Source organism: Coenobita brevimanus, chromosome 12, assembly GCF_032717465.1.
Source record: "Coenobita brevimanus isolate Jiangsu-jjx chromosome 12, ASM3271746v2, whole genome shotgun sequence".
In the NCBI taxonomy this organism is placed as follows: Eukaryota; Metazoa; Arthropoda; class Malacostraca; order Decapoda; family Coenobitidae; genus Coenobita; species Coenobita brevimanus.
In genome coordinates, this window is record NC_136965.1 from 424,657 (window position 1) to 568,835 (window position 144,179).

The window sequence follows — 144,179 nt, forward strand, 5'->3', positions numbered from 1 at the left end:
CCTCTCCTTTATCAATTTTAATCCCAAAATATTACAGTACAGTCACATTTTCCCAAAACAATTACATATCTATAATTTTAGAATGGGGTGGCACTTTGGTATGTTTTTTCCAACCTACAAGAAGCAAAGTGGGCACAACATATGGACCACCCTGTATTACAGCACATAATCTCACCTTATTATCAAAGCGATGGTGGTATTTGCACTGTCGTTCTGTGAAGTGTTCATTGGGCCCATCATCGTGTGTGGTGTGGTTCATGAACAGTGAGCAGCGAGCATTACACGAAGAACACACACTGGTACACGTGAAATACTCGTCAGGGAATGCCGGCTCACTGCTGTGGATGTCACCGCTGAATTTACGGTTGATCGTCTGCACAATAGGAAGATACCAGAGTGTGAACAGCAGTAGTGGCAGTACTTGCAACCCCTGGCTCCTCTGAATGTGAATCTGGGGAACTGCAGTTCATCACCTTCCATTCAAGGGGACACAGAGGGAATTGAAAAACATCTGTATAACTGGATAGTGGAGCCAACCAATCATCCTGATGCCACCAACTGAAGGTGTTCCTCTCCAGCACTAGAGTTACCAGAGTATGAATGAAAAATGCATGCAAAAGTACTATACATCATCATCATCATCACCATCATCATCATCTATGACACCTTGCTCCCTACTGGGACAGACAGATAAACAAACAGACCCACCTGCAACATATCCAACACAATCTTGGGCTGCCTGGGTGACCTCACGGTGTTATTCCTCAACTCATCAATCACGGCCTTCCTGATCCGCCTAAAGTCCGTGTCTGCTGCCCCGTGCCGCTCACCAACGTAGTGCAAACTGTTGAACCCATCAATTTTCAGGTCCTGCTTACGGAAGTTCTCTTTTAGGACCTCCTCAGGACCTTGACCTATATCTGGGTAGTGCAGTGAATGGTTAGTGTAAGCCCTTTTATGTTTGTTGCTGTTGTGGACCCATGCTCATCTGAAGGTGAACTCAGTGGATTTTAGGCCAAAGTTACCAGGGCTAGCCAATATCAGAGTTGTTATCACAGGAAGGTGTCTCATACTAACACCAAACAATATTCTAACAAGTGATATAATGACAGTGAGATGTTCTACACTGGTGAAACTTTAGAAGCTATGAAATTACTACCTGTATTGTCAATGCATAAAGCCAATGCTAACCTGATTTTATGAAGGGGCAGGGTTCATGTAGCTTTAAAACAGCTGATGGACCTTAGCATTTGATAAAGATTCACCAAACTGCATCATTCACAGTTTTTACATCAAGTTACTGTTCAGCACTACAATCACACTAACCTCCAGTAAGGATTTCTGTGTGTCGGGTGTCATGGAAGATGAAGACAGGAGGTCCAAAGATGCACTCACACTCAGCCCTTCTTGCTACTGCTTCCAGGTCACTCCGGAAGTACCTAAATATGTACGCAAAATACCATACAGTTAACAGTTCATTCACCTAACCTGATCCAGATTATCATCCTTCAGTAGTCAATGCAAGATGGTACAATGGTGATACATCCTTTCCACAATGATTCTTCACGGCCAGCATCATAAGGTACTGATAATTTCCTCTTACAGCTCAGTTCAAAAATAAGGATCCACTTTCTTTATCATCATCACCATCATCCACACCTCCTTTCCAACTCCAAGGTTAGGTGAAGTATGTTTCAGACAGCCAATAAAAAAAAGCCTGACAAAGAGAAACTAATGAATGTTTGCCTGACTAAATGAACCACACTCTCATTCATGTCCCCGGAATCCTTTCTTTATATGCCAAGAAACAAAGGTATAATGCCACTCTAACTGTTAGCCACAGGACAAAGCTGGTTATATACTGTACTTTGTGTATGCCCGTGATGCCTCTGCTAGGAATTTGTACATGTCCGTGTTGAGTCTCTCAGCACGTGTCCGGTAGATAATGACATCGGACACTGCCAACACCTGAAGAAGTGGAGAACATAGTCAGAAAAAGCATGCAAGATTTTATTGTGCACTACATACAGAACATCCCGGGAAATACTGGCTATAGGAATATGAAGCTTATTCTTGGCCTACTTTTGACTAGTAAATGTAATATCTAATGGTAAGTGGGGGCGCTCACCATCCACTCACTCAATGTAGTGCTGCTCTCTGGTTGCTGCCCTTTCTTCTCTCCCTTCCTTCTTTCTCTCCTTCCTCTTATGTCTTTCTTTCCTCTTCCTTCTGTCTAAGGGTGACTCTACACTGAGTGACAAGCCAAATGGATTCCATACACCAGGAAAGCATTTACTATGCTGGGTGGTAACCATATAACCAAACTATGGTGCCTGGTGGTGGTGGTTTAGTGAGTAACTAAAGCGCTTCTACCAGATTCAGCCTGTGTCAGTTCATATCCAAGGGGGGTGAATTATGAGGGAGACCACTTTTTCCCATGTCATCAGCAAATGTAATTCTTTAACAGCTGAGAATCACACCAATGCTGTTATACATTTATTACTCAAAATTAGAACAAGAAAAACCTCTTGAAGTTTCTCGCATATTCACTGGGCCATTCTGCATAATATTTTGATTATCTGAAAATACTTAGAGCAGATACAGTAGTTGCATTTCAATGTGCAGTAAAATGCAATACAGTAAATATATAACCTGTACCACACCAAATACACTGCAAGAAGATAATGTCAATGATGATGATGATGATGATGATGATGATGATGATGATGTGACAGAGACCATGACAAAATGATTATGATAACTGATAACAATAATGATAATAGTGACCATAACAAAATGATGATAATGGCAAATGATAACAATAATGATGAGGACGAAGAACCAACCAAATTCCTTATGTGCCACCTTGAGAAGAAGTCGTTTGCGCTGCTTTGATGTGGTGCTGATGCCCAACATACCCTCAGTGTCCAGCACCAGGGCCTTGTTGGCTGGGTCATACGCTGCCCACACACCCATCGTACAGGATGTCTGGGTACCACTTGTTCTGGAATGAAGATTATGGTTGGGTTACATTAGCCAGGAATGGGGAAAGGGGTTAGATTTGGCTGGAATGAGGAATGTGGTTTGGTTAGACTTGGTTGGAACAACGAATATGGATGGGTTAGTTTAGGCTACAATAAATACTGTAGGAACTGCACAAGATACAATACATGATACTTCATAGAGTACCTTACAAATAAAACTGGCAAATTTCTTTACTGATATCAATGCAATTTTAACAGATAAGTTTCTTCGATACCGGTAAAAGGTAAGCTTAGCAACAACAACAATACTACAAACTGAACTCACTTGAACACTTCAGCTCCTCCGAAAAATATCTGGTTGAGCGTGTATGACTTTCCCTCGCCGGTGTTGCCAAATATGGACACCACTTTCACCTGCAGACCTTTGTCACGACTACATCCCATCTTCTTCAGCAGTTCTCCAGAGTTCTTTACCTGATGGACATACCAAGTGTCATCTTATCTGTTATTGTGGTCCCAGCCCATCTAAGTATTAACCCAGTGGACTGCAAACTGAAGTGGCCCTTCATCTGCAGTCCATCATCATCTTTTCTGGGGACAGGGAGGGAGCTGCGGGATATTCATATAACCAGGCAGCATCCATCTCCAGTACCACCCTGTATATAAAACCACTAGTTATACAGTACCATCATGACTACACTGCAGCACTAGTTTTATATGACAGTGAAAATATCCAACAACCTGGAGTTCCTCCTTCTCATCAATAAGCTTGAAACACTGCTGCTGAGGTGGCCCCAGGTCAATACTGCGCATCTCTGTGTTCAGCAGGTCAGGTGTGGCGTTGCTCTCTGTCCACGAATAAACAAACACATAAATAATAAATAAATATTAACAGTATATACAAATACTATAACATTACCATCTTTCCACCACTTTCCCTATACATTAATATTGACATAATTTGTATTAGTGTCATCTATGTGACTACTAAGGTGAACCGGGCAATATAAATAACTTAGGAAGAGGTCCTATGAGATACCTAAAGCCCCACAGAACATGACGTAATATTAATACTGTATTCTGTTGTTGTTGTTGTTGTTGCCCCAGGCTCATCTAAACATGTACCCAGTGGACTGCAAGTTGTAGTTAACCTTCCCTTGCAATTCACCATTCTCCTTTCAGGGGATAGGGAGGAGACTGAGACATCCGTATAGCCAAATTGAGGGGCTGCCCAGTTACATCGATGCCACCGCATAGTATCTGTTTCCACCACTATCCAATATTCCACCATTCCACTATGGGGGAGATGGTGTCCTTGTGGCTAGAGAGGTCATCTGTTGACTGAAATGATGCAAACTCAATCCAGGGCTACAGCAGAGAACAGTTTAATTTTAATTTCATTGACACAGACATTACCAATCTTCCACAAGACCCACCAACATGTCACAGTAACTCCCACACTAGTACCAATGCATCAATCCTGAATGAGACAACCCTATCATGTACCTAATAGAGATGGCGGGTATTTTTGCTGAAGTGATGATATGTGGAGGAGTGTGACATGCATATGGACTGCCAAAGAGAAAATACTCAAAGCTGGGTGAAAAAAAATGCAGATACGCACGCAAGGACGACAGGCTGTTGAAGGAGTGGTCATTCTGGAAGTCTGCAGCAAGGGAACTCATGATGGCAGAACTGGGAGGAGGAGCACCAGAGGGAACTGACAGACCTGCATAGAGAATACATGTTACTATGGCCCATATACTTACCCTCACACAAATAAATTCAACTTGTTCTGAGAGCAGGTTCATGACCCAAAAACCTCACAAGATGAAATTCACTCCCTCAGTCTCCTCTCAGACAACTCATTTTTACTGCTCTCGCTCTTGATTTATAAACTGGAATGCTTACTAGCCGGGATCCTGGACACTCCTGAACTGTCAAGCCTGATGCTGTGCGCCACACCAGGACCAGGGATGTTGTGGGAGGGGCGACGTGGCTCCATTATTCCCAAACCTCACACACACACTTAACCCCCAAATCTGTATAATATGGATAAAGAGGAGATTTAGAGTAGGAGGCTGTATGAGTGAGGTGGAGAGGTGGATTGCAGAGAAGATGGATGCATGGGATGGAGAGGTATGGTATATGAGAGAGGGGAGTGTGTGAGCTGGACATGACAGCCTGATGGAAGAGGACAGGGTGACATGGAGGCGATTCATTTACGACCACTACTTCTGGTACTGAGGTGTCTGGCTACAGACAGGTAGACATATGATATAGGCACACAAGGTGATACAGTAATACCCCAATATACGATACCCCTAGATATGATACCCCGATTTAACGATGGGAGTAGAAATACCACCATAACCTACTTAACGATGGCCAAACCTCAGTTTAACAATGGGTTTTTATTATTCTTACTGATTTTGATGATATTTTAGACTAAAATTGTGTGTTTAGGTTGATTTATAAACATGTTTTAGACTTAGCTTAATGTATGTTAGCCATAGGTGGGGTGAACATTGTCATTTTGGGGTACAGTTTACTAAGCTTGATTTTTTCCAGACTTATATTTGACGATTTTCAAATTTTATTTGTTGGTTTTAGTGAGTTATTTACAGGTGTTAGCCTTAGATTAGCTTTTTTTTACAGCTATTAGGCCATTTAGACTGGCTTTAAACTCGTTTTTGGACTCATTTGGGTGGGTTTAGGACTTGGTTGGGGGGGAACTCAAGGCTGAAAAACGATCCCATTACTTGACATGTTAAATCTACCCTGATATATGATACCCCACCTAACAAAGAGTTTTCACCTGACCGATTGCATCGTTAAACCGGGGTATACCTGTATAGGTATATAAACAGGATAGACAGACAGACAGACAGACACAAACAGATAGACAGCTATGGTAATTTGACTGTGAAGCACTGTGTACTCTATGGTACTTGTTCTCTCTGACTAATGCTTGGACAGGAGCAGCAATTATAAAAACAACACACTCCACTCAGTAATAATGGACTCCTTATCTACTGCACTCTATCCTAAACTCATGCTAATCTAACAAAACCAAAGCAAACAGTATAACCAAACACAAACCTATCCTAACCCTATTCGACATATCCTAACCCCAACAAAACTACCGTACCGTATGGTATATCTAACTTAACCAAACCAAGCCTATCTTAACCAAACCAAACCAGTACCTTACTTAACCAAACCTAACACAGTCTAACATATCCTAACCCAACTGAACTTAAAACACACACACACACACACACACACACACACACACACACACACACACACACACACACACACAACAAAAGGAAGACAAATAGCGTAAAACTGTCAAATTCATCCACTCCAACCAAACTTTAAAAACAGAAAAAATTAAATCTGGCAAGTCCATATCAACATTTATTCTAGCTACAGTGTACAGTTGAGGAGCACAATTTTGACATACTTCATTATTGTACACTACCTGATGAGGCAGTGAGCACTAAAATAAAACAAAAAACAAACAAAACAGCATGTGGAGTTACTTGGCGAGAGAGACAAATGAGGGAGCGAAAGAGTGGTGTGGTGCTGATGGGGGGGAGAGAGACTGAGATGGTTTGGCCTGTTGGAGATACGTGATGGACTGACAATGAGTGTATGTGAATAAGGTGGAGAGAGACAAAGGATCACATGAAGCGATAGGGTGAGGAGTCACAGTACAGTAGAATATATGTGAGAGGGATCTGTGGCATTGGAGAGAGGGCAACCATCCTCTCCAAAAGAATAATCTGCCACATCTTTGTCACAATAATGAACTGGTTCTGTACTCTTCTTTACTATACAAATCTCAGCTTGATTTTGGCCTATTTTAGGACATTTCTGGGTCACTGCCATATGTGTGGGTTAATGTCTGAAAACAATAACATGGGCAACATTTTGTCCACACAAAGAATATTTTTTTAAATACACTAGAAAATAATAATCATTCTACCTATCTACTGCCAGACACCTCAATCCCATAAGGGGTGGCCACAAACAAATCACCTCCATGTCACCCTGTCCAATGCCATTTCACTGCCCTGCTCCCAGCTCACACACACCCTCTCTTATATCCCTCTCCACTTCATCCATCTCATCCTTTGCATCCCCCTCCCTGTCCCACCCTCCATCTCCCTCACATACACTCTCCTCGTTAGTTTCCCCGCTCTACATCCTCTCCACAATACAAAACCACCTCTGTGTATTTCTCCTAAAGCTTCCTATCACAACCACAACACAATGCTCCTTTCCTTCCTCATATGCCAGTCTGTCTCTCCATGCAACTCCACATGCTCCTCTCAAATAACTCATTTCCACTGCTCTCACTCTTGACCTGTGTCCTTCCACAAAGGTCCAAGTTTCACTTCCATGCTCACCTCCCTGCTCCTTATCAAATAATAATAATAATAATAATAAAAACTACCTTTAAAAATGGGAACACTACATCATTTCTTGGCATTCGATCAGTAAGAACAAACTAAAAAAATAAATTAAACCTTGAAAAATATGGGCTATGTTCTCTACACCAATAAAGTTACCCACAAGCTTCAGGATGCTTCTTTCACCCTGCCAGCCTCAGTGACTCATTCTCACACTCCTCTACCAGCAAAAATAAACACTAGGCATAAAGAAAGAAAAAGAAAAAGCATGCATCAAGGTACAATCAAGTTTGACCCCTATTTCACCCCACATTAAGGGCTGAAATAATGCCATGTGACTCTGTGGTATAAGCTTGACCTGAGGCAGTGAGAGTTTAGAAAGAGGGCATGAGAAGGTAACCAATGGAGAAAGTTAAAAAGTGAAAAGCGTTAATTTACCCAACTGTCCACTGAATCACTGCCTAAAACAATACCTGTATATGATGCCTGGAATAAACCTGTCATGATGATAGCAGTCAGTGTATGTCTAATTTATAATAATCCTGAATTACTCGCTACTTACATTTGCTTCAGTCCATCATTCACTGAATCCATTTTCCATTAAAACATCAAACTGGTTATATAACTTAAAACTCAACAGCTTTAAATACGTCTACGGCACTGCAATGGTTCTTTTGTTGTGCGTCGTGGTTATTATCGACCTTGAGAATCTTGTCATGTCGCACGTCATGTCATGAGATGGTGTAATGTCAACCATATCTCACATTTCCGCGACCGATTCAGCTCGGAGAAGCAATTTTGGATGCCTTCTTACCTTTTACATGATCTGTAGGTGCCAGCAAGTGCGCGTCACCGAAGACTTTAGGACAGGAAGAGCCTAAAGGGGTAGAGAAAGTAGAAGCGATCACCATCTGACTGTTGTTTACATCCACTATCAGCTGAGGCCGCACCCGGATATGACGTCATCCCGATGGAGCGGGAACTTTAAATATAGCAAAGCAGCAAGAGAAGAGTATGGAGGCTACATAGGAAACAAAACTGGGATAATGAGAAAGAGAGAGAGAGTGAGAGTGAGAGAGAGAGAGAGAGAGATAGTCATGTACAAAAGTTGGTCTGCATCAACTGCATTCTAACAGCATGTCTATCTTTTTCCTCCCTGAGGCATGATATCAATGAATCAACTATGACCAGAGGAACATACACAACTAAACCTCTGGCTAATGTTAAATACTGTATTATGGTGCCTCACCACCTCGGATGCCTCACAAGTTTACCAATCCACCTCATGCTTACCTGCCTCTCCAGTTCTCACCTCATGTATCCTAAGCATCTCACACTATCCAGCCTTTCCACATCCTCCTCCATCCTTCACACCTTCTCCAGTAACATGGCAGGTAAAAGTGACCCCCCTCTGTGAGTGATATATGTACTGGGAAAGGCTAATCAGCCTACATGTTTATGGGGAGTCATCAGCTGCCTTCCCCTAAGCAGCATTACACATGCAAAAAACCACTGCATTACATAAACATGAAACTCCAACCAGCCCTTTGCATTAAACCCTAATGGGCCAAATTCACCTAAATACCTGATATTACTTGGCCACCAGGTGTCTAAAAATTGTATGAAGACAATGACGCTATATGCATTACATCAGTACATGGCACAATGGCCCAACCCTGATCTGCATATATTAGTGAACCGCCCAGCATACACCACAATATCGAAGTGCAACAATAGTATGCTGAAAGTCCATGTACTGGTAGATACAACATAAATTTATGACAAATTATTTATTTTGCACTGTACATATGAACAATACTTTTATCAACCATTATTAGGTTATTATTTACATACTATACACGGTACAACTATAACTCAGATGGGGGAGTTATACAAACATCCCCAAAACTATCCTCTTACAGCTCAAAAGAGGGATGGCAGACTGTCTGAGGAGGACAATTTCAGCCAACACTCCATTAGGCTCATATTTAAAATCAGCCTTCTCCCTCCTCTTCCCACTACTACTGCTGCTACTACTACTCCTAGCTATGACTCATGAAATACTGCTACATATTTATAACCTGTAAGTACTGTATAAACACCACTAAGTTATCATACAACAGTTAGTAGCCGCAGCACAAGCTACCCAGAACTAGTCTCACACAAAATACATGGGAGAAAGTAAATAATAAATACAGGTATATGGGTTGGGACAGATGCCATTGTGTGTTGAACCATGGTGCTCATCTCTGTAACTTATGCCTCTGAGCCTGAGGTTATTCAGCCATAATTCTGACACATAAGACCAAAACATTAGAGAAAATGAATTCAAGCTATAACCTGTCTCTCTCTTTCCCACCCAACATTTCTACTTGTTGCAATGGACCATCTACTTACTTACCACAGTTAGGGTACTGTTCCTATGAGTTACCTGAGTCACTCATTTACAGTTTCATGGTGCAATGCAGCTACAGAGTCAAGGAACACATTTGTTTTTTCATTCTTTTTCAATACCAGTTCTATAGTGTCATCATCATTACTCCTTTTTCATATCATCATTCTTTTTTTTCCTATTTAAGTCCACATCATCATCACTCAGACCTCTTTTCCCACATAAGATAAAATGCACAACAAATGGCAGAAAACTTGTCTATTAAAGTTTCACATCCACCAAGTTTGCAGTACTAAATGTATGGAAAGCCTTGGGATAATGGATGGTCTATATGTAACCCTGTCCTGGATGGATTCTCGTGTGTTGTGGGGGATAGCTCAGTCAGTGTTTATCAGTCTACCTCGCATCATTTATTCATTTCCTTCTCCCACTGCCACACCCATACCAGCAGTTTGAGCCATCCCCACAAAACAAGATATTGCTAGGTGAGTTTCTATACATCATTTAACCTGACAATGATCTTGAATCCCTTCCATATCAGCCAATGACCAAGTCTAGTTGGATTAAAAGTTTGATTTAACTAATAACCAAGAAGACCTATTCCCAGATCCTAATTAAGGCTCATCAAATTTCTAGCAATCACGACATAGTATTCAAGTTGCAGGTGTGGCCCAGTTTCCCCAGATGAAAACAACTACATTAAAGTGAAGTGCTACTTGAGAACCATCCTGTATTCTGTAACACATTTAACTTACAAGGCCCGCCTGTATCTTGGTTATATTGGTCAAGATGGAAAGGGGATGGGATAATGTTACACCTGGTCAGTTCCTTGCTGAAATTGTAGTTGCATCTGCTCCTTCATTTGATCCTGCATGTCTAAAGCCTTCTTCTTATATTCCTCACCCTTGGTCACATCTTGCTCCACACCATCACCCTTCCGGTACATCTGTCAAACAATACCAAGAGAAGATCGGAGTATTGTATAAAACTCAGTACCGTACTTTTTATAAGGGATATTAACATACAGTATAAAACATAAATACTGTATACAGGCTACTGACAGAAGATTTGTATACTATTTGAAACTCTTTACTTTTTAGCGATACATATTAAGACCAACAGATGACCAGAATATGGTAATGCTGAAACTGTACTTTTTTTAATAGGGTAAATTAATATATACAGTAAAGCAATAATACACGATGTAGTGCTGCCTACTTCTTAGCCTTTATCATTCTTTTTTTGTGCCTGCCCTCCTCTCTTCCTATTTCACCCATCTTTCCTACCACTTCTTATTGCCTTTCTTTCCCTTACAGGTGGCTTTACACTGAATGACAAGTCAAATGGTTTCCTGTAAGCCAAGAAACCATTTACAATGCTGGGTGGTAACCATATAACCAAACCATACGTGCTCCCTACGTGTCAGCAAGAGGGTTGGTGGAGGGTTAGTGTCCCTCCCCATAAAACAAATAACTCAAAGTCAAATGGCCACCCCTTACGGGATAATGGCGTCTGGCAATAGATAGATAAATAGAAAAATACAATATACAGACTAATCATCATCATCATTTACTAACGATAATTTCCAACTTCACCTAACCAAACTACTGCACTTACCTGCGACACATTAGCACAAGCATACATATTTCCCAGCTCACAGGCCTTCAGGGAGTAACTGAAGGCTTTGGTCATGTCCTTGCCTATAACATTCTTCACTCCCTGGATGAAGATCCCGGAGATGTAGTAACAGGAAAATGCATTGCGGCCATCACAAGCCTTGTCTAACAGCTCCAGACCCTGTACACAGAGAAAATTCATTAGAACTATCTTGAGATCATTAGGTTAAGTGGAAAGAATGGAGAACAAGAAACAGACTAAGAGAATGTGAGTGAGGTGGAGGTGGGAGAGACTGAGAATGAGGTGGAGAGGTATATAAGTGAGAGTGGTGCACGCTGGGGGACAGGCAGCATGATGGCATAGGACAGGGTGATGTGACAGCAATTTATTTGTAGCCATCCCTTCTAGGATTATGGCACCTGGATACAGATAAGAGAGAAAATAAAGCCGAGTAACTCAACAGCTGACATGGTTGGAGCTTCCCTCAGCTGAATTAAATCAACTAGTGACAGTCAGGATAAGATACAGTACAGTAGTGTATACAGTATAATGGTACCAAAGGCGATGTGATGACCTTCAAAACATTGCTACAGCATTACTCTGTCAAAAAGCTATTTTCACACATGCACACACACACATACACACACACACACACACAAACATATTATATATGCTGTATAAATACAGTACATAATTAATTAATTTATTTTTATCTATAACCTGGAGATGGCACCCAATTACCTTATCATAATCTTTAGGCCGCTGAGCAACTGTGGGTGTGTTAGAAATACACATAAGTCCCCCATTTAAACATGAGTCATAGTCCCCTGCGGTGCACCCCTTGAGGTAGTAGGAAAAAGCTTCATCCATATTCTGCTTGAGGCCTTTCCCAAGAAAATTATAATTGGCAAATTTGTAGCAGCTCTTTGCAAACGAGGAGTCATCACAGTTACTGCGGAAAACCTTGGCAGCCTTCTCAAAATCCTTCTTCACACCTTCAAGATAGTCTCCAAGCATGTGGCAGCCTGAAAAATAAATACCGTAATATAAATAATGAACAAATAAAATAAATACTATAATGATACCATACAGGGCAACCTCACTATATGACAGACCAATACATGACTGTCTGTTTGTATATGTTAGAGTCAGTGATCGTTAAAATGGTGAGGTGTCGGAGTTAACCCTTGGACTGCGACACATCTCATATGGGGGTGTCTCGGAAAGCTGCAACATACCTCTTATGAGCGAGATTTTCAACAACACACCACAAAGGTTCTAGAAGGATCAGCGCGACACAAAATTTATCAGGTATTAGGGTAACTGGCAGCTCTCATTCCCACCCATATCTCAAGCCCAGTTGCCAAGTTGCACCAGTAACAATGACCCAAAAGTACGTGCTTCGTAACCCCAGAAAATGCAGTTGTGGGTCAAAATTGTTTAGAACAACATAAAATCTAACGTAAGGTCAATAGTGAATAATGGAACAGAAGTAGGGTGGTCAATAATGGGTGCAAAAGTAGCACCCTAAGTTTGTACCGCAGCGTGCAGAGCGAGCTGGCGACCCACCTTGTGAGCAGGGAGCCTGGCAACACCCTCTTCTGCCCCAATACACATTACTGTACACCCTCTATCTCTCTCTCTCTCTCTCTCAAAGCATAGTTTTCACGTTCTTGCCAGAAATGCAATTTCTGACAATTATTTCTCCAAAACTATGTTGATTAAAAAAAAAAAAAAAAAAGTGGGTACCTGCACGATGCAATGTCTTAGCCACTGATATACATTTTGTGGAAATCTGTACGAGTGACCAAAATTACCAGTTTGCTGCACCATGGGGGAGTGTTTGCAAAACCCCGCTGCAAGTAGAAGTGCATCAAAATGGAAGATCTTGTTTAGGTACCGGGAGATAAGTTAGGAATATTTTAAAGCTTATGATTGGTGGTTGACTGGCCAGGAACATACTGCCATCAAGCCCATGGTGTGATACTGTACCGGTATGTCTGATACACGACTGATTTATTATTCAGCGGGTCTTCCAAGAAAACAAACCACTTGTATAATGAAGATGACCTCTAATACCATAATAATGACACTAATAATGTACGGTAATGATAATCTGTTAATATCCATCTATCCTGACAGACACCTTAACCCACTGCATAAATTTAAATGAGTACCAGTATATTAATTCCAGTACTCACTGGCTGGGCATAATTCCATTCGTTTACCAAATATTCCTCTACCGTAAAACTCAAAGTCGGTGCGAGGCTTCACTCCCACAGATATTATTAACTACCGGTATGGAATGTAAGATTAGCCATGCAGAAACCCTACCAATCCAATCCTAACTCAGTTCTACATAATCTCTTCAAGAAATATATTCAACTGGAAAGCTCCTGGTGATGCCCCTAAACTGAAATTTTACCACAGGTACTGTTATCCGGAACGACTGTGGGCATGAATGGAAATCTAGGCAAACTTCATTGACGAAATTATGGGTTAAATTCGGCTACTTACTTTCTGGCTTCCTCTCACTGAAGCAACCAAATCGATATTCAATTCCTATGTTCTCTAAAAACTCCTTCACGTCCTCTTCTTTCTTCAAATCAAATGCCATCTTGACGGATCAAATTTCCTTTGATCTCTGCAATGTTTTCAGTGCTGTTTCGCCGATCTGTTATTCACATATCTTTTCCAAATATACCGGCTTTCTAATGGACTTCTGGCGATATTCAAAGTTATTCCAGCATTTATACAGCCGCGGGAAGCTTCGAGGGGAGTATTTAGGCAGACGATTCAGCTGCGTGTTGCACAAACGATTACATAAACAAATCTCAGCTGAGGCACAGGCGACCATTAGTATAAAGGGGAAAAACTTTACAATTAATTAAAATGGATGCTTTCTTTTTTACAGAATGTAAAATAAACACTGCGTTAGTTTTTTCGAAAATGTTAAGGAATTTTTACTATGGAAAACACGATTTAGGTGTTGGAGGAACTCCTTCACGTGATTGCACTGAAATAACCAGACGGCTTTGAACATTGCGTAATACATATTTCCTAGCAATTTATACAGCATATTACGCCAATATCCTCTTGTACGTTGTTGACACACATTATGTTCATCTATCTATCTATTGCCAGACGCCTCAATCCTTTACGGGGTGGCCACAAACAAATCGCCTCCACGTCGCCCTGTCTCCCGCCATTTCACTGCCCTGCTCCCAACTCACACCCCCCTCTCTCATATACCTCTCCACTCCATCCCTCCATCTCATCCTCGGCCTCCCCCTCCCTCTCCCCCTCCCCCCTTCACCTCACTCATACACTCCTCGTCAGTCTCTCACCCTTCATCCTCTCCACATGGCCAAACCACCTCAGTGTGTTCCACCTAACGCTTCCTATCACATCCACATCCACACCACAACGCTCCTTTATATCCTCATTTGTCAGCCTCTCTCTCCATGTGACTCCACAGGCTGCTCTTAACTCATTTCCACTACTCTCACTCTTGACTTGTGTCCTTCCAACAACGTTCAAGCTTCACTTCCATACGTTAGAGTTGGTATCACAATACTGTCATGTAGTAACTTTTTCACTTCCATGCTCACTTCCCTGTTTCTTATCACTGCTTTCAAGGAACCAGCAACCTTTCTTCCTTCTTGTACCCTTTCAAGCACTTCACCCTCCAAACTTCCATCCTTACGCATCAAACTCCCCAAGTACTTAAACGTATTCACATTTTCCATATTTTGCTCACCATCCAACCTCACTGTACATTGACTGACTTCACCCATACATAGCAAATAAGTGAATGATTTTAAAGTTCCATTCATCCATCCAACATCCAATCTTACGTTGCCCCATGAGAAGCGTAGAAGCCCGGGGCTAGGCACGTTGGTCCTGACATTTAAGATGAGAGTGACCAGCCTCGCTCATCCCTGAGTGGCATTAAGTGATCAATAACCCCAACCATTCCTTGGATATAAACCTTCACCAGCTAAATCCAATTGCAGCACCACTGAACCACCAGGCGCCATAATTTGGTTATATGGTTGCCACCCAGCATAGTAAATGGTTTCCTGGTGTACAGCAAACCATTTGGCTTGTCACTCAATGTACAGTCACCCATAGGCAGAAGGAACAGGAAAGAATGAAAAATAATAGAGGGAGTGTAAAGCTACTTGTAAGCAGAAGGACGAGGAAAGAATGGAGTAAAGAAAGAAGGAAAGGAGGAAGGAGGAAAGGGAAGACACCCGAGAGCAGCACTACAATGAGTGAGTGGATGGTGAGCACCCCCATCTACCAGGCTAGTCCTGAAAAAGTGCTACGGAAATGGTGCAGAGCCAAAGCACAATCTTGTTCTGCTACAAAAGGATGAAAATCTCTGCCAAGGAAAGATCAATGATGTATAGTAACCAAGGATTCATTATTACCTCATAATTAGGGCTCATCAACTTCCATGCCCAGATCTGTCGAGTGAAAACAAACCATCTTTGGCATAGGTGTACCCTACACTTGCTCTCCTATGATCTACCGATTCTCTTTCCAACTCGACCCCTCTCCTTCCACACCTAACGTGCAGCTAAAAAGACCCGATGTTTAAATCTTCGGTCAATTAAATTCTCCACTAATTTTTTCCCCCTAGTCCATCATCATCATCATCACTACCACCCAGACCTTTTTATTTTTTTTATTTTTTTCCTCTAAGCATGGGGTAAGGCTGGGTCCTGGGAGCATATAAAATCCTGACAAAGATCCTTAACCCCTTTCTCCTTAGCTGATGGCCAAGTGTAGTGAGTTTGAAGGGCTGATTTAACTAGTAACCAAGGAAACTCATAACATCTAACTAAGGTCAGGAGTGGCCAAGCAGTGTCGGGAGAAAACAAATGCACCTCAGCATGTACTATTTATTAAAGCAACAAAACACATCACTGTTATTTAAAGTTGAAGCAGAGGATCTGGGTTCTGGTTAACACCTAACACCTGTAATACACTCATGAGCTAATACAGTTTTGTCTTGATGGAAAACAGATCTCATCCTTGATATACACTGAAGAAAATGATGAAAGTCAAATTACAGTCAGCCCTTCATATTGATGGGTTTGGTTATCTGTGGCTTAATAAGCATCATTTATTTCATTCATTATCTTTTTCATCCCATCAGAAGCAATTGGGCATGAGACTAGGTCACCTACTCCTGACTTTTAAGGAGAGAGTGGCCAGCCTCATTTGTATGGTTTATGCAAGTAGTACACCCCAACCCTCCCTTGGATGTCAACCTTTATGGGCCCCATTTTGCTGGTGAACATTTACATACTAGACCAAACTGTCACCACCATCATCCAGGCAACCTTTCCCATCCCAAGATGGAGTGAGGTGGGGTCCAGAGAACCAGAACAAAACTGAAAAAATGAGACAGTAACCAAAATTTGCCCAAATGAAAGTGCCATTCTCATCCACTCACCATTCAAGTCCCCAGAATCCTGATGCAATCAAAACTAAAAATAAACTGACTATTGTGATAAGTCATCTCAATATATTTTAAACAGATTCTAATGTCTGATTATGTTTTGGGGCACTGCAACTTTTTTTTTTTTTTTTTTTTTTTTGGCAAGCACATATTTACTTCCTTCAGTGTGATAAAATGTTTCTATTTTCACTACTCCAAAGTGATTCTATTCAGCTTTATTTGTATGTTTTGAACTCAAAGGGTTAGATACAGCCTTCAATTACCTATTCACTACATGGTCTTCTAAATTATGAGGAAAACTGTGTGGAGGCTCTAGGAATTCATCAAGAAAGCACATACTAGACTGAAAGGGTTTTAGAACAACTCCAAGGGTAGCGTTTGGGAGTGAACCAATTATTAATGAAAGTCTGCCATTAATGGACATGTTTGTAATGCATTCCCACAAATACCAAGGGCAACTGTAATTATGATGTGAAGAAACCCCTTGGCAAACATTAATATTATAGAATGAAGACTAGCATTACAAGTGTGCATCAAAATGGTCGAGTATGTACTGTATCAACAGTATGTACTGTATCAACAATCTTAAAACACTTGAACATATATACAGTAATCTCTCAATTATCCGGACGGCCATTACCCAGACAATCCACTAACCGGACGCTGTGATCTGGCTGATTGAAACCATTATTCAGACAATTTTCCATATCCTGACAAAATGTCTGTGTCTGGGCAGAAATTATGACCAAGCAAATATTTTCGTGCCCAGCCGAGCAGGAATAGCCCAGTGGTGCTGCCGTGTGTGGCTTGGTAGTTTACCCAGAGTCTGCTAGAAACCATCTCGTTTGGTCTCAGTTCCCACGCAGTGATTGTGTAATAAACAGCTCCTCACAGACGTTTGCTATGGCAGTGCACGTGGTGGTTTTTGTACTTGTTCCCTACTTGCTTCAGGCCTTGCTATTCCTTGCATGCCTCTTCCTAGGGTGTATGATGATGGCCCCATCACCAGGGAAAAGGAAGAGGGCAACGCTGACTCTTCAGAAGTGGGAGATTCTGGGTAAGACTGACACAGGATGGTCAAACTGTGTGTTAATTTTATTCTAGTTTACCATGCTGTACCATGATTTTTCTATTTAACCATGCTTTTATTTCATTTCACCATTGTGTTCTGTGTGCCCAATGCATTATTAGTCAGCTTGACCAGAAAAAGTAGTGTTAAACAACAGGAACAAGGGTTGTACGATGTACTTAGTGGCTTAACCGTGGCTTTCAAAGTTAGGTTATGTATGATGGGGAGCCAGGGGAGAAGTTCATTATCCGGACAGAACCATTACCTGGATATGCCTTTGGCTCTATTATGTTAGATAATTGAGGGATTACTGTAATACAGTACCAGACCTCATAAAGGAATCGTGGGTTGGCATTTTCAAACCAATTATGATCAATTCCGTCATAACCGAGATACATCTTTAATGGATTAGACTATGGAAGATATTGCACTCATTCCCCTGATCATCCAGCAGAAAACAATTGAGGCGTTTAGTCAAATAATGATGAATGTGCCACATCAACGTTATGAGATAAAGTGTTAAAAATCTATTTCATTGTAACTCATTAACCAGTAGCCTGAATTCAATAAACATCTCAAAAAAACAGAGCTTGTTAAATACTTTAGAAACATAGAATAAAATACAACAGATATACTGTATCAGGTTATTATGCTGTTCAGTTATTAACCCCATACCATAGTACCTCTATGAGAGAGAAACATAATTTGAAGATAACCACAAAAATGAAAAGAAGGACAATCACCAACCCATGTACAGTAGTTCTGTATGTATTTCAGCACTGTGAAGGTGTGTGAGGATTAACAGCAGTCCAGTATATCGTTGGTCTAGTACCTTCCGTTCATCACTACATTGATTCAGATTAGAACCAGTGCCTTACCTGTCAGTTTTCGTTGATCAAGTTACAGTCACTATGTTGAGTACAGAATGAACTCTACTCTCACCTAAACAGTGAATGCTGAGGAATGATGATCGACAAACATCATGTCACAGTGGCAGGCTCAACACAATAAATAATTGTACATGACTTGCATGCTTTATGGCCGTTGACATGAGGCTGCTTCACAGCAACCACTTTTCACACAACTGGCAATGTAACTGTTCTGTCTGTTGTAACCACTCATTGCCCATAAAACTGTAAAGAGATCACTCACTTTATCATTGCCTAAGTTGCTGAAGCAGCCACACTTACAAGGAGGACCGATTTTCCTTGCTGGCACTTCCTTTTTTGCACTGTAACTCGCATATGCTTCCCCAGCATTTCATTTTTGTTTGGCATCTGCATGTTTCCAAGAAGATGGATCATGCTTTTGCTTCCATGTATGCTCAGGGACCTCCTAGTTGTCATCGCTATGTAAGTCACTTATGTCGCGATGTAAATCACTGTAAATCTGAGATGAAAATAATGTAATTAACCCAAAGCAAGCCTACATGGCTTACAATGTAAACAGAACTGGGAAGGGCAGGATCTGGCCACACCCTCCAGCTGACACACCCACAAAACACGGCCTCTGATTAGCTGTGAGCGTAATGTCATCATGAGACCCACTGCTCACTGGCAGCCTGGAGGAGTGCTTGCTAGCAGGTTTGTCTTTCTTCCACTACAACTTCCTCGGGAGAGACACAGGCCATGTGTACCAAACTGCAGCGTGTTGGGACAAGAATCTACCTTGTTATATAGGACTTTCGACCATGTTGTAAAGATGAGCATGCCATGACAACGTTTCCACTGGATAGAAAAATGGTGGACGAGTGTGCTGCGACATAAATCTCAATTTTAGCTATTTGGCACGTTAAACCTCTTGTTATCAATCAACACAGGCTGCGTTAAACCATGAGTGAGTACTTGGGACACAGTATTGGGAGCCCAAGGCCACACATTGAGAGACTCCACCCCCCACCCCCTAGTAACCACACTTTTCCCTTACACTCAATAGTTCATAAACAATTTATCCTCATACCCTTATTTATGCTTCGATAATGTTTCTTTTTTTTTTTTTCACTGTAATCCTGAATATATGTACTGTACTGCACTTGCTTATGGAGTTGTAAAAAAGATCAGCCGAATGTAAATTATGCCTTCGTTTTTTTTTACTTCAGTTTTTTTTCAGTTTTCTCGTGAAATTTTTATGCTAAATGTTACTGAGAAAATGTTATAGGGAATCTATTTAGCTACATTTTGGTGCATAAAAAATTATTGTAGGTCAATTAGGGCACAAACGGAAACTATTTTACGCTCGTGCAAGGCTTGTAGCACACCGACTGGGGCAGTGGGGTGACGCTGGGTGCGGAGTGGGTTGAGTGCGGTGGAGGAATACACGGGGATGCAAGTAATGCTTTGTTCTCGCCCAGAAATGGACGCTAAAGCATTCCCTAACCAAAAAAACAGCGGCCATTTCATTCAATGCAACCAGTGTCGAATGATAACAAGTGGTTCAAATGTGTGCAGGTACTGTACAGCCTGCATCATATGGTAAAGAGTGCATGAAATTTGCACAGCACCCACAAACATCCAAGGGTTAAGTCGTTATTCGAATGAACACCTCAATTACAACCTGCAGTAATTTTCATCTTGTGACTAAGATTTATCTGTGAAGTTGCAATAGGAGACAGAGGATGATTTAACAGCCTCCAAGTCCTTCCTGCAAATCAAAAACTGTTTTCAACTGGGAATTAATCTCGGTCTTGGTTTGATCCGCTAAGACAGTGGGAGGCACTGAAACACTACCCATAGGAACAGTTGACTTTCTGACAGCAGTTGAGAGTGATGTGATGACAATTTTATACATAACACTGTTCAACTTCATACATAAATTCAGTATATATTTTACAGGTGGCTTGTACACACTATAACACACTGGGCAGCTCTAACATCAAGCCTCAATAGCTAATTCCTCTGCTGCCTGCCAAAGTATTGTAAGTATATATTCTTAATGGACTTCCAGTTAACATAGACTCATAGCCATTATACACAGAACTGGATAATGTATACTGTATACAGTAAAAGTCCTGTAATCCGAATGGCAGGGGACCAAGGGTCTTCTGAACTTTTTTGTTGTTTTTTTTCACTATTGGGAGGGACCTCTGAAAAACTTTCCAGTTTGGTGGTACTATTTTCATTTATGGGAAAATTAAAAAACGTGACTAAAAAATGCTTAGAAAACAATGGGATAAACATTTTTATGCGCTCTTTCAACTTATACTCATCACAACTATTTTACTTTAAGCAATATCACTTTTGCTTTTCTTTCATCTTATTCTACAAAGCCTCAGCTGTCTCACGGTATAAAAACAAATCTGTTAATACAAATACTGTACTTCGAGGTGAAAAAATGATCGGAAAAGAAAAAACTCAAGCGCACGGCAGGGTAGAAGGGAGAGAGAGCGGGGAGTGGGGGGAAAGCAGGAGGGTTCTGCTGGCTGGAGGGGGGATCAGACTGTGAGTTTATCACTTATTGTGACACCGGCTTTCGTTTATCAGTTTTCTTTCCACCACGACTAGTAGGTGTGGCAACCAATGCTACTTTATTGTAGTCACTTATTGGTCGTAAAATTGAGTGGAATTATCGCAAAAGCGTCAGACTGGGCACAGGTATAAACTGAAAATGGCAGTCCTCCCAGCTTACTGCCACTCCCAGCCACTAGAAGGATTTCGGCGCCGGCTTGAAACATTCAGAGTATTGGGATATTCGGATTATTGATGATCAGACTGAGGGACATTTACTGTATATGTCCACAATAACACATTTAACCTGATGAAGGGTACTAACATCTTTCATCTTTCACCTTGGTTGACAGCCAAGTGAAGCCACACTGGAAATCTGATTTACTAGTAACCAAGAACACTCATTTTCTACTTCATAACTGAAAGTCCACTGAATTTTATGTAACCACAACACAGCATTTAATTGTGAGACTGGCCTAGTGCCATCAGAGAAACACAAACAATATACAGTATTACACACGGGATTTCTTCATAAACTGCCACAGGTAACATTATACTGCTGCTCTAAAATAGGCTATTATATCAGTGACAGGCATCTAATTATTCTTATAAACTGGTGGATGGGGCTGATAATACTCATCTACAAAATAATTATAAGAGAGAGAGAAAAAACATCAGAAAATCACAATTTGCCTTAGAAGACACAAAATTTGTGAAATAATAAAAGAATGTTATAGTATGCTTGCTCTCTTACTTATAAATTTACTTGGTTCCATGAGTCCATTTATAACCAGGAAAGTTAAGTTGAAATTCATTCTATAATACCGCAAACTGAGTAACTTGTGCACAGTACAAATCACTGGTGAAATTAAAAACACTGATACAATATGAAATAACATTGCTGTACACATTGTTTAAAGTAAATTATTGTATATCAATTTTAAAGGCTTGAATATTTTGAACAATGGTATAAAGTTCCTATCTCTAGAAGTTCATTAGTAGGAGAGTAAGTGTATGCCTGCCTGAGTCTCCACCTCCTGCTTATACAATACACCTCATGGCAAACTCAGTATCAGCTCACTCAGGAACTCCTCTGGATTTTCAATTTCATGAAGCAAGCCTGTAAGGACAAAAAAGATAAGAGGTTATGTCAAAAACTCACATGCAAACCTAAACTTGAAATAACAATGAAATCTTGACAAACCTCACATATAATGTGGTGTTATCATCACAACATAATTAGCCCTTTTAAGTTAGTGACATTTAATTTAGTATATTCATGCTAAATCCTGATTACATATTTCAGCTTTGGGGAAAATTTTTTAAACACGAACTATGCACAAAACTACCTTCTTGATGCCTTCAATGAAGGAGCCATAATAAATTAATACTAAACTAAGATGCTAGTCATGGAGAGGTTCTATGCAATGGACATTAAACTGTGGTCTTGTCATATTCTGCCACTAAGCTATGGCAAACAGGCAGCAAAAGCCAAAAAAATATCCCTGCCTGGTTAAAATAAATTTATTACTTACCAACAACATCACAGAACTCTGAGAATGAAGCAATAGGGATGAGCTCCTCCTGGTAAATAGAGAGGAGCCGAGATGATGCCTCCATCAACACCTGGTCATTGCGGCGGATAAACTCTGCCACTGTCGTACACCACTCATCCTCACACGTTACCTTCTGTGCAACAAGGTGACAGTGACATTGAGGAAGTGAAGGTGCATTGTAGTGTTGCTGTGGGTGTGTTAGAAAGCATCAGGACAGATACTGAGATGGATTGGCCATACAGAGAGACTGGGGAATGAGAAGCTGACTAGGAGAGTACTATGTGAGAGACAGGTGGATGGGGAAAGGGGGAGGGAGGAGACCAAGAATGAAATGGAGAGATGTAGTGGAGAGGCATATTAAGGGAAAAGGATGTGAGCTGAAGAAAGGGCAGCCTGATGGCAGAGTACAGGATGCCATGGAGGCAATTTGTAGAGATGGATACATCTTCCTTGATTTAAAAAATAGACAAATGTATTATAAGGCAGCATTAATTCCCTTCAGCCTGAAGGCATGTTTGATATTTTACTCTAGCTAATGACAAAGTTATTTTTAGCAAAACAAGGTGATAGAGTATAAGGCAGCATAAACCATCACTGTTTGACAAACCTTGAAGAATGTGTTATAGATGCCATCCACCAGGGCCCAGAATATAGCCGCACACTTGTACACAGACCAATCTTTGACGGCCTGGTCCGTGACCCTGTTGCCTTGTGGCAGATGTGGTGACACGTGTCGGACATGAGCCAACACCAGGAGCCTCTGCAGGTATGCCACCCTGATGCTGTTCCACTGGGCTGGGGAATACACCGCCACAGCCAGCACCCCCATGTAGAATGCACCCTCCGCCTCATATGCTGCCTCTACCCAGCGCTCTCGCCCGGCCTCCAAGAATGTTGATAACTTCTTTTCTTCTCGACTGGCTGACCGTGTCCTGGGATGAAAAGTTATGTCAAACATTCAGTGTACTTCATCATCACCAATGACACCCTGCTCCCTCCTGGGATCCCTCAAAGAAGGGATGGCCATGACAGAAGTGGCTCTAAGGTATCTTATCCTTACACACCTCTCTCACTCCTCGATCTCTTCCCTCCCTCTCTGTCTCTCTCAAACACTACTCTTCCTTCTCTTTCATCATTATGCTCTTCCACCTTCTTCTTTACTTCTCTCACTCAAACAACTCCCTCCTCTTCCTTCTATCTTACAAATATACTACTCCACTCTTTTCTTCTACACCACACAAGGTTTGCCTCTGCCAACACTACCCTTGATCCAACTTTCACAACACTCATGCAACCTACGTGTTGATGACGTATAGGGCCATGTGGAGTATGTACGGTATAAGGTTCATGTTGGACTGCCTGCCACCCCCGCCTGTATCATCGCTGAACGATTTCTCATTGGCAAACCTCAGCAGCAGCAATTTCAGGTCATGGAGTGTTGACGAGTAGCTGATGTCTCTGCAAAGATGTCATCAAACGTTATATTCTACCCACTTAAACATGGCTTAAAAGTGCCAGTTACAGGAATACAAAGAATGTGAACCATACAGCTGTTACAGAATGTGGGTATTACCTGTGTGTGGTGCAGTCCTGGAGGTAGGTATTATGCCGGGCCAGACAAGATGCAAAGGCTGACTCAGGCACTTGTGGTCCCCACAGTGGCAGCAAGCCATTGGCCCGGGTGTTGGCGTTGTGAAGTGCCGCACTCTCCCACTCGTCACGTGAACGAGATGATCTGTAATTGCATTCACCAGCTATTAACAATTTAGGTCTCATAATTGTATTACTACAAGTCCACTCACCTCACCTACCCTAACCTTAACCCACCTATACTTCTCCATCCTGAATGCTGAGCTGTAACAGATTAACACTGGAATATTGCACTAGTCGGAAAGAAGTGTCATGAAAAGGATGATGAGCTATAATATTGCCTTATTCTGCTATAGAACAACCTGAAACTAGCTGCAAAAAAGACAAAAATATGGAGCAAGTTAAAGTGAAAGACCTCACCTTACAGCTGCCAGATGACAGTCTACATGCACAACATTGAAGTGTGACACTGTGCAGTAACCCAGTGTCTTGTGCTGCTTGTTCTCTGCCTCTTCCACCACACACCGCTTGCTGAATGTGTACACTGCCAACACCTTCTGTGGTTGGCACCGGTACCCTTCCAGGCAGATCGCACATACCTGAACACAGTACACACACACATTATACACACAAATATATGCATTATACACTTCAAACACCTTTTGTGGCTGGCACCAGTAACCCTCTAGACTGCCTGGATACACCTAAAAACAGTACACAGGCATACACATACAATACAAACTTGCACATAATACATACTTTAAACATAACTACATATTACTGGGAAATACTGAGTAAAGCACAACAAAAGCACTGCAAATAAAATTCCCTAGGTAAGTGCCAGCCTGATAGTGCCAGGGTTCAAATCCTGGTGTAGACAGCTAATGCAACCTGGCTGAGGTGTCCATCCACCTTTTGTGGGCTGGTACTGATACGTAAAAATGAATACCTTGGGCACCTAACTATCCTAACCTGCATGGTGCAGAAGCCTTGCAACCCAGGATATTGAATGAACAACCCACTACAGACTCTAGGACCTAAGTTAGGGAGATAAGTGCTATGGCTAGGCACTTCATAGCATCTGCCCCCACTTAGACCATTTTACCTTTAATATATACTGTAAGCATAGAATATTACATCACTAAACAGCCAAGACTACTATAATATATCTAAATCTGTGACAGGTATGAACCGTGGCGTAATCTGATATACAGTGAACCCTTGATATATTGAACTAATTGGGGAGAGAGTGGGTTGCTATAACTGAAAGTTCATTATATATATGGGGTTCAATATTTCTGAGGGATTACCGAACTCAGTTCGCTATATAAAGGGATTCATTCAGTCCTACGTGCTCAAACCTAACCTAAACTAACTCTATGAAATTTTACAAGAATTCAATAGTTTATGAAGTTGTACACGTAAATACAATACTGTATGACATTGTACACAAGTACAATACCTATAATAAGAATAGAGTATAATATAGTACTGTTACAGTACACTTACCGTGCCAGGAAGGGATGCTGTTGTCACCACGGGCTGATTTGCGAACTTCCCCCGCATATAGTGACCTTTGTTCACAAAATCCAGGGGAAGTTCAGTCGCGATTTGGCTGTTCGCTATACCAAAAATTGGCAATACCGGGGTTCGTTATATCGTGGGTTTACTGTATAGTATAAGTAACTGCAATGCACATTTAACTGCTATGCAAATGTAAATGTAAACAGCAGCAAAGAAACAAACATGGCTTCACTAACCAGTCCAGACTCTTCGGCTATCTCTGACATCTGCGAGAGAAGTGTCGACTGTGACGTAATTTGTTCTTTGTCGTTGGCTCGCAGTCCAAGGCGGCTTAGTTCTTTCTTCCTGGTCTCCATTGCCAGACGCTTCTTCTCCTGCCGAGTCTGACGCCGCACCTCCTGCACCTGTCATGGACCATCATCATCATCATCATCATCATCTTATGGCACTTCAGTAACACAGCTGACAAAAATTCCATTCTTATACAACATTAACAGCATAGCCTTCCTGAAAAATCAAACTGTAACTTACAGAAAATCTTAATCTGACTTTATTGTTATTCATCATCATCATCTCCGCCAAAATTTCCACCTAAAACCATGGTCACAAGGAGACATTTTTGCCCTCCTCCCTCCCCCCGGGCAAGTTTTGTTATGCAAAGTTTCTTTGTTTCTAGGCAAAAATTGGGGGAATTTTTCATGATATATGGTAACAGAGAAGGTTGTCAGCTCACCTGTACTGCAATGGCTGGGTCATCTTTCAGTGCCTCCAGCAGGTTTTCTGCCACTGATCCTACATGTTCATCAGAGGAGATCTGCTCCAGTCGGTGTATGTGTGGGATACACGTTGCTGCCACCGCCTCCTGTGTACCACGGTGCTTTGTGGCCAGACCTGACAGTGCACACCAGTGGTTAGCCTCTGCTTCAGTCAACTAGGAACAGAAAACTAACACCTATCTGATTACAGAACAGTTTGCACAGTTAAAGTCTGGCAGACAGTATTACATCTAAATACAACATCCACGGCTTCAAACTCAGACATATTGTAATATACCTCAATACACTTCCAATATCTTGTCAGTGAGCTATATAGTCAACTACTACATATTACACACGTAGGAGAAACATCAAAAGCTTATTCTTAGGCTAATTTTAAGTAATAAATTCCGCATCAAAATGGGTCCAATTCCCTACAATTATAAAGCTACAATAACTGATGACCTTATGGGTGAAAAATCATCTCCCACCTCAAAATGAAACAGCCCAAAACTCACAAGTGGCCAACAGTACAATCAGAAAACATATATGACCAAAAATGCCATAAAAGCCACTGACCTGTTAGTAATCTAAGGATGTACTTGAGTGAAGGCCTTCCCAGAAACTCCTTCCATTCGTCATTACACACCACAACTAATTTCTTGCTGACTGGCATGTGTTTCTCAATGTATGCTAAGGCATCCTGAAATTATAGTTTTACCTTAGAGAATCATCACCATCATCATCATCATCATCTTCACTACAATTACCATCATAATCCAGAACTCACTTTCCCAATGTGATAGCGTTCAGGATGGAAGAATAAGCCATCTATGGATGCAATGCGGTTGGGTTCAGGATGGAAGAATAAAGAATACATAAGAAAGAAAACTAATCATCATCATCATCATCATCATCATGTTTTTGAGTTGGTTGGCTAGGTGAGGTTATGTTAGGTTAGATCTGGTTATGATAGGTCAAGTTGGGTTAAGCTGTGTTTGGTTGTGTTGGGGTAGGTTATGCTGGGTTGGGCTGTGTTAGGTTATGTCCACTCCCTTACCTTAACAATATTAGCTCTGATGATCATGTCCTTGAGTTGGTTGCCGTTCTCGTTGCGTTCAATGCCGTCACAGAAGACACAGAAGGACTCCATCTTGGCGGTGTCCTCTGGGGAATGCTCCGAGTCGAACCTTTCAAAGTCCAGCACGGGGCGGAAGTGGCCAACCAGCAGCTCCATCTTCTCCTTGTGACAGAACACCAGGAACGGCAGCACACGCATCAGACGCTGCCGCACCTTTGGAAAAACACCGTCATCATCAATGTCAATTGCTGTAATCATCATCACCATAACTGTCACTGTCATCTTCATTATCAACATCAATGACATCATCATCATCACCATTAGCCCAACCTCTTTCCCAATTAAGGATGGTGTGAAGCGGCTGAAAAGAAATAATCAACAGTTGGTAAACCTTCTGAACAATATTAACTGTGTAAGATTCATTCTATCCATCTCTAATCAGATGCCTTTATACCTTAAGGGGTGACCATAAATGAATTGTTTCCATGTCACCACTTTTAAGCTGCCTTCCCTCCAACTCATCCCCCTGCCTCATATACCTCTCCATCCCATCCCTCCACCTCATCCTATGTCTCCCCCTACTCCTCCCCCCACCACCTCACTCACATACACACTCCTTATCAGTTTCTCACATGCTATTCTCTCCACACGCTGTAAACTGAACCAACCTGAGCGTTAGTTCGTGAAGACGTAGCCACATAGTTAAGCAGTAGGTGTATGTCTTCCAGGGTGCCGCAGGTCTCCACAAACTCAGTGTATGATGCTGCTGGCATGGATGATGCCTCCACCAGCACTGCCTCTAGCACCTAAACAGCAACAAATGTATCATCATCATCATCATCATCATCATACTAACCTATCTTTCAACCTAAGGATTGGCTGAAGCATCATCCAGAAACAGGGGAAGAGCAAAAAGATATGGGACAAAGATAAATTAGGATCCTGGAAGAAAAAAGAATGCTAACTAATTTGAAAATGTGAAACTCTTTCACTTTCCGATAAAAATTTTTTTTAAACAGATCTGGGAAGAAATAAAACTATGGCAGGTCAATATGAATACTGAACACTCACCCATCACTTACAATTTCCATATCAACCTCCAACATTCCCTATGTTCTTATGGAGTGGCAAGATCAGCAACACAAGTTTATCACTTCTTGGGACTATTCTAGGTGATGTCTAAACAGTTTTTTATTTAACTTATATTTAAACTAACCTGTAGGAGCTGCTCAGTAAGGGATGCCCCGCCAGGAGGTCCAGCTACCACCTCTGGCTCAGCTGCCAAACACTGCTTGAGGGTGTGTAGGAGTGTGGAAATAGCGTTCAGTGATGGAACCATTAAACGCTCCCTATTCACTCGTACCTGAACACAGAATGACAGTAATCATCACCACCACCATTACCACTGCTCACCATGATTGAAAAAAAAAAAAAAAAAAAAAAATACGAGGTGGATTCCTCTACTCATTCATTCATTCAACATCTAATCACATCAATATTTCACTGTGCTAAGCTGTTTAGCTACTCCTTACAAACCTCTGGAGAAGGATATGTTACTGGAAGGACACAAGCACCTATTTTTTTCTTTTTTCTTTTTACCAATTCTGCCAGCATTACCTGCTGTACAATATTCAAAGAACTAAGAAACTTCCACAGTTAAGAAACAGGCACCCCAAAACATTCACTGTTGCAAAATACTGAAAAGCTGCCTAGTGTAATAAGCATAGCCATCCTCCCTCACAGCTATGCAGCAATGTATGATGGCATGGAGTATTACCTTGACACAGTACTGGAAGAGTTTGAGGAGGACTGTGACCAAGGCCCTGGCGTACGACAGGTCACTGATTCTCTGTAGGCATTCCAGCATTACCTGCAACATGTATAATACAAGTAAAAAGAAGATCACATGGACTAAACTGGAAACTATGCAAAATCCATCCATCCATCCATCATCCAATCCTACATTGCCCCATGAGGAGCGTAGGAGCCCGGGGCTAGGCAGTTGGTCCCAACATTTAAGATGAGAGTCACAACTATACAAAATGCAACATTAAAAAAATGAAAGGATGTACAGTTTTCCAATGACTGCCTCCGACTCTCAGAACAAGCCATCAGATGAAGGTGTGTGCCAAAACCATTGATAAATTCAAAGAAATATATGATAAAAAAAAAATTAGCAAAAGACACGACACATACAATATAGGATGCTTCATAACACTTAATTCTAAGTGATAGGAAGACCCCAAAGCCAACTAGAAATGAGGGTGCAAATCATCATCATCAGCAGCAGCATCAGCATCACTCACCTCCAGTCCACCACACTGACACATGACACCAGCCATGCGGTACACCTGCTCATTATCAACATCCTCCTCTTTCTTTTTGTCCAGGGTCTCCACAAACTCCTCCGTGGCATCACCAAGCAGACCCCTCATCCGGTACACAACCCGCATGGCATCACTCTCGCTGTTTTCTGCCAGCCACACTTTCTTGTATACCTAAGAATGGGGTGGGTTTGTCAATGTAATCATCAATCTTTTGGTTTGACATCCATTTTCCACAGAAAACCTGTATAAATGAAATTGAACACACCAAACCCTCACTATATCAAACCTCATTAACTAAACTTTGAATATATCGACCGACCAGACCCTACTGAATGAACTTCTTCTTTAGGGTTCATTTAGTTAGATGGCATGGCAACTGACTATATTTTTCTATTCTGTAGTATATCACTGATTGATTATATTTAATACCTGCCTATATAGTATGAAAACACAATATAAATCCATATAATGCTGAAATATAGTTGTGAGAACATTTGTTGCTCACCTGGGCATACTGAGCACAAGCTACATCAAATCACTGGATGTATTATTACTCACCCCCATTTGTCCGTGGTACCAAGAGTTGACTGTATAATGAAGAGTTTAAACAACAAAACACAATCCTCTTCAGCACCAGTGACATGGCCAGTGGGGTGACCAGAGTGGCCCTGGCTATTCGTGAAATATTCCTGCCCACCCCAGTGGCCACTTCATATTTCTGGTGGAACACTTCCTAACCCCCCTGAAGAGTTCTCCTTAGGACACCCCTATGCCATCTCATTTTAAAAATCCTAGCCATACCACGGCTTAGCACACTGGCCGTGTCTCACCTCCTTGACAGGCAGATCAAGGGATATGATCTTGTTGGCCACCAGCAGTTCCATGCCACTGTCGTCTTCCAGCAGCGCCACCAGTTCACAGTCCTGACAGATCTTGTTCTTCACATCCCGCATCACTGGACCCAAACCAGAGTCCAAGCTGCTGTATGGATTGCCAACCATTCGACCCTGGAATGTGACAGGCAGGGTACAACACAATTTTCACAAGCAAGCACATCATCACCACCACCATCATAATCCTAACATCTTTTAACACCTTAAGACAGCGTGAAGCAAGGTACGGAAAGCAAAAAAGAAGAACACGATGAGTAAGTTTCACCTATGGTCTTCCCTTGTGGAATTTGCTGGCTTGTTTCCATACTGCAGGTCTACTTAGTAAAAGATCATGATGTCCCCCAAAGCAAGTCAAATGATGCAATGATTCCTCTTCCAGAACCCCCATACTGAGGTTGGCCATAATATAGCTGAAGTGTTCTACAGACTGAAGGCAAAACCAAGTGCCAAAACTAGCTGACTGCTTCCCATCCACTGCTGGAAATTGTTGGGGGAGAAAATCTAAGATGCATAATAAAATCTGTAATAATGAGAGTCTAATCTTGAACTTGTTTACCTGTGTTATATTTTCCTGCCTAAGAGTGATGACTGTGTGGCTAGTTACCAAGCTTAAAGTCACACATTTCATGACAGCATCTCCCAGGGTCAATGGTGGCCACCCATCCACTAAAATTTGTCCTCCAAAACCACAACAACATTGTCAGCACCTGTAAGAAGTCCTCCTGCTGTGGGTCCTTTTCAAGTGTGAGGAAGAACTCGCCAACATCATTTTCCTCAGGGTATATGATGGAGCAAAGACGCTCGTATATGAACACCGGCGTGCGCAGGTCATCCTGGGGATACTGTTTAAGGGTCTCCACACACACTGCCATGAACTCCTTCGTCTCAGCCTCTGTACCTGAAGCAAGACACACACACACACATTTGAATTTACATTTTGAGGCCACTAACTATGCTGGCATGTGTAGGTCCATTCACCTGACAGCAAGTCTCAACAATATGGTACGGGGAAAAAAAAGAATCTGACAATTCCACAACACAGCACTCTAATCTTATGCTGCCTGACAACTAACCGCACCTCAAACATCTTAGTATTTAAGGTGCAAGGGAAGAAGGAAGCAGCAGACTGGAGAGGAAGAGGGAAACTGCAACTGTAAACTAGGGGAACTGGCAAATCAAGTCACATGTGGCAATGAAACTTGAAATGGAGAAAAAAAAAGGATGTCAGAAAAGGCTACTGGGCACTTATAATGACGAGTACCAAGATGTAACAAGCCCAACCTGATGTCATATCCTCCAGCAACTCCAGGAACTTGTCCTGCGTGTCGTCGATGAGTTTAGTGCGCTGAACCACCAACTTGCGAAGGGACAGGTACCCACTCAGCACTGTGCCCACCAGCCTACCCTTGTACACACGCTTTATGGCATCAACGTCAATGAACTGCGACAGCAACTCCGTCAGTACCTTCAGAGCATAACCTAAGCGGAAACAAGGAAAAAATACAACCTGATTTAACTTTTAAATCTTGGTCATGGTCATTTTAGTCTCTCCTTGCATCACCTAGATGATTTTATTAAACTCAGAAAAGGTTTCTTTAACTGATGGTGCTAAGATCAGATAAACTAAAGCAAAAGTTACAAGAAAAGGTCCTCTTCATTTCATAGTATGTTCTGGGTAAATGTTACCATACAGAAAATAAAAGCCCCTGCCTCATAACTGCTCCTTTGATTTCTTCAAATCTGTCATGCACATTTGTTGGTATTTACTTCTTACAAATTAAGAGAAGAAATATTTCACTCAGTGATTTAAGTGATTACATGCCACTCACACTTAAGCCAAAGTTCATCATCACCACCTTCACCATTACTGTCTTCATCACCATTAGCATCATCACCATGATCCTTATTATCACCACTGTCATAATCATCATCATCAACTTACCCTGACTCAGATCAGTAGTAAGTGTAATTTCCTCCAGCGTGGTGAGGTGTTGTATTTCCTGTGTGATGAGGCTGGCAATGGTGGGCAGGACGCCTTGTAGTGCCAGGTACAGCTTCCAGTGCGACCCCACCAGCAGGGTTTGGTAGAATGACACAAACTCTCCCGCGCTCTCGCCAGCTTTTCCGATCTCCGGCAGGAACGTTGTCAGCATGTCCAAGATCTGCAATAGGTTAGAAAAAAAAAACTTCTTGTACCAAAGTCATAACGACGATCATCATTGCCATCATCATCATCACCATCTTTCTAGTGCAAAAATGGAGTAAGGTTTTGCTGTGGCTTAAAGTTCTATTGGATGTGAAACCAATGGACCATCCTTTTCCTGTTGTCCACAATTCTCCTTTTGGGGACATGGAGAGGACTGAGTGAAACTTGCATACTCAGGCAAGCAAAACAATCCAGTTACACTGGCATCACTGTGTGAATGGGATCCCTCTTGAGCATACAGGGGTAAGGCAGGAGAAGGAAAGAAAGAGAATAATCAATGTCATGTCCAGTGAAATCAGCCAAACAATCACTCAGGTCCATACCTCCTTTTTGCGCTGTACTGATGAACACAGCGCCTCCATCATCTGTGCGGTAACCTGGCGTGCCATGCGTGACGAGGGGTTGAACAGCACCCTCCTGAGCCACGAAGAGTCCTGCATCTTGAGATCATACAGGTGACGGATGGTACGTGCCAGCCACAGCGACCCAAACTTCTCCATCAGGTAACGCTCGTGAACTTCAGACTGGATGCAAAATCAAAAACACTGTTAAACTCCGACAAAAGCTTCAAACAGATTACATGAGCTACCTATCTTTCTAATTACTCATAAATTCCAGTAAGCATGTTGGCACCAGGGCTAATACCCCCTCATTATACCAGGTGAATACTGAACATACACTGACTATAATCTGTTATATTTAATGTCCTAAAACTGCAATCTCTCCATCCTTAATATTGAGCTATAACAAGAGATTAACACTAAATCTCCAGGTTAAGGTGAGCAAATCATAGAAAATGTTTTCTGTATGTCAGGTACACCTTACCTTTTTCAACTTTGACACGGGTGTTTCCTGTGCTTTCCTCACAGATCGCTTCTTCCAGTTCTCATAGGAGTGTGCCGGGTCACCCTGCAGCCATTTACTTACATCAACTCCAACCTGTTAGAAGAATAAACACTTATAACATTCTATCCATCTATATATCTATCAAACAATTCTCTATGGCCCAACCAGGAGTGTAGGGGCCTGGGGCTAGGCTGTGTCTTCAACCACCTTCATACGGTGACACTGATGTAGCTGGGCGAATCTACTAGCCAGTTATATAATTGTCCCTCTACTCCTTTCCTATCCCACAAAGAAAGAATGGTGGACTGCAGAAGATGGGCAACATCAGCCTGCAGTCCACTGGGTTCATAAACAGATGAACACAACAACACCAATACCCACCTTTGATCCACCCAGGTATGAGGCCATGACATCCACTGAGGAGGCAGGTGTTGGGGTGGTGATGGAGGTGGTGGAGGCAGCTGCAGCGCCAGAGGTGGTGGGGGTCTTGTCCCGGCTCTTGCGGGGTGGGGGTGGGGTTGGGGGCCGCATCACCCCCTGCAGGATGCGCAGGCAGGGCAGCGTGATGTGTTCCATGACTGTAGGGGATGCATTGGAACCTCCTGCCATCAGGAAGAGCTGCACCACACATCTGACCAAATACATCATCATCATCATCATCATCATCATCATTAGAAACAGCTGTACCACACATCCGACTACATACATCACTATTATCATAATCATCATCATCATTAGAAACAGCTGCACCACACATGACCACATACATTATCATCATCATCGTCATCATTAGAAATATTTGTACCACACATGAAAGCACAAACACATGCCCCAGAATTAATGAATCAAAATATTTTACCATCAGCATCCCAACATCTTTTTCTAACCTAAGGATGGGGTGAGGCAGTGTCTAAAAATAAAAGATGATTTAATGAAAACTAAGCTATTTCATATCCAATGTTCTGGGCCACATACACATTCACTCACCTTGTACTCCCAGCATGAATTTTCCTTCTCTGGTGACACTTAGCAATCCCATCTCATGCTTAACAGTAGAGGTGATGTACCACAAGCTTTTGTGTGATGACAGCAATACACTCACATACATTCTCTGACACTCATTTATACCCACATACCCACACTCTCTCTCATACACTCACACATAATCACATACATGTAACATACACTCTCTTTTGTACCTACCTAAGTCTGTACTCCCAGCACGAGTCTTCTTTCTGTGCTGATGCTGCTAAGAGTCCCATCTCATGCCTGACAGTAGCAGCCAGGTCTGGTGAGCTTATATGTGATCGCAGCGCCACACTTATTTTGTCCATTATCAGACGGTTCAGTTCCTGTGTGGCTGACAGATCATCCTTCGTCAGCAGGCACAGCAGTTGACGGACCTCACTACGCACCTGTAACATGCCACAAGCAAATGTTGTAAAGTTATGAAGTTGTCTTTTTTAGCAACTATGACGTCTAATTAAAGGTTTTCGATCCTATACTAAACTAACAACAAATATCTAAAAACATGTAATTACTTGCACCACTTTATAAATAATATTTGTACAAGTGTACATGGGTGCATGGTTATATGCATTAGTGTGCAGACAGACAACTGACAACGTTATGAAAGATGAAAAAGGTATGACAGAGTGAGAGTCGATGCTGGTTTTCGATGTATGAATCCATGCTGGCAAAATGTACATGTGCATGTGTGTGTGATTGTGTCTACATACATTAAGTAAGTGTGTTCATGAGATATGTACCTGTACAGTGCCACGGCGAAGGTTGTACTCCATGAGGTCGTGTATGAGTCCATGGTGGCAGAGTGAGGCCCTGAGAGTGGCATTGGTGGCCAGGGCACGTAACAGTGTGATGCAGTGTTCAGTGGCTGCCGCAGCACACCCGTAGCATCGCCCACCGCCCACTGCACCCTCTTCCACACCTGCACCTGCACTACCCACGCCCACACCTGCACCCACACCTACTCCAACACGACCCACTGGTGATGTCACCGGCTTCTTCCCGCCATCCTTCTGAGACCTGTCAAAATTGACCAGCTCTCGCCGTGAAGCTTGGACCCTCTGTAAACACACACACACAGCAGGATTAGAGGCACTTATGTCTGAAAGTTTATGTTGCTGCTGTTGCCCCAGCATCATCTGGCTGTGGACCCAGTGGACTGCTGCAGTCCACTATCACTGACACAGAACTGGGAGACATTTGTAGAGGTACAGAGGAACTGCCAAGCTGTAGCAGTGCCACCATGTGAAGGTACCCCTCTAAGTGTCTAAACATTACTATCATTTACTAACTAAACATTACTATCATTTACTTCAAGACCTCAGTAACATAATGGAACATACTTTTCTTTTTTGTTAACATCTGCAATACTCACAAACCATTATTATGACATTAGGTTCTTTCCGTGAATTCAAATGATTAGGATGGCATAAAGCACTTTGGATGATTTTAAAACATAAAAATATACTTGCTATGAGTGACTAAAGTACATGCCCAACCCAACTTACTTGTATCACTTTAGACAGATCGTCAAATGAGTTTTTACAGTCTCCACAATACTTCTGTGCCAGCTGCTGTATGGTTCTGTTGACCTGTGTACCTCCTGAACCCCCTTCCTCTCCACTGCGACTGGCACCCTGCTCACTTATCCTTACCAGCAGCACCTGAGCACAATAAGCATTCATAAGTATAAATTAAACATCCTTAACACCACTGTCATCATCATTACTGAGTTGTACAAAAAGCTAACACTAGAATATTATGCTAGTCATAGATGTGCTGTGGAATGGGTGTAGCCCCATAGTGTCTTACTCTGTCCTTGAGCTGTACCAAGAGATTACCATTGGAATATGGGTCTAGTCACACAGATGTGCCATGGAAAGGATGTAGTCACAGCACTGCCCAATTCTGCCACTGAGCTCTGGGAGATAATCTACACAAGGATGGAAATCTCCACTAAAAAAGTTGAATGAACTATACACAAACAAGTATCACCACTGTACCTCCAGTGTAGGTTTATATGCCTGCAGTTGCTTGTAGGACCTGTCAGCCTTCTCCAATAATGCATTGATGTTAAGGACGGCTTTCTTGCGGTCATCCTCGTTCTCTATGGGGTCAACAGCACAGCACGGTCGACACTGCAGGGTGTAATCAAACTTGGCATACTTGCAGTACCCACACGCATTGCACAGGAATGGATCTTTCTCATCGTAGTTTATTGCCCTAGAAAAGAAAGTCAAATAAGTAAAGTTTTAATATTCATACAATCTAACCAAACCTACCTGATCTCATTCTATCATATTCAAACCTTACTTACAGCACTCACACTACTGTAATTGCAGTGGAAAAGACATCTCTCATCACAGTTACCATAACTGCCCTAGAAAAGAAATAGATTGTACTAAAGTGTGGTGCTAGTCATGAAGAAGTACCATATCATGGAAATGATATAGAGCTGTATCACTGTCTTTTTTTTGCCAATGAGCAAAGAAAAAAAGCAAAAAAATCTGGCCCAAGTTGTGAAGCAGCCACATTTGTGTTTGAGAGGCATGATGTACCTGCACTTGTGACACTGGTAAACATTTTCGCCACAGTTTGCACACACTCCTGGTGATGCCGGCACTGCAGCAGAACACCGTGGACACTGGAGGGTCTCTGTTGAAGCCTGAGGAAGAAACAGGGAAGGATTCTTAGTAGCTGTGGTCACTGCAACCCCAGATTCATCTGAATGACTGCAAGTTGAATTTGCCCCACTCCTGCAGTCTACTGTCCTCCTTTAAACGACAGGCAGGGAAATGAGAGATATTTGTATGGTCAGGCAGTTGAGCTACCTGGAAATACCAGTGCTACTGTGTGAAGGCATCTGTTTCTAGTGAAACTATTCTTAATGAAAAATAATGAAAGACTCTTGCAAAACAGTTAAAGTAATGTACAAGATTACCAGTACTGCATGAACACAGAATTCTTCATCACTATCATCATAATCATAATCATGGAATTTAAGAATCAAATCTGGCTCATGATTATCATCACCATAAAGGAATACTACTACATAAACTTTACCTGGAGATTCTCATAGAAGTCTGTGTACTCAAACATCAAGTTGCAGGCAATGATAGGCAGAGGAAAATCTATCTTGACTTCAATCTGCCCTGCTGACAGAGTTACCTTCTTGGCTCGGTGCCACATTGCTGAAAAAAATACAAGATTAATGCAGCACAGGAGCACAATGGAGTGTGAAGGAAAGCAAAAGTCATGCTTGTCTGTTCTTTGTGGTGAGTAAGGGTGCTCACCATCCACTCACTCGATGTACTGCTGCTTTGGGTGTCTGTCCTATCCTTTCTTCCATCCTTCCTCTTCTGTCTTTCATTACTTCATTCTTTCCTCTTTCTTCTGCCTATGAGTGACTTTACACTCCCTCTTCTGTCTTTCTTTCCTTCATTCTTTCTTCTTCCTTCTGCCTGTGAGTAACTCTACACTAGGCGACAAGCCAAATGTTTTCCTGTACACCAGGAAACCATTTACTACGCTGGGTGGCAACTATATAACCAAATTATGGTGCCTGGTGGTTTAGTGGGTAATTAAGATGCTCCAATTGGACTGAGCCTTTGTAGGTTTATATCCAAGGGGCGGCTGGGGTTTATTGTTCACATAATGCCACTTAGGTTTGTCACTCTCATCTTAAATGTTAGGACCAACTTGCTTAGCCCCTGGCTCCTATGCTCCTTATGGGGCAACATAGGACTGGATGACGGATGGATGGATGGATGTTATGGATGAAGCTACGACATAACCATTTTGTAATACTGAGTGCAGCAGGTCCTCATGCAAGTCTCCCTTTTCTTTTTTTCTTTTTTGTTATCAAATCCACAGGAATTAAAGAAAAATTGCCTGTTATATTTTCATTACTACCTATACAGTGATGTGCCAGTTTTCCTCAGTTTACATCAGCAAATAAATATGGGGAACTACAATATTTTATAACACCAGAGAGCTTGTGCTTCTTCATGATTTTTATACAACAATGATATTCTGGCCACAGTATCCCTCCAAGAGTTAGAATATACTACAAGATACTGACATGGTTTGTTCTTGAGTTCGACAACGGCCTGCACAGATCGGTTATTGTAGAAGACATTGAGTGTGCGGACCATCTTGGTGCGCTTGAGGTCAGCAATGCGCAGGGTGAGCCGACTGATCATGTGACTGCCCACCAACTTTACTAACTGGGTAGTGGTTGTGAATCGAGAGTCAACCTGAAATACAAAGAATAAATTAGCTTGTCACACAGCTAGGTGGTTTAGTGTACTGCTACAATCTGTTGTATCGTTAAAAGGCTTACTGTACTGCTCTAAAATCTTATATTGCTGGAATGTTTATTGTACAGCTCTCCTATGATTACTATTTTCAACATATTCACCAACCGTATGATACAAACCTTAACCGTGGACAGCTTAACACTGGTGAACGGCACCTCTGGATTGTTACACACGAGGCACGGTTCAGACTCCAGGTAGTAGCCATCAAACTCCACCAGCGATGCCAGGGAGTTGTAAAGGTTGGCATTAGGGTGGTTGGCCAGAAGTTGTGACTGGGTGCGTAGGACTGTCACAGCACGGTTTATGTATTCCATTACCTGATGAAGGATATTAGGCCTGTTATTCTTGTCACTGATGTTGTTGTGGGAGCTGGTAAAGGACAACTTCACCTGGTGGCACTTGTATGACCAAGCAATGAAGATGCCCGGTTATACAAACATCCGTTAATCCTATCCTCGTCCTCTAAAAGGAGGATCGTGGACTGTGGAAGAATGACAACTCTCGAGTACAGTCCACCATTTAGATGGGCCTGGGGTTGCAACTACTGTTTTTTCTTGTTATGACACTCAGGCCCATCTGGACATATATCCAGTGGACTGCAGGCTGAAGCTGCCCTTTTCCTGACATTCATCCTCCTCATTTTGGGGGTAGGGAGATTTAATGATGTTTGTATACTGTATAACCAATGCCAACATGGTAAAATGTACTGCTCCTGCACTGGTATCATGTTAAAAAACATAGAATCAGCTCATACAGAGTTCACAATCTGTACATGAAAAGCTACTTATATAATCAATTAGTTCTTAAATGGAATGATGCTAAACATGGACTTACTGTACTCCTATTACATATATATCTATAAACGACACTGTCTCCCCATAAGGAATCCCAAATTGAGGCTGGCCATGGCGTTTTCTATGGACTGGAAGCTAAATGAAGTGTAAAAACCACCTAATTACTTCCCAACAGTTGCTGGAAACTTAGGAAAAAAGAAATCTCAGATAGGCCAAAAGATCTTACGGAAGCTTGAACAATGACTTTGTACTTGTGGCTGAATTTTGCCTGCCTAAGGGTAATGACTGAAGCTAGTTACAAAGCCTGTAGTCATACCTCACTCTCATGGCAGTACCTCCCTGGGTCAATAGCAGCCACTTCTATTACTCCTACTGCTGTCCTAATAAAACAGACACACGTTAACCTCATCTCTAACCTTCTTCTCGCAGTGCTGAGTCTTGAGGGAGAAGTACCCAAGGAGATCAACGAACTGTGCTGCCTTGCGGCCATAGGCTGGGAGGTGTGGCCAGAGGGACCACATGAGGGTGAGTAAGAGGTCCTGGTCACGTGGCTGGGAGTGTCGATACAGTGCCAACACCAGGGAGTGGGCCTGCCAGCGCACACCCGTAGAGTTGGACTCCAGCAGGAATGTGCACACAAACTGCCTGATGCGGTTACGGTCAAGGTATCTGAAATATGCAATGAGTGGATGGCAATGATGATTACATGTTTACATCATCATAATCATCATCATCATCACTGTCTCCATCTTGACCTTTTTTTTCCCCCTATAGGTAGAATAAGCTATGATCCAGAGAACAAGAGAGGGGAAAGGATGATGGTGGTTTGTATCACTGGTTGAAATGGGCCACACACTCATTCACTTGTCTCTTAAGTTAATGATACGAAAACTTTAAATTTCTCAGACAAAGTGACTGAACAGTGTAAATGTACAAAGTCAGTGTTTGGTCTAACCTGTTGATCTGAGCCACAAGTGCAGCACAGTGCGCCTCCTCTCCTCTCATCTCACCCTCACTGTCCTCGCTTGATGCTCTCTTGCTGCTGCTCCCGCCACTCTGTGTACAATTCAGTTACCATTTTTAATTACAATAATAATAATAATAATATACAAAATTGCAGTACATATAAGAAAAACTATAGTGCTCTTGTTCTAACATGACAAATGTATCTTATCCCTTTCAACTGATGGCCAATGGGCAAATGTAGTCACTGTGAAGTTGATTTGATTACTAAGCAAGGACACTCATTCCTCCCTTATAAGTAAGGTTCAGCAATTTTCATGCAGTCATGATTTATACTTAAATAGTTTTTCTTTTCTTACTGATTCGGTTATGAACTAAAACCAATGTTTGACTTAAAAAAAGCATTTTGCCTGCAACCGGCCTAGACCAGGTGTACTGAGCCACAACCTTGAAACTGACCTTTGAGTTGTCTGGCGACTTTGGTGATGGACATAGAGCTGCCTGAAGGAGTTGCAGTACAGTGGGGGCAACACCCTCCTCCAGCAGACACGACACCTCCATCAGGAAACCCAACACACTCTCATCCTTCATGCAGTATCTGGCCACAGTGAGTAAGTGTTTGTTCATCATCATCATCATCATCATGAAGAGGGTATTAAGGTAAAGGTGATTCCATTCACATGTTACTGAAGTACTTAGGATTTTATTCTAGCTTATGCCACATTTCTATTAACCATTGCCACTCAATATAAAGCTTATATCTACTGAAAGAATAATTCAATGGGTTATTTGAAAGGTGCAGATTACGGAAAAAGGTGGTATGAAAGAAGGAATATATTATGAATGAAAAAAAAAAAAATCTATAAAAATTGCACATGATCTTACTTCTGCCAGTTTGGTGTGCGTGATGATGCAATGTCAACGCAGGACTTCAGGTGTTCGATCAACTGTATGAGTGAGTCATATGGCAGGCTGATGGGTGACACAGATGCACCACCAGAGAAGCTGAACCCTCCTTGTGCACACAACACCTTCACATCCTGTATAAATCAATGAAGCACTCAAGCATCATGGGGGTCAAGGATGTGCATGTCTCTCACCTGGTAGTACCTGTCTGTGTCCATAGATAAACAGTACCAACCTACCTACCCACTTCCTCCATACCACCTTACCATCTAAGCACTCTCCACCTCTATTATCCACTAACTTCCTACTTCATATCTTACACTTACCACATTACTTCCTACCACTTCTACTCTCCTCACTGTACACACATTTCTCAGTGACTCCATCTCCAATGCTCCAACTCTTTTAATATTTATACTACATGTATAAGCCTCATGCCCCTATGTTAATTAAGTAAATGATGCTATATTTCCTCTTCAAGGAATTCCCCTCATTGTGGATGGCAGTGCTGGGCAGGTGCGGAATGCGCAACTGCGCTCCGGTGAATAGCGTTTGCGCATTGCGCACTGCACAAGACCGTGCGCAATATTGCGTTTTTGCATATGAAAAGGCAGGTGCGCAAGTGCAAATTTAGATGCGTTTGCACAACTAAATTTGCACTTGTGCATCTACCTTGCACACCTGTCCTGTGGACTGCGCACAGCGCAATCCACAGGACACGTAGTCTTGGGAGCTGCTGGCGTGGCTGGACGAGGGATCGGGGAGGCTCAGGCGGGTCAAAAGGGTTCTGGATTGTTGCGGGGAGGTGGGAGGGTAGTAGCTTTTCTTAAAATGCTTTAACAGAGGTAATGTATTTTAATATTTTTAAGTATCATTAATAAATAATAATAAATTAAAAATACATTATTTATTAAGAGTTGCATTTGCAATTCCTTATAAAAATCATTAAAACATATTATTTAAATCAAATATCCACAGCTTAATAATTCATTAGGCTGTGGACATTTAAGTAATATGTTTTAATGATTTTTGTAAGGGATTGCATATGCCATTGTATGTCAATATTAAATTATTAAATAAAATGTATTGAGAAAATGCAGCTAAAAGTAAAACTGGCAACATCACAGTCTTTGTTTCTCTATCTCTTTGCTGAATCTGCTCCGCTCACTCCTCTGTTTGAACTTCCACGAGTTAACAACGTCTTACTCCACTCCTACCACCTTTGTCACTTAGTGTGTCAAGTGAATAATTTTATTTCACAGTAAATAATGGAGGCAATTTGTTGTTTGTGGCCAGTGGCCACCCCTTACAGGATTAAGGAGTCTGGCAATAGACAGACAGATAGAATAATAATAAATAAAAGTAAGTAGGCTAATTTATTTAAATATCTCAATATTATACAATAATTCCCACAAATATATGCATATGGTTTGCGCTGGCACTTTTGCGACATTGCGCAAGCTAAATATTAGTCAGATTGCAAGCTTCCGCTTGCGCAAGGTAGTGAACTGTGGATTGCGTATTGCACTTGCGCAAGGTCCTTTTTCATTTGAGCTGCCCACCGCTGGTGGTTGGCTATAGTTTAGCTTAAGTTTTCTATGGACAAAGTTATGTCAAGCACCAAAACCAGTTAATTATATGAGCACTTAAGCTCCTTCATGCAGCACATATTAAAATAATAGGCAACAATCCGGCACACTCACCTTGATATGGTAGTCAAGGGCGTGCATGTCCCTCATCTGTCGGTACCTGTCCTTGTGTCCACAAATAAACAGCAGCAATTTGCGCACCTGCCGCCGCACCACTGGGGTCTGCTGTGTCATCATGTATTCACACAAGTAGTGTGACCATGCTGGCTCAAATTGGCCACCCTCACCAAGCTTCTTCATCTGTTAAACCATATACACAATGTCAACTTTGCAATGATTTATGAAGAAAAAAGAAATTATTTGCTGCAATCTGAAAACTTAAAATGGAGTTGTGTTTCACTACTGACATATGTAAGAACCTGGTAGGAAAGGCATATGACCATCTCTGTAAGTGAGAGACTGTAGCGAAGACATCGTGGGAGTGACCCACTGACATAGTGTCACAATAGAGAAAGACAGAGAGACAGACAGACAGATATATAGGCAGGATGATAAACAGATTCATTAAGACATATAGTCCGATCAATTTCAGTAAGGTAATACCTGGTATGGAAGGCGCAGGACCATCTCAGTGAGTAGGTGTGGGAATGCGGCAAAGACATCATGGGAGTGACCCTTGACATACTGGCGCAAGAAGAACGGTGACATGTCCGGTGGTACGGTCAACGGTCGGGGTTTGAGGAGACCGGCGCCGATGACAGTGCCACTCTGTTCCTTTGATGAAGCCCGCCAGTACTCCAGCAGTGCCTTGAGGAGAGCCAGACAGTGATCCATGGCCCCTGACCGCACCAAGCATGAGGCAGTTGCTTGGGGTATCACACTGCCACTCTCACCACTGGCACGTGCACCTGACTTGCTGCGCGACATCATTACACCTGGTGGAATACAAAATCAATCATCATCATCATCATCATCATCATCATCATCATCATCCCAACCTCTTAGCATTAGATCACACCATACATGAGGTGGTTGTTTGAGGTATGACACGGCCACTCACACTGCTGGCACATGCACCTGACTTGCTGCATAACAACCATACCTGCATGAGAATCTTAAATATACAGATGACATTCCCCCAACATCACGGATATATTCCCTGATGGTGGCACGTTGACTGATGATCATAATTAACAAAGTATTTATCATGAGAGAAGATTAGCTATGTTTCCATGCCTTGTGAAAAGTTGCATTCACAAGTCACAGAAATTTTTGAAGGCTATATAGATAAAGAGTCACATCTTCATATCAATATATACCTCTGCTGGTGTACAAAGATACTCTCAAAAACATTTGGACATTTAATTCAGTAGGGTAATAACCTTTGCTGGATGCACGTTGTGACTGGCTAGGTAGACATAAATAATACTTACTAAGGAGCCTCATAACAACCAGCTGGACTTCCTTGCTGGGTGTACGTTCAGACACAGTGTTAATGTCTATGCTGCTCATGTTGAGCTGTGTGACTAAAGCTGACAGCACCGCATCCAGGCTGGCTCGGTCACGGCTGTCAGTGCCATCCAAGTCTGATGTCAGCATTAGCAGTACCTACACAAACAAAAGATTACACGTATCATATACATATTTTTTACTTGAGTAAATAGTTGTTACTGTGGCCCCAGGCTCATCTAAACAACAACCTGGTGAACTGCAGCTTGAAGATGCCCTTCTCCAGTCCACCATCCTCCTTTCTAGAGGCAGGGAGGAGGTTAAGCCATCTTTATCTAACAGGGTAGCAGAACACTCAAATAAACAATATGATATCAGAGCAGCAAACACTAAACTGGAATAACTATCTCCAAACACTCAATCACAAATCAAACACCAGCAAACTCTACAAAAGACTATACAGCATCACACTCTCCAACAGCAACACTACACAATCACATGCTGCCATCATAACAGACACTATACCCTCAAACAAACAACAAGCAAACACTCTCATCAATCACTTTTCACACGTCAGTCACATACACCCCCATCGTGACGACCGATGTGTCATCCGAAACAAGAGACAGTTCCCCACAGACCCAGACTTTGCACCTTTCACTTACAACCAGACAAAACACATCATTAGCAGCCTTAAGCACTCATCTGCCTGTGGGCCAGACAACATAAGCAACATAAGCCTTAAATATCTTGGACCATAAGGCATACAACTACTCACCAAGGTATCAAACTACAGCTACTCACATAATATAATACCCAAAATCTGGATTCACGGTACTATCTTCACCATCCTCAAACCCAACAAAAACCCCACGCTGCCTTCCTCACATCGTCCCATCACACTCCTCTGAACTCCCTCCAAAGTCACTGAACGAGTAGTATTACAATTACTAACACCTGACATCCCCCTAGCCCAATCACAACATGGTTTTAAGCTGCTACACTCCACAAACACCCTTCTTACAGACGTACGTAAAGAGCTTTTGATGGAAACTATTCAGCTAGGTGACCACACAGAACACTCCTAGTCAAACTAGACATTAGCAAAGCTTTTGATGCCATCCCCAGCCACAACCACACAAACAAAATATTCAACACAAACATGCATAATAACAAAAAGATGGCTGGCTTCTAACCTCACTTAAACACACTACAACACCCTACAGAACAAGGCCCTAAAAATAATCACTGGCTGCACGGCTACTGCACCTACAGACCACCTACACCAAGAAACCAAAGTCCTCAGAGCCAAAGATCATCTAGACATGAGTGGCACACAAATTCTTGCCACAGTCTCGACAAACCCACAACATCTACGGTACTACACTACATAACAGCACATCCACACACACCAAGGAACATCAAAACAACACCCAGCACATGATATCATACACAAATACTGTCATCTCTCCCCCTTCGCCAGCCTCAAACCAGCTTCCAGAAGCACATCCATGCTCTAATCACTCACTGCTCCATTCAGTCAATCAAAGACAACACACAGCTGCATGCATGGCCTCCTGATATCCACCCTTCTGAATCCTGCCTCCCTCGTGAGGACATGGACCACCTGGCCAGGTTGAGACGTGGGCATCATCCAGCCTTCTTGAGTTATCAGAAGAGGCTGGATGACTCTCGCTGATGCCTGTCCAGGATGCAACACAGCACCCCATACTATTAAGCACATTATGCAACACTGCACTGCACACAGTTGCCTGCACCAACAACACAACATACATCCCTTGAGAGCTCTGTGGGAACACCTGGTCTCAGCCATGGCATTCCTTAGGGACTTGGGACTGTTCAGCCTGACTGCCTTGGGAACTACAACTACTACTACTACTACTACCACCACCCAGCTACTGTATATTGGTGTCACCACATGAAGACATCCCTCTCTGGCACCAAGCACTTTAAATTCAAGATTTTTATTACTTTTTTTTTTTTTTATGCAAGGAAGAAAGAACCAAAGGCCACGAGCCAGCAGCCATATTCCATTATGTTACTGGCAAACTGACATGTGAAACATGGTTACCAAGTACTTTTGAAATACAGTGGTAAATATAACAGAAAATAGACCAGGTCATCATAATAAGGTGGTGAAGGGGGTTAATATGGACTATGCATTAGTGATGACTGGATTAGTAAGAGTGAGGCAACACACCTGGAAGAACGGTATGGTGGTGACTCCTGGAACGTGCGCAAGAGCCGGGATGCGGTGAATCAGGGCGTCCAAGAGGGCCAGACGCAGTGTGTGTAGGCCAACTCCACCCTCCGACACTTCATCCTCCAATTCACCCTGAACACAGTATTATTAACTTTAAACATACATCACCTAAAGTGGTAGAGTCATCAACACTGTCAACACCATCACCACCACTAAACATATCAACTGTGATATTTTGTAACATTCCTGATACATAAGGATCTATTTGTACTGATGACTTTAAACCACAGCAGTTCAAGTTCAACTGTTTTTGTTTCATTTTTGAAGGCTCCAACATGCTTGCATGTGTCGGCCTTGGTCACCCAATGGTGGCTCTCCATGCTGGTCGATCTCTGGCAGCCTCCCTGTTCAGTCCTTTAACCCTGAGGACACAATGACCTCATCCCTGGTCTTTTTTTTGTCTACCCCTAGCAACCCCACTCCTAATATTAATGCTTCTCACTTTCTGCACCCAAGTATCATCCCCCATCCTCTCTACATGCCCAAACCACCTCAATCTACCTCTCCTCATCACAACACCAATACATTCCAGTCCCATCCAACCTATCAACTCTTCCATCGTAAACCTACTCTTAAGCCCTTGCGCCCCATACCATACCATCTCTCCACTTCCTAAATCTTACAGATTTTTAACGAATGAGGAAACCTGTAATCTTTGACAAGGATTTTAATCTGTATTTGTTTTTTCTTCCTCTGTTTATCTTCTATACATGAGAAAAAAAAAATCTGTTACCTGCATTGTGGGTGGCATCACAGCGGGTCCATCTCTGAGTGTAGATGTGGTGGTGTCATGTGTGGCGTCCCCATAGGCCGAGCTGCGACCTGATACATTATGTTCACCACCCAGACTCTCCACCACAGACCCACCAGACTCACTGCCTGCACTCCCAGCCTGTAAATACCAACATCACATCAGTCAACTGGTTATATAGGTACCACTGTATACAGACATCCATTCTCCAGCACTTGTGTATACTGAAAACAGTATACTTTCCATGCACTCACCACCACTAACACCCCAGACTCACTGCCAGCACTTCCTGCCTGTACACAATAATATAGATCAGAAATGTCAAACTGGTGGCCCACTGGCCACATAAGACCCTTCATGAGGAAAAGAGTGGCCCACGGTGGCTTAAGAAGTAATTAGAAATAACACACAGATAATCCCATGGAATTTGTCATATCATCAAGCGAACAAATATTACAGCACTGTTAGGAAATACTTATTGATAATTTGATCGATACCCATGCCATTTGAATAACTTATTGGTGAACAAATATGTCATGAAACTTTTATCAATAACTTGAAGCAGAAGCCAATGCCACTGCCAGTGTCAGAAGGCATACCGAACTTCTCCTAACGTTTGAATAGGCTGCGGCTCTGCTGTATTGTATATTATAGTTTAGGTAGAGTTGGCCCTCAAACAATCAACAGAACTGAAGTGTGGCCACTGGGAAGGACTGAGTTTGACACCACTGATGTACCGGTAGATGATCCATTATGACAAGTGGAAATGTTGGGTGGGAAAGACAGGCTAGAAACTGAAATCTTTATTTTCTCAAACGTTCCAGGTTCTGTGTAACCTGAAATGTAAGAAAATATAAAGAATTCAAGCTCTAACCTGTGTCTCTCTCCCACCCCACTTGTACATAATACACATCATACCAGTCAGTATGGGCACAGGGAACAAGTACTAGGAGTAAAGGCCATCACACATGTATGCTCAAAAGCAATAATCAGTATCCATTCACTCTTAAAATAAAACACACAACTGAGAGGGTGACAGTGAAGGTAAACTGACAAGGAGACAGTAGACAAAGGTACCTATCACCCACAGATTGATAACAACATGCATCTATGTCTAGTATGTCACATTTACACATCTGAATCCAGTGATAAAAAGAGGCAGGAGAGGTGAACAAACTTCTGTATTCAAATGTACAAGCAGTGACTGACAATTACAACGACAGTATGTAGCTACTTAATCGCTATGAGAGTCCATGTGATAATACACACAAGCTAACCTCTCTCAGTATTGCTTCCTAAATTTAAAGGTGTGAACAATGCAATTATTTTCTTGCCTCATACTTTGCCCACTAGCATGGACTGAAAACTTAACAAAGCACTATAAACAGTTAATGTCAACTCATCTCTTCAATAACTACAAGACTCACATGTTCAGCAGGTGATGCCCTCAAATTGGATCCATCAGTTGCTGCTGTGGAGCCATCACCATCGTCATCATCAGACCCATTGGCCGAGGCTGTTGTGTCAGAATAATGCCCATTTTCTTGCCCATCTCCACCCTCACCATCCACTCCCTCTGCCTCATCACCTCCATCCTATTTTAAAAAATTATAACAATAAAAAAAAAAATCATCATCATCATCCAGCCCTCTTTCCCATCCTGGGGCAGGGTGAAGAGTAGCAATGTCCAGACAGCTCAAGTTTGCCCAATCCAATGGGCCACACTTCCATTTACCCATCATTCAAGCCCACGGGATCCTGGCTCTATCTGATATGCCAAAAAACATTCACAACATTCTGTAGTTTCACATAAATGTATCCGACGGAGTCAAACTGGACGCTGTCACGTTAAAAAGGGGTGCCAAATCCCTGATCACGCACTTCTTCTCACTACATTCATCCAGCCAGCTCGATCTCTTGTTAGTCCCCTGGCCTCACCAACTTCCATACCTCTCTTCCTCACACACTCAGCCACCACATCCCTCCACCTTCTCCTTGGCCTACCTCGCCTCCTCCCTCCTTCAAATTTGCTCAGATATACCTTTTTCACCACAATATTGTTATCTATTCTCTCCACATGACCAAACCATCTCAGCACACTCTCTTTGATTCTGGTGTCCACAGACTTCCTCATTCCAAATCTTTCAAGAATCACATTACTTCATATCGTATCCACACACTGTACTCATACATTCCTCAACAATCCCATCTCTACTGCTCTTACTCTTGACTTCATTTTCATGCCATACCACAGTCTCACATCCATATGTTAAAGTTGGCAGCAAGAGTCCTTCATGTATGCCTCGTGGAGCTGCAACTCTCAAGCCTCTGTTTCTTATCAAGGCCTTCGTAGCACCAGCTACTTTCCTTCCTTGTGTCACTCTACCTTCCATTTCTTTTGCACATTTTCCTCTCTCTTCTATCACTGCACCCAGGTGTCTGAACTCTCACCAATTCCAGTCTCTCTCCATTCACTGTAACCTTATACTGGGAGTCACCTTCTCTCTCAATAACCATCACTTTACTGTTTTCTATGTTTACTCTCAAGGCATGATGCTCACAGACATCAGCAAAACTCTGCACTAGTCTACCAATTTCTTGTCTGGTATTTGCAAGTAGTACTGCATCATCAGCATACAACAAATCTGAGACACTCCATCCATCACCAACTCCATCCCTCTCTCCATTATTCGTGTTTTTACTTCAATCATCACCCCATCCACAAGTGTGTGTGTATGTGTGTATATATATATATACAGTAATCACTCTAATATCCGGACGCCCAATAACCGAACATCCCCACTAACCGAACCTTATCGTCCTGGGATCAAACATTCCCAAAATGGTCCGAAAATCCAAAAAAATTGGAAAAAAAACCGATTTTTTGCCGTCCGTAATTTGAACTTGCCGCGCGCGCCGCGTGAGAGCATTGTTTTGGTTCGTCATTCCTCCGACGTCCCGATAGAGCGCCGCTGCATCATCCCCACTTCCCGCCTGTCTCTCACCGCGACTGGACCTGCGCTGTTCGTCATGGCTGCCCACGTGCGCTTGTGGTGGTGCCGTACTTGCTGCAAGGCCTCCTGCTGCTCTCTGCCCTACTCTTAGTGTGTGTGATGATGGCCCGCCTCCTGAGAAAAGGAAGAGAGTGGTGTTGACTCTGGAGAAGAAACGGGAGATATTGGAGAAGGTTGATGCGGGTTGGTCTTCCTCTCGCATTCTCCGCGAGTTCAACCTGGCCCGGTCGACTTTGTTTGATATCAAGCGTTCCCGAGACAAGCTCATGCAGTACACGGCTGACTTCTCGTCGAGAAGCAAACGCAACGTGGAGAGGAAGGTTATGTTTACTCCTGGGCAAGTATGCAGAGATCGACCGCTCCACGTTGATTTGGTATCGACAGCAACGTGCAGCTGGTGTGATGGTACGTGGAACGGAGCTGAAGGCTGCTGCTGAGAAGTTTGCAAGGCTTCACGACGCCCTAGACTTCAAGGCATCCGAGGGTTGGCTCTTCGCGTTCAAGTTGCGACATGGCCTTACTAACCGTAAAGCACATGGCGAAGCATTGGACGCTAACGAGGATGGAGTGGACGAGTTTCGGCACAAGGTGAAAGGCTTGATCGACAGGGAGGGCCTCACTCTCGGTCAAGTCTATAACGCTGACGAAACTGGCCTATTCTATCGCTCGGTGCCAACGAACACTCTCGCCGATGAGACGGAGAAGCGTGTACCTGGCCGCAAGCTTTCCTAAGGAACGGATATCTGCTTTGTGTTGTGCCAATGCTAACGGCATGCACCGGCTTTAGCCCGTTATTGTTGGCCGTGCAAAGCAGCCTCGGTGCCTTCGTGGGGTGATGGATGTCCTTCCTGTCGTATGGTACCATTCTTTGAAAGCATGGTTCACAGCTGTGATTTTCAAAGACTGGTTTCACCATCACTTCACAAGGAGGTCATACATTACCAGACGAAGACACTGGGAATTCCTCGCGACCAGGTAAAGGCTCTCCTTCTCCTCGACAATGCACCTGCCCACCCGTGCGACAAGGACTTGGTTGCTGAGAATGGCCGTATTAGGTGCATGTTTCTGCCACCTAATACGACTGCTCTCATTCAAACAATGGACCAAGGAGTGATCGTGGCAACAAAGAGCCTGTACCGTCGGAAGTTCCTGGACGAGGAGATGGTGGTTATCGAGGACGAGGACGAGCGCTTGGAAGGACGTGACACTCGAGGCACGCGGACTTTGGAAAACCTTCGCCGCGACACCATCAAGTCTGCGCTGTACAACTGGGCTAGTGCATGGAAGGAAGTCCCTGTGAAAACTCTTGAAAATGGTTGGTCTCGTCTGCTTCTCGGAACAGATGTGGAGTACGATTTCCTAGGGTTTGACGTGGATGACTTCCATGCACGGCTACGTACGCACGGCGACGATGTTGATGTGGACGATGTTCGTGAGTGGTTGGTCGACGACGTTGGCGATCCTGGGTATCAGACGTTGTCTGATATCGAGATCGCGTCTTCGGTTGCTGGTGTCAGTCCCGAACTTGAAGATTCCGACGACGAAGGCGATGATGATGCAGACTCCGCCCAGCAGGACACTACTCCAGCCATCCCCAAGCTGAGCGCACTCCGGGAACATCTAGAGTTCGTCCTAGACTACCTGGAACACCCGGACTGCGACAGGGAGATGGGGCCCTTGGGACTCGTGGAGGAAGTGCGTGCTTTCCGGCAGCGCATCATCAATCGCCAGAATCGTCGGTCCTTGCGTCAGTCAACGATTGACAGTTTTTTCAGGCCCGTGACCCCCGCTGTGCCAAGCCCTGGTTCCACTCCGTTGCCTCCCCAAGACAGGCCCTCATGCTCCGAGCCACAGCCCAGCACATCAGCTACAGTGGAGTCACCGCTCGACGTGAGTTTGCGGCTGTCTTCAGAGTCTTCTGTAGTCGGTACGCCATCACCACTACCCACCGATGCACCCCTTGGACGCCTGCCAGTGATACTCTCGGGCTCTGACAGTGAATAAACAGCAAGAACTTCTCCACTAGACCACACGGGAATTTTGAGTGTTGTGCAGTGAAAAACGGTGTGTTGTGTTAAGGTTTTCAAGTTGGGAGAAAAGACTAAGTAGAAAAGAAATTTAACGTAACTAACCTTCTTTTGTTTTGGCTTTGGAAACTTAAAAACTTGGGAAAAGTTAATGTGCAACACTTAAATTTAATGGAACATTATTTGGACTAAAGTGAACACTGTGAAAAGAACGGACTTCTGTGTGTTAGTGACTAAGTTCAGTGCAAGACTTCAGGAAGAGTGTAGTGCAAGTGCTTCAGGAAATCGTTCTTACTGTCAGAGTCCGAGAGGAGGCGGTTATTCATCGAGGTGGCCAGGGACTTGCTGTAAGTAGCCAAAATGTTTCATGTTGTACTATTTTCCATACTATATTTACCAGAATGTTTCATATTGTATTTTTTCCCATACTATACTTACCAGAAAGTGTCATACTGTACTTCTTTCCATACTAAACTTACCTCATGCATGTGCAGTAGGAATGGGTTTTTCAGAGTTCGGTTAGGTTCGGTTAGGTTAGGTTCGGTTAGAGTCCATAAGTACCAGAATGTTTATTAATGTATGAACATACTTCTAAACCCACATTTTATGTGTCTATTGCATTTATTTCAGTCATTTATGTGCCTTATTGGTGTGATTTGGGTGTTAAATAGGTGCTATGCATGTCCGGAGGGAGTTGTATAGGTGTTTCTCTGTGTTAGGGTCCGTAAGTACAAGTCCATAAGCTGGGGCCCAATATCCGGACAAAACCAATATCCGAACCTACCGATGGCTCTATTGATCCGGATATTGGAGTGATTACTGTATATATATATATATATAAAATAATGAAGGAAAAAAAGACAGAAGAGGGAGTGTAAAGTCACCTGTAAGCAGGACAAGGAAAGAATGAAGGAAAGAAAGACACAAGAGGATGGAAGGAAAGAAGGATGGAGGAGAGGAAAGGGCAGACACCCGACAGCAGCACTACATCGAGTGAGTCACCAGTTACAAATGCACAATCTCCTTTCCTGACACATCTTTCATCACTTCCCACTATCATTTTCTCCTGGTACTCCATTACAACCCATTATGTCATCCTCAGGATTGGTGCCTCTGTCATCCTCAGGACCAGTGTACATTATGATCACTTTATAGCTCCTAGGCATTTCTCTCGCTGCTTCATCCAGCTCATCTTAAAACCCGTCATTCTCTCTCTCATTCCTGTCATCACATGGTGCATACGCTACAATCACAGCCAATTTCACCTTCTCAAACCTGAATCTGACATACATACATCTCAAGCTGACACATTTCTAATCTCGCCTTCCACTCGGCCACACTTCATTCATCAACAAAACAAGAGATAAAACTAAAATTACTTTCTGTATCAAGGGTAGAGGCTATCATGTACTGTACATGCAGTGTCTAAGATGTGATGCCAGCTCTACAACCACTTAGTGTCTAAAGCCTATAAAAGTGAAGTATCTCCCATCCAAAAATAATTAGTGTGAGACAGAGATGCTCCAGCATACAAAAATAATTCAAATAATTATCACCCTGAATAAGGACAACCAGCAGTACCTGGTGTTGGTCCTGTGATCCTGACTGAGGTCCTGAGCCGGGCATGCCACCAGCAGCCAGCACTTGAAGGCTGTGTAGCACCTGACCACTGATACCCTGCAAGCGATGTAGCCCTGGCAGTCCCCCCACCAGGCCTTGTAGCCCCGGGTGCAGGTTGCCTAGGTCAGCCTGAGCCTGTCCTTGTTCTTCATGTAGGGAGAGGGCAATGGCAAGTTCCATCATGGCATCATCATCATCAGCGGGCAGGTCCAGCATGCCTCCCATTCCTCCCATGAGGGCACCGCGCAGGGACAGTCCGCCACCACCGCTGCTCCCGCCACCTCCGCCACCCAGCACACCCAGGGCTTCCAGACCTTCACCACCACCACCTGTAATCATCATCATCAGCACCACCCAGAATACCCAATCTCCAGAATCTCACCACCTTCCCCAACACAAAAATACTGACTCACACAAACAGCAACAGTATACTGTATATACAAGTATAAGCATATGTTTATCAAGTGCAGAATCTGACCTTCCTGTAGGGAGGATGACAATATAAGACAGCACCTTAGATAGACATAATTGTGAAGGTTATGTAATACCTCCCATTCACAAACCTATCCTGAGTTAAATAAAATTGTCTGGAAATGGCAAGAATAAGTGTTCTATGTGCAGGCCTTTGGAACAGGGTACTGACAAAGGAAATGGCTCCTGTCTGTAACACACGGATAATTGCCAGTAAGTAAAATGACCTCCACAAGACAGCGTGGTCAACATTTAAATATCAGCATTAATGTCTGGTGAGTGGCATATCAAGTTCAGCGGTGGTGTTAGGAGCCTTAGCACTTTCAGAGGGTTTAATTAATACTTTATTTGGTTCTGAGGAGATCTCTTTTTGTGAAGAAATAACAAGAAGGCTATATATAATGTCTCCAGACTGAAAAGTCTCTTAAAACCTTAATTCAAATGTACAGGGACACCCACACTAAAAATAAAAATATTGCATTGGGCATAAGGGCTTAATATCATCAGGTGGCAGACATACCTGGTTCGGCAATGGGGTCAGGAGCCTCGGCACCTTCAAATGGTGGCTCCACCAGTGCTGCTCCAGCCGACTCTTGTGATGCAGCTGCTGCTACTGCTGCCACAGCCGCTGCTGCTGCTGCTGCCGCTGCTGCACCACTACCACCCGAGGAGGGCTTCTCTGCATCCTCAACACCAACACCTACATCATACAACTGATGGTTAAAAAGTATTTTCCTTTTAAGTTATGGAAGGTTCATGACTGATTTTCCCACAAGGTGACAACGTAATATAATGTACAGTCAGCCAAGTTTCCCGGTGAGATATAGCTAATGTGACAACAATGTGCATGTACGTGTGTGTGAGATGACTGGTTGCTCAAAACATTTCTGAGTAAAGACATGTGAAAATACACACACATACTGTTGTCACAGCTGTATCTCCCCCATCAGGTGAACCAACTGGAACCTTGTCAGACTACATTTTTTTTCAAAAAGTTAGAGCAAAATAGTGATAGAGTATTATCTGACCTGGTGTTGAGCATCTTGGTGGGCTTGGTATGAACACCTTGCGTCGCTTGTGTCGTGGCCGCAGCACTCTGATCAGTGCCTGTTTGGCACCAAAGCTAACAGCCGTGTCAGCACACAACAGCAGCTCTGAGTATAGACGCACTGCCAGTGGCACAGCAGACAGTGAGCATACAGTGTACGCATGGATGATCTCAACCACTGCCTGTACTGTGGCCTCTACGTGGGTCAGACCTGAAACATATACAGTAGTGTATGGTCCCAACAGAAGTTACTAATATCACACAGTACATCTCTGTTATGAGTATACAGTTCACACTCAGCCATATTTACAGATATAAAGAAGTAAAGACACACAGCCAGAAGTACAGCAGACAGGGACTGCAGAGTATGCACACAGAATATCTTGATCACAGCCTGCACTGTTGCATTAGCACGAGTCAGATCTAAAAGACATACCATAATACCAATACTTATTAATATCATATAATAATAATAAATAAAACACAGCAGCAAAATTAACTGATGTTTACTTAGGTAGGAATATGAGAATGGGAAAGTGGTGTGAAGTCTCCTGCTTAATATGTAAACAAACAGAAGATATGAAGCACTGAGAAAAGAACAGGCAAATAAGCCAAAATAAAATTGAGAATGATCCCTGAAGTTGGTGAACCATTTGATTCAATGTAAAGTCTCAATAACAAATCTATCCTTGCTCTAAACTAAAGCCGATGTCATAGAAAACAGACACACAAAAATAATATTATTGCTTCTCAACCTCTCTTGTAAACAGTACCTGCACTGAACCTAAACTAAGGAGTAACAGACGCACCTGGCTGACACATTGGAGTGAGGAAGAGGTTGGTGGGCTTGGCAGAGTGCAAGGCCCAGAACACACTCATCAGCTGGGCCAGGAAGTGGGAATCCTCGCTGCCGTCACTGTCACCGCCCTCCAGCGTACCCTCAGAGTCAGAGGTGGTGTCTGATGTCTTGCTCAGTGTTGAATCTCCATCGCTTCTCTTGGAGGCGTCTGCATCACTCTTTCTGGAGGTGGAATTATTATCTCCCTCACTCTTCTTTGCATCATCTCCATCACTCTTCCTTGAGGTTGAAGAATCTGACTCACTCTTCCTTGAACCTGAAGGCTCTCCTTCACTCTTCCTATCACTCTTCTTGTCTGAATCACTCTTCTTGGAGGCCCCAACATCACCATCACCCTTCTTGAACGTTGGTGTGTCACCCTCAGCGCTTCCTTCACTCTTTCTGTTGTCTTCATCACTCTGTGTCAGGGTTATGTCAGCTCCCGACATCTTCTCGGTGTATCTGAGCAGAAAATTATATAACATGTTATGCAAGGAAAAAAAAAAATCCTGAGTTTAATGGACATGTATTTTTATCTATCTATCTACTGCCAGACGCTTTAATCCTGTAAGGGGTGGCCACAAACAAATCGCCTCCATGTCGCCCTGTCCAAATGCCATTTCACTGCCCTGCTCACAGCTCACCCCCCCCCCATATACTTCTCCACTCCATTCCACCTCATTCTTAGCCTCCCCCTCCCTCTCCCCCCCTCCAGTTCACTCACATACACTCTCCTCATTAGTCGCTCGCTCTCCATCCTTTCCACATGGCCAAACCACCTCAATATATTTTTCCTAACGCTTTCCATCACATCCACATCCACACCAAAATGCTCCTTCACTTCCTCATTTGCCAGTCTGCCTCTTCACACAACTCCCCATGCTCCTCTAAAATAATTTATTTCCACTGTTCTCATTCATGACCTGTGTCCTTCCAACAAGGTCCAAGCTTCACTGCCATGCGTCAGGGTTGGTATAACAATACTGCCACGCAGCGATTTTTTTACTTCCATGCTCACTTCCCTGTTCCTTATTACTGCTTTCAAAGAACCTGCAATCATTCTCCCCTGTTGTACTCTTTCACACACTTCACCCTCTAAACTTCCATCCTAACTCATCACACTACCCAAGTACTTAAACGTACTCACATTTTCCACTTCCTCCTCATCCAGCCTCACTGTACATTCAGTGGCTTCATTTCTCTCAAAGACCATAACTTTAAACTTCCTTACATTCACTTTTAGATTCTGTTTCTTACACACTCTCCCAAACTCATTCACCAAGCCTTGCAGTTCCCCCCCCATCATCTTCACTAACAATACAGTATCATCTCCAAACAACAGTACTTGAGAAAATTACAGTGTATTGCAAAAGCCACATGCTAGCAATGACCAACTGAATAAAAGTGTATGGTGATGGTAAGAGTAAAATCCCCAGGCCTAGTGGGTTGTTAGGACATTTAAATGACTATGTTGTCTTAAAATGGACACATTCCCAGCAGAGATCATATCCCATTTCCCTGGTCTTTAATGCACACTTTCTTGACTGTATTATGTGGTCTACCAATGGTCAATATCCTGGGAGTGACCATGAAGCAATGGAAGGCTTCACAGTTAAAGTGGCATCAGGAGATGATAGAGAACAAAAAGTTTCCAAGCATAAGGGAACTATACTTACTTGACAAGATTATGTGGTCTGGCAACAGCTACATTCCTGGCAGTAACCACCAGACGATGGAAGGCCTCACAGTCGAGTTGGTGCGGATCTGTGATGCGGCGTAAGGCTGCCAGGGCTTCCACCACACTGGCCAATTGAGCACCATCCTTGTGGTTGTGGTACGCCACTCGGCTCTGATGCAGTGAGGCCAGCAGGGTGCGTGTATGGTGCTGGTGGGGGTAACAATGGAACTTATCTAAGTTTTGGTAATTGCACTGCAGAAATGCTGATGGGTTGCCAGATGCCTTTATTCACAAGAAGTGGTCATAAATTGCCTACATGTCACCCTGTCCTACACCATCAGGTTTCTCATTCTCCAACTGACACCCCCCCTCTCATACATTTCTCCACCTGATCCTCCGTCTCCCTCTCCCCCATCCTTTTCACCCACATACACTCATCTAGTTAGTCTCTCATTCTCTAACTACTCCACATGGTGAAACTATCTCACAGTATTTCTCCTAATGCCCTCTAGGACATCCACATCAACACAACAATGCTCAGTTCCTTTGCATAATAGGCTGTGTTTCATCATACCTGTACAGTTGGTGGCAGTGGAATGTTCAGCAGTTTAGTGGCCAGATCAAGAGCTCCGGCCCGGGCCACAATCTTCTCAGCGGGTGTGGCCACAAAACAGCCATCCAGGGTCTCCAGGGCGGCTGACACCAGGCGGTCCACAGCTGTGAGTGGCAGAGGGGCCGAGGCAGTGCCAGTGGCTGCTGACTCACCACCACTCCCACCCTGACTCCCAGTGCCTCCTGCACTGACTGGAGCAGTGAAGTCCTCAGGCTCTTCTGGCCAACCAAAGTCTTCCTTGGTCTTCCCATAACTGAGGAAGGAAGTGGAAATGAATAGTGATGCAGTGACCATCATCATCATCATCATCATCATGGGCTTTTGGCCAATATGATGAACTACACAATGTAAGATGCTATTTATAATACAATGTAAGACACCTGCCCTTTTACCAAATTTCAAGTTGTTTATGCACAAAAACTTACATTTTCACGAAGTCCACGATGGTAACGTTAGATGGGTCTGTGGATGGTCCAAACGTGATGACGACGCGCTTATCGGCCTGCAGTGATTCCTCTCGGGTGAGTGGCACATCAAACCAACGACCCCGTGTGGCTGTTATAGACACACTGCGCCCAAATATCTGAAGAACAAGAATGATGCAGTTAGTGTATCATTTCTATTGCTTAATCCTTTACTGGTGCTAGTGAGGGACACTGACATGTGGTGGAACTGATACAGCCAGAGTGACTTCAATGCCCCATTATTAAAACATCCCACAATTCCCTCTCTATATCGCAAAAGGAGATGTTGAGGTGAAAAAGGATTCAATGGCAATGCACTAAGACTCTCCCTGCACGTGCTAGGCAATATTAATTATCATAATGAAACTGAGTCACTCACAGATATACAGGTACCTTCCGTGTAGCAACTGCACCAACAGCCACCCTACAACTACAGATTACAGAGATACAAAACCACTCTCTTATACTGCCATTGAGCAATGAGAAATAGGCTACAAAAGCACAAAAATTTCTGCCAAGCAGGCAAACTATAACTATAAACCACCTCAAAATAAGCAGGCATCTGTGCAACAGCAGCAACAGCCACCCTCAGGTCACAGACTACAGAGCTGTCATATTGCCTTGTTCTGGCAAGTTAAGCTGAATGAACTATAACTGGGTAACTCACCTCAAGATATGCAGGCACCTTCTGTGTGTCAACAGCACCAACAGCCACTCTGAGACCACAGATTACAAGGGTGGAGTCATTGTTTGTCACCTCCAGTTGGAATCCACCAGGCTTGGTGGATGCAATGTACATTCCTGCAAACACAGTTAACAGAATTTGATATCAAAAAGGAATTCTTAATACGAGTAGGGTGACTGAGTGCAGCTATGTCTTGATGTTTTGTGGTGTACAGGTGTGTTTTTCCCAAAGTTTTTAAATAATGGCACTTAACTGGTTGCTCCACTAATAGCCTCATATTGAATTACTTTATTATGACTGCAGACTGGATATTCTATTCAACCTGGCAATGATAAAGCCAATGATAAAACCTACCTTGACTGTTAAGCCTGTTCTTGAGTTGCTGGACATTATACACTTGCAGAAGGTCATTGCCACCATACTCTATGTCATTCATCACCGAACAGTGTTCAAAGAAGTCCACAGGGAACACTACAGAACCTGAAAACAGAATACAATAATGTGGTCTTTTGTTTCTCAGAAGTGCCAGTTCCTCAAAAGGGATTCATCAGTGCTTGAAACCTGTTAGCACTTTTTCAATCACAAAACTCATGACATTATTCATATACTGGCTGTACTATACAACTTTTATCTACGTAACTGATAAAACCCCAGCAACTTACCTGGTGGTCGTCCAAGTTTAGGCACCTTCTTTTTCCTTGACGGGCGCAAAGATGAGATGGCACTGAGCACCTGCATCTGTGGTGACAGCCAGAAGTCTGGTGCCACAACACAACACATGGTTAGGGATGTTTTAATAACATAATCTGCATCAATGGCACTGAAGGTAGCAATGAGTGGATGACTGAAACCCCTGCCTACAACATTTCTACAAGTGGGTATATTTCTTCCATCTGAACAACTCCTAAACTGTAATATCAAAATACAACCATATAAATTGTGCTGCCACTTGTGGTTCGTAGATTACCATTTAAAATCATCACAACCTTGTAAATTGTGTAGGTTACCTGTGGTCTGTGGATTAGCATTGTATATCCTCAAGGATCCATCTTCACACAGGAGGATGAGTGTGGTCTTGGCCTCGTGGTTGGGTGACCACGAATGCCGCAAAGCAACCAGGTCTGTCATCTTACTCTTGGCCGGAAGCACGCGAATCTCCTGAATCAAGATCTGGTCCGGCTTCACCATCAGGATCACTGGATTGTTGCCTATATACAAAATATTATTACTACCATACACAAGTACACTACACTACATGCACTTTACACACCACACATCATACCCCTAACACAACATGGCCGGCATCAGCAAGGGCACATGGCCAGCCCCCACTACCTACTAGCAGACAGGAGGGGAGGCATGGGGTGACTCCATCAGCATGGCTTTGCATCACCACCAGGTGATCTGTGCTGACTTGCAAGTATGTTGGAATCTTAGTAAACAAAATGACTGGGTGTCCAGTGATCTATTTTTATTTCACCTTTTGGGGCAAGATAAGATCAGCCAGCTGAGGTTATGCATACATCAAAACAAAGTTCTTAGGTATGGTATATTTTACTAAGTTCTGGCTGTAAGTACTGATAAATTTTGCTCAGGTGATGCTTTTACTAAGTAATATTATATTTCTGTCCACTGTAATAATACTTAAGCTAAAAAAGGACTGGAGGTGTTTGCCTAAAGAAGGATTTGATTAGAGCCGAAATGAAAAATGTTACAATACTGGTTAGGCCTTTGTCATCTCCCAGCAACTTGGCTGCCTTACCCAACCCAAGCCAACCCAGCCACTTGGTGACAATGATGACCATAATGATAATGGCACTGACACTACCTCAATAAATACTGGGTTTATAGGAAATCAGCCAACAGTGAGATGTACTGTATAAACTAGAATTAGCTAAACAGGTGATGAATCCTGGGTGGCCAATAATTTCTTACCACTGGCAGTGTGGTTTTAAACATAATGTAATGTTAGGCACAAACTTGTACATGCTAGGCTGACTTATACATACTGGACTAAGTTATGTACACACACACTAGACTGAGTTATACATACTTGACTGAGTTAGGCATGTGATGAGCCCTGGGTGGCCAGTAACTTCACCCCACTGACACAGTGGTTGGGGAGCCATTTTGCTGCTGCTGTTACCACTGCTGCTGCTGCTGCTGCTACTGCTGCTGCTGCTGCTACTGCTGCTGCTGCTGTTGCCACCCGTCCCATTGCCACCCTTTACACTTATAGTGAACAGCTTTTCAACCTTCTCATTGTCATCTGTAATTATTTTAGCATTGCTGTGATAGACAGTTACTGTAAAACATCTAAAAACTATGCAATAGTGACATTAACCTTTTATCTTGAAAATGTTTTAAACTTTCTTACGCCTAATAACAAGTAAGTGTGAATAGTACTAAGAGGTATACATGGTTAAAAAAAAAACTTAATATGTGGGAATACCGTTTTTGGTGAAACAGAATAAAGAGTGACAGTACGGCAGATCCTGATAGCAAATGTATGTTCATAGAGTCAGTCTTCACTTGTTCTTTACTTTACAGGCAAGTTTTGTTGTTGTTTCTGTGAGTTGCAAAGAGAAGTAAGATAATGAAGTATTTTCCATGTGATAATGCTTTTTTGATTAACCCAGTAGTAGTTTTATCCCCAGATTAATCTAGATGTTGCCTTGGTGGACTGCTGGTTGAAGCTGTCCCTCTATGCTGGGGACAGGGAAGGAGTTAAGGGAAGCTTGTTTAAGTACACTATAAGCCACTCCAGAAGAAGGCATCCCCTCACCACCACCACCACTGGAAAATTACCTGCATCACTTTACGCAAACAGGTAAAGGTGGGAAAAGCACATGGTGTGACAAGAAGAATGTAAAATACAGTACAGGGTCAAGGCATTGCAATAAAAGCCAATGATACTTACTGATGGATACAAGTGGTGCAATGAAACTCTTGCCATGGGCATAACTAAAGCACAGCAGCTGCAGGGTGTGGGAATAGTACACGGAAACTCCTCCACCTCCAATCTGACCATTGCAGTCCTGTAAACAAAATCATTATCCCAAACTTACTAACATCACCTTAAACTGTATACAAACTTTTAGACTAATTCTCTATGTTCCTCATGGGGCAACACTGGATTAGATAATGATCATGATGATGATTCCCACTACCTATTACAATCACCATCATCATCATCCCAATCTCTTTTTTCCATCCAAAGGTGGAAATGTACTCTTATTAGGATAACTCTTGCTACATCAAACTTTAACTTTAATAGTCCAAGAGTTAACAAACATCATCATCATCATCCAGGCCTCCTATAACATCATTTTTTTTTTTTTTTTTTTAATGTCATGTCCCCTTTTTTCCATAAGGGTTAAGGTGTTGCCCCTGGGTAAATGACTTTGGTTTTGGAGCGTGTAGCACTTTATGACCGGATACCCTTCCTGAAGTCTACCAATGACCCTTGGGTAGACTCGAACCCCCGACCCTTTGGTCAGAGCGCTCTAACCCACTGAGCTACGGCTGCTACATCCATGATTTCTTTTATAAAATCATAAAGCCAAATGAATAACACCTTAACTTCACCACTAACCTTAAGGTCTTGATGCTGTACTTGTAGAACATTAGTAACATAGAAAGGTCCATGTTGTGCTGAGCTCTCTTCACTTAGTACTTGGGTGTATATGTACCCAGAAGACGCCATTGCTACCAGGAAGCAACCATCCTCCTGTAAAACATAGGAATTGGTTACAACTATCTATCTATCTAGCTATCTGTTGCCAGACGCCTCAATCCCATTTGGGGTGGCCACAAACAAATCGCCTCCAAGTCGCCCTGTCCCCCGCCATTTCACTGCCCTGCTCCCAACTCACACCCCCCTCTCTCATATACCTCTCCACCCCATCCCTCCATCTCATCCTTGGTTACAACAATATGAAATTTTACAGTTTCATTTATGAGGGTTCCAAAATGCTTGAATCTGCCCAAAAAGGTATCATATAATCATCATCCACTCCTCTTGTCCCACTTGGGGATGGGGTGAAGCAATAACATCATATTCTGGTGTTATCTCATTTTGATCAGCAATTATGATGAGATAGCAATCATTGGATAAGTTCAAGTAAAAAGAGTATAATCCTATGAGTGACACTAACCTGGGTGCACACAAAGCATGCATCCTTGATCTTGCCGGAGGGCAGAAGGAAGAAGTACTGAGGTGAGAGAGAGTCAACACCGAGGTCATATATCTTGACAAACTCCGCTGTGACCAGAGCCAGCTGAGTCTGTTGTCCTGGCAGCCACACTGCACGGATGATGTAGTTGCCAGACTCCAGCTGCGGGTGTAGTACTAGGTGGTCTGAAACACTGCCTGCACTGGCGAATGTTAGCACATGGCAGTCCTGGAATAAATATAAGGATGAAAGTTTAATATGATGTATTGGTTGGTGCAGGCATGCACTCAGCGTAGCCTAGTGCTGCCTTTGTTTAACTACAAACTGAATCCCTGAAAATCAATTATAAAGTCTGGTTTGCCATTTTTCCAGTAATACCTCTGGATCTCACTTCATTATAATATTCACTACCAATAATTTACTATAGCCATGGAAATACAGGAAGAAAAAAAATGCTTCCTGTATGTTACAGTCTTCCATACTATGCCAAAATATAATATTAGCCAAAATTAAGTCATCATATTCAGTACCTTAAAATTACTCTTTCCAAGAAAAAACAAGAGAAAAAAATGTGGTGCTCTCTCCTGACTGATGATTTTCTGTTCTTATTCATCATTTGAAGACAGAAATTCATATGAAGACAGATGTATATTCTATCTTTAGGAAAAAAAAATCCATCAGCAGTTATCAGATAATCTTTCACAGAGGAGCATATTTTAATAGGTTAGGATGCTCCCTCACATGTCTTCCTTACCATACCAGTGGATTTCTGTTTCTGGAACATTAATATTTTCTACTGTTACATTCTAGTGTGTTATTTATGCAATCGATGTTATGCATACATACATACATACCTCATCTATGTTATGAAAAAATATTAAATACATATGAGATGAGTAAGGCAGTATCCACACCAAATGCTTGCTGGCATGGATGGCTGTGGAAGCTGCACATCACAGTAACCCACAAAAGTTCCCACCTACCCACAACCACTGGGGCCACTTAATGGGTTGGAGTGATGCAAAACTCATGCTCACTTCAGCAAGCATTTGATGTGGTGCAGCCTAATGTGTATTACATAAAATTCATGGCTAAGAAAAGCTTGCGTGAAAGCCTCAAAAGCCTACATGAATCTGACTATAAAAAACAACTAAATGGTCCCACCTTTAGCCCACAAACAGCCAGGTAATCGTCATTGGCTGGGTTTGCTGTGATGGAAAGCACAGTGAAGGGAACAGGTGCTGAAGACAGCCGAGTCAGGGTCAGCTTCCTCTTGGCTGAGTCGTGCTGCTTCAGGAGAGATGACAGCTGCAGCACTGTGATCTTGCCCTTCTCGTGTGACACGGCCAGGTGCTGCCGCTTGCCACCGGGCGACGCCAGGCAGCACATCGCCACGCGCCGGATCATGTGGGCCGACACCAGCTGCCGGATGGTCTGGCCCTGTTCCCCGGAGTAGTTCAGGCGTACATTCTCAAAGGCACCCTCCTGAGACCCCAATGTGGCTACCATCAGCTGCTCCGATGCCTCCACCGTCTGAATACAAAAACAGAAACATTACAACAGTTACAATCATTACACATTACAGTTGTTCCATATTAAACTGGTCCAGATTTTCATTCCTGTATAGATTACTGTATTTCCTGTACCTTAGTGGCAGATCAAGACAATACTATACCTCTACATCCTTCTCATACCACTTTTTTGTGACTAGCACCATATTCTAGTGTTTATTGTCATAACTCAGCATTCAAAATGGAGAGATGGCAATTTTAGGCCAAGTCAGAGTAAAGAGAGTACAGCAGATGTATAAATGTATAGGATAACAGGTTGAGGAAGGACATAGGTATCAAAGAGGATGAAAGAATGGACTAAGGCAGATCAAGGAAGACATATGATGAGATTCTGAATGAAGAACTATGGGATTATGGCTTATGGAGAGAAAAGGCTCAAGACTAAATATGGACAGCTGTCATCAGGCGAAAAGAAACACTAGTCTATATATAAATATACATATCTATATATATATGGTATGATGTTCCACGGTCTTGGAAAATACTAACGATGGGTTTTTACTTAACAAATTGCATCATTAAACCAGGGTATACCTGTAACCAAATTATGGCAACCAGTGGTTTTGTGGGCAATTAAGGTGCTCCAGTTGGAATGAGCCAGTGCAGGTTTATATTCAACGGGTGGTTGGAGATTATTGCTCACGTAATGCCACTCTGGGATGAGCGAAGCTGGTCACTCTCATCTTAAATGTCAGGCCCAACTTGCCTAGCCCTGGGCTCCTATGCTCCTCATGAGGCAACACTGGATTAGATGATGATGAATGAATGTAGTGTGTAAGAATAATGCAGTGTTTAAGGTGTGGAGTGCAGACATGACCACAACAACAACAAGATTATGCTTTTACCTTTGATGTGGTGTGTACAGTGTGGAGTGCCGCCAGGGCGCGTTGGTAAGACCCGACAGAACTGGAATCAGTAGCACTGGCCTGGATGGTGGGCAGGAGGTCTGTCAGGAGGTCCAACACCGTGGCTGCCACCTCACTGCCACTAACTTCTCCCACCAGCAGCTCTCGCACACTCTCTGTTTAACACCAAGCCCAAGAAAACCCGTCATCATCGTCAATCATGAAAAGTTACCATCATCATCATCAATGCCAATACAACTGATTTCAACCTTGTATGATCACCACAACACTGTACTCTGTTATATGGTCAGCTTTTAGAAAACATCCCACCTGTAAAACAAGGGTGTGCTGTACCCTGAATGAGTGACAGATCAAAACAAGCTACTGGGATCACATACCTAGTTTCTTGGCCAGTGCTTGCCTCTGCTTGTGTGTGTCGTCACGATGCTTATCCTGCAACAACCCAATAATATACACTAGAAGTTGCCTTAACATCGCTACTTCATGACTAATAATCAATGATAATCACCAATATATCAACACATTATACTGTACACTTTCCATCTTAACTTGGCCCAGATTTCTGTCCCTTTGCTGCTTACCATATTTCACACAGCTCTGTGGCAGAAAGCAATACCATGGCTCTACATCTTTCACAGCACTTCACTGTGACTAGCACCATATTCTTGTAATACTGTATTGCTACAACTCAGTGGCTATTTAATATGGTGAGATGGAAATTTCAGGGGAAAAAAAAAAAAAGTTTACTTAATGTAGTAGAATGGGTATAACACAAGGACAAACACAGAAAGCAATACATTCACACATACACTATTTAGGCTACACTCCACCACCATTTAACTCTCACAACTGACTCCCATCATGTTTCTTCGACACGTAAATTTCCATCTCAATATTTAGAAACAGTGCACGAGGCATTTCAAAATAATATCCTGCAATGTGTATGCCTGTTATTTTTCTCACTACAGCATGAAGAAGTAATTGCGCACAGCCATCATCATCATCCTCATCCTCATCATCAGCCAGACATCCTTTCTCACACCAAGGAGGGATGAGGCAGGGTCCAGAGAGCCAGAAAAAAATTGGCAGAATGAAATACTAACCACATATTTGCTTCCAGCCTTTGGTTCCTTTTTCCTTGCAAAAAAAAAAAAAAAAAAAAAAAAGGTGATGTGCAGTGCGTCCCTGAGTGCGAGGCCTGGGAAGGCTGGGTTCACAGCGGAAGAGTTGAGAGGTAGGATAGGACTGGAGTGTACTGGTGTTGTGATGAGGAGAGGTAGACTGAGATGGTCTGGGCATGTGAAGAAAAGGATGGGGGATAACTGGGTGCAGAAAGTGAGAAGCGTTAACGTTAGGGGCAGGATGGCGAGAGGAAGACCCAAGACCCAAGATGAGGTCTTGAATATAACCTCAGGGATAAGAGACTGAATTGGGAAGCTGCCAGAGATCGAGCAGCAAGGACAGCTGCCATTAGATGACCAAGGCTGACATATGCAAGCATGCTGGAGCCTTTAAAAACGAAACTAACGAACTCCTATTCATTCATGTAGGTCCTCCACTCCAATTAATTCACCTCCATGCACACTGTGTTCACCCCCACATGGCCATTAACATTACCAGTTGAGTGACCTGTGATGGTGATGATGGTCGACGCCTCAGCGATGACGGCAATAAAGGCTCCACCCCAAATGCTGTTGGCCCACTGGACGACCCAACGCCATCTTCATACGAGGCAGGACTACGTTTTACCAGGGCCTGACAAAATCACAGAAGACCGTCTCTTGAATAACATGCAATAATCACGCTCCAATAAGTAACAGTATAAAAGTAATTGCCATGATTAGGTTGGTGACATGTTTGGGCAAGAACACCCTGCAATCACACTACAGAACTGATCCTGGACATTGGTACTCCTCACCCTGTCCTAGGATGGGAAAGGTGGTCAACATGATGATGATGATGATGACGTTGATAATGACGATGATGATGACGATCTTGATGATGATGACAATGATGATGATGATGATGACGATGATAATGACAATGATGATGACGATCTTGATGATGATGACAATGATGATGATAAAAGTAATGCTAAGTAACATCCAGTAACAATCACTGGGTAACTAACCTGAGAAGATCCATCCTCCATGGTCACAGCAATATGCTCTGTATTTAGAGCAATTAATATACAATAAGTAACATTAAACAAAATCTGCTAAGCAACAATGAATAAGTAACAGTCAATACCTGACAAGAGCCATCCTCCTTGGCACCACAGTCACAGAAGAACGCTCCATATTTTGAGTATGTAACATCATGGCCGCGGTGACACACACGCGCACACACAGTACACACGCCAACACCATCCACCATTCTACATGAGTGGCAGTGGTACCAGTGCTGATGCATAAACTCCTTCTGGGTTAGTGTAAATGTGCACAGCTTGTTGCACATGCTGTCTTCATCCTGCACAATAAATAAATAAATAGAGGTAAAAACAATAATTATGCTGAATCATCCATCCTGGCAATAAAATACTTACCATAGGCCTATAATTCTCATCACTCTTCCTATTCTCTCTCTTTCCCTATTTGTATTTCACCCAGATGGGGAAAGGTTAATTCTGCCACTTACCCTTCCCTGAGAAGGTCTAGTCCTGCACTGGACTTATAACTATAGTTTGCAGAAAAATAATTTGACTAAACACTATGGTCTGCAAATAAATACAGACAAAAGTAAACCAGTGAATAACAAAAAAGGATGCTGAAGGGACAGCTCAAATTAAGAAATCTAAAAAGGCTGACATACATGACAACTGTTGAGACATTATGACTGATGTATGAGTGATGCAGGGACACACGAGTCAGGAATAAACTTCTGCCTCAGACGTGTGTTTTTCTACACCACTCATATATACCAGACAGTAAGTAAATGCATTACTTACCGAGTCCTCTCCTGCACTATCGTCATCTTCCTGTGTGAGGTCATCCACCCAGTCTGAATCAGTGTCCACATTAAGATCCAGCTCGTATGGTGGGGACGTCACACCACTGCGATACGCCACTGCCCAGCGTTCACTGTTCACCTGTAAAAAAGGGTCAGGATTCTGATGATAACTATGACACACACACTATCATCAGACATCTTAATCCCATGAGTGGCCACAAACAAACAGCAATACTGTACAGTCAAAGAGACGTGTGTGAAATTACCTTGAGAGCAGCAACAACATCACTGACATAGGTCAGCAAATGACACATTGACTCCAGTAGACCCTTGTCACTCTCACCAGCAATCAACTGTTTACTGAAAGCAAAAACATACTAATATTAGTAAACACACCCATAACTAGTAATCATGACAATGATGATGATGCCACTACTATTACTATTATTTATTATACATACATACTGTACATACATCGTTTAATCCTATGTTGCTCTATGAGGAATGTAGGAGCCACGGGCTAGCCAAGTTGGTCCTGATACTTAAGATGAGAGAGTGACCAGCCTCACTCACCCCTGAGTGGAATTACTTAAGCAATAAACCTCAATCACTGTCTGGATGGATGGATTATTATTATCATTATGTTGTAAACACAAATGCTAATTGCAATAAGGAAACCTCATATGGTGTGATGGAACTTACCACTGAGTGACCCACTGTGTGGCAGCCCTAAAGAGTGTGACGTGGCCAGCACCAGACCCAGCACTGGCCAGGGATGACATGACGGCCAAGAGGTGGGTCATGCTGGCCAGGCCCTCGCTGCCACCACTCACCATACTTGAACCCAGAGGCACCAGAGAACGCAGCAACCCATGGGCCACCTCCTGTTATACAAGTGCACAGTAAACAAACATCATCATCATCGTCATCCAACCTCTTCTTCCCATCCACAGGTGGGGAGGCAGGGTGGGAAAAAAAAAAAAAAAAAAAAAAGTGGAAGTAATCAACAGTATGATACAGGTAAACATCATTTATCTCAGCATTCTGTATGGTGATATATGCACTGAGAGTCTGAAGGAGCTACAAGGAAGTGTGGGCAGCTTCTCCCTCACTGGTTACGTTAGGTTACAAAGTCATAAGTAATTTACCTCTTTATTGTTTGTCATTTACCTCCATATTCTTTCTCATTTACCTCGGCATTCTGTGTGTCCTGTGTTATGATATAAGCAGTGAGGGTCCGAAGAAGCTGCCAGGAGGTAGGTGCAGCCTCTCCCTCAGTTGTTGGGGGTGCAGTGAGGAGGTGTGTGGATAACCAACCCTGCAACACCCCGGACTCCAGCCACGATCCCACTGAGATCCGGCTACACACTGATGCCAACGTGTGGTCACTTGGGTTCTTTTCAGCTGCACACACACACAAATACAGGTGCATCATTATCATCAAGTGAATTTTATATTTATATATATGGCAGATAATGCTGAAAAAAAAAAGTGAAGTGGGTCTTGCCAAGTGCTCAGCTTTGTCTGGTTACAGAATGTGTTTGAAGATTTATCCTGCAACAGTGTAATTCAAGTTGATATATCCAGGTTACAGGCACTATGGGTCACAAAAGTATCAGTGCACAATATGCATGAAACATTTTGGACCACAGAGCAAAGGTCACAGAAATATTAGTGTCCGACCTACCACACGTTGGCAGCCCTGATGTCGGGATGTGTCATATCGCCAACTAACATCCTCCTCTAGCAAACATATAGTAAATGTTATGATTATATAAACAGACACTGTTCATGCACAATGGGATGCTGGTAATGTCAGAAGCTGTTTGAATATTTTTGGTGGGCACAGGACCTCCTATGCATCAATACTTTTGTGAACCATAGTACATCAGTCTTACCCAGCTGGAAGAGCCTGATGAAGAACTTGATAACATGGGTGTGTAGAGGTGATGACTTGACATCTGAGCTGATGGGTGGGCTGAGCAGCACTGAGGAGAAGTGTGACTCAGCCAGGAACTTGTCCAAGGCAAGCTTACCTGCTGGCACCTCCAGCAGGTCCTCCAGGAATGTTGTGCATCCTTCCAGAATTTGCTCATCAACCACACTGACAAAATGAATGAAAAAAAAATTATCCTCTTCACTACCATCTCCACCCAACCTCTTCATCCCACCTAAGGATGGGGTGAGGCAGGGTACAGAAAGCAAGAAAAAACTGACAGAGGGAGAACTATCACCCCCATGCACAACTGAATGAGCCACACATTCATTTACCATTCAAGCCCAAGAATCCTGACTCCAACTCACAGGCATAACCTTCTACACATTCAGTCTCATGATTCGTTTAAGATGGAGGTATAAACATGAAGATAAAAATACTACTGGTACTACTAATCCTTCATATGTAGGATATGACTGAAGAAGACTCTCAACAAGTGTGAAATATGAGTACAGACTGATGAGGAAGGGAGGGTATCAGGGAATATAGAAAGAAGTGTATAAATGATGTATAAGGAATGTATAAAGAGAGTATAAGGGATGCATAATGGAGTACAACATGAAAACAATAATAATAACTTACCCCTCATAAGTAGCAGAAGACTGAAGCAGACTCTCCACATGTGTAAGTAGGTGTGCATAAAGGCTGAGCAGGAATGGGTCTGGTGACGTCGATGAGTCCTGTGTGTCTTGTGGGGGCAGCAAGCGGTCCAGGGCGGAGGCTACAGACTCACTCACATGGTCACAGCTGGCATCCACAGACAGGCTTATCAGGGTGCTGGTTAACAGACTTGCTGTTTTATCATCATCGTGGCACCACCTGACAACACCAACAGGGAGAGATATAATGCACTGTAAGAAAGTAAATTTATTTGTTTATGGTTTTTATTAGTTTGTCTACAAAGGCTCCAACATGATTGCAAACGTTGGCCTTGGACACCTAATGACAGCTCTCCAAGTTGCTGGATCTCATAGCACCCTATCTTCAGGCCCTTATCCCTGAGGTGACATTCTATGATCTCACCATCATCAACCAGACCTCCTTTCCCACCCTAGGGCACGATGTGGAGTAGCAACATCCAGACAGCCTAAGTTTGCCCAATTCAATGCGTCATGCTTCCATTCACTCATCATTCAAGCCCATGGAATCCTCATCCCTGGTCTTTTTTTACCTGGCTCTCACAAGCCAACCCTCAACATTCACAACTCTTACCCTCTATATTCAAGCAGGTATAGGCAAACCCCGATTTATGATACCCCTAAATGCGATACCCCGGAATGACAATGGGGGTAGAAATACCACCCTACCCCGCCTATCGTAGCCGTACCACCGGTTTTGCAATGGGTTTTGATTTTGATTTTACAGATTTTGGTATTTTAGACTTAAATTTTGTGTTTAGGTTGATTTATAAACTGTTTATTGACTTAGATTAATGTGTTTTAGTCATGGGTGGAGTGAACATTTGGGGTACAGATTCTCGCCCATCAGAGGAGGTACAAAACAGTGTGGACAACTAGGTGACTCAGCAATGAATATTTTGTGTTTGACCACTGAACTCTCATCTAACATATCATGGAATACATAACAACAATTTTAAATAAATATTAACAATTATGAAAACCTTAGAGTAAATATTTCAAGTATCGATGAAAACTCTAACCGATAAATCATGTGTTTATATTCGGGTTGTTCGAGGAAAAACGCTTTGAAAATACAAAGAAATTTCTACATAAATGTTGGAAAATAAGAGAGAAGAAAATACAGGAGCTCAGCAACCAGAACAGTACCTAAAACAACATAACAAGGGGCCGTTGAAAAGGCTCTCCCAACTGAATCATCGATCACATTCCCCGTCATGACCCCGTCAAAACATCCACGATTCTCAGTCACAACAATTTGCACCTTGGACAATTCTCCGTTATTCATACATTATTAATATACATAACAAATGATTATCTAATTGTCCCGGGACTGTCTGATGGTGGGACTGTATACAATGGTGCTGTTTCTTCTCTACTAAGTTTGAATAAGAGTCGGAGATCACATTCTCCAGTGACCTTGACTGGGTACCAGCAAGACGGGCACTGGTTTTAAGTTAGCTCCTTTTACAGCTGTTAGGCCACTTAGATTGCCTATAAACTTGTTTTTGGACTCATTTGCTTGGGTTTAGGACTTGGATGGGGGGGAACCCTAGGCTCAAAAATGCATCCCTACACTTTACACGTTAAACTACCCCAAGATACGATACCCCGCCATGTGATGGGTTTTTACTTAACCAATTCCACTGTTAAACTGGGGTATGCCTGTATGTACTCTTCAAAAAGTAAACCAAACTCTCTACTTCTTAACTACTTCTGCCCTGAGAACAAGTTTTCAAACCAACTGTGATCTCAAACTTTTACCGTTGCTTAATGCCTTCAGTCCAATGACATTTTTTTAATTTTAATTCTTGATGCCACCAGCTGATTTTTATCAGAATGAAAGCTTTCTTTAAACTGAAGAGGTCAGATTCAACTTTATTAACCATTTCATTACAAGAGGTCTCTCCCAAATTGAAAAAAATCATTTGTAGACAGCAGCAATCATATAGAGAAAAAAATAAAAATAAATTAAAAAAAAAAAAAAAAAAAGGGTTAACCTTTTGCCTTCTATGAATGCATTATTTTACTTAGACTGAAGGAAATTTTAGTTGTCTGAGGGCTGCAAACACTCTTTTTTAATCTTGGGAATTTTCTCAGATAAAGAAACGAGTCTATTTAGTTTGAATAAACTCCCCTAGTGTGGCCACGATAACAAAATGGCTAAGAGTACGAGTATAATAACCAGTGCTCACCCTGCAAGGTCAGTTGCAAATGTGAGGAGTGTGTGCATGACGTGCTTGAGTGCTGGATTAATGGTGAAGGACAATTGGGCAGACAGAGTACCAACATGTCCCATCACAACACCACACACGTATGTCTCACCGGGCAGGACCTCACCACTCAAGCTGTTACGCTATGGAGGAAAAAAAGAATATCAACTACAAGTTTCAGCATCATCATTATCCTGACTTTCTTATTCCAATCAAAGATTGTGGGGAGGCAGGATGATTCTTGATTATTTTAAACGTCAGTCTGAAGCCTGGTGGGGTACTAGTTCATTCTGAAAAATCTACTTTACTGTGAAAATAATCTACAAGAAAACTACATCTTGGTGTTTCCATTCAAACAGAAAAATGTTTTAAATTTACAACGTGTAATTACGTCACATCATCACAATCATCCAAACTTCCTTTTCACATGTAAGAATCCTGGAGTGAAGCAGGACTCAAGAAAGCCATAACTTGTCCTGCATTTCCACAGCAATCTCACCCATGCATGAGCAGCAGGGAAGTCTGTCATAGTGTTTGCATTCCAGTTATCCAGGACGGTCTTGAGGGGTGCCGGGAGGGCAGTGCGTGTGAGGCAGGGGGTGTGGGGACCAGCACGGGGCAGGTGGCCCCCAGACACTGCCAGTACTGAGCAGTATGCTTCAAGGGCCTCAGGGGATAACTTACTGCCTTCCTCAAGCACACTGTTCATCTGCTGTAGCAAACTCCATCTGTGGATGAGATAGTAAAGGTTACTAAAGGAACATTTCCAGTATATGCACTGCCAAGGTTACTCAAAGGTTCCGTTATGGAGGGTTCTGCTCAAATTAAAATTCACATGTCATACATTTCAATGGAGTCCTATGCATAATCAGGAGAGACCCATGTTGCACACAAAACATACTGTGCTTAAATAAACATTCTCACAGTGGACATTACTGAAGCCTTCTGGGTTGGAGGAGTAATGCATGATCTGTGTCAATATACAGCAATATACATGACCTAAAGCAGTAGACCATCACTGATCACTATAATGTTTGTTTACCTTGTGGCATGAGCAAGAGCTTGGATAATATTAAGAAGTCCAACTACAGGCAGCTGCTCTGCAGTTATGTCCAGTGAGCGCAAGAGGTCCGAGTTGTCCCCAGAGCGCAGGTCAACGTCACCCTTCTGACATGCCTCATCCAGGGTGACCTGCAGCCGCGCCAATACCGTGTCGAGCATGTACAGGTCTGAGAATGCTGGTAGCTGCTCTGGGGTCATTAGTGGTGTGCTGGTCATGTTGACATACCCCTGAAACATAATACTTACTCTTGTTTCTGAAGACCACTGAACATGATAGCACGTCCAGGTGTCTTCACCTAATGGCACCTCTCCATATGACATGAATACTAAACTGTCACTGCAGGAAATAGAAGCCTAGTTATAAGGCAGGAATGAGTATCCTTGGTTACTAGTCAAAACCACCCAGTCTGACTACACCAAGCCATCAACTGAATTGATAGGGGTTAGGTACCTTCATCCATTTTGAAAAACACACTATAGCCAGTGACAGTATCATTAAGACTTACCTTGCCCAACAGTGATGTAATGAGATGATTGGCAACCTTCAGATCATGCTTCAAATTGCACATGGTTTTGGCAACAGATTTCAACAAAGCATCTGCCTTCTGCGTGGTCAAGCTCTGCCGAACTAACCCATCCTACAATGGAGAAGAGATATAGTACGAATCAGACTTGTGTATGACAGAGTAATGAGTCAAAGTGACAGGTATTTCACAGTATGTCAACGTCAGTAACACAACCATATGATTCTGTAAATTGATCATTGATGAAATATAATATTCCTGCTATTTCTTACTATGTGACCTGTATTACAATGATAAAACATTCCTACCGGGTATTGGAACCTACATAAAAACCGTGACAAATCTTAAACTAATCCACTCAAGCTAATACCTCTCCTTTTTTCTAATCCTTCACTGGAACTTAACATACTGAGTTATCTAACATCTCAATAATAGTGACATAATACTGGGCCATCCCTTCCTCAACTCTACCCACACTGTCAGCAGTTCCAGTGTTTTCTGCACTGATCTTCTCAAGTCAAACTCATCTTTCATCAACATTCATCACCTGACAGTCCATTCATCTATTCAGCCACTTTAACATGAGGCAATAGTGTAAAGTCCAGTACTTGCATCCAATACGTAGAAGCCACAATAAAACACTATTAATTCTAACCTTTATCCATCCATTGAATATCTTGTGTGATGCACGTGGGGCCCAGAGTAAGGCATGGAGGAGGCGGGGACCTTCCATCTTAGCCTCAGCAGTTGACATGGTCTCCAGCGCAGAGACAGATGGGGGCATAGTGAGGAGGAGTCGGTATGCCAGGGAGAAGGCATACTGGACCCCACATAGCCCCAGGTATGTCAGCTGTGGGTCTGAAGGTCGGCGCAGGCTGGGGTCAGTCTGCGTACCGATACCCAGAAGGCTGACCAGTGTGTCATACAGAGTGCTGTACTTGAGGGTGTCAGGGGTGGCCAGAATGAAGCTGCATGCCTGGTGAACAATATACACAAACACATATCACCATCATCATTTGTCATCATCCGAACCAGAGTTAGGCACTTCAGCAAACTGCAAATTCCGCAATTAAAGGCTTCACCAAACCCTGTTTCAGAGGTCTGCCACCAGGTGGTCTAGTGTCGCCGAGACTCGATTAAATATTTTTGCGAGGTTTTAAAGACCTGTGAAATTGTACCTAATACTAAGTTTATAATAATATTGTTATTTATAGGATTTTTTTTTTTCTTATTCAATCAAGCATATATATATATATATATATATACTGTATATATATATATACCTGTAAAAAGAGAATAACCAGGCTTTCAGAGAATCTTAGCGTGGGGACTAAAATAGTGTGCTGTTTGTTTACATATACTTGAATAAATCGTGTGCAGTTAGTAAAAGGAGATTACCTTCAGGACTTCTGATGTGTGTGTTTTAGCATGCTTTAAAGAAGTAAGCTGTTCAACTGAAAATAATGTATTGAACGATTGCTTAGTTGGTGAATTGGCCATATTAATCCAAACAAACGGCAGTGCGGTGTGACACTATAACCACAGCAGAGTACAAGGAGTTGAAGTGTAAACTTACTAAACTGTGCAACGGAGCCAGGGAAACATTTAAAAATATTATTTATGTTAGACTTTGGCTACTAAGATGTTCAAGACATCTAACAGGTCCGTAATGTTAGGAAAAGTCATGTCAGGCAGGGCAGCATATCGAAAAGTGCTGCTAAATATGTGGCTACACATCTATTTTCTTTTGTGGATATTAACGAATGATAAATATTTTAATCACTGTTAACTTGCTTTATGGACGGTTCTAGTAAAATTGCCTAGGTTTTGTCTCTATGTTAAGCTTACAGAGATGAGTAAACTGATGAAAGCTGAGTTTACAAAATGACACTTGTAATACATTATATATAATCAAATGATTCCCATATTGTAATTTCTTTGTAGCATATCATGCCATCTGAATAATTTGATGAGTAAAATATGTTTTGAGATCTTGTACTTTGTGTCAAAATTAAAAAGAAACTACACACTGGCTACTTTTTCAGTGCCTATCCCGCATCAGAGCCGGGCGACGGAAGCGAACCTGGTAGCAGATTTCTGAAACGGGATCTGGTGATGTGTCTAACTGCGGAAGTGTGATTTGGTTTGCAGATTTGAGTTTGTGACAAATTTTACACAAATTTGTGATTTTGCGTTTGCGAAAATATTTCTGCAAATGCAAACCTACCCGCAAACCAGGCTAACCTCTGAAAACTTTGAGTGTTTTTTTCTTATGAATGGACCTGCTCAAGATGGAGCTGTCTCAGTTGTTGGGGGAGTCTGACTTTGACTGAGGAGTGAGGACTGAGGAGGATAGAGCCGAGGAACTGAGATGGACTGGTGTGTTATCTTGTCAAGTGTGAGCTGAGAAGTGTAATGATTTAATTCATTTATCTACAACAGTGAATGATTTACCAGTGTTCTGTAGTAAAAACAGTCTAATATACTAACATAAAAATATTTAAAATACTATATATATATTAGTTTTACTCTGAATATAATTCTATATATCACTTTCAGTACTACAATTTCCAAACTTCATAGTGTCACCTACTGTTAGTCAGAATAGAGCAAATAAAGATATAATTGTAGTGGATGAGTAACTAGGGATGATTTTCAACCCCTTGATTATGAAAAATATCATCCTAAACTTAATAAAATTCTCTAATGGTATCCAGAATAAAATGAAACTGATGCCCTGGTACTGAAAGGGATACAGATGGTTTGCATTTGCATTCGCGGAAGCACAAATTTCGTGAAGTCTGTGGACTTGCAGTTGAGGAAGGTAGTAATCTGAGTTTGCGGATTTGCGTTTGTGGAAGTAAATTTTCATTTGTGGTGCCCAGCTCTGATCCCAACCTCATTTTCCCTGCCAGTCAGCTTGTAAAAACCTTGTGTGGGACAAAAAAATTCATAATTCCTTCACTACAAATGTTATTCTTGATATAGTAATAATTATACCCCTTGCTTACCAGGCCATCTAGCTTGGGTGTGTCCTGCGTGTTGGTCTCGGCAGGGGTGAGTGTGTAGAAGCGCGGCCGAATGGCATAGTCTTCATTGGTGTAATTCTTGCGGTAGTTTTCTTCCAGGTCATGCCACACATGGTACAGCTTCCCCCCACAGTCTTTGGCAGAGTCCTTCCCTGACCCCTGACTCTCACACTGGGATGATATGGGTTTGAACAAGTTCCACTGAACCTGGGTGTGATGGACATAAGAGTTGTGGTGAAGAAAAGAAACAAGTTACAGAGAACAGAGGTAAAAAGCTGAGGGGAAGAGAGGCAAAATGTGGAGCAGATATACAGAACCTGTTGATATTATGGCCCCAAGCTACAACAACATTAAGTGTCCATATGTCAAACATATGGATTACAATAACCATTACTCACCTGTTCAATAAGAACCTGTGGTGCCTCATACAGGTTCTTCATCAGGTAGTCAAATATCAGTAGCAGCCTGGCCAGATGTAGGACTTGTGTGTCTCTCATGGGTGTGGCAGCCACTGGTGCAACACTCACAACGGCACTGGCAACACTCAGCAACACACTCTTTTTCTGCATCAGCTGCAGTGAGTGGAACAAGAACAGCAGCAACTGGGCATGTTCCACATTTAGATCTGAGGGAGAAGGTGGACATTTCACCATCTTCATCCTGACCTCTTTTTCTCATACAAGGATCAAATGAGTACGAGTCCAAGGACCAAGAAGAGAGAAAAAAATATAAATATAACAATGAAATCTATAATAATAAAGGCGAGTGTTTGTATGTTTTTTACCTATAAACTCAGCTCCCTTAGGGTCTAACCCACATATGATACATATTCTGAATCAGCATAATCCAGTGAGTGTTTTGGTATATAATTCATTAGGATTAACTGTATGTTGGAAAGTTACATTAGGCATATTGGCTGAAGGCCCGATCAGCCCTTCGCAGGAGCTAGCTGAAAGTCTGCCTGGAAAGTGGATGTTTTCGGCTAATGCATAAATAAAACAATTTACCTTCTGTTTCTGCCTCAGGTGCTGGTGGGTTGGTGACAGACTTGGTGAGTGTGTTAATGACACGGTGCCAGATGAGAACACAGGCAGTGTCAGAGTCACATTTCAGTTCATCTTTGTCACGACGCTGACGCAGCAGCAGAATCTGAGAGAGAACACAGGAGTAATAATGTCACTTTACAAATATACTAATCCCACCATTCAAGCCCCTGGAATACTGGCTCCACAGAAACATATTAACTATAATCACTACACTTATTACCACAAAAGATTACAATTTCACTATCAGTCTGTACTCTGGTATGGTATCCTAAATGAGGGCTTATGTAATAAACTTCTGGAACATAACAAGGGGGCTCTCCTAAACTTAATAAAATTAATAGGGACTGCAAGAATAAAATATAAAGACAAGCCATCACTGTATTACAGGAGTTAACAAATGGTTGTTACGTAAATGGTACCTGCGCCAGGACGGTCAGGGTGCGAGGGAGAACCTGCAGGGGCCAATCTCCATCTGGGGTCCACGGTGACACCCCCAGCTGGGCCAACAGTGTGTTCTGTAAGGTCTCACTGAGGAGGCCTGAGGCAATGACGTTGTGTGTGTACCGGTACAGTGCATAGGAAAATTCATCATACAGTGATCCCAATACTGGACCAAGGTATCCAATGAGGCTGCCTGTAAAGATAATATAAGGATGATGTGAGTTGGAGGGAGGATAGCCTGATGGTGGATGATACAGTGCACAGAAAAAAATCATCCAATACTAGACCATGGTATTCAGTGACGATGCCCCTATAAATGAAATCACAACTTCAGGTTATTGGTAGCATCTTACAGTACTCAAAGTGTTATAATATTGTACAAAAACTTCTAGTCATCTTTGGCATTCTTTTTTGCTACTACATCTACAATAACACTATAGAAAAACTGGCCTACTAATGTACCATAAATAGGTATATGACAGCACTGTCAGTTTCCCTCAACTTGCAGTATCTTTGAGCAAAGATGTGCCTGTAGATATCCATCCACTTGAGCCATCCACTCCAAGAGATCTCTTGTAATGGTTAAATTGCAAGCACCAACAAGCATACTGCAAATGTTCTGAATCACATTCACTGACAAGACTTACCAGAATCAGATTTGGCCGTTTCTCTATCAAGGTCACGTATGATGGCAGCCAGGACAACCATGTGTGTCTCAGCCAGGCCGGCGCGCACATACTGCTGTACATATGCACACTCACTCTCCACCAAGTAGCTATTCATCAGCAGGAAGATGTGTGATGCCAGGGAGATGAACTGTTTAGGGAGAGAAAGGGAGATTAAATGAATGGGGAAAGAAAATATATTACCAATCGGTCATATTATCTTCACTATCATCATAAGCGCTATCACCACTTCAAATTTCATATGAGCCTGGGGCCAAAATAAAATAAAAACAACAATATCAACAACTTAGTAACATGCTGAAAAAGTGAGTATGAAGTTGTGACTAAATGAATATGAATTTGTGACTACATGAGTAATACAAGTGAGGCACTGACCCCATGTGGCTCTCCTTTCTCAGGCACAATGGTGGTCACTTCTGAGTTGTGTCTGTGGGGAGTCTTGGCCTGTGAGTCACCCGGGGAGGATGAGGTTGAGTCACTGTCCCCCCCACCACCTCTGCCCCCACCACCACCACCTGGAGTGGAGGGGTCGTCGCCCCCCTCACCCGGAGTGCTGGGCTCCTCAAACCACGCCCCGATGATTACTGAGTCATCATCTGAAGATGGGGGGTCATTCCATGCCAAAGTCAACTTTGGCCCTAAAAATAAAATTCTAATAATGACACTGCATAATTCACCAAACAAAAGCTTCAAGTTTCCATTTATAATACAGTACAAAGTCTGAAATCCAAAATGCTTTAGTCCAAGTGCTTTACAGAAACTGAAATATTTTGGAAGGTATATAATATTTTCGAAAGTAAAATCATAATCACAACTTGGAGAATATCAAGTTTAAATAGCCTACAGTGCCATAAACAGTATGTCAAATGAAGTACCACAAATAAGGAATATATCATTTGTTGCAATACTCATCCACAAATAAACTTTGCCTACCAATGTGCACTGACTATGTAGTGAGATGATATCAGTACCCACTACTGCATGAAATAAAAAATGGAGAGTGCTTTTGGAAACTGGATGTTCAGAAGTGCTTCACAATAAAACACAATTGTGTAACACACATCCAAGCATAAGTTAGCATACTTGTGTAAAGGTATGGAAATAATTCAGTAATACACAACACAAACAATATATAAACCTCAATATATAAACCTAAGCTTCCGAGATCTATCTATCTATTGCCAGATGCCTTAATCCCGTAAGGGGTGGCCACAAACAAATCGCCTCCACGTCGCCCTGTCCCTCGCCATTTCACTGCCCCGCTCCCAACTCACATCCCCCTCTCTCATATACTACTACTTCCTCAGCCTTTATCATCCTCCTTCTGTGCCTGCCCTCCTCTCTTCCTATTTCTTCTATCTTTCCTACCACTTCTTATTGCTTTTCTCTCCTTTATCAGGTGGCTTTACATTGAATGACAAGCCAAATTGTTTCCTGTAAGCCAAGAAACCATTTACAAAGCTGGGTGTTAACCATATAACCAAACCATACGTGCTCCCTACATGTCAACAAGTGGGTTGGTGGAGGGTTAGTGCCCCTCCCCATAAAACAAATAACTCAAAGTCAAATGGCCACCCCTTATGGGGTTATGGTGTCTGGCAATAGATAGATAGATGGATAAGAGCCAGGATTCAGGGAGCCTGAATGATGAGTGAATGGAAGCGTGGCCCACTGGAATGGACAAACATGGGTTGTTTAGATCTTGTTACTCCTCACCCTGCCCTAGGATGGGAAAGGACGTCCAGATGATGATGATGATTATGATGATGATGATGGTGATGATGTGAACGTCATTCAAATAAAAGCACTACCGTACTAAATGTTATGTCCATCACATTTTTTTGTCCTAAATCTCTAGGCTATGTCACTACCTTCTTGTAACTAATGGTCATAAATCAAATTACCACAATTTTTGTAAATAACTTGCTCATAGTCATTTACCATCATTAGTTTGATGGTTATGACCGTGACGAACGTTACATTTTAGTGTGTGATGGCAGTTACAAAGTCCTGCATAACAGCTGTCACAGCAAGACATACACGAAAGTACTGAAACAACTGTGAGAAACTCAGGAATGTAAATACAAATCGTCAGGTCACAGTTCACTGTCTGTTATAAATATATGCCAGATGAAATGAATTAATTTTGGTAATGGGTGAATTAACAGCCATCTCAGTACCATTCAGCTCAATCTTTAAACTACACAAAAAATTACCTGTATGTGCCCCATGAAATGCACAAAAATCCATCATCAATTGATGAGGATAGTAGCTGCATGCTGTTAAACCAAGATCAGTCAATGAGGTTAGCAGTTAATGGGTTAGGACCTCATACAGCAAAAATCCCCTCCCTCCTTACCATTCCTCTATCTACCCCTGTACACACTCCCACCACACCCTCCTACCACTGATCCCAACCTTCACCCCCAGCATCCTTACTCCTACACTCCAAACCTCCAATTCTCCAGCCCCAATCCCCTTAGCCTCCGATCCTCCAAATGCCCACTTCCCCCACCTTCCTCCCCAAAGACCCTACCCCCCCACCCACAATTTCCCCACCCCCTGACCCTCTTATTCCCTCTGCCACATCCACCCCAACACCACCTCACCAGCTTCCCCCCTATTCTTGATCTCTCTCTTTCTCCTTCTGTTTTCCTATAATCAACTAGAGTTAAATAATTATGGAGTAAGTAGTTCCACCAACTACAATCCCAAATAACAAGATCTTCAAATTATACTTTTTCTTCCGCCATCAGCACAAACATCAAACTAGAGCCGTAAACATGAAGCCCCAATTGTTATTGAGCAGTCACCTCAAGGAGACGAAAATATTAGCCTAAGTTACTGTCTGGTTAAACAAACATCCCTTACCTCCCTCCTAATCCTTTGGAAGGAGGATGGTGGGCTGCAGCAAAAGGGAATCTACAGACTGCAGTCCATCAGGTTCACATTCAGAGTTACTGCTGCTGTTACTACTGGTACTACTGCTGCTACTACTACAACTGGTGCTACTACTGCTATTTGGCAACTTGTGTGCTCGTACCTTCTTCCCCGATGCTGCCCTCAGAGAAGTCGTCCTCATAGTATGTGGTGGAGTCAGAGTAAGTGAATGTGTCACCCTCAGTCCAGGGTCGGTGGGCACGCTTCAAACTGCACGCCTGTACCATTGATGATAATAAAAAGAATCTGATTTTTTGTTTCTCCAGGAGAATTCACGAGCACTCAAGATACATTTACATCTCTGTAAATACAGTTGACATTATTCACATACCACACAAACTTCACAAACACTCAACACATTTGCATCTCCTCAAATTTAAGCTGACAATATTTATGTGCAAAACAAACTTCATTGCCAAAGTGGTAGCATTTAAACCCAACAAAACCCTGGACCGGTCGCAGAAACCAAAAAGGTCATATGCTTACATGTTATATATATTGCAAAGTGGCACACAAACTCTTAATTTCTTACAATCATTGATGGAACAACTGTGGTTATTACATATGGTCAGCCTGCATCCCATATTACAGAATATATTCAGAAGGCAACCATACAGGAAGGCCAAATATATTCCATCATCAAATTCTTAAAAGTAAGGATAGAAAACTAGAGGTCGCATCCCACTTCGCGATTTCAGGTTTAAGCAGACAACTCTAAGATTCAGATTATCCATACAGAGGCTGGACAACATACCTTTCTGTATGAGACTGTGGCCAGATAGAAAAGCAGCTGGTTTAGTGGTACTGCTGAGAAGAGTCGTGCCAGCCTTTCAGTTGCTGTATAGGTCTCGAGGGGGTCAAGGCGGGCAGGTTCAGGGGGTCGTGGGGGAGTGCGTCCTTCCACCTTGACATCCTCCAACAGCCCTGTCATGAGTGTCACACCCTGTGATGCCAGTGCCACACACACCACACCAAACCCTTGTTGCCTGAAATACCAGTGATGAAACATTACTTGTAGTTTATGTTCCTTCCTGCTGGGACTACAGCATGCAGTATAACACAATCTAATGATACTGCTTATTACTTACATATTCTCCTTATGGGGCAATGTAGGATTGGATGATGATGATGTTTTTGTCAGGACTGCTGCCATACATCTCTTGTATACTGTATAAAACTAATAGTATTACAAATAACAACTCACACTTTGATAAGGTTGATCCTGGTAGAGGCAGAATCCTTCTTGCTAGGACTACGACCCTTGTCCTCCTTTTTGTCCTGTGTGGCAGCGGCCGATGACACAACCAACATCAGCTGGTGCAATCCTGTCATCACCAACCACGACCCCATGAGTTGCAGGTTTTGTACATGCTGAAAGAACATCATCATTTGGTTAATAGATATAATAAGTGAGTGTGTCAGAAAGTGAGGTATGGAGGGTGACAAGGCTAGGGAACTGACAGAAGACTAAGCTGGTTGGAGGACTTATGAAAATGCTGCAATTACATCATCACATATTCAATATGGGCCATAAATTCCCACCTTCAGAAAATATTATCATGACAATGCTGCACATTATCTGAAACTCTAAACCTTGCACACACTGTGATGCATGTGATTCTATCTGTCATCCACAGCTGTACAAGCTCGTAAAAATCCAACATTGTAAAGCGTGGTACATACATGTCCTCCTGCCCTGGTTGAGGTGCGCACAGCATTGAGGATAACGTTGAAGAGATCCAGGGCTTTCTCGGCAATCACAGGGGCAGCTGTGTCAAGGTCATCTTCTCGGGGTGGTGGTGGCGTCTGAGGTGCAGGCAATCAAATCACATGTGTTAACCTACATATCTAATAGCTACTGTGAGTCACAATCTAATTCAATCTGGAGATACTGTAACAACTTTTCCTTAATTTGTTTTGTCCATGACACTTCAATATGATGCAAACCATGCTGATTTCAAAACAAATTATTTAACACAGATACTAAAGAGTCTCAGGATGCAACCTAAAAAATAACTAAGCAAGAAAGAGGTGCTACAGAGCCTCCTATGTCACTTACAATACAGTATAGGCCAGAGCTCTCCTTATGAAGTGTCATTTTTTTATTACTTTCTTTGCTATTAAGTCCATTTTAACTTAAAAATGCACTGTCTACTGAAACTCAAATGCCACATGTAAAGTTGATCTCACAACTTCCATCAACTTATAGTACAACAACAAAGGCTATCTTTTGGAAAGCATCCCTGATATACAACATTTAATGAATACTGTACCTTAAAGGATGACATGCCCTAGGAGGTGACAGGAATAATAACTGTGGCAGCTGCTATAGTGTAAGTGGTGATGATTTAAAATGACCAATGCAAAATAACTGTGAGCAACCAGTATGTACCTTAGAGGATGACGTGCCCTGTGATGTGACGGGAATAATGGCAGTGGCAGCTGCTACAGTGAGGGCTGCCAGGAGTGCTGCCATAGCAATAGTGGCCAGCTTCTGTAGGTGGACAGCGTTGAGTGGCTCCAGCAGTGGCAGGGACAACACTCGCCACACTGTGCTCAGTTCCGATACTACATTGTTCAGTCTGGGTACACAAATTATTAGCATTAATTACTAGCACTATCTATCTATCTATCTATCTTGTCAGACACCTTAATCCCGTAAGGGGTGGCCACAAACAAACTGCCTCCACGTCGCCCTGTCCCCCCGCCATTTCACTGCTGTGCTCCCAGCTCACACCCCCTCTCTCTCATATACCTCTCCGCTCCATCCCTCCATCTCATCCTTGGCCTCCCCCTCCCTCTCCTCCTCTCCACCTCACTCACATACACTCTCCTTGCCAGTCGTTCGTTCTCCATCCTCTCCACGCGGCCAAACCACCTCAATTTGTTTCTCCTAACACATTCTATCACATCCACATCCACATCAAAATGCTCCTTCACATCCTCATTTATCAGTCTGTATCTCCAAGTGACTCCACATGCTCCTCTCAAATAACTCATTTCCACTGCTCTCACTCTTGACTTGTGACCCTCCAACAAGGTCCAAGCTTCACTTCCATACATTAGAGATGGTATCACAATACTATGATGTAGTAACTTTTTTACTTCCATGCTCACTTCCCTGTTTCTTATCACTGCTTTCAAGAAACCAGCAACCTTTCTTCTTTGCTGTACCCTTTCAAGCACCTCACCCTCTAAACTTCCATCCTTACTCATCACACTACCAAAGTACTTAAACGCACTCACATTTTCCATTTCCTCCTCACCCAACCTCACTGTACATTCAGTGACTTCATTTCTCTTGAAGAGTAGCACTAGAGAAGGGAAATAAGAGACAGAAGGCTTTCATTAATGCCGACTGACTAAACAAGGGTAACTAAAGGAGGGACAACACTCACCACAAGGTGTTCAACTCACATCCTACACTGTTCAGTCTTGGTACAAAATAAATTATCCTGTTTAGTTACTGTAACACATTACGGAGCTTACTTTAAGCTTCTAATCAAATCAATACAAATAACTCCATGCTTCTTCTACACGAATCCTCATATTGGGCTTGGCCATGATACGGTCAATGATTTTTGGTAGCTACTGAGGCTAGCCAAGGTACACTACAGACTGCGAGATAAATCAAGTGCCAAAACCTGCTAATTATTTCACAACTGGAAACGGTTGGGAAAAACTACTAATGCGATGTGTAATGAGATTTGCAACAATGCGAGAGTCTCAGCTTGGCCTAAGATTCTTATTACTTGTGGTTCAATGTTTCCTGCCTAAATGTGATGATTGAGTAGCTCATTACAAAATACACTGTAAGGTCCCAGGTTCTATGTCACCCTCGACTTACGTCAATCTCGAGGTTACAACAGTCTGTTACAAGTAAATTTTTTAAAATACAAAAATGAAGAAATACATGTAAAGCGCAGGGGTTTTAAAGTGTTGCTGTCTGCCACAAGATGTCTCTGGTGTTTTCCCGCCTCATGCTTGACTGCCACCAATCAGTCTCAGTCTTACTGATATCACCGTTTTATACGTTGTTACACTGATAATTGAGTTTGTTTTTGTCCTCTTGATTCAGTGATGCCTAAGACAAAGTTTCCTAGTGACAATAATGATTCCAAGAAATGAGAGACCATCACGTTATGTGAAAGAATGGACATTATTAAGTGGAAATGAGAAGGGAGAAAAGAAATCAATGATCGGGTGTGCGTTGGGGATGAGTCGGACAACTGCTGCCACTACCATCAGGGACAAGAATCGCATCTTGTCTCATGTTAAAGGCGCAACTCCTATGCAATCAACTGTGATCATTCTACAACAGAGTAACAAAACTGCTTGGGTACATTAGTGTTATGGAGTAAAATGTGTGTTGGCAGTGTGCACGAGTGTGAAGACAATGGGAGAACGAGGAAGCGGTGGCCCACCCCAGCTGCCACCACCACTGTCACGACAACAACAACATGTGCCGGTACCACCACAACCGTGATGACTGAAAGGCTCCTGTCAGGTGACGTGGCATACCAGGAGTACAACACCTTTTTTATTCCATAAAAATCATAAGTTCAGAAGTCTGTGTTTCACATCATAAGAGAATCAGAAGTACAGTATATGATGTATGGTTGAAAAGTCCATATATGCATTAACATAAGGTATAAATGTACGATGTACCGTACAGTAAAAAAAACTCGAGTTACATACAAAATCAACTTCCGTCTCAGATGTAGCCCAGGACCTTACTGTAGAAGAAAATCCCTTGTATGTATACATGGCTGACTCACCCTGCTTTCATAGCCTTGCTTCAATATGTTAAGCAGATAGTTCAGATACAGGTAAACTGATACTGGTATGAATAAAGAGTAAGACAGATGGATGGACAGAGACAGACATGGACAGACAGACTGATGGCTCACCCTGCTTTCATAACAAGTGCTTCAGACAAAGTGGTGGGAAATCCATGTCCTCTGCCCTCCAATAACTCCTTGTAACGCTGTGTGTACTTGACGATGGTGGGCAGCTTCAGACAAACATCAATGAGTTGTTCCCCTCCCAAGCTCTGCAAGGCTGACACACATCGACTCGCGAACAGATTCTGCAATGGAGGTAAAAAGTTGATAGTAAAGTAGCCCCACTGAAGTACTGTTGTTACTCATGTCCCCCTGTCACACTTGGGTACATTACTCTGTCCAGCATGCAGGAGATCAAGGGTGGGGCTTTGTGCAGCATTCTGATGTACTGGTGCTGCATTAGCTGCATTATCATATAGTTTTAGATGTCTGGTGGTCCAGGGAGTTATGTGCTTCAACTGGATGTGGCCCAAAAGGGTCTGGTTCTAAAGGGGAGTTGAGGTATACTACTCACAAAGTGCCTTTTCGGTGAGCACTTGGTCATTCATGCTTTAAATGCAAATATCAGGACAGTAGACTAGCCCTGGGCCCCTATATTCTTGATGCATGATACATCTTAACATTCTCTTGAATGCTGTATTACATGATTTTAAGGGTGGATCTCAAAGTGACTTTGGGGGATTTCACATCTTTCCTTAGAAATTCATTCCACACACTGCACCTAAGTATCCTCTTGCACAAAATGTCATTGGTGCATTTTTTTTTTTTTTTAATATTAAAATCATATAAACAATATACAAAAGAATGTTAAAGTAAAATATGGAAAATAAATCACTAAGGAAGAGGTGTTTGGAAGCCTCCAGCACCACTTAAAACAAAGACCTAGTACAGTACTGGCACAGTTGGCATCACTAAAATATAATACCAACAGAATGGAGAGGGAAAGAAAAAAAAAAAGGGGCATAAGCCTATCGAGTGGTAGGGAAGGTATATGGAAGAATTAATATAAAGAAGGTAAGAGAGTGATATGAAGTACTTGTGAGTGATAGGCAGGGTGGCTTTAGAAGTGGCAGAGGATGTGTGGATCAAATATTTGCAGTAAGACAGATAGTCGAGAAGGTGTGAGAAGGACTATAAGGTACTTATGGAATTTATGGATCTGGAAAATGCACAAGACAAAGCAGACAGAGAAGGATTGTGGAAGGTTTTGTGCATGTGCGGTGTAGATGGTTAGCCACTAGGTGCTGTCAAGTTTTTGTGATGGTAGTGTGGCATGTGTAAATGGGCACCTAAGCGATTGGTTCACGATCAATGCGACCGTGTGACAAGGTTGTGTGATGTCCCCATGGTTGTTCAATATATACTGTACATGGATGGGGTGACGAGAGACATGAAAACACGAGTAATGGAAAGAGGGTTGACGTTGGTAATGAATGGAGATGGATGAAATACTTCAAATTTGTTGTAAGCTGATGATGCAATGCTACTTGAAATACCAGACAAGAGCTTGGTTGACTAGTGCAGAGTTTTGTAGATGTCTGTGAGCGTCGTGCCTTGAGAGTAAATGCAGAAAAGAGTAAAGTAATGGTTACTGAGAGAGAGAAGGTGACTCCCAGCATGATGTTACACTGAATGGAAAGAGACTGGAACTGGTGAGAGTTCAAATACCTGGGTACGTTGATAGAAAAGAGAGGAAAATGTGCAAAAGAAGTGGAAAGCAGAGTGACAAGAAAGGAAAGTATCTGGTGCTATGAAGGCCTTGATATAAAACAAAGGCTCGAGAGTTGCAGCTGCGCAAGAGTTACATGAAGGACTGTTGCTGCAACTTTAACATACGGATGTGAGACTGTGGTGTGGCATGAAAATGAAAAGTCAAGAGTAAGAGCAACGGAGATGGGACTGCTGAGGAATGTATGTGGAGTACAGAGAGTGAATAGGATATGGAATAATGTGATTAATCAAAGATGCGGAGTGAGGAAGTCTGTGGACACCAGAATCGAAGAGTGTGTACTGAGATGATTTGGTCATATGGAGAGAATGGATGACAATAGAGCGGTGAAAAAGTATACCTGAATGAATCTGATGGACAAAGGAGGCGAGGTAGGCCAAGAAGGTGGAGGGATATGGTGGATGAGTGTGTGAGGAAGAAAAATATGGAAGTTGGTGAGGCTAAGGAACTGACAAGAAACTAAGCTTGCTGGATGAATTTTGTGTGAAGAAGCGCATAACCTGGGATTTGGCACCTTTTTTTAACATGACAGCGTTTGGCCTGACTATCAGATAGGTATATGTGAAGCTACAGAATGTGGTGAAAGTTTTCTGACCTAGCTGATAGAGCCAGGATTCCATGGGCATGAATGATGAGTGAAAGAAAGCATGGCCCACTGAACTACGCAAACTTACGCTGTCTGGACAATGTTACTTCTCATCCTGCCCTAGCGTGGGAAAGGTCCAGATGGAAAAAAAAAAAAAAAAAGAGGTGGGGCTCTTTACTGCGCAATGTTTTGCTCTACTGGGCACAACCAAGCTACTCAACAAAGCTCAATAGAATAAAATATTGCTACTCAGTGAAGACTTCCCTCAGACAAGGTGTGTTTACCCAATTAAATAAACATCTGAACCTACCCTCATATCCACTCCTGAGTCAGCCACACTGGCAAGGGGTCCATCAGCATCCTTGTCTGGGGCACTTGACGCATTGGGCGCGTGTGGGGGTCTGGGTCGTGCACCTCCCAGGTCATGCAGGGGGGACACAAGCTGCTCCAGGATGACCGCACTTGGATCACTACGCCCTCTACGAACTTCCTTTGAACTCGCTCCTTCCTTCTCTCCTGCAACAGTATACTCTATATCAGAATCAACATCAATGGCACTATCTCTCTGTCTGTCTACCTATGGCCAGATGCCTTAATCCCAGAAGGAATGGCCACAAACTAATCACTTGGATGGAGTGACCAAAAACAAAATACCTCCATGTCACACTCTGCCTTTTTCTCCTGCAACAGTACCCTCTATGTCATCAACACCATCAATGGCACTAGCTGTTCAGCTATCTATGTACAGTATCTACAATAGAGGCCATAATCCCAGATGGGTTGGTTGGCCATACACAAATAACCATGTTGTATGTGATTAGGTAATCTTCTCTATAAAATTTCATGCTGAGTTCTCACCATCAACTGACTGAAAAGCTAAGTGGCAGGGAGGATAGAAATCAACAGTTAATACAGCACACCCTCATTTTACGATAAGGATGTGTATTTGAAAACTAAAAGTGGGTGGGGTCCGTCTCATATAAGTGTTAACTTACAACATTTCACTTCATTGTAAATGCCTGTATGTATAATCAAAAATTAATGCAATACCTGGTACTAATCCTTACTTATGCTGCTCTTTAGCATAAGCTATTTCAGCGTACCACTGTACAGGCAGTCCCCGTTTTACAAATGGTCGACTTATGATTTTTCAACTTTATGATGGTAAAAACTTTACTTCAAAATTTGAATTTTGATCTTTTCCCGGGCTGGCAATATGTGGTACGATACTCTCTCATTATACTGGGCAGCAGCAGTGAGCCGAGTCCCACTGTGCCCACATAGTTGCTAGTGTAAACAATGCTTCAATGCTCTACAATGTTCTGTGTTGCCCTTTTTTTTTTTTTTTTTTTATACTCCCCTGTATCTATGCTGTGTCCTGTGCATCCATCAAATCTACAAAATGCCCATCTGTCTCTCCTGCTACTGGTTAGGAGGAGGCAATTACTCTTAAAATGAAACTCAAGATAATAGCCCCACATGAAGGCAGCAAGCCCACAGTGTCCTAGTCATATTGGCTGTAGGTCATTTAGGCCACAATGTCCAAACTGACAAACAGTTGAATCGCCTAACGGCCTAAACAACATAACATAACCTATTTGGACGTTATGGCCTAAATGGCTTAAGGCTGAAACAACCAGGATCAGGCCCATAATGGCAATCACACATGAACTTGGACTTTGCAATCAACCTCAGTACAGTATTCAATAAATTACATGAGATATTCAACACATTTTAAAACTGGCTTTGTGTTGATGACTTTGCTCAACCGTAGGCTAATGTAAGCATTCTAAGCATGTTTATGGTAGGCTTGGCTAGGCTATGATATTCGGCTGGTTAGGTGTAATAAGTGCATTTTCAACTTACGATAAATTCCGATTACGATCACTTTCTCGGAACATGACCCGATCGTAAGTAGGGGACCACCTGTATAAGGTGTCCTGTAAGAGTTTTGAGAAATCATATTATTCTAGAGCCAATTTTGGGGTAATCAATGTTGTATCAATATGGATCCAATGCTCAACCATTACAAAACTACAATCACTGAACTGATGACTTTGTAGGTTACTTATCAGGGAGACAATTTTCATCCATAAGATCATGAGTAATTGTAGCTTTGTAAAGGCTGAGAAATACCCCATGCTGACAATGCCTTTTAATCAAAATTATCCCTCAAGTAACCTCCTCAAGTTTCTCAAAAAACTCGTGGAACACCCTGTGCATTAACATATGCTAACTTGTTCCTTCATCACAGGCTATTTCAAAGTACCATTATATACCATGAGATACACACAGACACCTGGCCCACCTTGCTAAACCTTGTCAAGAAGCACATTTTACATGGAGGATAGTACTGGTTATCAAAAAACACATGTAGCTATAAAAACATAACATTTAAACATTTATATCATCATCGTCATCATCCAGACTTCAAGTTCCACCCCAAAGCCCTATATACATGAAGGCCCAGAGCTGGTCATAGAAACACACACAAACATAAAACCCATGAGCCTTTTATCTTGTATTAATTTATACCAAGAACTGCAGTTACAGTAGTGTTGCACTGTAAAGTTATTTACATTACTGGACAAAAAGAATTAGGCTCCACCTCTAAGCCATGCCAGAAGAGCCAGAAATCATGGTATCCATGTGTACACCCTCATCAAAAACTACCTGAACATCTGGACACCATGATTGAAAAATTAGGGGGACATTAGCCTGCCATCTTGGAATGGCTGGTATGCCTGACTGTGGAGTGATGCACTGCAGGACAGAGCAGCAACCACTACTGACAAAGATGTGTACGAGATGAGCTGTTATCAGATTCTGAGGTGATTTTGTGGTGCTTATGGTGTCCAGATACTGTTTGGTGAGTGTGTACAGAAAGTCACATATCTTCTCAAACTCTGACAGATACCGTACATAATGGAAAAAATGATCCATCTAGAACACATACTAGTAAAAGTAGGGTTCTCATTTTATTTCACCAGCTGTAAGCATTATTCAGAAGGAATTGGGAAGATAACTGTTTCTTGACCAGGTTAAAGATGAATGAACTATACAATTACCAAAACCTTAAACTAAATGATCTGCTTCACATACAAAAATTAACCAGATAAAACATTAAAAACTACTGATACATAACCTTACAAGCCATGTCAAGATTAGAATAGGAAAAAATTAGTTCATTAATAAAAACAGAGTGCCATTACAAACACCCATTCATCATTAGCTATATCAACAATGTCACAGTTCATGAAAAAGCATGAAAAATAACAAATGCCATTTCATGAAAATAAAAACAGTAACACATCACAATACACAAAAAAATGGGATGACAGCAAGAAGTCAAAGTTCATAAGAGTAATAAATTCCAAAAGACACATTAAAATACTGTATATCTGATAAACAAAAAAAAGGGCACAAAACCATGAAAGTCAGAGTTTACAATAAATAACATTCAAATGCACAAAAAATATAAACTGTAAAGCATTCCAATATGCGCACACACACACACACACACACACACACACACACACACACACACACACACACACACACACACATCCTGACGAAAGGTGACACGTGGTGTCCCGCAGGGTTCAGTGTTGGCACCAATCATGTTTACGGAACATTTATATATGATAGAAATAATAACATCGGAACAGAGAGCTACTTGAATATGTTTGCTGATGATGCCAAACAACAAAGAACAATAAATGGCAAGAACTCATACAAGAAATTACAAAAGGATCTAACAAGATTATATGAAAGAAGTCATAAATGGCAGATGGAATTCAAGGCAGAAAAATTCCAGGTAATAAATTTTGGAAAGAGTGTAAAGAAGCCTGACTTGGACTACAAACCAGGGAGCAACAATTTACAGGTACCTGACAAAGAAAGATTTAGGATAAAGATTTAGGTGTAATTATCAATAACAGACTATCACCAGAAGACCATATAAATGAAAAGTAAGGAACATGTATAAGAGATTAGGTTTAAAATTTGGCAACACAAAACATTTACAAAGAGAGACATTACGATCACATGTGGAGACAAAAGCAATACATGATAACCCAAACTTACAATCCAGCAACAAAAACATAGACAGATAGACACTTTCCCAGTAGGTAAAAGGACACAAAAGATGACGATAATAACCAAACTCATAATTTGACAACACAACCATTAACAAACACACAACAGTTCTGGCACTTTCCCACAATGAATGGATATACGGTGCAAGAAAACCAAACTTGTACTCTCTTCACACTAACGTGACCTAACTGCTGTCTCTCTACCTTGAATACTGAGCTGTAAAAATAGATTAACACTAAAATATGGTACTAGACATGAGGTGCTATGGAAAGAATGGAGAGCTGCAGCACTGTCTTTCTCTGTCACTAAGCAATGCAAAATAAGCTACGTAAGGATGAACATTTGGGCCAAGTTAAGGTGAAAATGGTTTAGTAACTCAGCAACTGGGACTTTCCAGCCAGATTAAAATGACGACAACAGTGAACATGAGAAAATCAAAACTCAAAATTCAGAAACACAAATCATTATGGCAATGAACACATCACAGCACAGGTTGTTTCCAGACAGATGATATACTGAACAAACAAAAACTACAACTCAAAAATTCAGCAAACTCCCAATGCTGCTGGGACTTTCAGCAAATACAAAGAGGCAAAGCAGCAGGACATGGGAATGCTAGAACACAAAATACTGAAATAACCATAAATGAACACAAACGGGCAGCTGGAGGGGGCAGCAATGAATTTTAAACCAAACCAAACTATACATAATAACAAAATGAATGCATAATGCCAAAATGATTTTTCTTGCAATAAGTACTGTACAATGAAAGACAATATATATCATACATGAAAACCAAAAAATTTGGCAACACAACCATGACCGACCGAAAAAGGGATACATGGAGGAAAATCCAAACTCAAAACTCTGCAACACAAGGCCAAGAGAACACACAAGGACACTGGGATTCATGGCACAGACGTAAACAGACCTGGTGAGGGAGGGGTACCTGGGGCCACAGTCTTGACATGTGGGGGCAGCCGGGCGGCCTTCATGGCGGCAGTCAGGGAGGTCTGGTCTGCACGGTGGAGGGCCCCCAACCCCCGGCACAGAGCCTTGATCCCTGCCAGGAGGTGTTTGTCCGTCACTACCACCACACGCTCCTTCTCACCCCTAAGTGTGGAAAGGATAAATAGTTAGAGATTGACTAGGAGTGTATGAGTGAGGTGGAAAGCCTCAGACACCTGGCACATGGCTTTGATATCCATCAGGAGATGCCTGTCAGTTATCACTACCATGCCCTCCTTACCCCTGTGTGTGGAGAGACTGACTAGGAGAGTATGTGTATCAGTGAAGTGGAGGACCACCAACCCAAAGCACAAGACCTCAACATGTTAATGCAGGTGCTTGTCTATCACCACCACCCACTCCTCATCCCTGAGTGTCTCTGGCAATCATCAATATTATTAGCCTTAAAATTTGCACCATTATTAACCTTATCATCATTATTATCCCCATCAGCAGGTTCTTGTCTATCACCATAACTATGTGATTCTTATATGAGCATAAAAGATAATCATCAACATTATCACTGTTAACCTATCAATCACAGATAATGATGGGTAGCGTGATGAGTAAGGATGGAACTTTAAACAGTGAAGTGCTTGAAAGGGTACCACAGGGAAGAAAGGTTGCTGGTTGTATGATAGTGATAAGGAACAGGGAAGTGAGCATTGAAGCAAAAAAAGTCACTGCATGACAGTGTTGTATTGTGATACCAACTCTAACATATGGAAGTGAAGCTTGGACCTTGTTGGAAGGACACAAGAGTGACAGCAGTGAAAATGAGTTATTTGAGAGGAGCATGTGGAGTGACATGGAAACACTGACAAATGAGGGAGTGAAGGGGCATTGTGGTGTGGATGTGGATGCGATAGAAAGTGTTAGGAGAAATGCACTGAGGTGATCTGGCCATGTGGAGAGGATAAGCAAGAGACTAATGAGGAGAGTGTATGTGAGTCAGGCAGAGGGGAGAGAGGGAGGGGGAGGCCAAGGATGAGATGGAGTGGAGAAGTATACGAGACAGAGGGGTGTGAGCTGGAAGCCAGACAGTGAAATGGCGTTGGACAGTGTGACATGGAGGCGAATTGTTTGAGGCCACCCCTTATGGGATTGAGGCATCTGGCAATGACACACAAAGATAATCTTAACATAAAATGAATTAAAACAAAAATGACCCAATGCTTCCTCTAAAGGAATCTCTGTACTGGGGCTGGCCACTGTACACACGACATTTTCTATGGTGTGGAAGCTACAAGTACCAAAATCATCATCAATACCTAATCGCCATTACCTTCATCATCATCTCATCCCCACCATGAGAAGCCTGCCTGTCACCAATACCATGCCCTGTCTGAGTGTGGGTATATCATTATCATCATTAATATTTTAATCATTAATAATCATACCATCCTCATATAACTTCCTCATTAATAATCTTATCACCTTTACCCCCAGCAACATGCTGGAGTGATACAGGTACATATTTTCAAGCAGAATTAAACCATCTGGTGGCAACATGAACATAAAAGGAAATAAATCCCTAGACATAAGACATTAAACCATAAGCAGGGTGACTAAGACTTACTCTGCAGCAGGCGTGGCTGGTGGTGGTGTGGCTGCAGCAGTGTTGATACCTCCACTTGATGAAGGCTGGGCAGGTGTGGCAGTGGTAGTGGTAGATGTGGTGGTGGTAGGGGTAGATGTGGATGTGAGGGCTGCAGTGGTAGTGGTGGTGGTGGTGCAAGTGGGTGAGGTGGAGTGTGAGGCAGAGGTGGGTACTGACATCGGTGGACTGCCCACATGACTGGACAAAAACTGGAGGAGGACCCTGGCAGCACTCACTGCCTGACTCACTCCACCCACACTCACTGAAACGATAATTCACAATCCCTATATTTCTGTTACTATGCACTGTTTAACCTGGTTAAATTTTTTGTCCCTTTGCTGATTTTCACACAGCTCAGTGGCAAAGAATGACAATAAAATAATTATGCATCCTTTTCATAGCACATCTTCATGACAGTTTCATATTCTAGTATTAATCTATTCTTACAACTAAGTACCGAAGAAGGAGAAATGGCAACTTTAGCTAGACCAGGGTAGACGTAGTACAGGCTACCGTATGTTCTGTTCACTGTAACTTGGGCTAAAATTGCCATATCTCCATCCTCAGTTCTAAGCTGTAACAACAGTTTAACACTGAAACGTAACACAAGTCATGAGGAAGTGCTATGGAAAGGCTGTAAAGCAATAGCATTATCTTTTTCTGACATTCAGCTATACAAAACATGCTGCCAAAGGGCATAATTCTGGGTCAAGTTAAGGTGAACTTGTTGCAAGTGATGAGCTATATCTAGTAGTTCTGTTGCTCTAGTTGCATGATGATGAAGCAGAGACATACTGAATGATGAATGGAGTTATTATTATCATAAAAGCTGTTAAGGGTGCAGCAGAAGGAGCACAAAAACTATAAAAGTTACTGCATATCCCCAGGACAGCCATACCAGGAAAGAGAAACAAGCAAAAGGAATAAAGAAAACCAATATGAAAAGGAAAAGGAGAAAAGGAATCAGAAAAAGATAAATATGCAAGTATATCAAATGAAGATAAAAAGGTACAACTTACTTTAAACTAAGTTGCATCATTAAAAAAAATAAAAAATAATATCAAATATACAGTAGCTAAAGGGGCCTCACTTACACTGATGTGAGTTGCTGGCCAGGTAGTCTGCAGCCAGCACACAGAATGACACGTAGAATGCCTCATACTGCTCCTCATGGTGCAAAATTTCATCTTTACTGAAAAGACAAAAATGAATTTGTGATACCAAAGGATGACAAATCCAAACAAATCAATAACATATACTATCTATCTATCTGTCTATGGCCTGACACCCTTCTCCCGCAAAAGGGTGACCGCAGACAAAATGCCTCCAAGTCGCTCTGTCACTCACCATTTGACTGCCCCCCTCCCAGCTCACTCCCCCCTCCCTCATATATACACACACACATTGGGAAATAAGTTTGAATGCAAAAATGATGAGCTGCATGAGGGAGTACTGTAGGGTATACACTTTTTTGGTATGGTTCATAATAGCCTCTGAGTTTTTCAGTGTTCTATAACATTTTCTAGTCAAATTGGGAGGAGGGCAAAAATGGCAAAATGGGACACTTCCGATAAAGATTACCATTCAAAACATTCAAAGTACGGTACATGAAAAAAAAAGTTAGAGAAAAAGAAACAACAAAATCTGATGAGGGCTTTCTTCAGTGTGCAGTTCACAGGGTTCACATTCAACTCAGTCTAGGGCTGCAACTACTATTAATACTGATACATTGAAACTCATGGGTGTCAAAGTGCAATGAAATCACTACCATACTGAATTTGCACTGAGAAAACAATAGTCTATTTCCCATTGACAAAATGTTATAGCACTACCAAACAATCTAAGGAACTGCACATTAAAAAATATATATATCCAAAGTACCTAATCAAGTGGTTGAGCCAGGAGAGCTAAAACAATGCAACACAACACAGCTGACTTGGCATATTTTCTCCACATTTCCATTTCTTAATTTAAGAAATTCCCCATAAACATTCCCATATTAAATAACTATTTCCTGTTGGCACTTTTCTCATAAAGCCGCAAACGAATACCTTAATACATTTATAAACAGTTACAAGGGCTTTAAAAAGTGTAAACAGAGTAACTTGGGGTTTAAAAATGGTGTCACTGTAAACATAGCACGCACTTTAAAAATCGTCGGGCGTTTGCAAGCAAATGCCCCCCCCCCCCAAGAAAAAAAATCCAATTCTTTTACCATATACTTAGTCCCATCCTGCCAAATTGTTAAATATGGAGCATAACTTCAACGCTTACGTTTGTTCCCCAACATTCCGTCAGAGGAAGTATCTAATGTTTCGGGCGTGACCGTCCCAGTTAAGGCAACCGTACAGTTAATTAACCCACTACTTTACAAGTTCCCTTAAACACACTCCTTGACCGATGGGTTTTGGGTCATGCTTATAACCTGCACAGCATTGTCAGATCTATAAATATACGCCACATCTAACACGGAATTTGGTCCCGTCCGTCATAACTCCATGATAAGCAGTTATTCAATTCCTTCCCCCAAATTAACATATTTAATGATCAAACAGCCATCAAACCCAGCTTACCTCTTCAATATGGCTTTCACGATTTCAGGGAGATCTTGTTTATTGACAGAGCCATAGGAAGCCGCTAAAATGGGCTTCACAAGCTGGCTCCATTCGACACCTCCACTCGTCGCAGCCATGTTTCCAGACTGATGGCAGAGTATTCAGAGTTGCCATTTTGCCAAGTTTGCTAGTTCCAACAAATACTGCTAACATTGCTCTCAAAAAACATTATCGCTAAATACTAAATTGTGGTAGGTGGGGGCGCTCACCATCCACTCACTCGATGTAGTGCTGCTCTCGGGTGTCTACCCTTTCCTCTCCATCCTTCTTTCCTTCCATTCTCTTCTGTTTTTCCTTCATTCTTTCCTTTTCCTTCTCCCTACGGGTGACTTTACACTCCCTCTTCTGTCTTTCTTTCCTTCATTCTTTCCTCTTCCTTCAGCCTGTGGGTGACTCTACTCTGAGTGACAAGCCAAATGGTTTCCTGTACACCAGGAAAGCGTTTACTACGCTGGATGGTAACCATATAACCAGATTTTGGCGCCTGGGCCAATCGGATTGAGCAGGTGAAGGTTTACAATATATCCAAGGGTGGTTGGGGTTGATTGCTCATGTAATGCCACTCAGGGATGAGTGAGGCTGGTCACTCATCTTAAATGTCGGGACCAACTGCCTAGCCCCGGGCTCCTACGCTCCTCATGGGGCAATGTAGGATTGGATGATGGATGGATGGATGGCTAAATACTAAAGATATTGAGAAAGTTGCATGAAAATGACTATAATATCTGAAACAGAGATAAATACTAAATTCTACAGAATATATCTAGATTTCCAGCATCAAACCTTAAAACTTAACGCTAAATGGACTTTAACAAATCTCCAGACCTAGCGACGAAAGTGGAACATTGGATATACTGAGTACTGGCCTGCCACCTGGGTGAATTTTCCACAACTAACTGCCTATTTTCTTTTCTTTTTCTTTTTTTTCCATCGTGCTTCGGTTATTAGGTATTGTTACGTCATTTCCAAAGCCACTTAGAATACGACCCACAGAGAACTCAGAAAAATAAAAAGAAAATACAGTGTAAACAAAAACTAAGCAGATATTAAATGCCGATTTAAAGGGCAGCTAGAAACAGGGAACGACGACTGAACTCGGCAGGGAAGAAGAAGAATCTTCGTTAGGGGATGAGCGGCGTCGGAACGCGTCTTATCTCTAGTTTTTTTTAACATGGGCGAAACTGTTCGTGCCAATCTTGTTCCGGAGTGGGCAGATTTGGATCCCAATGTTATGAGTGAACCAGTGAAGACAATTGAGGTATATTCTTGTGGTGTGAATGATGGCAAGCTGCTGTTGGCATTTGACCGTAACCCACGGTCAAGTGAATGCATTCGTTTGTTCTCCAATAGGTTAATTTTACTGCTCATTCGAGCATTGCTGCGGCTTAGAATTTTTCAATATCAGTATCGACGATAATATAAGTGCATGCATTGAATTTATTTTCACAAACATTCAGCAGCAGAACTGTTGGGACTACAAGAACTTTACCGTACGTGTAGTTATTTTACCATTGTGGCATTACCACATCTTAGATTTTTTGACAACAAACTCTTATTTGGAATACGGTTATGCATTTATTTTACAATTATTAACAGGGTTACCCCATCCTAAGATTTTTGAGCAACAAAATCATTATTAATACAGGTATATGTACACGATGTAGCCTACAGTGTTTCAGGATTACCATGTTTTAGTTTCAAGAGCAGAATAATTGGGAATATAAGTACATGCACTTATTATTGTTTCAGAATTTCCAGGTCTTACAGAATTTTCAACAGCAAAATTAAAAACCCTCCATCAGCTCCGTGTGATGTTTTGTACATATTTGGTAGAGGGATGCCTTCATGTGGTGCTGCCAGTATAACCAAGCTGGGTGAAACTGTACAAGAGCCTTCTCAATAAACTGTAAATGTAATATCAGGTTATTTTTGAAGGTTGCTGAAATGCTTAATTTTTAAGATATTAATAATACAGCCTTGTCAGCTTTACACATAGACCACACCAAAGGGCTGGGACTGACAGGCTATTTCAATCCAAGATCAATAAGTCAGTAGTCGTTTCAATCCATAATAACCCAGCGTAACGTAATCTAACTGAACCTAATTTAACTTCAGTTCACCTAACTTAACCTAACAGCCTAATCTAACTAAACCTAATTTAAAAAGCTAACCTTACCACTTCACCAAACCTAACCTAATTTAATCTCATCGAACCCCCATGCTTACTTATGCACACTTTCCTTTACCATAGCTGCTTGTATCTAGCCACCTTCTTGATGTAGCATTCCTCCTCTTTCTCAGGAAAAATGGAAGTTAGTGCCAGCATTTCTGCGTGTGAAGGGTCTGGTGAAGCAGCACATCGACTCCTTCAATTATTTCATCAATGCAGACATCAAAAACATCGTCAGGGCCAACAGCAAAGTCACTAGTGATGTTGATCCATTGTTTTATGTCAAGTAAGTGCTGGAGAAGGTGAGTGCCTTTAAATATATAGGTTGTGTGATGAGAACGTTGCAGATCTGTATTGGTTAAAAACTGAATGCATGTGTAAATAGCATTTCTTACCTAAAATAAGTCCGAGAAAAGCTAAAGTTTGTTGCATATTTGTCGGTATACCCTTTGTAACAAGCGTGCCCTGTGGCAGGTATATGGATGTCCGTGTGGGGAAGCCAAACATTGAAGAGGGCATGAACATCTCAAATGACACAGCACCACATGAATGCCGCTTAAGGGACATCACATACTCTGCCCCGGTCATGGTTGATGTAGAGTACATGAGAGGAGACCACAGGATTTTCAGAAGAGATATACCAATTGGTGAGTAACAGATTATATAGTACAGTAGTTTTACTTTAACATGGACTATGTTGTTCTGTGCCAAGAGTTAACTATTACTCATAGTCCTTCATGTATGCAGCAGATCAACTCTGAAACTGTTTTCCTGTGTCAGAATTTCCTACAGCCTATGACCTCCAGTCTTTTAAATGCAGTCTATCAGGTATCTCAAAATGAATGGATCTTGAAGTTGGCTCTTTATTATCTTGTTTTTATTTTTTTTCTTTGAAGGAAAAATCTTGCAGGCTTCTGGCAGATGGTTCCTTCTTCCTTGCATAAAAAGATAATAGTAAAAAATAAGACAGCAAAGTCTTTTAAAATATACTGTACAAGCCTGACTATAAATTTTTCACAGGGAGGATGCCAATAATGCTACGATCGTCCAACTGTGTCCTGTCTGAGTGTCGTTCCCATGCTGAGCTGGCCAAGTACAATGAGTGTCCGCATGACCCAGGTGGTTATTTTATCATCAAAGGACAGGAGAAGGTGTGTGCAGAAAACTCTGGGACTGTATGTTTATTGTTGTTGGAGCCAGAATAATAGTGAGTGAATAAGAGTGCAGGTCATTCAGTTGGACACTCTTTGGTTAGTACATAACACAAAGCACAGAGTATAGAAAACTACAGTAGACATAAGAGACTAGAGCAGTGGAATATATAATAGTGAGAGAGTTAGATACCGTATGTCCAAAACAAAAGGGAGGGAGATTGTATATATGTATTTTGGTATTTATCTAAATTATTAGATTACTGCACTGCAATTGTTCTAACCTGACAAAGATCACTAACCCCTTTCAGCTCAGGTGGTGACCAGGTGTAGTCAGACTGGAGGGTTGATTTGACAACTAAGCAAGGAGACTCGTTCCTATCTCGTATCTAAGGCCCATAAAATTTCATGCAACTGTAAATTATATTCAAGTTGTGAGGGGAGTGTCCCAGTTCTGTCAGGTGAAAACAAAGACTTTAGTTTGTATGAACTTGAATATTGTACTTAACATTTTCAAAAGAGAGGTGAGCAGACCACAGCAGAAAGCAGCAACACTTGACAGTTATTGTTTGATAGTGCACTCTTGTATTTAAATAAACTGATTACTAATTTAGTTATGTCTGAAAAGTTAGAATCATGGTATTGTTAGAAATACATGACGTTTTTGGAGGGTATGTGAATGTAACACAAATAAGACACACTGATGACTATCTTCTGTTTTCTTTCTCTGTCAGCAGTTTTTAATTTTTACTCCCTAGTATTCAAATTTACTAATGACAGAGTTAGTTATGTTTAAAAATACGTTAGAAATTAGGTAGGATATTTACTGTTTTTTGAAAGAACAGGTCCAGAACAAAAGCGTGCAACACTGTTGATACTTGATAACCCTCTGACACTCTAGTTCTCTCTGTCTGCCTTTCCTTGTGGTAATGTTTGAAGTATCACCCTGTAGTATTTAAATAAACTAATGACAGATTTAGCTAGATTTATAAAAAGATGAGTTAGATATTTGTCAGATTATTATACAGTACATACCATTTTAGGAAAGAAGGTCAAGAGACCACAGCACAAGCAGACTGGAATGCTGGGATTGCACTGACTGGCTCTTCTGTTTCTAGCAGTGGTTTGAAGTTTCACTTTGTATTCTGGTAGTTAAATGAAGCACTGAATCATTATCTTCATTATCATCCCAGCCTCTTTTTCCCATCCCAGGATGAGGTGAGGTAGAGTCAGGAAAAGACATAAAAACTTCATAGAGGGAGAACCAATTGAAACATAATCTCTCATTCTCCCATGCTTCACAGAACAGAACCTGAGGTGTACTGATTCATATGGTTTATTATTTCAGTTAATTACAGCCATAAATAGTCCAAAATTCCTATATATTTCTTTTTCTAAATATGGGTGATGATGATGCTGTATCCACTCTTTTATATGGATAGATAGATATAAATATGCATTGCACCTACAACTTTTATCTATCTATCTATTGCCAGACGTCTTAATCCCGTAATGGGTGGCCATTTGACTTTGAGGTATTGGTTTTACGGGGAGGGGCACTAACCCTTGACCAACCCGCTTGTTGACACGTAGGGAGCACGTATGGGTTGGTTATATGGTTACAACCCAGCGTTGTACAGTATATGGTGGGCATTATAGCTGGGGTGATGGATAGATATGTATAAAACATAAATAGGTATACAGTACATCTTACACATACATGAAAATAATTGTATATACATCCAATACAAACATAAAACTAATTATTCCTACATCAATACATACATAAAGATTGGTATACATACATCTTACACGTCGATCCATCCATCATCCAATCTTACGAGCCCCATGAGGAGCGTAGAAGACCAGGGCTAGGCAAGTTGGTTCTGACATTTAAGATGAGTGTGACCAGCCTCAGTCATCCCTGAGTGGCATTACATGAGCAGTAAACCCCAACCACTCCTTGGATATAAACCTTCACCGGCTCAATCCGATTGGAATGCCTTAATTACCCACTAAACCACCAGGCTCCATAATTTTGTTACATGGTTACCACCCAACGTAGTAAATGGTTTCCTGGTGTACAGGAAACCATTTGGCTTGTCACTCATTGTAGTCACTCATAGGCAGACATAGGCAGAAGGATGTGGAAAGAATGAAGGAAGGAAAAACATGGAGTGTAAAATCACCCATAGGCAAAAGGATGAGGAAAGAATGAAGGAAAGAAAGACAGAAGAGGAAGGAAGGAATATACACATAAAAATAGTTATATATAGCCTGTATCCAATGTACACATACCGGTACATAAAAACATTGCCATGCCTCATAATAAATTCCCATACTGATGTTTTCTGTGGACTGGAAGTTAAACCAAGTGCCAAAACCAGCTAAGTACTTCACAGCATTTGATGGAAACATATTTTTAAATATCTGCAATGAAATAAGATTTGTAACACTGAGAGTTTCAGCTTGGACTTTAACTGCACATTATACTTGTGGCTGAGTTCCCTGCCTGAGAGTGATGATTGTGTGCCTGGAAACCAAGGTATTGGTCACATTTTACTCATGGTAGTACGGTAGTACCTCTCAGGGTTGATAATTGCTACCCATCTACTACAAGACTGCATCACCCTCATCCCAGCCATGGACCCCCACACTTCTTATGGAGCAATAAAGGACTGGATGATAGATAGATAGATAAATAGATACCCTCTTCTTGAAAACTCATACCAATGCTCTGCTTATTTTATCCTTAGGTTATCCTCATCCAAGAGCAGTTGTCAAAGAACCGCATGATTGTAGAGGAAGACAAGAAGGGTGGACTCACATGTCAGGTTACCTCCTCCACCCATGAAAAGAAATCCCGCACCAACGTCACCATGAAGAACGGGAAATACTACCTCAAACACAACACCCTGACTGATGACGTACCCGTGGGCATTGTGTTTAAGGCCATGGGGGTTGCCAGTGACCAGGAGATCGTACAGATGATCGGCACGGAGGATCGGATTATGACCTCGTTTGCAGCCTCGCTAGAAGAGTGTGCTAGGCTCAATGTGTACACCCAGACCCAGGCACTCAAGTATATTGGGAATAAAGTTCGACAGAAAAGGTTCTTTGATCGAGGACCAAAGAAGACTCCTGTAGATGAAGCAAGGGACCTCTTAGCCACAACCATCCTTGCTCATGTCCCTGTTGAGAAGTTTAATTTCAAGATGAAGTCTATTTACCTGGCTCTGATGGTGAGGAGAGTCATTGAGGCTCTGGGAGACACTCGAACTGTGGATGACAGAGACTACTATGGTAACAAGAGACTAGAGCTGGCTGGCTCACTTATATCTCTCTTGTTTGAGGACTTGTTCAAGAAGTTCAACTCTGATTTAAAGAAGAAAGCGGACATAATTCTGGGCAAGAAGGGAAAGGTGTCACAGTTTGATGCAGTGCAGTACATGCAGTCCAGCCAGGATGCAATAACAAATGGCTTAGAGGTTGCCATATCAACTGGAAACTGGACAATAAAGAGATTCAAGATGGAAAGGCAAGGTGTAACACAGGTGCTGGCCAGGTTGTCCTATATTTCCGCCTTGGGAATGATGACCAGGGTCAACTCCCAGTTCGAGAAGACGAGGAAAGTAAGCGGGCCAAGATCTCTGCAGCCATCACAGTGGGGTATGGTTTGCCCCTCAGACACCCCAGAAGGAGAATCTTGTGGCTTAGTGAAGAATCTAGCCCTCATGACCCACATCACAACTGAGGTGGACCCAGAACCCATCATTGAACTGGCTTTTAACTGTGGAGTAGAGGACATAAACTTGCTTTCAGGGGAGGAGCTTTCCAATAGAGATGTCTTCCTGGTCTTCCTGAATGGCAACATCATAGGAGTGACTCGTGACCACAGGAGGGTAGTGAAGGTGTTCCGTGCTATGAGACGCAGCACGATTATCAGTGGCTTCGTGTCCATCTATACCCACTACAAACATCGCTGTGTTTACATCAGCTCGGACAGTGGACGCCTTTGCCGACCCTACATCATTGTTGATAACTGCCGGCCCGTTGTAACTGAGGAACACATAAAGAGACTTACCCGAGGATTAATGACATTTGATGACTTCCTGCATGAGGGTCTTGTTGAATACCTGGATGTGAATGAGGAAAACGATTCAAGTATTGCCATGTACGAGCACGAGATTGAGGACAAAACAACACACATGGAAATTGAGCCGTTCACAATATTGGGTGTTTGTGCTGGCCTCATTCCCTACCCACATCACAATCAGAGTCCCAGGAATACATATCAGTGTGCCATGGGTAAGCAGGCAATGGGAACAATTGGATATAACCAGAGGAACAGAATTGACACCTTGCTTTATAACCTGGTGTATCCTCACAAGCCCCTAGTAAAGACCAGGACTATCGAGCTAATCAACTTCGAGCACCTTCCGGCCGGACACAATGCCATGGTTGCAGTTATGAGCTATTCAGGTTATGATATTGAAGATGCAATTATAATCAACAAAGCATCACTTGATCGAGGATACGGAAGGTGTCTGGTGTACCGAAACGCCAAGTGTTCGGTTAAACGCTATGCCAACCAGACTTCTGATCGTGTCCAGGGCCCACTGATGCAGGTCCTAGAGGGTGGACAGCAAAAAGTGATCTGGAAACACGAGACTCTGGATTCCGATGGTCTGGCAGCCGTAGGAACCCCTGTACAACCTCGCCAGGTGCTAATCAACAAGCAGATGCCAACTGTGACCCAGCTTTCATACACTGATAAGGAGACAGGGCCAAGGCAGGTTGAATTCAGAGACACACCGGTCGTACACAAAGGCCCAGGCTCGGTCTATGTTGAAAAGGTCATGTTGTCCTCGGATCCAGATGAATTTAACTTGATTAAAATCCTCCTAAGGCAGACCCGTCGGCCAGAAATCGGGGACAAATTCTCCTCACGTCACGGACAGAAGGGAGTCACGGGCCTGATCGTACAGCAAGAGGACCTGCCATTCTCAGACAGGGGAGTCTACCCGGATATGATCATGAATCCCCATGGCTTTCCCTCTCGTATGACAGTGGGGAAGTTGATGGAGTTGCTGGGAAGTAAGGCGGCAGCACTGGAGGGCAAATTCAATTATGGCACGGCATTTGGAGGTACAACAGTCAAGGAAATCATGGAGGACTTGGTCAAACATGGATATAACTACCAGGTTAGAGTCTTTATGTTTTTTGTTGTGGCCTTTGTCGTAATCGGATATGAACCTTGTGGACCACAGGCTGGAGCTGTCCCTCTCACAGTCCACCAGCCTTCTTTGGGGGGTATAGTGAGGGAGTTGAGGGATATTTGTACAGTATAACCAAACAGCTCTGCCACCCAGCTGTATTGGTAGCACCATATGAAGGCATCCCACTCAAGCACCAGTTAAAATCATGCTCAGTAATTATGACTCGATGCTGTACTCTTTTCGCCTTAACTTGACCCAAATTTTTGTACTTTTTGTAGGCTGTTTCACATAGCCTAGCTGAGTGGCTGGAAAAGTGCTATAGCTACACATTCTTTCTATAGCACTTCATGACTAGTGTCACATTCTAGTGTCAATCTGTCATGACAACTCAGTCTTCAAGGTAGAGAGATGGCAATTTTGGACCAGTTTAGAGGGAGAAGGGTATAGTTTTACAATTTTCATCATTTACTGTATATCTTAATTACCCATTTTGTCCCAGGGTAAAGACATCCTGTACAGCGGCACCACAGGGGAAGCACTGACTGGGTACATCTTCTTCGGCCCTGTGTACTACCAGAAACTGAAGCACATGGTGATGGACAAAATGCATGCTCGATCCAGGGGTCCCAGAGCTGTCCTCACCCGCCAGCCCACAGAGGGTCGGGCAAGGGATGGTGGGCTGAGGCTTGGAGAGATGGAACGTGACTGTCTTATAGGACATGGTGCCAGGTAAATATGGGATTCTAGAGGTTTAGAGTAAGGTAGAGGAGTGCTGTGAGGTTTTACTGTAGGGCAGGCATAGAACAGAGCAAGGTAGTGGAGTGCTATCAGATAACCCCATATGACACATTCTACATGGAAAACACGTGAAACCAAAAATGACGAGTATGGTGGTAGTGGTGATGATGATGTGAACCACAAAACACTTAAGCACTTTTTGCCTTAACTTAGGTCCAGGTTTTCACCCTTTTGCAGCTTACGTCACATAACTCATTGGCTTAGAAAGAAAATGATACGGCTCTGCATACATTCCATAGCACTTTTCATGAGAGCATATTCTAGTAAATGTTGGTGTGGATCAGGGGTCAGTTTTGAGTCCCCTGTTGTTTATCATGACCTCAGGGTTAAGGGACTGAACAGGAAGGCTGCCATAGATCGAGCAGCATGGAGAGCTGCCATTAGGTGACCAGGGCCAGTGCACGCAAGCATGTTGGAGCCTTCAAAAACGAAACAAAATGAAACGAAACGTTGTTACAAGTGAGCATTCAGGCTGGAGAGATTCCAGTTTTAGACCAAATTAGAATACAAATGTTATAACAACCATACGTACTTGTTTTTCTTTTTTATTTTTGCAGCATGTTACTACTGGAGCGACTCATGATCTCATCGGATGCATTTGACGTAGACGTATGCAACTCCTGTGGACTGCTTGGATACTCAGGCTGGTGTCACTACTGTCGATCCTCTGCCAATGTCTCGTCCATCCGCATCCCCTATGCCTGTAAACTGCTCTTCCAGGAACTCCAGTCTATGAATATCGTGCCCAGACTGAGGCTTGAGAATTACTGCAGTTAATAGATTCCTTTTCATTGGGGTTCATATTTCACCAGACTTAGGAAGATTTACTATACTCCACAGCAGCAAACTTGTCTAGATTCACAACTATTATTTCCTTCTCTTTGGTAATTGAGTTCCTGCAGATAAAATGATTCTTTGGCACAGTATATATTTTATGGGTAAATTTCACATTGACCTTCCACAAATCTTGGATGGCTGGTGAGATTGTGCATTTCTACAGACATTGATTGGCTTGAAGTGTAGCTCCTCCTCCTAACCAGTTCATTTCCACATCTTCCTTATGTTCATTTCTATGTTATTTCCACAAGTTGTTTCTGTGTTTAAAGGAAATAAACAACAGATGAGTATATCAAAGCCTAATATACACTATTCACATGGTTTTGCAGAAAATTAGTAAATACAGCATACAAATAAGGAAATAAATATAAAAACACCAGTGAGATTTGCAGCATCGAGTTTATCATAAGAAAAGTGAAAGACATCATAACATATAATAGTGTGTGATTATGTCTGTCTGTTTTTAGTTTATTCAGGACGGCATAAATTCATTCATTCATTGCCAGACGCCATGTATCCCAAACGGGGTGGCCAAGGGCTTTGAGTTAATTGTTTTACAGGGAGGGGCACTAATCCTCCACCAACCCCACTTGACACGTACAGCATAAATAAAGGTAAGAAAAACAAAGGTCCTTTTGAAAACTCATTATAATTACAATCATCAAGTCTTCACCGTAACATTATTTTAAATTACATACAACTTTTATACAATACAACAACTTATACAAAAAAAATGTGTAAAACTCTACATACTCCATAACAATTTTTTTTTAAACATAACAAAGAGGAAGCATTACATACAGAACTATTCACAGTAATAAATATTGTCAAATGGCCACACGAGTATGATTAATAGGGATATACAGTGTGTCGTAAGATTTGTATTTTGAAAGATATTTTTGGGGTCGTTGAAGGGCTGATAATGAGGAAAAAATCGTATATCTTCAATCACCCAATTCTTAGCCATCACACAGCAACACGTGCTGGTGACTTGATGGGATAAATACAGGGATTTTCCCCCATAAGTTCATCAGCAACTGTAGCTACAAAATGGTTGAGAATTGAGTCATGTTAATAAAGAATTTTTAAAAACCAAAGTTAGCCCTCAAATAATCTCCCAAGGTTCGTAAAAAGAAAAAAAAAAAAATCCCAGACACACCGTAAACGCTCGGGACATCCCAAGTACAAGTAATACATTTTATACAGATTCAAACAAGGTTGTACAGTGCGTTTATTTTAACCCGACGGTGCCGGAGATGTTGCCTTCACGTAGTGACACTGATATAACCTGGCCGTGCAGCTGCCTGGTTACTCAAACATCCATCAATCTCCTCCCGATCCCCCAAAAGGAAAATGGTGGACTGTAGCCAAAGATCCCTAATCCCTTTCAGCTCAGTAACAGCAGATGTAGTCAGACTAAAGGATCATTTTCACTAGTAACCAAGGAGACTCATTCCTATCTCATAACTAAGGCAGCACAAATGGCATGCAATTAAGAGTGCAGTATAATGTTTAAGTTGTGAGATTAGTCCAGTTCCATCAGGTAAAGACCAAAGCTTTGTGGCAGATAAATTAATAAGATTCATACGATGTCATGTATACTTAATGAGTGGAAATATTGCACATCCATCCTGAGATATTACATTGTTTTCCCAAGTCAGCCCAGGACATCTGTGTTGTTATTATTATTATTATTATTATTATTATTATTATTATTGACGCTGTTGTTCCATGGGATTATTTGGACATGAATTCTGTAGATTGCAGGCTAAAACTGACCTTCCCCTGCAGACCATCAACAGCCTTTCAAAGGACAGGGAGGGAGTTCAAAACATTTATATAACCATGAAACAGTGCCACTTAGTTATATCAGTCAAAAGAAGGTCCTGTAGTAATGAAGGGGTTGATCAAGGCCACATCTAACCACTCCAGTTTGAAAAGTTTCTCTGAAGTTTAATAACATGGCCAGGAAGTAGCAATAGTAAAGTGGAGGGGGGGAAAAAAAAAGGCACTCATGTTGACAAGGCTAACAATAATGATGTCATTCCTCGGTTCTCGCTGTTTTGACTCTGCTGTATGTAAGTGAGTATGGTGGAAGGGGAGACCAAGGGAGGGATGGAGTGGAGAGATATGTAAGAGAGAGATGAGCTGGAGGGAGGGCTGTCAAATGGCAGAGGACAGGGCAGTGGGATAAAGGCATCTGGCAATATACATGGATAGAAACTTGATTAACATAACCAAAATAAAATGCAAAGTTGGTATTTCACAACATAAGGGTTATCTGGGTGGACTGATGATTATCACAGGATGGGAGTCACTTAACCTTTTTAGTCTGGGTGGTATCCTTTTTAGTTTACTGCTGCTGCTACCAGATTATTTACTCAGCCGAGAAACATTCAGTAGTAGCAGTAGTAGTCGTAGTTGCAGCCCCAGGCTTATCTGAACGTGAACCTGGTGGACTGCAGGCCAAAGTTACCCTACTTTCATAGTTCACTATCCTCTCCAGTGACAGAGAGGGAACCGTGGGACATTTATACAACTGGGCAGTGAAGCTTCCCAGTTATATCGGTGCCATCCTAACAAGGTATCCCACACCAGCACCAACTTAGTATGAGGCCATTTGTTACAATGGCCTCATACTGAAGATCAGAATAAAGTAATCACAGCTTATGTGAAATACGCACACACACCCACACACTCACACACACGTTCACTCCGTCAATACAGTATGGGCTTCCAGAATGTTCAAAATAAGTTAACATTGCACTACATTGGAATATCTGCATACCACAGCAGCAGTAGCAGCTGTAACCCCAGACTGAACTGGAAACCAAATGGACAAGAGACGGAAAATGCCTTCCTCTTGAAATCCACCATTATCTTTCGGGGGGTTAGTGATGTTTGTATAACCAGGCAGGAAAGCAGCTCAATTATATCAATGCCACTACATGAAGGCATCCCTCCAGTGTTGTGTGCCATAGTAATCTGAGTAATGATTCTTGGCATAAAATATCCCCCCATTGGTGTACCACTAAATGGAAAGCAGGCATATAATTATTTAAAGTGGTTTACATTCACATTTTCACACATTATTCACCAACACTGGTCATTGAAGTTGATACATATTCACAAGCAAAGTATATATCACTGTTGGATAGCTTTTTTTTAATGCAATAAACTTTAAATTGGGATTAGTATCACCGCATATTATATCTTATATTGCATACATAGTTTAGCAACCAGATACCAGGAAAATGCTATACAGTATATATGAATGAGTTGCAAAAAACATTCCAAAGATCACAACCATGTTTGTATGGTACACTGAGACTTATCAGTTTGAAGTTAGCACTGAAATATACACGTTTCAAGAAACAGTACATGTAGGGACAAAAATTTGCTTAATATTTCACCTCTTCTACTTGTACTTTTCTCTGCTGGCTAATATTCCTCAGTCGAGAAAGGCTTGTTGTGTGTGTCTCCACCCTAATATGTCACCTCTTTTACCTGTCACTTTCCTCAGATGGTTACTACCATACTAAAGTTCAGAGGGAGTTGGTAGGGGTCTGTAGCCATAGATGGTTGTCCATGATATGATGCATCAGGGAAGAAGTGATGGACATCCCTAAGTGTGAAATAGATCCAGTGGAATAGTAGGCCAACTTTTGTCCATAACTGCAATATTATAACCTCAGCTGACAAACTGGAGACACCAGCAGCAAAGAGTCATCACAGACTGACTAGTTCATAACACCTTTTGTCTGAAGATGTGACCTCTGAGAAGCAACAATTAGTTGTGAGTGCAGTGATTTTTCTGTTGTTGTTGCCCTTCTACAATTCACCATCTTCCTTTTGTGGGAGAGAGAGCGAGCCAAGGGGCATTTGTGTAACCTGGCAGCTGTGGTTATATTGATGCCACCACCTAAAGTATCCCGTTCCAGCATTACAGTATGATAATCAGCATTGTAAATATTCACTAAAGCACTGACATTAAGCTACTGGGCCACATTTGCATTTAACTTCCACATTCAGTTCAAGATTTTAAAAGATCACAATTGTTTTCTCAAAGAAGAATTTTACCACAGTAATCCCCCAATTATCCAGTGCCGCATTACCTGGAAAAAAAAAAAAAAATTATCTGACAAAGAAAAATCAAGCTGAGTTACAGCAGTACCCGATTTGACAGCATTAACCGACAGCACATCACTAACCGCACGAGAATAATCAACAAAATCTTTTACTGTACAGTCAAGTTGCCTGTTTCGTGTATCTGTAAGCCACGGATTTGTAATCGATGGTACTTTGCCCAACCAGCCACTAATTTTTTTTATATTCCGTGGAAAAAAATAGAAAAACGCAGTTCCTGGGTTCCAAAGTGGCTCATTTCTGAGGAGATTTATAATATCCAGGCACCCACGATGTATTCCGCAGCTGCTAGTCAATCACAGACAACCTAGACCCAGCGGCCAATCACAGCCCATCCCGTGTGGCAAGTGTGCACACTACAGCCGCCATGTTTTGTTTACCTCCTGTCCCACCAACCGCCAACTACGTGTGTTCCCCCGTGAGTTCTGAGCGCTACCTGGCCTTTTTTTTTTTTTTGTCTAGGTTACCTCTCCCTGGGCTCTGTTATGGACGGCTCCAACCCCCCAAGGTGACATTTGACCCAGCTGGGGTCTGAGTAGAAGGCTCCTCTCAGTTATCAGCAGTGTTTGGACAATATTCATTGAGTGGAGAAAGGAGAGAAGTTTGCACACCTGGCCAGGGAGTACAGCTAGTTAGGTGTAGGTAGGGTGCTGTAGGGAGGTTCCAAAAGGGTCCAGACTAAATATCCTTTTTTCCCATTGGTTCTTGACTTTGTAAACCAAAGAATTCATAATCCACGGGTAAGTACCAGTCTCTAATGACCATATTAGTCAACTCCACTGTAGTACAGTCTGCTGAGTCCAGTATACAGTAGCTGTGTGTGTTACTGTAAAATAATGTACTGTGTATCAAGAAAACTATTTGAGGTTGTTTTTTCTGTCTGATAGTTATACTTTACAATATAGGGTTTTTGTTGGGGTTATGCCACTCATAGAGGAGCTGGTGGAGGGGTAGTATGGCATTCTCCAAAAAAAAAATTATTATCCAAATAGCCAAGAATTACAATGGATGATCAACAAATTACTGTAGTCTCCAAAGTGACAGAATACAGCCATATAATTCCTCATACTTAAACAGGTAAGGAAATGTGAGAGGTAATATTCAAATATATGTCCCACAATATTATGTTTTATTACCAGCTAAATCACAGATAAACTGAAGGTGTAAAATGATAGGTATTAACAGTACTATACACATTATGGAAGTAATAAATATTGATTATTATACACAAACCAATGACAAAAAGCATAGACATGAAAATTTTAGTTAATACGCTTTACACAGCAGTTAACACAATCTCTTGGTGTTATAATGAATTCTCATCCAGTATGGAAGCTCCCGTACATGCCACCCTACGGAATATATTTTGCTTCTTAGGCTTAACTGTCCTATTCTGTGTCATTATCATCACTCTCATCCAGACCTTTTCTCCCACGTAAGGATAGGGAAAAAAATGACCAAGAGAGCGTGAAAAACTTGACAACGGGAAATGGGTTTGTAGTGACTGAAAAATAGAAGTAACATCAGACAAAAATAAGAGGGAACTGAAGGAGCGGAGGTGGAGAAAAACATCTACGCCATCTGTTGAACCCACCAGAACATACACTGCCACAACCACATAACTTCAGCCACCACAACCTCAACTATATCATATCTAACACCACAACTTACACAATGAACGTGCCACTTCCCTTTCCACCACTACCACACCTTCTGCCACTTTCCATTCCACAGAGAACACAGAAGGAATAAAATGGAATTCAGCATTCACAATTTACTGTCAGGAGATGCCATCTTAGCCTGTGAGTGGTGTTCCTCCACCACAACCTCCACAATGAACACTTCTACCACTTCCCTTTCCACCACCAACATCCTGTCTGCCACCTTCAGTTCCATGTACAGCATAGCAGATCCACCCCCAGAATTTACTGCAAGGTGGTGCTGTCTCAGCCTAGGATTGGTGCTTCAGTGGCCATTAAGAGTCAAGGACGGTACTCTCTCCAGTTGACGTTTTTCTCGACTTAATCCAGAGGGAATGGCAGAATGCGCCAGTGAGTCAGCTTGTACACTTCCAGTAATCCCAATATGGCCAGGGACCCAGCAGATGCAATTCATCCACAGGATTTAGTGCAAAATATGACTCTGTTGGGCATCACCAACAGTTACCTGAGTAATTAGTTTGTTGATTTAATGGTATTTTCACTACCAGTAGCTGTTTGCACCCTCAAAGTTTGGACTGTGGTGTCAGGAACCCATGATGAATGGGCAGCACACTGTGTGCAATCTGTTTATGACAAGATTTAGTGCAGGATATGACCACTTAACATCATAATAGGTCCAAAGGCAATTTCTGTGAATGTGACAATATTTTCACCACCAGGAGTTGTTAGCACCCTCAAGGCTGGGAGTGTGATGTCAGGAACCTATGGTGAAGGGGCAGCACACAGTGTGCAACCTATTTATGGACCAGGATAACATCTCCAACACTATAAACCAGCAGCAAAATTATTTCAGACCCACTTTTGATATTACTATGAGAATGCAATGTTAATTCATTTTGCATTTCCCTCACTACCTTAGTCGAAAAAATTGGCGGGAAGTATCTGGCAACCATTCTGACTCATGAATGTGGGAGCCAGGAAGCACTAGTGTTTAGACAGGGCTGACTTGTAGAGGTGTTTTTGTGCTACTGCATTTAAAATTTCTAGACTTATTTTGTAATGGTCTGTGTTCGGTTTTTCCTCCACAACACCCCTGATTTATCACAATGATGGCACAGCAGACCCTCGCTATAACGGACTAATAGGAGGAAAGCCGGGTTTGTTAAAGTCGATACTCTGTTATGTCTGAAGGTCCTCCTGAGGTGGAATTTCAAGCATGTATATGAAAATGAGTAAAATGGCATTTTCTAGTACCAAAAATGTAAGATATACCCATTTTGAATTAACTGGGTCCACAATTTTGCCCTTCTGCAAATTACTTCACATCCATGTCACAGCACTTTTTCATGACTAGTACAGTATTACTATAGTGGTATTATAACTCGGCAATCACGATGGCGAGAGGGCAATTTCAAGCCAGGCTGGAGCACAAAAGGTAGGAATTATGTATTGTGACCCATTTTGCCCCATTTAATGAGGCTGCATGGGGTCCATTAAATTCAATATCCGCTCTACTGGGGTCTGCTATAGCGAGGGTTTACCGTTTATATTACTGTATTTTAATTTTTCTATGGAGAATCTATTACTGGCTATTATGTTCATTTCTCCTGAAAAAATATGATACAAACAATCTGTGGCTGATAATCATTATTTACATGACAGAAAACAGTTGCCATGCCCTTGGGATAAGCTAACAGCACACACATCAATATATTCCCAGATCCACACAAAGTCCGTTTTAGACAGTGCATAATTTGTGCTGCCTTCTGGCACCATTAACTGAATACTATTACAATTACATCATTATAAATACATTCTTAGCACTGCATGCATTTCCTTTCAAATACAGTGGGCTCGCACAGTATGTGTAATCACAGTGCGCAAATCGCATAGTACACGAATGACCAAAAATCATAACCATAAAATCTGAATGCGCGTGTTTAGCCCACAACACACGAGGCAAAGGCAAGGAGTGGCTCAAAACTGCTGTTTTCCCAGAGTATGTGACCCCCTCCCCCACAGTCGTGGGGAAGGTGCTCAAGAGGAGTCTACAGTGAGATCTCGCCAGTAACGACTTCGACAATAACATTTTCGGCAATAACGTTAATTTAGAGTAGATACCCAGCTTCCATAATAACGTTTGGATTCACCTGAATAACGGTTATTTCATGAATGCCAAGTTGTTATACTGTAAATATGTCCATAACAAGATGAGGAATGAAAGAGACAATCAAGAAGAGATGAAGGAAATTGCCGAAAATGTAAGCAGTAGCGACAAGACGGAGAATCCTCCCCCCACCACCTTTCTGACTCGCCTGCCGCCATCCCCTCCACCTCCACTGCCCCACCAGCCACCTCCACCTATACCTCCACAGCCCCACCTGACTCACCTGCTCCACCTGGCATACCTACAACCCCTACCATAATGACTGTTGCTGCATTTCTTCACCAAAGCCTGGAATAATACAACATTGGCAACCGTTAAACACACGTGGTGCAGTCGATACGGCGGGGGCACTCGTGACTTAAAGTGTGTTGCCATGCCTCGAAACCCCTGCTATTTAAGCACAATAGGCCTGTCGTCTACTGTTTTTAAGGTGACTAACCATACTTTTGTTATTTTAGCTATATCTGTAGTATATGTGATAAAAATTTTCCCCTTATTACATCTCTGTGGTTAAAAAAATATCAAGGTTTGAGGGGGTCCTGCCCAGATGTTATTTTTTCCCTAAGAATATGTGTTCACAGTACGTGAAATCACAGTGTGTGAGGTTGTGGACCGCCCTATCCACTTGCGCACCGTGCGAGCCCACTGTGCGTAGAAAATGTAGTACCTTCCATCATCTCAAATGGCTGTGTCTGCTCAGCTTTTATCCAAGATTTTTACATTCTTATGTGGCTTTCACTCATTTTGTTATGTTTATAAATGTTCCAACGTGCCTGCATGCATCGGCTTTGGTTATTTAATGGTGGTTCTCCATGTTGGTCAATCTCTAGCTGCTTCTCTGTTCACTCTGTTATCCCTGAGGTCATACTAACATTTAAATTCATTGCGTACCCTGACCTATATCTGGAGTATAAGCTTTTTTTTTTTTTTTTTTTTTTTTTTAATATGTCAGGTCTCATGATAATCCAGCTTCAAGTTTTTCCTTCCAATCCAGTACTGCCCCATCAGGATCATTGAGGCCTGGGGCTAGGCTACTCAGTGACCAGTTGCTTGCCTAGAAGTGGCATGACATGAGCAATAAATTCCAACCATCCTTCAGAATCAAACCCTCATGGGCCACTTCCGGTTGGAACGTTAACTCGCTACACCACCAGGTGTCTGTTTCACCCCAAAGAATTGCCATGAAGGGCATCTATAATCTCCCACATTCCCACTAATCATCCATGCAAAAATGTACAGGAACCTTGCATAAATATATCCTATAATACAGAGGAGTGAATACTAGAGACATGCCTCACCCAAATCTCTCTCAGTGTGTAGGTGGCAAGGTTGCAGTAAATATTAGGAAAAAATATCAACAAATCTTCTACACATCTGGACAAGCTATGTACAAGAGGCTACACTTAACCATGGGTATCTTTGTTTACAGGCGAATATATTATATTTATACTTGCTGTGCTGACTTCAAGGAGACTTATTTCCATCAGCGTAGGAGGCCACCTGAGACCACTTCCTGAGAAATTTATATGGCCAGTTTGTTATTATCTGATGGAACGGGACCACTTCCACAGACTGAGTACTGACTCATGGTTGTATGAAATTTGTTGAGCCCTAGATACGAGTCTCCTTGCTTAGTAGTTAAATCAACTCTCCAGTCTGACTACACTTGCCACCAGTTGGGCTGAAAGGGGTTACGGATCTGTCATCATTTTGTTTCGTTTTTAAAGGCTCCAACATACTTGCATGCGTCGGCCTTGGTCACCTAATGGCGGCTCTCCATGCTGCACGATCCATTGCAGCCTCCCTGTTCAGTCCCTTAACCCTGAGGTCACACTTAATGGCCTCGTCCCATGTCTTTCTCGGTCTACCCCTCATAACCCTATCCCCAATATTAACACTTCTCACCTTCCTCACCCAATTATCATCCCCCATCCTCTCCACATGTCCAAACCATCTCAATCTACCTCTCCTCATCACAACACCAATACACTCCAGTCCCATCCTACCTCTCAACTCTTCCATCGTGAACCCAGCCCCCCCACACCTTCATCCTGCCTATTGCCTCACTCACAGTAGCAGCATCAATCACCTAATCATTGTCATTTCTGTACATCTGAGCCGGTGAATATCCTCCTTCTTCACTGCCCAGGTCTCACTACCATACAGCATTACATTCCTAACACATGCTGCATACAAAGACCCCTTAGCATGTAGGGAGAGTCCTCTCAATGTCAGAAGAGGCAAGAGCTCCCTGAACTTCTTCCAACAACTTTTCACCCTAGGCACCTCCAGCACACAACATGTCTCCCAAATGATAAAACTCTTCCACACACTCAAGAGATTCACCAGCAAGTTCAATTCTTTCACATCTGACAATCTCCACCTGCTTTCCCCGACACGCCGTACACATAAAATCAGCATTATCTCGCAGTCTACCTCTGATACCACTACATCTCTTATGCACCCATTTATCACAAACAACGCACAAGATGGAATTACTTCCCACGCCCTTGTGGCAAACTGCACATGGCCATTCTCCCTCGTCTTTGACAGTACTGCCACCAACCCTAGATATCATCACTTTTGTTTTATCTGCATTTACCCTTAAGCCCTTGTGCCCCATACCATCTCTCCACTTCCTAAACCTTTAACATCCCTCAGCCTCCCTTTCAGTTCTCTGCAATCAACACCAAATCATCAGCATACAACAACTCCCACGGAGTCTGTTTCTAAAGTCACATGAAAGGGCTTCAAGTACCATGATAAACAACATGGGACTCCAAACTGACCCCTGATGCACACCCACATTCATGGAAATACCCATCACTCAAATCTCCATTCACTCCTTCACCTGGGTGTGAGCTTCACCTACATACATTTAAGCCATAACCACTAACCAGCCACTCCTCCAAGCCAAGCTTTCTCATTGCCCACTTCACCAACTCTCTAGGGACTCTGTCAAAGGCCTTTTGCAAATCAACATAAACAAAATAAAGATCCCTTCTCCTACCAATATATTTTCCCTGAAGCATCAATGGTCCCCCTACCTGGCATAAACCCAAACTGCATCTCATCAATATTCACTCTTTCTCTAATCATACCTTCTAAAACTCTCTCCATTACCTTCATTATCTGATCTAAAAGCTTTATACCTCTATAATCCTTCCCAACAATCTTTCCAGGGCTGATCCACCCTTACCAGACTTTAAACATATTTACAATTACACTCTTCAGCCAATCATCTGGGACAACACACTCACATTCCATGAACCCACCCTCATCCCCCTGGGTAATTTACTGTCCTCAGGCTTGCTTTGAAACTTTTTCTTGTGTTTTGTCATATTCAGTATTAATAAAGGGGGATAGACATACCACAGGCCCCACTCACTGCACAGTCCCAGGTCTAGGCAATGGATCTGGGACTCCTAGCCCACCAGCTTACCAGTGGCTGTGGTAGTGGCCTTGGGGCACCCTGCCAGGACAGCTGCAGGGACACCCTCCAAGCGCGCCTTGGCACTGCAACCATCCCGCCATTATACACCCACTGATAGGGCAGCCTCCTGGGGCGCTACTCCCAGGTTCGGGCCCCTCTCTATTGGGCGGAAGCGGCAGCCTGGGAACCGCAACGCCCTGTACCCTCTAGCAAAGGCCCGAGCCCCGTCTCGCCCTGGACCCACGATCTATGCCGACGGAACCCCCGTCACGCCTCCCCCCAGAAGTCCACCACTAGGTAGCGGGGGCAAAGTTTTCTGGCCGCATGCCCTTGCTGGCACCAACCCCTGTAACGTAGTGGGATACGTTGTGTGAAATGTAAAGTTCACGTGGTGTAGTGCATAGGATAGTTAGAGAAAATGTTTGGGAGAGTATGCTGGTCTACTCTCCATGTTACTGTCACACTGAAAAGGTCAGCAAAGGGGATGGTTAGATAGCTAGTGAAACAGGAGCTCCAGCTCTCCCTATCACCAGCAGTGTGTTTGTTCTCACTTCATGATCCTTAACCTATTTCCCCTTAGTTGATGGCCAAGTGTTGTAAGATTTGAGAGGTTACTTGTCTACAGTAGTAACCAAGGAGACCCATTCCTACCTCATAACTAAGGATCAACAAATTTCATACAACCTGAGTTTGGTACTGAAGTTGTGAGCGGCCTGGTTCCGTCAGGTGAAGATGAATCGATTATATTTTTTTGCACGAAACTTATGTCTTCTTAATATTGGTACAACCTGCATTAAGAATACATGAGTTACATACAGAAATACAACTAGTCAGGAGGAAGTGCGGCAGCTTCCTATGCTGATGATAATGCGACTCCCTATGTCCTACCTGCGCATTTCATTTTGGTAATATGTACAATATATAATAATGTATACAGGGTTTTATACACACTTATACAGTAATTGAGCTCTTATGAAGACTGCTGACAAAATGTGCACATGGAAAATTCTGCAGCCAAAAAGCAGCCATAGGAAATTAACAACACTGCTGGTTTAAGTTTGTCCAAGTGCTTCCCCACTACACCATCTTTACAAGCACCAAAACCAGGATGGTCCATATATAATGCTTCTCTTCCACTCTGTCTGGTGATATCTCGTGTGTTGTGGGCACGATGCAGTCAGTGTTATCAATGTCTACCCTATACCATCATCATCATCATCCAATCTTAAATTGCCCCCCCAAAAACGTAAGTGTAAGAAGACTGATTTTCTACTCCCACACCCACATCAACAGACTGAGTCGTCCCCAGATCACACAAGACATCAGAGGCGAGTGTCTAGCAGAGCTGTATTTATGGATCACCCTGTACATGGCAAATAAATATGTATATAAAGTTATCCTCTATTTGCAATACCTGTATAATATTACATCAACATATCACCCTCAGTCCTAAGCATCAATGCCCCACTTGGCATTTTCCTTCAATGCCCAACTGGCAAGTTTGAACTAAAAAATATATACTGAGTAAAAAAAAAAAAAAAAAAAGTCAAAATTTCTATGCTAGGGAATAAATGCAGGTCAACTTTATCACAAAAATACAAGGATGTTCAGGTACTATGCAGTACAATATTTGTGTGTTGCAGGTACAGCTCAGCATTATCAGAGTGATTTTATACTTGTCATAACCAATTCCATGCAATACAGCTTTTTTCCTCTCCACTGATTGCATGGCTGGTCGGCAATTTCACAAAGTAGTCAAAATGTTCTCTCAATTACTTCCTATATGCTGCCACGATTGTTTTCACGTAAGCAGTCAACTTCACATAAGCAACTGTCTTTGCAACACACAAGAATGTGGAGCACAGTTTATGAACCATCCTGCAGGTAAGAGAATATAAGGTATGCATATCTCCCATGTTAATATCATCATCAGTGGCCGCTATACCATCTGTCACCATTTCCATCACACTTCATCTGATTCTACAATGCTCACCATCATGAACAGCGTGCAAGAAAACTATCAGAAATATTTTAATAAAACTGAGTGCAAGGAGGTGTAGATGGGCATTCTGTTTTCTGTTTTAATACGATTTCTAAGGTATATGATAACAGAAAACAAGTTTGGCATTTCATAAGTCAACAGTCCATTTGTTTTCACCTGGCAAAGACCCACAATTTCTCTGCTTAGCTGGTGGCCAGGTGAAGTCAAACTGAAGGGAAAATCTGGCTGGTAATCATGGAGACTCATCCCTCCCCATAATTAAAACTCAAATTTCACACTACCATAATTTAGTAATGGAGTCGTAAGCCAAGTGTTGTCAAACAGAAAGATGAATTTGGCTAGCAACCAATGAAATTCGTTCCTACCTCAATTCGGCAATCAAATTTCACACAACCAAAACTGTGTACTTTGGGGTAATCCTACCTAACAACTCTAGGTATTTAAAGGGCTTGCTCACACCTTCTTGCACTCAGTTTTCTTAATACAGCCATACAAGGTTAAAGGAATATCACAATTGTTGGGACAAATGCAAATGCCTTTCCTACCCGCCCATCAGAGTTAACCAAGAATAGTCAGTCTGTTTCCACCTGACAAAGATCCATAACCCCCTTTTGGCTTAGAAGATGGTCAAGTTTAGTGCTACAGAAAGATAAATTTGGCTAATGATCAAGGAGACTAATTCCTACCTCACTCAGTAGATGGTCAAGTTTAGTGCTACAGAAAATAAATTTGGCTAATGATCAAGGAGACTAATTCCTACCTCACTCAGTAGATGATCAAGTTTTGTCACCCAGAAAGGTAAATTTGGCTAATGAACATGGAGACTCATTCCTACTTCATTATTAAGACTCACTGAATTTCAAACAATCATGGCTTAGTATGAGTTATGGGAATAGCTTATTATACTGAGTTGAAGGAGTAGCCTAGTTCCATCAGATGAAAACAAACTGGCTATAATATCATTACAAACTATCAAATAAGAACCCTGTAAATGCAAATAATTAACTTCCAACAAAGTACAGTATTGGTAACGATGCTTCACTACCTTTCCTTATGCCCCACTGCACTAATTACACTCATCACCTCATACAAGTAGTAAATGTTTTTCTCACCACCATTTCCAAAGGTGTCGGCCAGACCAACTCTTACCCTCACCCCATGCCTATACTGTAGTTGGTGAGCTGCGAATATATCTGGAACTGCTGTTGAATTCCGAGCTGGAAAAAAGGGAGGCGTTACTTTTCTGACCTATAAGAAGAAAAAGAAAGTTTTATTTCTGCACTAAAAAAGGACTTGCCATACTGCATGTGTGTGTGTGTTGGTGTGCTGAGTGTGTGTAAAATGGACTTGCCATACTGCATGTGTGTGTGTGTTGGTGTGCTGAGTGTGTGTAAAATGGACTTGCCATACTGTGTGTGTGTGTGTGTGTGTGTGTGTGTGTACATTATGTGTGAGTGTGTATATGTGTATAAAAAGGACATGCCATACTGCATGTGTGTGTGTGTGTGTGTGTGTGTGTGTATATATAAAAAGGACATGCCATACTGCATGTGTGTGTGTGTGCACGTGCATGTGTACTGTATGTGTATGTGTCTCTAAAATGACTCACATTATTACATGTGTGTGTAAGTGTAAGTGTACAGATAAATTCTTTGAACTTACAATGACAGGACCGCTCAGAGGATGTCCCGATGCCAGATCCAACGACGATTGGTGTGGTCGAAGGAGTGTGACAGCCACTGCTGCTCCAGTAACCTATAGCGATCTTCACTTAGGTAGAGCGGCTTGCCTCGTCTGTGTGGATGAAATCAACATCATCATCATCATTGGTGGTAGGTAGTGATAACCATCATCCACCCACTTGATGCAGTGTTGCATCATCATCACTGGTGGCAGGTGGTTATAACCATCATCCACCCACTTGATGCAGTGTTGCCTACTTCCTACACCTTTATCATTCTTTTTCTGTATCTGCCCTCCTCCTTTCCTATTTCTTCCATCTTTCCTGTCACTTTGTATTACTCTTCTTTCCTTTTCAGGTGGCTTCATGTTGAGTCACAAGCCTATTGGTTTCCTGTAGGCTAGGAAACCATTTACAACACTGGGTGGTAACCATAAAACCAACCATACATGTTTCCTCCGTGTTAGCAAGTGGGTTGGCAGAGACTTGTGCCCCTTCCTGAAAAACAACTAACTCAAAGTCAAATGGCCACCCCTTACGGGATTGTGGTGTCTGGCTATAGATGGACAGATAGATCATCATCATCATCCAATCCAGTATTTCCCCATCAGAAGCATACAGGTCTGGGGCTAAGTTACTCAGTCCAAACACTGAGGGCGAGGGTGACCAGTTGTTCGCCACTCAGCAGCAGAATCTAATTTAATAATAATGCTGCAGTGGCTAGTACTAGAATCCATTTTGATATAACATTATTTTCTATCTATCTATTGCCAGATGCCTCAATCCCGTTTGGGGTGGCCACAAACAAATCGCCTACATTAACTCCCTGAAGTTTCTGAAAATTCTTACAGACCACTTTGTATTTTATTACAGCAGTTATTTATTTATTTTTTTTACATTAACTTGGCCCACAGGGAGTGTAAAGACACTTATAGGCAGAAGGAAGAGGAAAGAATGAAGGAAAGAAAGACAGAAGAGGAAGGAAGAAAGGAATGGGCAGACACCCAAAGCAGCACTACAATGAGTGAGTGGAAGCTGAGAACCCCCACTTACCACAAATAATCTACTGATCTACCTGACTCAAAAGAGAGATGGTAATTTTAGGTCAGGTTAGTGTAGAAATTGTTAACCACATCTTACTTAAGTTCCCGATCCTCCTCCCCAAACGAGTCGAGGTGAATGCAACCCCAAAGGCAGACACGAAGGCCACGGATGACGATGACGGTTGACGCGTTGATGACGAGGAAGATGGCAGTGCCAGCACCGCAGTCAGTGGCATGTTGCACACACTCACACACCTCCTGCTGCTTGCAACAAGGTTCACGCAGGCACACGATGGTTCCACACAACAGGCACACGCTGGGGTCCTTTGGCACACTGTTGCACTGCGAGCACGCACGACGGTGGTAGTACTGCAAGAATAATAATAACTGTTACAATAAACTGTTTGACTTGCAATTTCAGTGGTCACCTGAAGGCAGCACTAAATTGATTGAGTGGATGATGGATGCCTCCAACTACCAAGCTAGAGCCAAGCATACACACACACATACAAAAGGAAGGGAAGGCAAATTCTCACCCAGAATATGGCATCAAAAGAGTGAGGGAGACACAGGCAGTGAAGATATGAGAACAATGTGTGTGAAATGCTAGAGGACTGCTGGGCCTAAGGAAATGGATTATCAAGTTATGTCTAGAACTGGTACATAAAAAGAAACAATAACAATCAAAATCCACTCCTAAAGACTGATGCATGGAAAGAAAAACACACCTGGAATATGGCATCATAAGAGCGAGGGAGGCGTAAGAGGCGAGGTCTTGCGAAATGTACGGTTGTGAGAAGCGTTGAGGCAGCCACCTGTGCTTGTGAGGCAAACGCTGCCACCTCACTACACCACACACGCGCACCCCCAGCCAGGTCACCCAGCCGAGTCTCCACAGGGCTGGACACCTCACCACTGACCATCTGTTGGTAACTCCCACACATGTTGCCTGCAGGGAAGGAATGGAACATGTGACATCATTACATGCATAACTACACATTCTATCCTACTCTGTCTTATGGGATTGGGCCTGGCCATGTTTTCTATCAAAGCTGTAACAAACAAGGGTCAAAACTAGATACCTCCTTCCCAACAGTAGCTGGAAACTGGTGGGAAATGTATATCAAAGATGTCAGACAACAGGTAGACTTTCTTTACTTGTGACAAGGTTTCCTACCTCCAGAAGGTTTTATTCAGCTTGGTTGAGACATTTCTAACTAGAAGAGTAAGACGGCCTCCGCTAACCCCCACTACTAGTCATCCTACCAAAGCTGAATAAAATTGTCTATAGTTAACTCTTTTCAGCTCAGCTGATGGCCAAGTGTAGTCAGACTGGAGGGTGGCTCTAACTAGTAACCAACAAGACCATTCCTGCCTCATAACTAAGGCTCACTGAATTGCAGGCAACCATGACTTACTATTCAAATCGTATGAGTGGCCAAGTTCTGCCAGATGAAAGACAAACTATAATTAACAGCAGTAAGAATAACAGAAAAATTACATCACTGTACTGGGATGGTTAAGCCCTGTACATCACTGACCCATTATGGCAGAGTTGACAACAGAGCAGGTGTCCCAGACACCAAGGTACTGCTCCAGGGCCCCACACTCAGCTATGGGGTCGGCAATCATGGGGCAGTTCTCCTCCAGTAGATGCGCCTTCAGTAGCGCTGCCACTCGTAAGAACAGTAGGCATGTCTCTCTCACCTGCACATGTACACAGAAAAACCCTTGAAGAAATTACCACCTTAAAATATTAAAAAGGAAATTACCAGCTAAGTTCTCAGACACTTCTCAGCTAGTATGGTACAGAAAATATTTAGTGACAGTAACATGAAGCACATAACAGTGCATAAGAAGGATGGATACTCTGTCAATTGCTCATGGCTGTACATCATCATCATCGTTATCCAAATTTCTTTTCTTACCCAAAGATGAGACAAGGGAGGATCCAAAACCAAGAAGAGACAAACACACACAGAACTTAAAAAAGGCATGCTCAATAAAACGAGCCCAACATTCACCATTCAAGACACTGGAATCCTGAATCTACCTCACAAGCGTAACCTTCCACATTTACGTCCTACATAAAAAACAGTAATGATGCACCTGACACGCAACATTATTAACAGTGCAACCATCATAGGTCCAGTTGGGCAGGGACACCTGGTCATCACAGAATACTGAGACACAGTAGACAGACTGACAAAGATTGATAAATATATGCTGGTGGACAGATAAAGCTGTACCAACGCACCTGACAAGTGACATCGTTAACAGTCCAGGTATCATGGGTCTGGTCAGGCAAGGGCACTTGGTCATCACAGAAGAACGGACTGTCACGCAGGGTGTTGAATGCCAGGGCCAGGAGGGGAGCCAGGGGGCCACTTGATGTCGCCTGCTCCCGCTGCACCTCCGTCAGCGACCGCAGCGATGACACTGCGGCTCGCACCACCGCTACTCGATAAACACTGCCCACCACACACTTGAAATACCCTGCACACAAATAAATATACACATTAGCTATACTCTTTTCACTTTACCTTGTCCTAAAACTGCCATTCCAGGATAATACAGCCACTTGCACCACCACCACACAGTAAACAATGCCAACCCAATATTTAAGATACCATGCAAAGAAACATCATCATGACTTCTCTCCCTATCCAGGGTTGAAAGAAAAAAAAAAAAAACATGACAAAGGAGAAAAAGAACAATATGCCCCATGAAATGTGCCACACACTCACCCACCCACCACTGAAGCCCCCAGAATCCTGACTCCATCTCGCAGACACAAGCTTCCACACAAATGCACTACATAAAACATTCACCTTAGCAAGTCCTCAACACTCAAATGTGAAAACTCACAAGTACAGGTTCTCACTCTTGACTTTTGTCCTTAAAACTGAAAGCCTGTGACCAAAGGGTTATATTATGATCGGCTGTAGGAGCACGGTGACAGTATCTCTGGAGTAGCGACATCTCCCTTTCAGCATGACTGAGTGAAGATTAAACCCATGAGAAACCAACACCCCGAGTGGATTGTTCTAACCACTAAAACAACAGGGCAACTAAGCCTATACTCACCCTGGTCAATCCTGGATGGTAACAACAAGACCAGCTGTAGCAGCAAGGTGACTGGATCTCTGAACAGCAGTGGCACCTCCCTCTCCCTGGGTGTGACAGCACCTTCGCTGCCTGCCACTGGGCGTTGGGTGATGGAGGCCCAGGTCTGACGCACCCAGTGGAGTCCACCGCCCCCAGTTGAGTCTCCACCACCACTAAGTATCTTTGAGTGGAATCCCAACACATGTAGCAGTGGCACTAGGGGAGGAAGAATGTTTTATTATTAGTGTTTTTAGTTAGATGTTCCGCAATAATGAAATGACATTGAGAATCACACAAAACCATGCTAATGACATGGGTGTTGCTGTGTTCAATCTCATCCAATGGCTATTAGTTGGCTTTCATGTGGTGGCACTGATATAACCACAACTCAACAGCCTGGTTATATAAGCATCCGTCGGCTACTTCCCAGTCCCCTAAAGGTAGAATGGTGGACTGCAGGATAGGGTTAACTTTGGTTTACAATCCACTGAGTTCAGGTCCAGATCAGCCTCGGCCACATCGACAACACATGAACATAACGGAATACTCAGTGAGACATCATTATTTGACATCTTCCTTTGCCTGGTAGGCCTGGTACTGTGCCCCTTTTCTGCTCCAACTCCTGCAATCCAAATCCTCATGGGCCATCAGGAGTGTTATAAGATTACAAACACAGGAAATGTCCAAATACTCACTAAGACAGGACCGCTTGACGTCCATCTTCGTCTGGCTGGCCTGGTACAGCAACGTGCCACCTCGCTGTTCCAACTCCACCTCAAGATTGGTTCGCAGAATGGATGACACAAACATAAATAGTGATGGGGTGGATGGGTTGGAGGACACATTGCGGTACTTGGCATATGTGACCACTGTCATGTCCTCCATCATACGCGCCATGGCATTGGTCAGGGAACTACTGAATTTCTGAAAAGTAATGATACTGTCATTATCATTGTCGTTGTCATCATCATCATATCACTCACCCATTCTCTCACCATTCAAGCCCATGAAATTTTGGCTCCACCTCAGAGAAACACCTTCCATGCATATATCCATCCATCCATCATCTAATCCAGTGTCACCCCATGAGGGGTATAGAAGCCCGGGGCTAGGCAAGTTGGTCCTGACATTTAAGATGAGAGTGACCAGCCTCACTCATCCCTGAGTGGTATTACATGAGCAATAAATCCCAACCATCCCTTGGATATAAACCTTCACTGGCTCAATTTGATTGCAGCGCCTTAATTACCCATTAAACCACCACGTGCCATAATAAATGCTTCATGAAAAATTAGTGTACCTGTCAGACAGTCAATCAGACAACTGCAAAGTTCAAAAGGGATGCCAAACCCCTACACATACACTTTTCTGTACAAAATTCTTCCAAACAGCATGAATTATTTTCAGTTCATAACTGTCAAATTCCAAACCTCAGTTTCTCACACAATTACTATACCTATCTACCCTCTTGGCCTACCAAGCCTCCTCCCCCCTTCAAATGCATGCACACACACTTTTTCACCAGATAAGAAAACTGCCTCTTGTTAAATGTGACCAGGGTGACTTTATCGATAGCCAATGAAGCTGGGGATGTCTTTCACTTTGTACTTGCTATCTACAGACTATTTTATTCAGTTTTAGAGTTTAAACTGGAGGGGTTTGATACAGCCTTAAACTCTTTCACTATGTGAGAAAATGAAAGAATGAATAGAACAGCATATATATGAGTGAGGTGGAGGGGGACAGGAGAAGAGAAAGACCAAAGATGAGATGTAGGGATGGAGTGGAGATGTATGTGGGGGGAGGGTGTGAGTTGGAGGAAGGGATGTCAGCTGCCAGCGAGCAGAATGACATGGAGGTGATGTGTTTGTGATGTCTGGCAATAAATAGATAGAGCGATACACAGTATGTTACAATGATGTCATTCAGGTGTTAAAACTAACCGGTACAGTGAGGTCAGCCAGGAGCCGGTCAACCTCATCAACTAGGTCAGCATCACAGGAGGACGGAAGTTTCACCAGGGCAGAAAGGTCACCAATCTCAGGTGAAATGGGCAGCACTGAGTTGCCCAGCTGACGGCACAATGGACACCAGTATTCGCCCCTGCGAAACATAAGTATGTTATTTTCATGGTTATTATCACATCACAACATTCTTACACCTGAAGGTAACATGAATAAACAGTGAACCCTACATGAGCTACTACTACTGTAACAGCGTATTTGTCAACAGTGAATTACTTAATAGTGAGGGTTGATTGGCTACTATGGAAATCATTAAGCAAGAGGATATGGCTAATTGTAATCCAGGTGGAGCTGGTGATAACTACAGACACAGATAGACAGAGATAAAAAGACAGATAATCTCACATCGACGCTGAGAGGTTTGACTCATTGTTCGTAAACAAATTGGACTTCACCTTCCTTACCCTACCTCCCCCCTACCAGTACCTCTACCTCCCTCACGTCCCCACTGCCTTCTGCTATATACACGGGAAATATGGTGTACATTCAGCTACTGTCTTCTGAGCAAACTGTGAGGCAAAACGTCAATACACACAAAGTCCCACATCAGTGCCACTGAGAGGGTTGTTTGGATGCTGTGGACATCACTGGGCAAGGAGATATGACTATGACAAGCAAGACAGAAATGGTGATAGATATAGACATATAAGCAGATAGACAAACTTACTTATCAACATTGAGTGGGTTGTTTGGTCGCTGTGGAGATCGTAGAGCAAGGAGGTATGACTGATGGCAATCCAGATGGAGGTGATGCCCACATGTCTGTACATGAACTCCACCTTCCCATCCAATGTTCATTGATACCAGCCATGAGTTCTGCAGGGGGAAGAAAGTGTATTCTCATTATCATAATTTTATCATCATTACTTCCCTTCCCCTACCATTCTCACTCTTACCTATCAACCTGTATATAAAAATGTTACGAGTGCCTATATCAATGACATACTATAAAATATACAAAATGATGACAAAGAGGATTTATTATACACATCATACACTGGTCACTTACATAATCAAAATATCTGTTGAATAAGTCAGCCTTCTCCTCCATGTATTGTCCTAGAGTGTAGCGGCGTTGCTTTAGCCTCTCTCGCTCCTGGTCTGATGTAGGTACGCTGAGAGGCTTTTGTGACGATGTTCTGTGACCTAGTACACTTGTCGCCTGTAAAATATAATGAATAACACTGATAAATATAATATAGACTTTTTCCTCTAACTCAGCGGTAAATTGCAATCTCTCCATCTTGACAATGAGTTGCAAAAATAAGACTGGCACTGGATTATGATGCTGGTCATGCTCAGCTATAAATATTGACAAACTAACCTGTAACAGCACAACGAGGCCAACAGGTCTCTCTGGCGTGGAGGGGATGGACTGGTTACATATCACACAGTCGTATTCCTTGTGTCTCTCTGGCTGCTCCTCCTCCACCTCCATCGTATCCGCTCCTCCTGCCTCCGTTTCTGTCGCCTCCGACTTATTCTGTTCCATGAACTGACGCTGGCGGTTGGCAAACTCTTGCATGACACGTTTTTGCCGCTCCTTGGCACGTTTCCGCTTCTCCTCCCTAGCACGTGCTTCCTCCTCAGACGAAGCTGATGAATCCTCCTCCTTTTTGCAGTATAAACAGGATATGGTGTCCACGATGCTTTGTCTAGCTGAAGAATCGTACCGGCCAATCTTATCAAGCAGTTTGGCAATAAAGAAAGGCCCGTCACCTATTCTGGAGTCTGTAGTTTGCTCAGTAAAGTTTGGACGGTAGGAGTTTGGCTTCCCAGTGAGTTTGGAGTGTAGTTTAATCAGCAGTGAGATCATAGACTCCTCCACCGCTACATACTCATCTCCTGAATCTATCTGGGGTAACTGGAAAGGAGAAAAGTGACTTTATTTACTATACTACATTCTCTTCACTCTAACTACTCACCTCCAGTGTCAATCTGGGACAACTGGGAATGTGACAGGCAATATTTACTATTCAGAAATAACAATTCCTATAATCCCTTACCATAACAAACTGATTTTCCTTTTGCATACAACTGGTGCCATTAGGTGACTGCAGTCCTCACTTGTCATGGTTTTACTTTTGCTGGCTTTGGTTACATAAGGATTAGTAACATCCATCCATCCATCATCCAATCCTACATTGCCCCATGAGGAGCGTAGGTGCCCGGGGCTATGCAGTTGGTCCCGACATTTAAGATGAGAGTGACCAGCCTCACTCATCCCTGAGTGGCATTACATGAGCAATCAACCCCAACCACCCCTTGGATATAAACTTTCACCGGTTCAATCCGATTGGAGAGCAATAGTTACCCACTAAACCACCAGGTGCCAAAATTTGGTTATATGGTTACCACCCAGTGCAGTAAATGGTTTCATGGCGTACAAGAAACCATTTGGCTTGTCACTCAGTGTTGAGTCACCCACAGGCTGAAGGAAGAGGAAAGAATGAAGGAAGGAAAGACAGAAGAGGGAGTGTAAAGTCACCCGTAGGCAGAAGGACAAGAACCTCTCAAAATACATTACTTTGTGCATCTGGGGACGATTTAATAAAGTCTGTTGCTACATTATCAGAAAATACTTTAAACAAGTAGTTTTTAATGTCTGGTGATGTTTGGGCACTACAGAGCATTTCTAGGCAATCACAGTTAAATTAAGGCCGAGGGGATCTTTTTTGTGGAGTTTTCATTATTATCCCCAGATTTTCGCTACATGGGTGTGTCCGTTCTTAATGCCTGTGAAAGAGGAATGGCAGTTACGACCAATCTGGTTCAGCAATGAAAAATGGTCAGGCTTTCTTATAAAAGAAAATGATAAATAATGTATCACTATTAGCAAAGCAGACTTACTGATGAAAACTGTGAGAGGTCTGGGGTGGGTGGTGAAGCAGGGAGTGATGGCGGTGAGGAGCCATCAGCAGCTGCTGGGGGAGGAAGTGCCTTCGGGGGCGGGGCAGGGCGTCTGCCACTGCGGTGATGGTGGTGATGATGGTGATGATAGTGGTGGTGATGTACCATGAAGCATCGGCCATGGTGGCCCCGGCTGCTACATGTGGGGGTCTTGGCATTACCAGTGCTGCTGCCACTGCGTCCACCTTGTCCCGCCACACGTCCCACCTCTGTCCCGGCCAGCAATGGTGGGTACTGAACACTGGATGGCAGGCAACCCCCTTGTCCTGATGATCCCACTGCAAAACACATACCACTTCAACATCAACTTACTTTGCATCAACACCATAGACCAGGTTAATGTTAAGTAACATGAAGAATATATAGTTAGGGAGGAGGTGCAATAAAGACCCCTAGGCCATCTGGAACGCCAGCCTTCGAACTATGATACAAACTCATCAAGGGGGCTATTCTATGATACTGGCACCAGCACACAGACTGGTGAAGAAGTAGGTGATCCAAAGGTGTAATGTGCAGAATAACTCACTGACAAAGAGGCGCTAATATGCCTTAGAATAACATCCTTAGCACTATACTGTACATTTCCCAACTTCAGAATTCTCCGAGATCAGCATCACCATATTAACTGCCCAAGTAGATGACACTGAAAACACAATAAATCACCAAACAACAGGTGCTAAGCCAGTCTATATTCACCTGGTGGACTGTTTTGTGAGACTGGCACTAGCATATTAACAGGTGAAGAAGTAGGTGATCCTGAAGGCGGAGGAAGTGCCAGGGGTGAGGGGTGTTCCTGTGTGGGGGTGTCTGGGGAGTCCACAAGATTGGAACTTCCGGCAAGCACCACATCTGCACCTTCGTACACCACCAACTCTGAGCCGGCTGGGAGGGGGGGTCTCCGAGGGGCGGGGTGTAGTGCTAATCTAGGTTCTCCTCCCTCAAGCTCATCTATCTCCATGTCTGACCCATCCAGTTCACCTACAAGAGTTATGTGAGAAAATGTCTGAATTAGGTAAAAAAAAAAAAAAAAAAAAAAAAAAATTATTACCCTCTTTTGAGATGTAAAGGTCAAGGCATAACTGCTGATTTTGCTGCTTCTTACCCAGCTTGCTGCCATACAACACCCCTTTGGTAGAACTTCAAAACATATCAAATGAAATGATGCCCAAATTTAAGTATGTGAAACTGATGTCAATGATTAAAAGAAATTCTTTGATGGCCAGTCAGGTGGATGTAAAAGGCTGATGAATCACAGTATCTTAATATCCTATAAACAAATTATTAAGATGAGAAACAAGATACAGAAAAAGTTTGCCCACCCCACCTACCATCAGAACAGGAGCTGATTGAAGGCGTTGGGTTGAGGTGTACACGGGAGACCACTGATGTGAGGTTTGCAAAGATGTCATCTGTTGCAAACCACTTGCAGAATTGTCCGTCAGGCTTGTCCTCATCTGCATCAATTACGTTGTCATAATATTGTGCTGCCATCACTTCACCACCTGTTGTGACAAGATATAACACGCATATTAGCTGCACACTTTGACTACCATAAATTTCTATAGCATATTATGGCACCTGATGGTTTGGTGGGTAATTAAGGCGCTCCAGTCGGACTGGGCCAGTGTAGGTGTTTAAATCCAAGGGATGGTTGGGGTTTACTGCTCAAGTAATGTCACTCAGGGATGAGTGAGGCTGGTCACTCTAATCTTACATGTCAGGACCAACATCCCTAGCCCCTGGCTCCTATGTTCCTCATGGGGCAACACAGGGTTAGATAATGAAAAAAGTAATTTAAAAAATCACAGCAGTGATACTGTGACAATTAACACCTTTAATATGATGACCACAATGAAAACAACAATGATGATAATCACTGAAAACACGTTTCAATGAGATTCTACAGTACACAGTATATGTATTACGTAAAGTGAGTGCAGATGTTTTGTGCTGAGTGACCAGTAGTATATAATCAATACCTACAACATTCATATACCGTTCTAACCCAACCTTCCATTTCATCCTTGGCCTCCTTCTCCTCATTCACTCACATTTTCCTACTCAATCTCACATTCTCTAGTCTCTCCACATGGCCAAACCATTTAAGAGTACTTTTCCTAACAATTTCCAGAACATCCACATCAACACCACACCACCCCCTTACTCTTTCATTTGTCTGTCAGATTCTCCACATAATTTCGAAAAATCATAAAACACATTTCCACTCTTTTTTTTGACCTGTGTCCCTATAACAACGCCTAAATGCTTTCCACCTCAAAATACTTACGTACCTTACACTGGTACATAGTAAAGAGTGCATTAAACAAACCTTGGTGTGAATGCTTGGCCTGGTATTCCACAGTCAACTCCAAAAGATAGATCGTTAGAGCCAAAAGGTGGTCGGTGGTGGATACTTCATTTAGTGCCTTATACAGCAGCATAAACAGTGCTGCGTGGAAGCTGCGACAGGCAATCACACGCTGGGGGTCTGTGTAGGGGCTGGTGACGGGCCCAGGCAGACGGAAGGGTGGCCAGAGGTTGCCTGAACTGCTGCTGATGTTGCTGGACTGTTTGCAGCTGTGGGGAAAGAAGGAATAAACTTAATTCATCTAAATAAAATCATCACGGCCATCACCACTATCACCATCATCAGTGAGGTAGAGTCCATGGGGGGAGTGGATTCCTAACTGCATGGGTCATCCTCTCATTCACTTGGCAATCAAACCCCTGGCATCCTGACTCTGTCTCACAAGCATTTACATCCTCAAAGCACTTAATGACTAAATGAACGGTACAGTACTCACAAAAGTTTAAACCTATCAAGGGATGCCTGGAAATCTCTCCTCTGCACGGCTCTCAGCAGGACATAAATGGGGTCATAATGGTTCTCCCAAACTTCATCGCGTGGTATGTACATTCCCTGCTGCATGGTGCCAGATGCTTCAAAGTTTGGGGCACGGTACGATGACACCTGGCAAGAAAAGCAGGAAAACATCAGCTTACCACAACAAAGATGATGGATGGAACAGAGGACATTACTGCAAACTGAGGAATGATAACAACACATACCTACCTCATATCCTGTACACTGCAACTATGTAATACAGTTCACACACCAAACATCGATATACTTACCTGTCTATAGCCAAACACCCCAGAGGGGGTGGCCAAAACAAATCACCTCCATGTCATTGTGTTCTCTGTCATCTGGCTGCCCTCCCTCAAATTCACACCACCCTAATTCATACACCTCTCCACACCATTCCATCTTATCCTCAGTCCAACTTAACTTCTCTTGGCTCCATACAGCTATATTATGCCAGCCAGATCCCTACTCTCACTCCTGACCTGACTTCTTCCAATAAAGTCCAATTATTCACCTTACTAAGCACAGCCTCAAAGTCTCTACTCTGAGCCGCACTGCCACATTTTTCCGGCATGTACTCCATCAGCTGAGAGTGTGTTTTGTCTCCCATACACAGCAGGGTCACCATTTCAAGCTGTGCCAGTTCACTCTCACTCAAACCTGCAAAAGCAAATTCATTATCAATAAAAACGTAAAACTAACCTACAGTTACAGGAATAAATGCAATACTGTGTCTTGTATCAGAAGCACATTACTTCATAACCATATCTCACTGTACATCATGCAAATATGGGCTGGTTGTGGGAGTCCGCCAGTTCCACCTGATGGTAACCAACTATATCAAACTCTTACCAATATTTGTCCTGACGGTCATAAGGGTAGCCAAAAAGGTGAGGCAGGACTCAAGAATGGTCATTTCGTGCTCAGCGTCCAGGAAACTGTTGGTCGCTCTCGGTGATATACTCAGTGACTCTAGCACATGGAATCTGAAAGTGTTTGTTACATTTAAATCATCACTGTTACCATTTTCATCATCATCATTTTTATCATCATCCTGACCTCTTTCCCCCACTGAAGGATGGGGAGAAGTAGGGTCCAGTGAACATGGAAAAAAAACTGACAGAAGAAGAAACTAACCAAAAGCTTTGCCTAATTAAATGGGCCACACATTCACCATTCAAGCTCCTGGAATCCTTATTTGATCCCACTGGTACAGATATTCACACTTATGCAATATTTATATAATTACCATCATCTGGCAATAGATAGATAGATTATTATCTGTGGTAGTTAGGGGAGCTCACCATCCACTCATTCGATGTAGTGCCGCTTTGGGTGTCTGCCCTTTCCTCTCTTCCTTCCTTCCCCTTCTGTTTTCCTTTCCTTCATTCTTTCCTCCTGCTTCTGCCTAAGGGTGACTTTACACTCCCTCTTCTGTCTTTCCTTCATTCATTCCTCTTCCTTCTGCTTATGGGTGACTCTACACAGAGTGAAAAGACAAATGGTTTCCTGTACACCAGGAAACCATTTATATACTGCCCTGGGTGGTAACCATATAACCAAATTATGGCACTTGGTGGTTTAGTGAGTAACTAAGGCACTCCAATTGGACTGAGCCTGTGTAGGTATATATCCAAGGGATGGTTGGGATACATTGCTCACGTAATGCCACTCAGGAATGAGTGAGGCTGGTCACTCTCAACTTAATGCCAGGACCAACTTGCCTAGCCCCGGGCTCCTACACTCCTCATGGGGCAACACAGGATTGGATGATGGATGGATGGATGGATGGGTGGATTATTATCATTATACTGGATGATGGATGGATGCATTATTATTTTTATTATTATTATTATTAAACTAACCTATCCAGCACGGTAAGTATGAAGTTGTCAGGTGGTAGTTCAGCGGCACAGATCTGTAGCAGGTATAGGTCGGCATCCACCATGGAGTTGCAGAAGTGACACTGGATGTACGTCATAGCTTGGCCCTTAATCTGGAGTCCATTACGCACCCACATGCCACTTAGTATCTCATAAAAGGCAGCCTGGGGGGGTGGAAGGGATATGCATAAAGATGTTTAGGTAGTAGCAAGTGGGGGAGCTCACCATCCACTAACTCATTGTAGTGTTGCTTTGGGTGTCTGTCCTTTCCTCTTTTCCATCCTTCCTCTTCTGTCTTTCTTTCCCTCATTCTTTCCTCTTCCTTCTGCCTATGGGTGACTTTACACTCCCTCTTCTGCCTCTGTTTCTTTAATTCTTTCCTCATCCTTCTACCAAATTACGGCACCTGGTGGTTTAGTGGATAATTAAGGTGCTCTAATCAGATTGAGCCAGTGTAGGTTTATATCCAAGGAGTGGTTGGGGTTTATTGCTCAAGTAATGCCACTCAGGATGAGTGAGGCTGGTCACTCTCATCTTAATGTCAGGACCAACTTCCCAGGCCCTGGGCTCCTATGCTCCTCATGGGGCAACACAGGACTGGATGATGGATGGATGGATCAAACCACATTTCTAACTTTATATGGGATTTTCTTACTATTTATCTATATCTATATCTATCTATCTAGATATATATTTTTAATTATATATATTGTGGGCTGACTGCTAATCTGCTGACCATTAAGCGCACACATGGTAGGCTACTTAAAATCTCATAAAAACAGCTTGTGCAGAAAGGGAGATACGAGGTGAAATGTGGAACACAACACCAAGTCCAGAAATGAGTTAAACATATCATTGTATTCCCCAAACCCATTATTTCATGGACAAAAACTCAGGATGTGAAAGCAGACGGCAAACAGAGATAAATTACATGCTCCTCTGAACGTCTGCATGCATTCCTCCACCTCTACGATGGGCGCATGGCACCCGTCTAGCAGCAAACTCTCATCCCTTTTCTGTCCAACTCTCTAATGCAAGAGTTATCCGTTACTCCCAGTCCTTCATTTATGCAACAGGTCAACTCTGGAAATGTCTCCCTCTGACTGTATTTCCTGCTGCCTATGATCCCCAGTCTTTCAAATGCAGTGTGTCCAGGCATCTCGAAATGATCGGATCTTGAATTTGGCTTTCTACCGTATTTTGTTTTTCTCTTGGAGGGAACTGTTACTGAGGGCTCATGGCCTTTGGTTCCTTCTTCCTCGCATTATTAAAAAAAAAAAAAAAAAAAAAAAAAAAAAAAAAAAAACAGTGGGGTTGCTGATCAAAGCTATGTGTTCATATTCTGTGGTGCCCAAGCATGTTTATTTAATCCCCCCCTCCCTTTTTTTATTTATGGTACTTAATTGTTCCACTACCATCATAGACATTAAGTGATATACTGAAGTTTGTACAGAAGCTACTCAACTTGTCTAAGGATTTCAGATACAAAAGTACTGCATAATCTGACACCAAAGCTGTAAATTACTGTAGTACAACAGTTAACAAAGCAGTGAATGTGTACTGTACCTGTAACCTGAGTGGATGGACCATAATAAGGTGCAAGAGGTCATGGGGTGGTAGTACATCTTCCAATCGTGCACCCTGACTGCGCACGGCCTGGCACATCAACACTGAGTAGTACCGATGCAATGGTAGGTGGAACGATACTTGGTACGGGTTACCCTGCTGGACAAAAGCCAAGTTATACCTGAATGTAAATATTGGCAAACATGCACAATAAACAGGGATAAAGCAGAGCACCAGCTACGATGCAATACCACACCAGTTCTGAGGACAAGGCTTTCTTCATTTTCAGTTACGTGACCATTTGCTCGGAGGCAGCTTCTAATGACATACCGGTAGTTACCAATACTGATACTGAAGAAGCCCACTCTGGTGAAACATCATACAACTGAAAATAAAAAAGGCCCTGTCTTCGAAACTTTGGATTTCTTAAGAGGAAACCGAGTAATTTTTTTATTAGATATACTAGAAATAGATTTACCACCAATACTGTAAAAAAAACTTTCAGCTGCAAAAGAAAATAAAAAACATTACAACAATATAAATAGAGTGAAGCCTATACAGACAAAAACAATATGGTCATCTCTCACTTTTTGCAAGAGTTTGGGAAAGACACCTGGAAAAAAAAAAATCCACATATAATGAAAACTTCTAAATGAACCCTCAGAACCATAATCAAAAAGTCATTATTTACAAATCCTTTGTAGTGCCATCAAACATCGGACATTAGAATATACTTGTTTTAAAATGTTTTTCCAGATGATTTACCAAAAAATTTTGCTTAATTTAAACCTAGTGTAATTTGTACTGAATAACTCATCTATGAATAACCAAAACAAGCAAAGTCAAAACTTCAAAAAATGGAGTACATACCAGATCAGTATGAGAGAACCCCACAGCCTTGAACCAGGCGCTGAGAGCTCGGAGACACTCCCTGAGGACGGAGAAAGTGTAGTGTCGGGTGTCTGAGTCCCTCAGGTGGGAGACCAGCGCCCACATGGGGGAGGCGGAGGCTTCTAACTCCGCACTGAAGGCCGCGTAGTAGGTCTGGGGTTCAAACTCCACGTGCTGGGACAGTTCCCTCACGTTGACGTTCATGCCTGGAATGTGATAAGAGAAAGGACTGAGAATGAGTCACTAGCAAAGTGTGTGAGTGAGGTGGATGAGGGGGTGAAAGGATGATGCAGTAGGATGGGATAGAGAGGTGTGTGAGAGAGAGGGAGGTGCAAGCTGGAAAAAAAGCAGCCTGGCAGTGGAGAACAATGACATGGAAGCAGTTCATTTGTGGCCATCCCTTACAGGATTAAGGCTTCTGGTTGTAGACAATTTGTACTGTAAACTGTCAATATAACCATCAGCATCATCATCCTGCCTCGATTTCCACCCTGCTGATTGAGTGAGGCAGGGTTTACAAAGCAAGAAAAAGGAAGAATATGATGGTGGAAGAACTAATTAACAGCATGTCCAATGAAGTGCATCACATACTCATTCACTCACCATTCAAGTCCCTAGAACTCAGGCTCCACCTCATAGGCACACCTTTCATACACAGCTTTATAATCAGGCAGAGTTAATCAGGTGACTCAGGTAAAAACTGGGATGCCAAACCCTTGTCATGCATCTTCCGTATAAAATCATCCAACCAGCTATGGGTCTTTCACCTTAGCTTGGCCTAGATTTCTGTCCTTTTGCAGCTCATTTCACATGGCTCGGTGGCAGAACACACTGCTATTGTGTCATTATCAGACTGGATTCTATTAGTGTAGATTACTAACCTTGAAACATGGACAGAAATGAGAACCACTCCTGGATGAGTCTAGCATCACTCATGAACTTCACAGCGATGGGTTTGTGAGAGAGGACATTGTTGAGATCCGAAACCAATGGCCAGTAACAGTGGTTCCTCATGACGTGTTCACCACAGTTTACAACACGGTGAGTGTTTAATACTTTGTCTGTGGAGAGAACACAACATCAGCTTTATAATAATACTGTACTGTATAATAAAATGTGTGCGAATAATACTGTGAGATCTGCAAGCACTCACCTACTTCAACCAGTCAACAAAGTCAGCAAGACCAACATTTTTATTAATATTACTGTAAAAGCTAATATCCATCCAACCACCATCCAATCCTACACCGTCCCACGAGGAGCGTAGGAGCCCGGGGCAAGGCAAGTTGGT

General features: G+C 42.5%; 5 protein-coding genes across 5 annotated transcripts in view; 1 reads left to right on the forward strand and 4 right to left on the reverse strand.

Annotated features, from left to right (window-relative positions):
• The window catches only part of LOC145413076 (zinc finger FYVE domain-containing protein 1-like), a 14,836-nt gene extending 6,483 nt beyond the window's left edge, over window positions 1-8,353 (reverse strand). Inside the window, exons 1-10 of the mRNA XM_080282838.1 lie at window positions 8,220-8,353; window positions 4,896-5,026; window positions 4,609-4,713; window positions 3,726-3,832; window positions 3,310-3,458; window positions 2,866-3,004; window positions 1,868-1,968; window positions 1,327-1,439; window positions 709-920; window positions 176-373 (exon numbers count right to left, since the gene is read on the reverse strand). Of these exons, the coding sequence (XP_080138964.1) occupies window positions 176-373; window positions 709-920; window positions 1,327-1,439; window positions 1,868-1,968; window positions 2,866-3,004; window positions 3,310-3,458; window positions 3,726-3,832; window positions 4,609-4,713; window positions 4,896-4,989 (1,218 nt within the window). The 5' untranslated portion in view covers window positions 4,990-5,026; window positions 8,220-8,353. The remainder of the gene's footprint in view (window positions 1-175; window positions 374-708; window positions 921-1,326; window positions 1,440-1,867; window positions 1,969-2,865; window positions 3,005-3,309; window positions 3,459-3,725; window positions 3,833-4,608; window positions 4,714-4,895; window positions 5,027-8,219) is intronic.
• Window positions 8,354-9,213: 860 nt separating this feature from the next.
• On the reverse strand, window positions 9,214-14,227 carry Coa7 (Cytochrome c oxidase assembly factor 7). The gene is made up of 4 exons (XM_080282839.1): window positions 13,932-14,227; window positions 12,156-12,439; window positions 11,415-11,594; window positions 9,214-10,743 (listed from the first exon to the last, which is right to left on the reverse strand). Exons 1-4 carry the CDS (start codon window positions 14,029-14,031, stop codon window positions 10,609-10,611), a joined length of 699 nt encoding a protein of 232 aa, XP_080138965.1. The 5' UTR covers window positions 14,032-14,227; the 3' UTR covers window positions 9,214-10,608.
• A 7,353-nt stretch (window positions 14,228-21,580) lies between these two features.
• poe (E3 ubiquitin-protein ligase-like protein poe) lies at window positions 21,581-101,409 on the reverse strand. Its single transcript, XM_080282249.1, is given in 90 exon segments — window positions 21,581-22,519; window positions 22,935-23,088; window positions 23,563-23,887; window positions 24,255-24,413; window positions 24,499-24,690; window positions 24,966-25,144; window positions 26,306-26,473; window positions 26,803-26,960; window positions 27,404-27,527; window positions 27,885-28,118; window positions 28,574-28,711; window positions 29,122-29,268; window positions 29,683-29,775; window positions 30,212-30,403; window positions 31,063-31,239; window positions 31,833-32,023; window positions 32,407-32,604; window positions 33,068-33,287; window positions 33,655-33,855; window positions 34,157-34,270; window positions 34,559-34,808; window positions 35,381-35,592; window positions 35,947-36,264; window positions 36,712-36,867; window positions 37,207-37,426; window positions 37,762-37,868; window positions 38,267-38,394; window positions 39,285-39,459; window positions 39,642-39,839; window positions 40,733-40,985; window positions 41,272-41,372; window positions 41,739-41,877; window positions 42,165-42,319; window positions 43,889-44,074; window positions 44,378-44,709; window positions 45,208-45,382; window positions 47,445-47,579; window positions 48,241-48,399; window positions 49,686-49,853; window positions 54,881-55,248; window positions 55,911-55,997; window positions 56,049-56,090; window positions 56,419-56,649; window positions 57,248-57,502; window positions 57,656-57,738; window positions 58,953-59,161; window positions 59,529-59,820; window positions 59,993-60,150; window positions 60,699-60,832; window positions 61,071-61,196; window positions 61,379-61,474; window positions 61,724-61,924; window positions 62,770-62,985; window positions 63,637-63,754; window positions 64,312-64,446; window positions 64,874-65,119; window positions 66,056-66,424; window positions 67,308-67,483; window positions 67,706-67,760; window positions 68,946-69,083; window positions 69,579-69,797; window positions 70,276-70,416; window positions 70,544-70,637; window positions 70,980-71,161; window positions 71,470-71,681; window positions 72,176-72,381; window positions 72,856-73,092; window positions 75,107-75,267; window positions 75,624-75,852; window positions 76,167-76,414; window positions 76,693-76,824; window positions 77,366-77,686; window positions 79,722-79,946; window positions 80,138-80,364; window positions 80,747-80,888; window positions 81,205-81,419; window positions 81,874-82,042; window positions 82,288-82,550; window positions 84,299-84,310; window positions 84,956-85,070; window positions 85,607-85,838; window positions 86,057-86,223; window positions 86,536-86,658; window positions 87,245-87,434; window positions 89,763-89,941; window positions 92,322-92,527; window positions 97,041-97,222; window positions 98,697-98,979; window positions 99,812-99,909; window positions 101,291-101,409. Coding segments are annotated over 90 exon segments (16,260 nt in total). The 3' UTR covers window positions 21,581-22,454.
• Window positions 101,410-102,498: 1,089 nt separating this feature from the next.
• Window positions 102,499-111,912, forward strand: Polr3B (RNA polymerase III subunit RpIII128). The gene is made up of 7 exons (XM_080282840.1): window positions 102,499-102,590; window positions 103,634-103,788; window positions 103,977-104,149; window positions 104,523-104,653; window positions 107,410-109,857; window positions 110,372-110,601; window positions 111,228-111,912. Exons 1-7 carry the CDS (start codon window positions 102,504-102,506, stop codon window positions 111,445-111,447), a joined length of 3,444 nt encoding a protein of 1,147 aa, XP_080138966.1. The 5' UTR covers window positions 102,499-102,503; the 3' UTR covers window positions 111,448-111,912.
• A 13,824-nt stretch (window positions 111,913-125,736) lies between these two features.
• Window positions 125,737-144,179, reverse strand: part of Ubr3 (Ubr3 ubiquitin ligase) — a 64,127-nt gene continuing 45,684 nt past the window's right edge. Inside the window, exons 10-32 of the mRNA XM_080282843.1 lie at window positions 143,770-143,949; window positions 142,868-143,094; window positions 141,998-142,153; window positions 140,414-140,595; window positions 139,401-139,534; window positions 139,063-139,208; window positions 138,487-138,653; window positions 138,012-138,259; window positions 137,011-137,184; window positions 136,379-136,660; window positions 135,623-135,960; window positions 134,097-134,636; window positions 133,782-133,934; window positions 133,440-133,588; window positions 132,692-132,851; window positions 131,444-131,672; window positions 130,728-130,964; window positions 129,898-130,136; window positions 129,182-129,347; window positions 128,369-128,589; window positions 127,738-128,009; window positions 126,579-126,710; window positions 125,737-126,133 (exon numbers count right to left, since the gene is read on the reverse strand). Coding sequence (XP_080138969.1) covers window positions 126,593-126,710; window positions 127,738-128,009; window positions 128,369-128,589; window positions 129,182-129,347; window positions 129,898-130,136; window positions 130,728-130,964; window positions 131,444-131,672; window positions 132,692-132,851; window positions 133,440-133,588; window positions 133,782-133,934; window positions 134,097-134,636; window positions 135,623-135,960; window positions 136,379-136,660; window positions 137,011-137,184; window positions 138,012-138,259; window positions 138,487-138,653; window positions 139,063-139,208; window positions 139,401-139,534; window positions 140,414-140,595; window positions 141,998-142,153; window positions 142,868-143,094; window positions 143,770-143,949 — 4,718 coding nt within the window. The 3' untranslated portion in view covers window positions 125,737-126,133; window positions 126,579-126,592. The remainder of the gene's footprint in view (window positions 126,134-126,578; window positions 126,711-127,737; window positions 128,010-128,368; window positions 128,590-129,181; window positions 129,348-129,897; window positions 130,137-130,727; window positions 130,965-131,443; window positions 131,673-132,691; window positions 132,852-133,439; window positions 133,589-133,781; window positions 133,935-134,096; window positions 134,637-135,622; window positions 135,961-136,378; window positions 136,661-137,010; window positions 137,185-138,011; window positions 138,260-138,486; window positions 138,654-139,062; window positions 139,209-139,400; window positions 139,535-140,413; window positions 140,596-141,997; window positions 142,154-142,867; window positions 143,095-143,769; window positions 143,950-144,179) is intronic.

What these genes read in the sequence shown, in the direction of transcription:
- Coa7 (XM_080282839.1), bottom strand. Translation starts at nt 14,031, where the DNA reads ATGGCATTTGATTTGAAGAAAGAAGAGGACGTGAAGGAGTTTTTAGAG. An exon ending in CAGTGAGAGGAAGCCAGAAA is followed by an intron (nt 12,440 to 13,931) that starts GTAAGTAGCCGA and finishes TTTATTTTTCAG; the next exon opens with GCTGCCACATGCTTGGAGAC. An exon ending in CTTGTGCTAATGTGTCGCAG is followed by an intron (nt 10,744 to 11,414) that starts GTAAGTGCAGTA and finishes ATTGTTTGACAG; the next exon opens with ATGTACCGGAAGGGTGATGG.
- Polr3B (XM_080282840.1), top strand. Translation starts at nt 102,504, where the DNA reads ATGGGCGAAACTGTTCGTGCCAATCTTGTTCCGGAGTGGGCAGATTTG. An exon ending in AACCAGTGAAGACAATTGAG is followed by an intron (nt 102,591 to 103,633) that starts GTATATTCTTGT and finishes CCTCTTTCTCAG; the next exon opens with GAAAAATGGAAGTTAGTGCC. An exon ending in AACATGGATATAACTACCAG is followed by an intron (nt 109,858 to 110,371) that starts GTTAGAGTCTTT and finishes ATTTTGTCCCAG; the next exon opens with GGTAAAGACATCCTGTACAG.